The sequence below is a fragment of the Watersipora subatra genome, chromosome 6 (assembly GCF_963576615.1).
Source record: "Watersipora subatra chromosome 6, tzWatSuba1.1, whole genome shotgun sequence".
NCBI classification, from domain to species: Eukaryota; Metazoa; Bryozoa; class Gymnolaemata; order Cheilostomatida; family Watersiporidae; genus Watersipora; species Watersipora subatra.
The window spans coordinates 20872227-21016405 of NC_088713.1; the positions used below are offsets into that span (position 1 = coordinate 20872227).

The 144179-nt window shown below is 33.3% G+C and overlaps 2 protein-coding genes across 2 annotated transcripts; both read left to right on the top strand.

Moving 5' to 3' along the window:
• Window positions 1-25307: 25307 nt before the first annotated feature.
• Window positions 25308-49446, top strand: LOC137398109 (E3 ubiquitin-protein ligase rnf213-alpha-like). The gene is given in 16 exon segments (XM_068084217.1): window positions 25308-25377; window positions 26227-26384; window positions 26700-26801; window positions 27883-28050; window positions 28722-28895; window positions 31379-31551; window positions 33834-34065; window positions 35797-35967; window positions 38288-38460; window positions 38682-38803; window positions 38806-38827; window positions 39956-40195; window positions 44539-44677; window positions 48145-48338; window positions 48490-48666; window positions 49413-49446. Coding segments are annotated over 16 exon segments (2349 nt in total).
• A 1617-nt stretch (window positions 49447-51063) lies between these two features.
• On the top strand, window positions 51064-75467 carry LOC137398110 (E3 ubiquitin-protein ligase rnf213-alpha-like). The gene is made up of 10 exons (XM_068084219.1): window positions 51064-51254; window positions 54354-54486; window positions 55983-56177; window positions 56774-56916; window positions 60168-60361; window positions 67118-67389; window positions 69298-69493; window positions 70501-70642; window positions 74693-74909; window positions 75309-75467. The coding sequence occupies exons 1-10, from the start codon at window positions 51064-51066 to the stop codon at window positions 75465-75467; spliced, it is 1842 nt and encodes a 613-aa protein (XP_067940320.1).
• The last annotated feature ends 68712 nt before the right edge of the window (window positions 75468-144179 follow it).

Genomic DNA, 144179 nt, shown 5'->3' on the forward strand with positions numbered 1-144179 from the left:
CTCGCCTCAAGATCTTAGCTGTTCCAAATAGCGCACATTTCTGCAACTCACCGGAGTTTATTGCTGTCGGTATCTGGGCAAGCCACATTTTATGTGCCAGTGTTATTGCGCCCAGCGCTCCAATGTCTACTGGAATTACAGTTGTTCTTACATTCCAGCATTTTTCAATATCTTCTCCAAGAGGGAGATATTTCTCTACCTTTTCTTTTTCTTTGCTGGCTATATTGTAGTCATTGGGTACTGCTATATCTATTATAGTAGCCCTCTTGTTCTCCTTGTCTACCACCATTATATCTGGTTGGTTTGCTAGGACATGCTTGTCAGTCCGGGTGTACCAGTCCCAGAGGATCTTAGCGCGATAATTTTCATTGACCTTACCAGGAGCTTCCCACCAGTGTTGTGGTTTATTAACGCCATACTCATCACATAGACTTCTATACACAACACCTGCAACATGATTATGCGGCTCAGTGTATGCGTTTCCTGCTAGCTGCTTGCATCCACTGATGATGTGTTGGATGGTCTCAGGTGCATTTTTGCACAGCCGGCATGGCATCTAGGATCGGCTCTAGTGTGATAGATTTTTCTATGGAGTTGCATTGTTGGGAGCACTTGCTCCTGGGCTGCCATGAGTAGCAGCTCTGTATTGGCCGTTAGGTTTCCTTTGTTCAGCCACATATATGTCTGGTGAATATATATATATATATATAATATATATATATATATAAAGACTCAAAGTGAGAGATAAATTTACCTCCATTCTCCTATGTTTCTCTGCAGCATCACGCGGCTGACGCCTGTCAGCTCTAACCATACGCTGTCTGCACCAAACTTTAATCACCGGATGCTCAAAAAACTCTAAGTCGCTTTTGCAGGAGCAGGAAGCACTGTTACAATTCTGTTGTTCATCAATAAAACGTGTCGATGCAGTAATTCAGTAAATTAACGATGTCAATTAATTTAGTAAATATTGATGTCGATACGCGATATAGTAATTGAGTAAAATCCCTAATTTTGAGATCACAGACAATGTGTTTACTAGCGATAATCTTTATAATGGTCTATGTAAACATTTTGTGCTGATGATTAGCTAAAAAAGAGATCTCATATTTATCACTAGTGGACTCTTTTCACATGTATGAATATATACGCCACGAATGAAGCACCTGCTCGAATCTGAGCGTTTTAAAAGATGACTTCCTTCAAACGCTTATATCTCTGGACAGGGTTTGTCTAAAAAGACAAAATAATTATCAAATTGTCACTGATGTTTTAGCCTTTTATTGGCCTTAATTTTATTTGATCGAATATTTTGATGCAATCACATCTTTAATGTATTTTATATTGTTGTTTGTGATATTTCCTTAGCTTAATTGTAACCGGAAAATTCAGTAAATCAAGGCTGAAACAATTATAAGTGGTAATAAAATGTGTAACATAAAGCCTCTTCATGCTTCTCTGATCTGACATCAGCCTTGTCATTTCTCTTTTTTCTTTATGAGTCAAAGTCCTCTCTCCTGATGTTGTTAATTTCTTCCCAGTTTCTGTGTCATTGGCATCTAGTGAATTATTCAAGGGTTCCTGGTACTAGTTTCAAATTCTTTTCATTTTTGCTTCATGTTTCTCCTGATGTCCTCTCTGATCTTCACTCTTCTCTCTTCCTTCTCACACAAGCCTCAGCAATAATGTTTGTCTTTGATTTAGCTGGCCTTGTTTGCTCTTTCCGTAATACTTTGTGTTGTTCTGTCAAAGCTACATTGGTGGAAAGCTGACCATAGCCAGTCATATTTGTCTATATCCAATTTTCTGGATAGTACTTCAACTTCAGAAATTTGCAAACTGCCATAGCAAGAAACTTTTGTAAGTTCTGTCCATGTTAGTGTTCAGTGAATGACATGAAAACAAACAATCTTCATGACAGGAATATCACGTTCTGCATTTTGTAAGTTAGTCCAGAACTACTCTCAGTCTCCCATCATGCTCTTTCTCTAATTGCTCTAGGTGCCAAAATTCTATTCATCATGCATGGTACCCCATCCATCACCTCTGGAATTATTGTTGCTGTAACAGGCCCTTGAGCTCTGTCTTTTTCGACATCAGGTATCAGTCTACATCAATCTTTGCAGCTGAACAGAGGATTGCATCTGGCTACTTAAAAAATGTCCATCTCGTAGTTGTGCCCTCTACTCAGAAGCCGTCCTCAAAGTTGGCGCAAACAAAGTTGACCGACTTCTTTACGATACCTCTGCATTTGCCAGAATTACTTGCAGTTAACGTTATATAGTATATAGTTGCAGATATAATTATCACAATACAAATATGCACAAATAAGGAGCAAGGTGCTAATTTCTCTTCTCTGTTTTCACTCTCTATATATGCTCTTTTGGCTAATTAGGCTTTGCTATTTGATTGGGTGGCAAGTCGATTTTGTGCTGATTCCTATCGTACTCTTGCTCGTCCTCTGGCTGAGTCGCCTATTCAAGCTTGCCCAGCTGTAATCTGGCTGGCTCCCACTACACTTGGAATCCAAAATACAAGGCTCAGTCTTAGATTTATTATCTTGACTGGCTGTTACTGAACAAATATTGCTTCTATTATAATATTTACTGGTGGAATGTTTGGCGTTGCATGGGTGTTAAAAATCAGCTTATAAACAGTGACAGATAACGTAGTTGCCTGTCACTTGTCATTAGTCTGACTCATTGCCAATGGGTAATTTGAATAAGCTATTTAGTAGACTTTCTAATAAGAAGTGTGAGAGCAAGCTTTAATGACTTGTGTAACGCAGCGCTGTATGCGTATTTTCACCCACATAGCAACATATATCCCCCAATGATTCCATTGGGCAACATAACTCTATGCGGTATTAACTGCAGGTGTAGCAAGTTACTTTTTTGTATTCAATGTATTTAATTAGCTGTATGATTATTGTATAGTACAGCCAAAATTTTAGTTTATTAACAAAAAAACAAAACATAAAAACGAATTAACGTTTGTTTGTTTTTTGTTACTTGTTTGTTTGTCATTAACAAACAAACGAATAACAAAAAAAGTTTATTTTTTTAAGCATTGCCACAGTGCAGTAATTTTATTGAAAAAAGTGGTATGACACAGAAAATACTATTTTAGAGCAAACGTTGCAATTGGTACTGACGGTTTATGAAGCAGATAGTCAGTTTGAGAGTCCTACAAGGAACGAAGTGTTGATATGCAACAAAAAAACTAGACAAGATGAAGTAAGCCTATTTTTAATACACTTCTTGCTGCGCACAGCTTTTTTGATTGAAACTTTTTTGCAGTATGATATTTATTCACATGATAATTTTAGAACAAAAGTCAATTGCTAGTTTAAATAGACTTTTTTTAAAGACACATTTTATCCCATTTTTAAAACTTGACTTTTACAACCTAGCATAAGTTTGTCGATATTGCAGGTTGGATTGTTTCTCAACCGTGCTCTCCATGATCATTACTCATTCTACTGCCTTGTGAACTGTCATCTTCTCAAATATGATGTCTGTCGCATCATCGAGAATCGTCTCAGCAACCTTGCTGATCACGAGGTAGACAGCTACGGTCTGGCATTCATCTTTGCTGCAGAAGCAAAAGATGCTCGAATCAAAACCTATCTTGACAAACAACTTGTGCGTCACTGGCAGCTGGCAGACGAGGTGAAACTTGAAGATTATGTAAAACACCTTCTCCATGCTCCAGAAAGCATTGTGAAGACAGCGTGTTGTGTTGATCCACAAAGGTGAATTTCTTTACTTTATCTTGTCCAAAACTGTATAACAATACATGAAAACATGCTACATTCTGTGCCTTTAAATTCTACCTGATCAGATGCTTTGCTACATCATCTCTATTTTGACATTTCATCTTCACTTCAACTGTTTTAAGAGTCTCCTGAAGTGGTTACTAAACTGCACTATTTTCTTTACTCTTGTAATTGGTGAATTTGATTGCTAATAAAACTGTTGAGGCCAATTATAGACTTTTTAAGATCTGAGTTTGTTAAAATTTATTTGCAGAAATGCCTCAGATTTCTGACTCGCTAAATTTTGTAATAGCCTTTCCTGACACAGATATAAATTTTTAGAATTCATATGCTTCTTTGAGTGGACTGACCAAACCATTTACTATGGTACTGAAATGCGCAATTTTTGTATGTTGAGAATCTTTCAATAAATTAGCAATACAGAAGATGCTCCTATAACATAAATTCTACATAATCTGGAAAGTTTCAGGAAAGTTTTTGCTTTGTGCTACCTAAAAATTCCATATAGTATAAAGTGCCAAGTCGGTGCAAGTTCTTAAATTCGATTTGAATAATGATTACCTTATAGTTACCTTTAAAATGTTGCTTGCTCTCTAACCACATTTGTGAAAAAAATGACGTACTAGAGTGTTATCTTTATTATACACCAGTTCCATGACATTCTAGTTTGCCATGATGATCAGCAGGTGTTGCAGCGTCTGAATTTCACGAGTTGGCTTATTGTCGCAAGCTATCTTTTATCTTAATCTTGACCCCTAAAGACAGTTACACCATGGACACCACTTTTATTATATTAAAAATATATAGGCAGATATTTATTGTTATTAGATTATTAGATTATTAGATTATTTATTTTGTAAAACGGTCTACTTTATTAAAGTTGATTTCCTCACACGTTATATATTTTTTCACATTTTTAGCATTAGACATGATTTTTTTAGGGAAACTGCTGATGCGCTTTTAGATTTTAGGTTCTGTAGATTTTCCTGTTTATATTTAGTCAAAAAACTTTTGTTTTTAATTCAAATTTATTACTATTACAGGTTTTTATAAATTTGCATTTCTTGCTGGAGAGTCAAATTAATTGCAAAGGAGACCTATTCTGTTACTATAATGGCTTTTAATAATTTACCACTATCTACATTTTTATACTTGAAAGATCAAGCTGTGTGTCATAACACTAGGGAAACATGATTTACTTGTAATTGTACTTTTACTCAAAGCTTTATGGCTTGTGAGATTGTTAGAACATATAGATAGCGGATATGTTATCAAAGTATACTCAAGTTCATGCAAAAAATAACATTTTAGTTCAAGTTACAGTTAAAATCTATTTGAAGATGTGACAAAAGCAACAATCATGCAACTACCAAAATACATAAACTATCTGTCTGCAATAGAAATTAGGCTGACAATATGCTGTTGTCTGGCAAAAGTAATTCAAAATTTGTATGTGATTGTGTCTCTGTGCTTTTTTACTTTATTATATAACAATTGCCATGATGTTGAATTATTTCTTTAAGTCAGCCCAGAAAATGTTTTTTTCTATTTAAAGATCCTCAGCGCGACTAATTCGCTCTTCAAGAGCTGGTGTTGGGAAGTCTCTGCAACATAGAAACCTAAGAGGACGGTTGAGGTCGAGGAGTGATCTGCCTGGCAAAGACTTGACCATTTGCGTACACAAGTTTGTGAACACAGATGATATCGTAGATCGTCTGGTTAAAGAGCTCCCTGTTTTGTACACTTCTGAAGCTCCTTACCATACCATACACCTGGACATTGCGCATGAGGTAAGTTCTGCTTCTAAGCATGTTCTACGATATTTCAGAAAGCTAGAGAAATTTGTTACTTGTCTTTTGCTGACAGTAAAAGAAATTTTGCGAAAAGATGGTTTTTACGATTAATTTGTTAAACTTGTACTAAAGACTAATCCTTTTAGTTATCCTGCTCTAATCAATAATACAATTTTTTCTAAAAGGTCATGAGAAAAACTAAAAACAGTTGCTAATAAAAGAACATTTATGGCAGTTATTTGAAGTTGCCTACTCCCGACAAATATTTGAAATTGCCTATTCACAACATATATTTTGAGTTTAGTTTTTCAAAAGTTTCGAGTATTCACTTTGTTGGCTAAAATTTGGTTTGCATAATTAGACAAGCGAATGATCATAAACTGTTAGATTGCTGCCTACAACATTACAAATAATTTTTAAATATAAATTTATACATTTGATAGCAACTAAGCTAAGTTTGCAGGCCTCAAACTTGGAATAATTTGCACGCAAAACTTGATGCTTTACACTGACAAAACATTATTTTTGTAAGTTTCAACTGCATTTTAACTGCAAAAGAAATAACTAAGTACAGTCAAACATGGATAACTCGAACTTCAAGGGACCGAGCAAAAGTGTTCGAATTATCAGAGCGTTCAAGTTATCAGAGCACTGTCACATGTCCATATATTTACTTATTTATTAGTAGATACATGTACATATACAAACTATAATATAAATCAAAAGCACAAATGGCTTGTTTCAAATTAAATGCTTCTAATGTAAAGTTTAAAACGTTTTCATGAAAAAGTATAGAGATTTTTCTATCACTTGAGATTGGTTTGTTGTTTGAGGTGATGTTATTGCCAGGACGTTTTTCAGATTGACATTGGCAAAACTTGATCGTTGTTGAAATGCTCAAAAGAAAAGACATTTTTTTCTTTTGGGGTTTTACCCACGATCAATTTTGCCGTTTTTTCTTGAAGTTTATGCAGATTACCTTACCTTACCTGGGATTCGTTAAGAGCAACACTCCGAGGCAGTTCAATTAGAAGTTTTACGAGGTTTTACGGTACATTCTATATCACTCATGCTTTTTTAATAGATACTTATTGAATGTACACACGTATTCTGTGTTTAGGTCAAACGATGAATAGTTTTTTGTAGCTCAGACAACGTATACGTTTATTTACAACATTTTTAAGACGTTTTAAACATTCAACATTCCGACGTTGATTCAACACGGAATCAACGTCGGAAAACTATTCATCACGGGCTAGCCGGGTCACGCACTCAAGGATTTTTGCCACGCAAATACAAAACAACATGCGATTTTTGTTTTGTATGTGCGTGGCGAAAATCCTTGCGCGCGTCACCCGGCTAGCCCGTGCTATTCATCGTATCGCAGTATAAATCAAATTTCACCAAACTTTTAGAAAAGTCGTTGAAAAAAATATTTTGCCGATGGTGGTAATAACGACCCTTATGAATTACGAAAAGATGAAGTTTACCTCTATGGCTTTGAATAGAGTGATTTTCTAAAGCGATAACAACCGTTTCGGTAGCCGTTGGGCAAAAAAACAGTTCGACTTAACAGTGTTGAGTTCGAGTTATCTATAGCAGTTTATCATTACGTGGGAACGGACCAAAGGAAATGTTCGAATTAACCATGTGTTCGAGCTATCCGTGGACGAGTTATCCATGTTTGACTGTATTTTAAACTGCATGTCACTTTCAATTTTTTACTGAACTATTAAATAGCCCTAACAATTTTTGTCTAAAAGTCAAGGAAGAAAATTGCTAGCAATTTACAATTTGCCCTTTTTAAAAACCGGTAAACAATCTTTTTTGCAATGGATGTCAACATCAATGTCAGAGTAGCATCCGATGTAGACGCTTGACACACTTCACTAAATTTTTAGAGATTGAAGTCAGAACATACAGTAAGTTGAACTTACAAAACAAAAAATAAATCAAAAACACTTCAGCACAATAGCGGTAAAGATTGTGCACAACTTTTTGTAAATAATATCTAAAGTTTTTATGTTTACAGATCTAATTCGCTCCATAAAATAAGTAAGTTCAACATGCGATCAATTTTTAGTTTTTAACTTTTATCCTTGTAGAACATATTTACTAGCATTTTTATGTAGATTACATAGGTTGCAAATAATTTACCTTCACCATGGCTATTTGAATGCCATGGTGCTCTATTTTTTAACCCTTTTCGTATAGCGACGTTTTAATCAAAGGTGGTGCTTAAATAAAGGGTTCACTGCATTTTTTAACTAGCTCGTCAATATTTTGCAAAGAGAAATTTAACCCATTTATGGGCGAAGCAATGCTAATGTTGCCTATATTTTATACTCTTCTACGGGTGGATCGAGTCGATGCCATCGGCTCCAGTAATTTTGCTAAATTGTTTTTATATATGTCAAATTATCAGACCGAGTTAAACAAGGAACGACTTTGATTATAAAATATTGGTGTTGTACTGTTATTAATAGTTTCGATGGTGTTGCTTGATTGTTTACAAGAAAAAAACAAAAACAGACACCACGATTTTAGTTTTTAAGGACTTTTCTCTCACTTCAAAGCTAGAATATGCCATAACAATGGCTGCTATTATGTTGTACAGTGTTCCTGTAGAGTATTCTCATTGTTCACCAAAACGCCTTAGTTTTTAGGTAATATAAACGACATTATGAACAAATCGGAATACAATGTGTATGATTTTGACCTTGGCTACTTCAAGTCAGGGTTAAGCTCTGATGATTATGACCATTGTTTTTTTAGGTACACTGTCATTAAAATCATGGTAACTACTACAGCAATGACAGATTGTTATTGATATAACTGAATCATTATGAGTACTGTTTATTAGGCACGTTTTTACAGATCGCTTTTTATTATGCATTGGTGAAGATCCAATGATGTTAAAATGACAGGCAAATAAAGGTGGCGGTCAATTAAATGGGTAGGGTTGTATTTTTCAACCCGTCTTTTATAGTGGCGTTTTATTAGAGGTGGCGTTCAAATAAAGGTGGCATTCACATAGAGGTTTTACAGTATAACCAGTTAATTTCTCAAGCATATATGTTACTGATATGGAAAAATGATAAAAGCGTGTGAAATCCTAAAACTGCTTAGCATATTTACGTTAGCCTGGTTCATATAATCTTTTCTAAAGATTATATGAACATTATTAATACATGCATTTCCTTTTTTCCTGGATTATATTTGGACTGGCAGAAGGTATGTAGTTTTTAGAGTATTGTTTGACTTATTTACTTTTTATAGGTTGAACACGGAGTAGATGAACTGCTCTTCAACCTGGTCATCTTGAGAAGCATTGTAAACAGTGAAGGTGTTGTTTGGCAAGTCAAAAAGGAGCAGTACTACATTATTGAGTGTATGCCTTTTACAGCTGAGGTAGATTTTTCTTATTTTTTATAGAAGATAGTTCAGTCTATGCGGTTACAGACATACTAAGAAATACATCAGCTTTTGTAGTCACAGTAGTCTTGCGTGCTCTTCAACCTTATTTCGTCTTTTCATAAACTCGAGTGTTTTTGTAGCCAAGTGATAATATGGCAAAGATCATTTTTACCACATAATTCCAATGTTAGCATGATAGTTGAACATCAAAAAGGTGTCAGTATAATTGTCTTGACATAGTGAACAGAGCAAGTGCTTTACCAAAGTTGCCACTGACTTCTATTCTATTTTGCAAAGCTTTGATAACATTTTAATTGAACTGTAACTGAACTATACACAATAAAACGGTCGAAACTGTTAGCTTGCTAAAATGGTTCAACTCAATGCTGCAGTTCTATTTTGAATAGCCTGCATGATTTAGAAAAGATATTTCTTAAGATCTTGCACTTTTGTAAATTTTTGTAGCATAAAAACAATGCATGTAGTTTTATTTAATCTCTCAGCTATTAAATAAAATAAAATAAATTTCATTTTTTTCAACAGTTGTTAGCTGATGTAACTGAAGTCTAATTGCGGATTATAGGCAGTCAGTGCAGCTTCATTAAGCCATTTGTGCTAATATTATTGTGCCCTTGCATTTCACTGGAACAGGAGTGTTTAATGAAATTATGCTTAAACATTGAAAAACGCTTTTCTCAAGTTTTAGGGTATCATTTTTGTTTTAGATTGGCTCCACTGATGGTAAACAAAAGCCCAAATCTGCACACAAAGTGGTAGACTTTTTGCCGACTATACACTGTATCACACCTCAGGAAGCCTATAATTTCTACAACAGCCAAGTTCAAGGTAGATACATTGCATTATGTGTATAGGTATAAATGTATGTGTTTGTATGTATGCGCATGTCTATACTAATAGAACAAAGCATAGATTTTCATGCATACAAAACTGAATGCAGTAATCAAGACAAACAATTAAAACTCACCATGCAAAAACCCGCGTATTGAAATGCAAAAGCATATGATCGCAAAATAGCCAATGACTGCCCACTTAACAGGAATTGGCAAGACAAACATAATCCACAGAGCCATGGAAAATGAAAAAACTGCATAAATGCCAGAAATGTGCATAGGTTTTTGCTCTACAGACCTGAAACCCAGCTACACTAACAACAAGGCATCATTTAATGTCAGAAGCAAACAAAATCCAACAGAACTAAGCAATCACATGTGGAAAGTAAAAGCCAAACTGTTGAGCATAGTATAAACTGGAAAATAGCAGATGCTCAGCCATACAGCAACAAAACAAATTACTGAAATCTCTGCATACTTGTAGAAATTATGTAATCCACAACTAAGCACATTAAAAAAAATGAGAGTTATCATTTTCTTGCGGGCACCCAAGAAGGCATCTTCTTGGGTACACATAAATTCCAGTGCATTATCGAATCCATTTCAGTGATTTATATCAACAGAAATATTAAATCATTTACTACTTGTCACACAAAGAGCCTTGCTGTGCGAAACAGATCTGTAGTGACTAAGAATTATTTTCTCTTACACATATTATTATTATTTTAATCCTTGGAAGTTTTATTTTTAGTTTAGAATCCTCTTTAGTTAGCATTTAGTGATACTAACTCTGTATATGTATTTTTTGTCAACAGCAGGTGACTCACATTAAAACAGCGACTATAAATTTTAGCAGCAGACTTTATTGGCTTTGATCAAGCTGTTCTCAGCAACAAGCATTGGCAACTTGTTCTCAACCACCTCGACTGCAAGGCCAAAGGAGTGCGGAATTATAAATTTTCAAACAACGCTACTGTTAGTGACCCAAAATATGCCATAAAGCTGCTGGTTGAGTGAGTATAAGCTATATTCCACTAGTAGGCTTGCAGTCCTGTTGGCCATGGGAGATCATCATTTGCAATGATCATATGCACAATTATTCCAGAGCATGGCAAGGTGACTGTTTGGTTGAGTGGTAGTACACTAGTACACTGATAAGCATGCCTGAACCTGATTATCCAGGTTTGATTTCCATGGGGCACAATATTTTTCTGCTAACATTCTTAGAGTAACTACGAATGGACACAACTGTTATTATAGTAAACATTGAAACCGATACGTTGCAATGTTGAAGATCACATCATAAATTTTTGTTATTTCATTTCATGAATTTTTTCATCCGACAACAGTATTTAAATAAACAAAAAATTTGCTACCAGTCATGATAGTTATTTTTCACTCTTGTGCACTTGAATAGAGTGCACAATGCCTTCAAACTGTTTTATACTAAACTGAGGAAACTTTGAATAATTCATCACTGTTATATTTTTCTCTGAGAAAATGTTCCTTAGTCTCACTAGGTCAACTGAAAATTACAAAGTCAATGAATGTGATGCTTTGCATGTTGGTCAAGCGTGCTGTAAAAATAATATTTTATGCTGGATTAAACTGTAAACTAGCACGCTGTCTTACTCTTTCCCTTCAATCCTGTGCAGTTAGGTTAATATAGGAGGATTATTAATATATATTAATCTTAATATCAATTATAATAATTAATATTATCAATAAGATCGTTCATAATAATATATGTTGCACTAAATATTTTGTTTAAAGTAATTGTTAACAAAAATTATTTACTAGTTTTAACTCTTTTGCCACCAAATTAATTTCTTGACTAGGACATAATTACGTTATCGGTGAAACCTAACATTTGCCAAAGGCGCATGTAAATCATTATAACTTTGGAACCTTATTTTTGAGTGATCTATAAAAAATATTTTTATACCAAAGTAATCAGCATAAAGTTTTACATCAGCTGATGCCATGGAAAATACCACCAATGCGTCGCAAAATGGGCGAACAGTTTTTTAGCCAGTATCGAAAAGGTCATGAGGTCAAAAAGGTCATGAGGTCAAAAAGGTCATGTCAAAAAGGCCATGAGCATGTCAAAGTCGATTTATCAATTTTATTTTAGTGTACAGCATTATTATTATCGTAAATAAAAATTAAGATAATCAATCATAGTAGTATTATTGTTCGACAAGAATCAAAGTCCATGCATTTAAAATTAGTTTAACTTTGTAATGCGTTTGACATGATTTATCAAAAATAAAAAATAAAAGATAAAAGCAAGTTCTTGGAAAACAAAATTAGCTCAGGATGAATTTCAAACATGTTGTATTGGCTCAACACATGCAAATAATTGTTTCCTTTCGTGGAAGTACAGATATGATAAGGTAATAATTAACTACTCACTAATCTGAAATGATTTTTTGCTTCGGAAACGTTTGAAGCCTGCTAAAGCCACATGATGTGGCACTTTGGTCATACAGAAAAGTTTTGCTGAGTTGCACTACAAAGCTCATGGTAGCGAGAGAGTTAACAAGTTTTTATTTGAATAATCCTCTAAATGGGTATCTTACACCTGCTTTTACAGCCATTATCCTTGAACAATTTAAATATATTTTGCAGGAACTGTGGACTAACCGATCCAACCTGGTTGGAATTATGTCATTATGTCCACTTTCTGAGCAGCCAGCTCACCCAAGTTCTGAAGTCAGCATTTTGTGGTCCAGTTTATCAAGAGGACCTGCCAGGATTCAAGACATTTGTTATTAACTTCATGCTCAAAATGGCTCAGGTAAGTTAAGTTTACTCAAGTTTTCAGTGAACGCTCAATTGCTTTGGCAAATTGCCCACTCTTTAATTGGTTCTTTTACTCTTATAATAAACACATAAATGAACTGTTAGCTAAAAGTGATTCTAATACATTTTGTAAGGTGATATTTGTTTTGAAACAATCTTGTTTCAGGAAAGAATAAATGGGGGTATTGGGTAATTTGGTGAACTTCTGTGGGCAGCGAGGAATGCAATTAATAGTGTTGGTAGCATTATTAGCAGGCTAGAATGACTGATCCATAGAATATGAACAAGATAGATGATACAAATTGTAAAACATATTTCAGAAAAGTGGATGATTACCAAATTACAATTCCTTTTTCAATGTTTTTTGTTAAATAATTTAATTGTTAGATTTAGTAGAATTCAACTGAATACTACATCAAATAATAATGAAAGTAGAACTATAAATGTACTTACAGATATATGATCAACTGTCATAATACAGTTTGTTTACATAATGAATACTTCTAGTAAATATATAATAGTAAAAATAATATAATTTGTACCAAAAGAAATATATATGACAGTTTGTAAGTATTTCACCTAATATAGATATGAGGATTGGTTGATGTAAGTAGAGAATGTTGTACAAAAGTGCTGATAATTTAAGAGAAACTGGTGCTTGTGAATAATTTTGGTTAATGGATAGCTTAACCTCTTTGCAGGATTTTGCAACAAGATCACTAAAAATTGCTGAGGAATCACCTGGACGAGCTATTCATCAAGTGAGCATAATATAAATTACCTTCCTTGGGTTTTACATTAATTCTTGATAAGACCTTTAGAAAGGATTTTTCAATAAGTGCCTGTTGAAAATGGACAAAAAGACTGGTTACAGTAGCACCTACAACCAATAATAATAATAACCAATAAACAATAATCCTTTCCGAGAACATTTACACTATAGAGATTTTACTTTATACAAGCTGTAAGATATATGTAATTTGAGTAGTCTATTCCATAATCCATCTCAAACTCACCTATTTGGTCCTTGCCACAGAGTAAAGCTAAACCTAACTTTTTAATTTTATGACTTTACAGTAACTGTGGTATTATTGGTTTGTGTCGACAAATTATTTATTTTTCTTATGGTTTTCAATCATTGTAGGGCCCATGATAGACATTTCTAGATATGCAGAGATATTTCTAAATATTTCTAGATATATATATATAGATTTATATGTATATATACACATATATGTATATACATATATGTATATACATATATGTATACACATATATACATATATGTGTATATGATATATAAATACATGTCTATATGAAAATATATAGATATATCTACATAAATCTTAAAGTATGTCATTCGCCTGTCCAGCTATATGTCTGTCCAGCTTCAAAGTCACATTTACGTTAATTATGGACTTTGCTACCGCAAGTTGATGGGCCACTTAATAACATTTCCGTAATTAATGTTGCTGGCTTGTTGCACGTCCACCGATGTTATCAAACAGGAAATCTTTTAATGAAAGTTAAATTATTGCTCTTACAGGTTGCTGCTGGAGAAACGAAGCAGTTGTTTGAAAATCTTACCATGAAGAAGACCTGGGAGCAGTCTAACTATCCGTATCTGTTCTTCAATGAAGATGGAGAGTCCTTTACCGCTCTAGGATTTGATGCTCGAAGAGGTTTGCAAAATGAATTGCTGCATGTAGAATTACAAATTCTTTTATTTTAATCAGGTGTTATTTTGTCAGTATTGCTTTTCTTAACTTTGTATTTAGGCTAAAATATACAAATTAAAAAATAATTTCTTCATTTTGAGCAGTGCTTTGGCATGCGTTGCTGCAAATAATTACAAATGAGCAAACATACCCCGGAGCAATTTAATTAATGGCACTAATGTCAAGACCTGCATTTCATTTAATATTGTTGTAGAATTTTTAGACAAAATGTCTTACAAATTCATAATCAATCTCGACCATTTTACTTAGCAAAAAGAGTGCTCATGAGCCTGTTTTGTACTATATTTTGTATTGTGCTTTTGCGCTATTTTATATTCATACATAAGTGGGCTTCAAACTCAGTTAACCCTTTGAACCTTAACCAGGCCTTTTTGTCAATGAGTGGCAGTAACCCTGGGCAATCTGTCCAACAATCCAAAGTTTTTAAACAGTTTTTAAATATATATAAACGTACTCTCAATACATTGATATTTGGTAAAACGCTAATAAAAAAAGTCAGGCAACCCACAGCAAATGTCATCAAACAGAAAAAAACAGTGCTTCACCATTATTCGGGCTAAAACTATAAAAGTTTGTACAATTTTAAAAACCTTGTAAAAACATTTACTGTAGAATCGTATCCATTTTGCACTTGTTTATCATCATTTCATGACACAAAATATACGGGAAAATTAGAGTTAGTGCCATAGAATTCTTTATTTGCAATCATTTATGACTTGCCAACAAACGAATCGTATCAACTTTTTTGCGATATTGTTCTAATAAAATGTTATTAAAATGAAGGAAGTGGGTAAAGATATTTAAAAACTGTTACAAATAGAAGTGAAAATTCCGGTCTAACATCCTGTGCACGAATTAATTTGATTGGTTTGCACTGTTACTTAGAAACAGCTTTTGTAAACAAAGCCATGTGAATGCCGCAAACGAGCTGTTAGGTATTCTGACACACTCTACGTAATGCTAAATAACCGGCCGTTAGAAATGCAAGGGTATAAAATATAAATAACATAGTGATGAGACTATAAATACTCTTACTGCATTTCATGAAATGTTCTGAACATGACACAATTTTTAGCAAAGTTTCTATTTCGATGTGCTGTCTGTGAATTAGTTAAGTTTCTTTTTTGGTATTCATATCATGTATATATATATATATATATATATCTATATATATATATATATATATCTATATATACAACATAAATAAAAGAATAGTGGCCACATACTGCTTATTAGGACCTGGGAATGTAGCAAACGATTTTTGAAGTCGTCTGGCCTATTCAGCAGCAATTAAGATTTTACATGAAGACTCCTCATTTTCAGCCGTTTTTCATTGTATTGAAATTTCCATTTTAAATTCATCTTTCTGATACAGGTGTGCATTAATTGAAGTATTCACTAAATACAATGTAGATTATCTGTATAAATTCTCCTAAATGCAATATAATTTTTCAGAGAATTACAAAGAATTTAAAAAATCTTTATTCAAGCATTAGAAACAAAATAATTTTTTTCACTTTTAGCGTATTTGCTCAATGTGGATTTTCTAATAGACAAGTTCCCAAAGTGCAATTATTTAAGAATGTTTTGTATTAAAGCATAGTGTGAAAGTTTTTCTGAATTAATATGGTTACAAAATTTTTGATTTGTTTGTTGCCGTATTTTAAAGATTCGCACACAATATACATGTACTTTCTAGAAAAATACTTAAATAAGAATTTGTCATAATTCTTCACATTATCCAATGCATTAGGATCTAATTTTGCCTTAAAGGAAAGACAAAATTGACTGCTCAGTGGAAATATTTTGAAGTAGAGAGAAATCAAAATGTTTTTTAATAATTTCGTAACACCAAATAACATACTGGCAATTAAAAATCAATTGAGAAAAATTGCAAATGTCTTTTTTTTCAGGTAAAAGTACTGTTTTCCAAAATACAATCACTTAATAATGCCACCTGCTCTTTTGTATTAATAACATTGACTTAGATATGTCAAAGACATATATGTACTCTCTTTAGTGAGAAATATCGTTGCATAGATTGAAGTTAAAAGCAAGAAAATTAAAACCTAACAACTAAATTTTGGCAATACTGTCTTCAACCAACCTGATTTTTTATGCAACTTTTTCAAGTTCAGCAATCTCAAAACTTGAAAGCTTTGAGGTTGCAAGTATCTTCTGAGCTCACTTGTTTTTAGCATGTTAGTTGCGCCTTCAAAATCGACTTATAATTTATGTTGTTTTTTAGCTTCTGGAAGCTCTGGATTTGCTCTTTTTGACAAAAATGGAAACAAATTTTTTGATGGTTACAACACCATGTCAGTACAGCTCTACGATGCACTCAAACTTAACAGAGTGCCAATATCGGAAGACTTTGATCTGTTGTCAAGGTATTAAAAGTATTAGTTTATGCATTGGTATTATGCTAGTTAGACTAGCGTTCAGTACACATGTGTAAATCTTTATTTTTGTATGTTCCTTTAGTGGGTTTTCCACCCAAGTTGGATCAGCTTACTACTATTTGAAGGAGTTTTGTTTCAGCATGAGATTTTATTCATGACATGTATTTTAAAATCTCGCAACACCCAGCACTAGAGAATGCGACTGTGATTTTGTGATAAGAAATAAACAATTTCTTAGAAATCGTCAAAATATTTGCCAAAGTCATATGGGGAAAAACCGAAACTTGTTGTTTTTAGTTAGGTTTTATTTATTGTTTTTAGCATGCAGGTTTTATTCACATTGATGCATTTGACGCTACAGCTAGTTTATATCAGTTTTACACAATCAAAACTTTCAGCAGATCTGATAATATAGTAAAATGTTTTAATATATAAAAGTTGTGAGAACTTAATTTTCTATTATCTTTTAGATCAAAACAGTTGGAAAAACTTCGGAGCATCATGGCTAAAAATCTAGTTCTTCAAAAACAACCAGACAAATCCGATGCTTCTGCAACGCCTGTCCAGGTCCAAATGTTTAGTGACACGGATGACCCGGACCCTAACTACGTGCTGACAATGGACAATGCCAAGAAAATTCTAGCTATCCATCAAAGACTCAGGTAGAATATTTTCTTGTTTGAGCATCATTTATATGCAGGCTGATGTTGCAAGCATTCTTACCTGGTTATTCATGTTTATAGAGTGAACATTCCTGTGATAATCATGGGAGAGACTGGCTGTGGCAAGACAAAGCTCATAGACTTCATGTCCAAGCTGCAAGTGCCCACTGAACTAAAGGATAAAATACAGACAATGGAGATACTCAAGGTTAGGTTGGCTATTTCTTAAGTTCCATAAACCTTTGGACTTTCAATTTTACTCCATTTATTAAGTGACCAACTCACTTTTGATTGCTTTCAAAAGTTGTCCTTCAAAATGTCTGGTCTTTTGAAACATGCTTGCATGCTTTTGGAATTCTTTTTACTTTTAGAGGCCTTGGCAGTTTTTCAAAATTGATAGTGGCTTTAGTATTTTTAAAAAATTTTTGAGGAAATATCTGAAAAACAAATTACTAAATTTAGTAAAGAAGAAGTTACAATTTAATAACAACTTATCAAAGAAAGCTAAAATCTTTTAAGAAAGATGAGGCAACACTTTAAATAGGCCCATTCAGCAAAACCTGTCAATTGCCATAAATTTTCCTAAAATTGTAGAAAATATTTTAAATGTACTAACTTATCCAGTGGCAACAGTTGCTTGAAAAATGCACTTGAAAATTTGAATTTCCAAACACTTTCCAATAGTAATAGAGCAGTATAAGATAGATAAATGATTACTTGTCAACACAATTTTCCTACTTTCAATGTATAACTTATTTTGAACAACCTGAATATGCTTCAGATTGTTTTCAAATGCTGTTGACTCATTTACTCTACTAGTTAGCTTAAAATATAAGCTTTATGGAGTTTTAAGAGTTCTTACTAAATTTGGTAAATTTAATAACTCAGATAAGTTTCAAGGATTTTTAAACAGTTCTTTTTATAAACTAATCCCAAGATAATGAAAATTATTCAAAATTAGTAATAAATAAGCCCCAACCCCAAAATTTGCACACATAGAATAAACGATGATTATGATCTTACGATCATCTCAGCAATTTTGTCTAAGTACATGTAGTTCAGCAAGTGCAATTGTGGGTTTAATGCTAGATGTGCAGTGAGCCTTTTTTATTGCAGGGTGAGTTTTTAAAGTAAAAGTAATTCCTCCATTAAAGTATATGAAGGAATGATTCATATGAAATGATTTGAAGCATACATATGATATGGTTCAAATGTTTATTATAAATTTATTGATTATCAATAACCAAAGTGTTTAGATACTTGAAAGTGAAGAAATCAATTATTCTATTATTGAAAAGCTAAACGCCATATTGTTATCACTAGAAATTCCACTGTCATACAGCCCACGACCAAAATGATATTGGAAAAAAGAAAGGGTACTGATGGTTGAGAAATGCAATATTAGCAGTCAAATAGGATAACTGCAATGGTAGCTGTAATGTGCTGGGTGTTATTATATACAACAAATAGCAATAATGAAAGGAAAAGATTATATGTTTATATCTCTTCTCCAGCAAAAAAAAGAAATGCAATGTTGGCCAATATTAGAAGTAAAATGCACTGATATTATTAGAATAACCAATATTATTTATATAGTAACTAGCTGCATTACCCGCCTACAGTAACAGATTCACGTGCAGCATAAGGTTTATTGAGAGTTGGCTTTCATACTGTAAAACAACTCCAAATATGCAGTTACATCTCCCTCTCTCCATCTCTCCCTCTTTCCCCTCTCTCCCCTCTCTCTCTCTCCCTCCCCTCTCTCTCTCTCCCTCCCTCTTCCCCCTCTCCCTCTCTCTCCCCCTCTCTCTCCCTCTTTCTCTCTCCCTCTCTCTCCCCCTCTCTCTCCCTCTTTCTCTCTCTCTTTCTCCCCCCCTCCTCCTCGCTCCCCCTCTCTCTCACCCTCTCTCCCCCCTCTCCTCCTCGCTCTCCCTCTTTCTCTCTCTCCCTTAGTTCAACACAACACATGCGGATAGACAACATTTTTGGTTTTTCTGTTGGGCGTATGAAGAAACAGTTTTCGGCGCGTGCCTACTTTTGAGCAGGCGACGTATATCTGGTCATGGCTGATGCAGGGTGACAGTAAGTCGATAGCAGCTGCTCTCTTTCTTTTCACAATAGCGTATCGCAACCCTCGGAGTACTCGTGAAAGTTCTGTAATAGTAAGTTACAGTAGGCCTACTCGTAGCTGGAAAAAGATTAGTAACTCGGCTGCTGAAGGAAATGAACATGACTCACTATCACGAACAGCGGCAAATCCAATGTTATTAAGTAGTGGAGATGTGGCAATTCATAGACAATACAACATCGTATAAGAAACACTTACCTTTTTGATGTGGAAATTTAGTAGGTGAGAAATGCGTTTTTCCAGTGGCTCCAAGAAACAAACGTTTACGTGACCTTCCCGGTACACGTTGGCAGTAAATATTAATTGCATGTAAATAACTACTCGTCAATTTATTTTATTTAATGAACAGTACATTTGTATAGCTGTATAGACACCTTTGTATAGGCCGCAGAACTCAGGAAAGGTGCTTTTTAACACGGCAGAAAATTTGCCGTTTAAAGAGTGTGCTAACCGGGGATTTCGGTTAATGCGCACGAGCGGTGAAAGAAAAACAACAGAATCGCCACACCTTTATATAAGCCGCTTGGCTCAAATCGTCAGAGAAAAGTAGCGGTTAATAGTCCATATTACGAAATTACGATATTACGAAATTACGATAATTAGTACTCATATTAATTCGGTTGGTTTCGTTCGACCGAATGGAAAAAGAAAGACCGCTCTATAATTTATTTATCGTTACTACACATATTAATTCAGTTCGCTTCGTACGACCGAAATTCGTATGACGATAAAAGGAAAGACTGCTCTATAAAGCCTGGTTCCCATATACGTCACAAAGCACCGGCGGTAATATCGCGCAGCAAAACACTTGCGGTGCTCAGCGCAGTTTAATGTTCACATAAAAGCCACATCGTTAATAATATCGTAAACAGAATTGCGTAATCAAATAAACTGTTCGCTCGCCATGCCGTTCCTATAATGGTGACCTTTACCCGTACAATGCATTTCGGGAAGGTTTTGCCTGCGGTCGTTTGCGAAATTTGAACAGCGCTAAACTATTGTGGTGCCGCCGGCAACTACCGGCGGTCCTCGGCGATCCTCGGCGCATACGTTCCCATTTCATCGCTAATAGCCTGCGGTGTGTCGCCGGGGCTTTGCGACGTATATGGGAACCGGGCTTAAGGCGGACACTTAAGGCGAATTATTGTAATAATCTCATAAGAAACGTTAAAAATATCATCGTCATTTGCTTTACTTATACTGTGTTGGACATCAGTTAGAATGGAAAAGTATTCAAATGTGTCGGCAAATAAAAATGAAAAAATTGAAATCGGCAAAAATGAAACGATTTCTGTACTCCTATGTTAATTGCCAAAACCTTCGGCAGTTCGACAATGCTATAGACTGGTAAATAGTGCACGTTATTTTTTCGTGAACTGTGCAAGACTTCATCGTTCTATTATCTGTCCCTCGGCGTTTCAATTTTCGGTCCTAACTTTTATTAAACCAAGCTTTTCAAGTGTTTTGTGGCGATTTTCGTTGAAATTAATCTGTCTATTTGTGTATAATCCGATCAGATCGGTAAGTTTTAAGATATTATCGAAGGTTTACAAAGACTTGGTAACATATTTAAATAGGTTTAAATGTGTTTTGTAACGTTATTATACTTTAACGACTTTACATAACGATGCTTAAATTTGTTGATGAAACTTATTGACGAGGGTTCGTCTCATTGTTGATGAATAATTTTTGTAAGTTGTGTGCACATGCATTTATCGTAAAAACTCCCCCACTTCGCTCCGCTCGTTTGGTCGTGGGATTAAATAAAGCTTTTTGATACTTATGCTTTTTCTAGCTATAAAGCTAACAAATTGCTATATAAATAAAATCATATTCTGTACTCATCAGTCCAATCTCAAGTTACCAATAAACTACTACGGCTATTTAAACACTGGAAGAACTCAGTATTTCAAACTTTTGAAATAACCACATTATTACCTTCAAGTTATTGAGAAACATAACAGAAGTTTATTGGCAACAAGGACTAAAACTTACAAATAAAACAAGAGTACTTATTTACAATATATCATCCAATAATGGCAGAAGCAAGTGGCAAACTGATTAAGCTGATCCAGTCGCAGCAAGAAGAAGCTCAACAAGCTAGACAAGAACAACAAAAAGCTAAACAAGAACAAGAGCAAGCTAAACAAAAACAAGAGCAAGCTAGACAAGAACAAGAGCAAGCTAGACAAGAACAAGAGTAAGCTAGACAAGAACAAGAGCAAGCTAGACAAGAACAAGAGCAAGCTAGACAAGAACAAGAGCTAGCTAGACTAAAACAGCTGGACGAAAATTGAAAATTAATAGAACTAATTTTGTAAGAAGCTAAGGGAAAGAAAACATCGACAGCATCTGTATCGAAATTTCATGAATTTGATCCAACAACGGAGTTACTAACAGACTACATGAACAGATTCAAAACCTTCATAGAAACTAATTCAATTTCACCTGAGAAGGCCACATGAGTTTTCTACCCAATCATCACCCAGCATTATTTAAAAAACTAAGCAACATGGCAGCACAGCTAGGTACACCTAAAGCTATCAATGATTTAAGCATGGATGAAATAGTTAATTTTTTGAAAAAACAATTTGACCAAGCACAATTTATTGTAAGAGAATGCTACCAATATTGGAGTGACATGCAGCACAAACCAGAAGAGACAATTCCTAAACTTGCAGCAAGAATACGCCAAGATGCTACAACTTGCGCTTTCTCAGACCTCATAGATCCATTAGATGAAGCGCTGAGAACAAGATTCATTTGTTCTGTCAACAATGAGGCAGTACTAAAATAATCTTTAAAGTCAAAGATGGGGAATCAACTTTCAATAAAGCCATTTAAATAGCTCAGGAAACAGAAAAAGCAGCCGGAGTTGCCAAGAAAACTGTTCATGGAAAGCAGCCAAGACTGAACAGAGTTTTCACCAAGAAGAACAGCTGTGCACCATCAACACAACAGCACAACAGACAGGAATCAACTAGGCCATTACAGAAGAATCCATGCTACAGATATGATAAAGTGGACACCTGCCAGATAACTGTCGGTTCAAATCTTCAACTTGCAATTGTTGTTACAAAATTGGACATATTGAGCCTGAATGCATTAAAAAAAAGACAACTTCACAACTAGTAAAAATAATTGAAACTCTACACATGACAAAGCTTGCCGTTAATTTCGTACCCAAATTACATGAGGAAATAAAACTACAAGGACTAACTTTTAATATGGAACTTGACACAGGAGCCTGTAACAACTTCATAACTCAATATATTTGGAAGCAGCTAGGAAAACCTTCCTATCAACCTTTACAAGTGGACTAAAAATCAGCTTCGGGACACATGATAAAGACCATGGGACAATGTAACATTGAAACCAAACTACCTCTAGAGGAACAAAAAACTCTACAGTTTGTAGTAAGCACTGTCCAATACCTCAATCTACTAGGAAGAACACCTATCAAGCAATTAATAATCTATTGATGATAAAATAAGAGAGAACACAATTTCTAAAATCACCCCAGTTCAGCCAGACACATCTTTACAGAAAGATTGCAAACGACTAAGTGACAGAATTTCCTGACCTTTTCAAGAACGAACTTTGATGTCTCAAAGACTACCAACTAAATATAAACTTCAAAGCTACAGCTACACTAAAGTTTTGCAGAACACGACTGGTACCATTTGCAATATTTTATTACTCAAATAGAGCTTATGATGCAGTAATAGCTAAAGTAATTTTGAAACCAACACAATTTAATGATTATGGCACACCGGTGGTGCCAGTCAGAAAGCAGAAGCTACCAGGACATAACTGCACAGGCACAGAGTATGTGGAAAGTACTCCAAGACAGTGAGCCAACAATTGGAGACCCACATATAAATCATTCCTCTCCCAGAGAACATAATTCCAAGACTAGGATGGGGATCTGGCCACACCAAAATAGACTTAGCAGATGCATATAACCAAATAAGAGAGGCAGAGAGCCAAATAAAGCTAGCTTTATCTACACATACAGGATTTCTGCTACAGAACAGACTTCATTTTGACATTAGTTCAGCCTCAGGTCATTTTCAAGAGATTATGGAACAACTCTCACAAGATCTATCAGGAGTTGCAGTTTATCTGGATGACATTTTGGTCAGTGGATCTTATGCTAACAGCCATTTACATAATCTAAGGAAACTACTACAGAAGCTATCTAACAATGGACTGAGATGCAAGTTGGAAAAATGTTGTTTTGCACATTTACCGTTGAATATCTGGAACACAAGCTCACTCCTAATGGAATAAAGAAAGGAAGGAAAGCAGACGCAGTCATGCAGATGCTACCACCTAGAAATGAGACAGAGCACAACCAATTTCTACCTAACTAATCAACAATAATAGAGCCACTACACAGATTGACTCGCAAAGATGACAAATGAAGTTGGGGCTCACAGCAGCAGACAAGTTTTAACAAGATTAAAGAGATGCTTTCAACAGACCAAGTGTTAACCCATTTTGATTCAGCATTAGACATAGGAATCTCCTGTAATGCTTCAGAGACTGGAATAGGAGCTGTACTATTTATTCGAAATTATTCTGTCTTGAAGGTAAGAACTCTGCACGTAGCACATTGTAATGTTACATTTTTTGCAGACCATACTCACAAAGTGCACTAAAGTTATTGTAGGTAACTATAGTTACTAAGGTTAACGTATTGTTTTGTTACTATTTTTTAATGATGACGATTTTTACTATGATTACATTAGATAATTACTATATGGGTTTCTATACCACTTTATGTACATCTATTAACAGCCTACCATGTTTTTGAATGCCAACACTGTTTCGGCTATCGACACCTCATGAGTGCAGTACAGAGCAGGCAAGAGAGACAAATCCCATAAATATCTATATATCCAATTTGATCCTGAGAAGAATATTGGTAGCAAGACATGTCGGTTTTAATGATGAAACCTGTTTATACAAGGGCGTCTCTACATGTTTGCCTGTTGCCACTGTCTATGCAGGCTTGGAACAAAAATTAGTTTTGTAAGCCAATTCAGTTTCCTTGTATATCTCGTGTTTGGTTCATGTCAAAAAGAGTTTAGTTTTGCACTCTTATATAGAAGCAAATGCCACCCTTTATTGGTGTGTAAGGTTTCTACTTGCCTCATCTGATTGTGACTTGATAGCGAATGAACTCTGTAAATTTGAACTTGGTCTTTTTTACTGAAGTAACATTTCAATGCAACACTGGCTCTAAAATACATATATGCATGTAATGACACATGCATGCACACATATATGCAAGAAAACGGGAGGCATATACCTACACTCATGCTCATAGATTAAACTTATATACTGTTTTTATAATTGCATATCTAACCTTTAGAAAATGAAATCGACCTATTAACAGTTACCAGATCCCAACAAATTTATTTAATGCTGTAGAAATGCAATAGAAAGTATATAGAAAATACCAGTACACAGTAGTATGGTAATGTGTAGCCTTGAATCACAGGCTATGATATATACACATAAATCAGTAAAAACATGCAAACACAGTAAATTAACATTAAATACAAAGCATGGCCACCTGACACAATAGCGGAGCTTGAGCAAAAACTTCATTTTTGGTTTTCTCCTAATCTATCATTGGTCTACCTTTTGGTATTGCTTTTGATTATCATACATTTGTTGACAACCTTCATGGTTTATAAAATATTTACAGACACAGCGAAAATATGATAAAGAAGCTGAAAACTGCAGGTTTAGGTTACAATGTCAGTGAAGGTGATACCACAGACAAGTTTGGTAAGCAACTTGTAACTTTGTTATTATTTCACCTATGGGTTTTGTTAAGCATTTCCTCATTTTAAGATTTCTAATAATTATTGTAATAATAGCAGCTTCATGGTTTTAAAAGCTATCTCGTTGTGCTTTCTGAAAGCTTTCTGCTTTTTGTTTCAATAGCCTTTTCATAATACATTCTCTTTGTTCACAACTGTCAAGATGGACACAGCTAATAAAGTTTCTGTCAATAAACTGAACGTTCAAAGTATCTAAACAACAATAATGACCTTATTTTGTCTTCTTTTTAGTACTTTTATTGCATCAGATATAAGTCCTTGAATTATTTATATTCTAATGTTTTTAGTTGAAAAATAATACTCATCAATAAGTTTTAGTTTTCAACTTTTATCAATGATCGATTTTTGCAAATTTGTGTAATGCCAAAACAGTTTAATAAGCACTATCTTGTTTTTACATGAGTAGAATGTTGAGACTAACTTGGTTCGGGATGCTCTTTTTAATCTAGTATGAAGTAATTCAACGCAGCGTTGTTGATGCTAAACAATCATGTGAAAACTAAAGCTTTATTAGTAGCCAAGCTAGCAAAATTATCAAGGCTTTAAGTAACAATAAATAGTGCAGCTTATTTTTGCATTAACAATATCACTCAAGGTTATTTAAGTCATTCAATAACCTTGAGTGATGCCCAAACAACTTTTATCAGTAAATTATATAATATCTTATCAGAATTATTCTAATGCACTTCTTTGATGGCTTACTAAGGTGAGGTGGTTGAGCAATATTATGGTTTTAAATCCATAGACTCATTCAGAGAATTATTTTTATTGAATTACGTTATTGCTGTTTTAGGCAAGATCCCTATGCGCCACCTTGTGTACAGAGTACATGCACTTCCACAGAGTCTCCTTCCTCTTGTCTGGGACTTTGGTACCCTGCAGTCTGAAGGCTCAGCATCTCTGGTTGACAGTGTAGAAGGAGCCTACATCAAGCAGATGATCATACAATTTGTATATATTGTTTTATCTTAAGTATTATTATTTTACTACAATGCAATATAAAAGATAAAGTTACCTCATAAGCTACTCTATATTTTAAGGAAAGACTTTAGCAAAGCGCCAGAGATAATGTTGTTAATACATTCCTTTGAAAAGCATTTTTGTAATGCTAATGAAGTATTTTTAATGATAGGTTCTTGGCTGACATGGTAATTGCAGTGTGTAATGCTTAGATATGCAGCATGTATTTTCATTTGCAGCCAATACATAGCCGAATATGCTGTTTTAAATTCAAATAGTCAACTTATATTTCATCTATAAATTCAGGACGACAGCAAAGGTGATGAAGATATTCATTTTTCTCGAGAACAGACTCCAAAGCTAGCAGAACTTTTGGCCATATCTCAAAGGTTTATGAGAAAACAAAAGGTGAGATATATTGCTGTTTGAGGCAAATAACCATGCAGATAAGCAGAATTGCCTATTTTATAGCTTTATATATATATATATATATATATAGACGTCCAACATATACTACATATACTCATGTATTAGACGGATTTCTGGGATATGATTTCAAGGTAAAACTTTGGAGGTAGACTTATAAAAAAATAATGTTTATTGACATATTGCTGCTGAGTCAAATATGAATATAAAAAGAAAACTGTTATTACAAAGACAATATACACACCCCAGTGTGAAATCTAAGCAAATGCTCATATGATTGTTCTTCATCACATAAATGTTAAAGCTACTTCCCAAACATACTGTTATGAAATATCAGTAAAATGTGGTATATATTACTAGTAAACAAGTTTACAACAGAGTGCTCAATCATAACATGATAGGCATCATTGTTCTGCTTTACTGTTATATGCCTGCTTTGAGCATAACAAGTAGCATATTTGCGTAGCCATTAAGCAAAATTTTCTTACTGTAAATTTTGAATGGAGTTTATTTCATGTACATTTAAATAGACCTTGATAATAACTTTGCTTGTCACTCACTCGATTGTTTTTTTTGTTTGTTTACCAGTCATGGGATGGCAAACCTGTGATTGAGATTAGCTTGACTCATATTGTAGTGTGCAGTCATCACACAACTGATACCATAATCATGTTGACCCAGACATCATATAAATCATGTCAAGGAATTCTATTTGCTGAGAATAAATAACTTTGAAATTTCAAAGTGCAGTTTTTCATTTCGGAATAGCAAATTTTGATCCATATTCAACATTATTATTTCTGAATATTCTAGAATATTTTCCTTGCGTAATGCCTAAGATTATGCACCTGTTTGGCTTAAAATACCTATCGACTTACGCATGAGATCAACATATACATGAGTATATATGATGACTCTATTGAATGAGCTATAGCAAACCAAATTAACAGTTTGTCTTTTTAAATAGGCTCAAGTGCTATTTTTTTTACTTCACCAAATGTTGAATTAAACTGTAAACATGATCTACTTCTTAATTGTGTGCTATAAGTTGAGTTTTTTTTAGGATGAATGCAGCTTTGTGAGTCTAAGAGATGTTCAAAGGCTACTCGATGTTGCCAGCTGGTTCTACACTAAGCGGAAAGATTTTTTTCCGGTTATGGACAAGTATGTGCAAGCTGACCAATTCCTGGCTTTAGAGGAAAAAAAGAAAGAGGAGGACTTGTACAACAAGGTGAAAACAACAATGATAGAACTTGCATGAATTATTACTGATTAAAATTAGGCCAACTATTTCTGTACATTACTTTGATAAGTAAAGTTCAGCGATCATTACGTGTAGTTTGCATGTAAATAATTAGGGGTTAGCTAGGTGCGAAATCACACACTAAAGCTACCTTTACTAATGCTAGTGCATCCTAAATTTACTGGCATGCTAACACTTTGTCAGCAATCCATCTACACTCACCTTGAAGCTCAGCAAGTTGAATGTAATTACAGCTGTGAACAGCAGTTTTGTAAAATAAATAGTAATTAATTCTTCGGAGTAAGTTTTGTCCAATTTTAAAACTTGCGATTAGTTAATTGCTAGAACCTTATTCACTTCTTTTGCGCTTACAGCTTTCAGCCTAGCAATTCAGTGAGGAATATTCTTTTCTTATTATTTTGTACTTTCAGTCCAGTGATTCAGTGAGGAGTATTTATTTGTACTTTCAGCCCAGTGATTCAGTGAGGAGTATTCTTTTGTAGTTTCAGCCGAGTGGTTCAGTGAGAAGTATTATTTTGTACTTTCAGCCGAGTGGTTCAGTGAGGAGTATTCTTTTGTAGTTTCAGCCCAGTGATTCAGTGAGGAGTATTCTTTTGTAGTTTCAGCCCAGTGATTCAGTGAGGAGTATTCTTTTGTAGTTTCAGCCGAGTGGTTCAGTGAGAAGTATTATTTTGTACTTTCAGCCGAGAGATTCAGTGAGGAGTATTCCTTTGTACTTTCAGCCCACTGATTCAGTGAGGAGTATTCTTTTGTACTTTCAGCCGAGTGATTCAGTGAGGAGTATTCTTTTGTACTTTCAGTCCAGTGGTTCGGTGAGACGTATTATATTGTACTTTCAGCCGAGTGATTCAGTGAAGACTATTATTTTGTACTTTCAGTCCAGTGATTCAGTGAGGGGTATTTATTTGTACTCTCAGCCGAGTGATTCAGTGAGAAGTATTATTTTGTACTTTCAGCAGAGTGGTTCAGTGAGAAGTATTCTTTTGTACTTTCAGCCGAGTGGTTCAGTGAGAAGTATTATTTTGTACTTTCAGCCCAGTGATTCAGTGAGGAGTATTTTTTTGTACTTTCAGCCCAGTGATTTAGTGAGAAGTATTATTTTGTACTTTCAGCCGAGTGGTTCAGTGAGGAGTATTTTTTTGTACTTTCAGCCCACTGATTCAGTGAGGAGTATTCTTTTGTACTTTCAGCCGAGTGATTCAGTGAGGAGTATTTCTTTGTACTTTCAGCCCAGTGATTTAGTGAGAAGTATTCTTTTGTACTTTCAGCCGAGTGGTTCAGTGAGAAGTATTATTTTGTACTTTCAGCCGAGTGGTTCAGTGAGGAGTATTCTTTTGTACTTTCAGCCCACTGATTCACTTAGGAGAATTATTTTGTACTTTCAGCCAAGTGATTCAGTGAGGAGTATTTTTTTGTACTTTCAGCCCATTGATTTAGTGAGAAGTATTCTTTTGTACTTTCAGCCGAGTGGTTCAGTGAGAAGTATTATTTTGTACTTTCAGCCGAGTGGTTCAGTGAGGAGTATTCGTTTGTACTTTCAGCCCACTGAATCAGTGGGGAGTATTTTTTTGTACTTTCAGCCGAGTGATTTAGTGAGGAGTATTCTTTTGTACTTTCAGTCCAGTGGTTCAGTGAGAAGTATTATATTGTACTTTCAGCCGAGTGATTCAGTGAAGACTATTATTTTTGTACTTTCAGTCCAGTGATTCAGTGAGGGGTATTTATTTGTACTCTCAGCCGAGTGATTCAGTGAGGAGAATTATTTTGTACTTTTAGCCCGGTGATTCAGTGAGGAGTATTCTTTTGTACTTTCAGCCGAGTGATTCAGCGAGGAGTATTATTTTGTACTTTCAGCCCACTGATTTAGTGAGAAGTATTATTTTGTTCTTTCAGCCGAGTGGTTCAGTGATGAGTATTCTTTTGTACTTTCAGTCCAGTGGTTCAGTGAGGAGTATTCTTTTGTACTTTCAGGTCGTCGATTCAGTGAGGAATATCATTTTGTAATTTCAGTCCAGGGATTCAGAGAGGAGTATTCTTTTGTACTTTCAGTCCAGTGACTCAGTGAGGAGTATTCTTTTGGTACTTTCAGTCCAGTGGTTCAGTGAGGAGTATTATTTTGTACTTTTAGCATAGTGATTCAGTGAGGAGTATTATTTTGTACTTTCAGTCCAGTGATTCAGTGAGGAGAATATTTTTGTACTTTAAGCCAAGTCCTTCAGTGAGGAGAACTCTTTTGTACTTTCAGCACAGTGATTTAGTGAGAAGTATTCTTTTGTACTTTCAGCCGAGTGGTTCAGTGAGAAGTATTATTTTGTACTTTCAGCCGAGTGGTTCAGTGAGGAGTATTATTTTGGTACTTTCAGCCCACTGATACAGTGAAGAGAATTCTTTTGTACTTTCAGCCCAGTAATTCAGTGAGGAGAATTCTTTTGTACTTTCAGTCCAGCGATTCAGTGAGGAGTATTCTTTTGTACTTTCAGTCCAGTGATTCAGTGAAGAGTATTTATTTGTACTTTCAGCCGAGTCATTCAGAGGAGAACTCTTTTGTACTTTCAGCCCAGTGATTCAGTGAGGAGTATTATTCTGTACTTTCAGCCCAGTGATCCAGTGAGGAGTATTCTTTTGTACTTTCAGCCCATTGATTCAGTGTGGAGTATTCTTTTGTACTTTCAGTCCAGCGATTCAGCGTGGAGTATTCTTTTGTACTTTCAGTCCAGTGATTCAGTGTGGAGTATTCTTTTGTACTTTCAGTCCAGTGATTCAGTGAAGAGTATTTATTTGTACTTTCAGCCGAGTCATTCAGAGGAGAACTCTTTTGTACTTTCAGCCCAGTGATTCAGTGAGGAGTATTATTCTGTACTTTCAGTCCAGTGATCCAGGGATGAGTATTCTTTTGTTTTTTCAGCCCATTGATTCAGTGTGGAGTATTCTTTTGTACTTTCAGTCCAGTGATTCAGTGTGGAGTATTCTTTTGTACTTTCAGCCCAGTGATTCAGTGAGGAGTATTCTTTTGTCCTTTCAGTCCAGTGATTCAGTGAGAAGTATTATTTTGTACTTTCAGACTAGTAATTTATTGAGGAGTATTCTTTTGTACTTTCAGCCCATTGATTCAGTGAGGAGTATTCTTTTGTACTTTCAGTCCAGTGATTCAGTGAGGAGTATTATTTTGTACTTTCAGTCCAGTAATTCAGTGAGGAGTATTCTTTTGTACTTTTAGCCCAGTAATTCAGTGAGGAGTATTCTTTTGTACTTTCAGACTAGTAATTCATTGAGAAGTATTCTTTTGCACTTTCAGCCCAGTGATTCAGTGAGGAGTATTCTTTTGGCGGTTGGTGTTTGCTACCTTGCACGCCTAGAAATTTTGACCAGACAAGCTTATGCAAAATCTGTCAGTTCAAGTATCTGCCATCTGATGGGAGGAAACAGTGGCATGGATGGCGCTGACTGCTTGCTTCAGCAAGTTAATATGTAAGAATGCCATTGTCGAAGCGCTAGAGTTTTATATGATATTCGATACTTGTGCAGTTATCTTCAGAAAATGAGTAAAACTAAACCCAGAAAGGTTTTGTCAGTAATTAACTATGTTTCGAATAATTTATAATTGTTTACAGAATTCTCTCGCATTTGAACGCTTAGCTCTATACACATGTATATATATATATATATATATATATATATATATATATATATATATATATATATATATATATATATATTCAAATACAAACAACATTACTGTCAGCAACAACCTATGTAAGAATATTTATCTTCAATTATATCTAGCCAGTATTAGGAGTCTGTTAATCTTTATATATAAATCTCATAATTTGTCTGTCCGGCCATAACGAATTAAATCTAGTACTGAAAAAGGCGCTTCCTACTGGATTTGAGCTCACAAAGATTGCAACCGCAAGTTTGTTATTTATAAGTCTAAGCTGTTCTTACCATTACCTTCGCTCTTATTATATACCATACATGTCTTTTGCAGTTGCACACGCTAAAGTATTAATTAATACAGTGCGCCCTTGCGTTACAATGTACCTGTTAAGATTTTTTTTACCTCAATACATGGAACACAATGGTTGTTTGTCCTCGCCGCATGAGGGCGAATCAAATTTTACTTTTTTTTCGCCATGCGATAGCAACAGAAGTTTCTCTCGAAGTTAAAATTAGGCAGCCAGTGTACTGATTACGACGAAATAAGAAAAAGCCAATATGTTGTTTGACAAAATTCGTTATGCGACGCATGAACGAGATATACAGTGCTCACTATCTTAGTTCAGCGTCATTCGTCATAAATTATAGTGAAAAAAAATTCAAAAACAAATAAATGATATGATTTTAGCCTATGCCAATGTTGAAGTTTAGTTTAGTAAAATACATACTAAAACTTAGCTTTAAGTATATGTTTAGCTATCTCTGTTTAGCGTTATTAGTTATAAGTTGTCCTGAAAACAAATTCAGAAACAGATAAGGGATAAAGTTTTGGCCTATGACAAAATTGAAGTTTAGTAAAATACATACCAAAACTTAGCTCTAAGTTTGTGCTTTGTAAGCTAAATTCATTCAAGGTAATTTATGTATGTTTATGTCATACATCTGTCTCGAAGGTGAGAACTCGTTACGGTATGTACTGCAAGTAGCAAATTGTAATGTTACAATTTATGGCAGATCATAACCACTAAATACACTTAAGTTAGTGTAAGTAACTATAGTTATTAAAGGTAACGTATTGTTTTGTTACTAATTTTTAATATACAATAACCAATAATATGTATTTAAAATTTTGGTGATTTTCACCAAGGGTTGTTCACATTAGATAAATACTATGGGTTTCTGTACCACTTTGTATGATATTTTCGCCTTACTATGCCTACACCGAAACAAAATAAAATCGTATACTTGTTTTTCATTAATTTTTAAATTATTTACAATTAAAAGCCAAATGTTTTTTATTGTAATTGTAGCAAAACAGGCTATTATATAGCCATTACTAGCTAATTATTTTACATTTACATTTAAACACCTTTACAGTTTTTTTTATTTTCTTTTTTGATTTATTTCAACATAGCAGTTAAAGTTACAGTTACAGATGTTTGAAAAAGTTTGAAAACCTTTGCACTTAGTTGATTTTTTCTCTTAATTCACTTAAACTGCGCAAAAAACTTTTCTCACGGTGTGAAGTTTAAAAGTTAGAGCGGTAAATGCTGTATATGTTATATAAAAGTAATTTTTTGTGAAAAAACTTTATTACCCAGGCATTCACCTAGTATGTTAATATTGTTGATTTCAACGAGATAACTTTGTTTGTGTTCGCGATGGGTGTGTGTGTCTTCCAAATTGGTATGTTACGGGAATGTCAAATCAACCCCGTAGATTTTTTGACAGCTGGTGGATAGAACGCTGACCTATTGGTGAAATCTATTAACATCAAGCATTTCAAAAATATTAAATATATCCATCCTTATTTTTAACAATACGATGAATACTACTATGTGCTCTAGATTCACTTGATAGAAAATTTAATAAGTTTATAATAAATAATCTCAATTGTCTCATTAGAAAGAATAACCTATGTTAGCTGCCATTTTGAGTTTTTATAAATCTGGATTTATAGCAGATTTTGCTGATTTTTAAACAACAAATTTTGCTGTTTAGGTTGATTTTAATTGGTGTTAAATCAGACTCAAGTATATATGAAATTAGCAAAAATTTCTAAAGCATTTAGCCTAATTGATATCTGTTGACAGGTGCCAGGACCTGTTTGCCAATGAAGTTGTTGACCCAGAGCAACACAAGAACATAGCCAAGAACAAAGCACTCAAAGAGAATGTCTTCATGATGATAGTCTGCATAGAGACAAGGATTCCTCTCTTTGTCATTGGAAAGCCTGGCAGTTCAAAGTCACTCTCTAAATCAATGGTTGTTGATGCCATGAAAGGAGATGGTTCAAAAAAGACATTTTTCAGAGCTCTAAAGAATGCAAGTTAAATTAGTCCAGTTTTTAAATTTTATGTTTCAATAAGATGCGTGTGCAAGGTTGCCAAAAATAATTTGGCATGAGAAGTGTCATATACCAATTTTACTATTATTTTACTATCATTGACAAGGGAAGTTTACATCTATATATATATATATATATATATATATATATATATATATATATATTTATATATATATATATATATAAATCTCAAAGTTTGTCTGTGTGTGTACTTCAGTATTTTAATAGCTATAGCTATTAAAATTAGCAGTATGCGAGCGTTTAATTCCAAGATTTTAATAGCTATAGCTATTAAAATCTTGGAATTGAACGCTCGCATACTGCTTGATTTCAACTCACAAAGATCACAACTGCAAGTTTCAAACCTTGCCTTTCGCCATTAAGCTACATTGTTCTTACGGTTCTATAGCTCTAATCACACGCCGTATACCCTCTTCTCAATTTTCACGCTAAATGACGTATTTAATGAAACTCTATTAATTCTAGGAAACGCGATGCTGTTTTGTGTTTTTGTGACATCTAACTATGGCTTTTTGTATGGTTCAACTACTAAGTCAGTAAAGGCTTATACTTTTCATGCGGACAATTGTCTAATCTCGAGCAATAAGGGTCTTTTCATTCTCTCTCTATTCAGTCAAACAAAGAGATCCCGATATCTCATTTTTACTGTTGTACCCGTATCAAGAGATGCCAGTATCGTCGTATTCAAAGTTTTGATGGATAGCTTCTGGTGGAACAGTAACCTTTTTTATATACACACACTTCTATGCAAAAACTTTTAATTATTAATTCAATATATTCAAGATTTTTATTTTGTTTTTTTCAGTTCGTATTAATTATACCATTACCAAAACAGACATTAGCAAAACAAACTTAATTTTGCAATTACTTGCTAATTCTTTCACATTTTAACATTTTATAGTTGTTTTATTTTGTTTCTTAATTTTTTTGATCTGCACAAAACATTTTTCTTGTGATATGAAGTTTGAAAGTTACAGTTATTTGACAAAGTTATGAAAACCTTAACAGATGTTTTTTATTTTCTCTCCAATTATTTTAACTGCACAAAAAACTTTACTCAGGATATGCAGTTTGAAAGTTAGAATGGCAAATATTGTTATTTATATATGTTACATGTAAATACAATGAAATTTTCTGTGCAAAGATTTATTACCCGGGCAGCGCCGGGCATTCAGCCAGTATTTTTTACAAAAGCTAGTTTAAACAGTTTCAGCATTTTGTTTCTTTGATTTGATATTTTCTGCAAATATTGAAATAGATGAAACATTAAGTGAAACGTGCCAAATCAGTAGCTAGTGCAAAGCCAGTTGTCTGAGATGCTGACAACTTAGAATAGGAACAGGATTTCTACAGCTACTTAGCAGTACATGTATACTAATCATTGTTTGTAGTTATATATTGATAATACAGTTTAGAGGTAAATAAGGAAAGTTATATTGAGTGTAGATTATCCCATTTTTATCACCTGGTTTTTTGTTTTCAAAACTTGCATTGCTTGAAATTTATTAAAAATATCATCAATATTATTAACAGTTTTTATGGGTAATATTGGTAACATATAATGAAAAATGCCTAATTAGTAAGTGATATATAGACTATAATTGTTTAAAATTACTTGTAAAATTCATGAAATAATTATCAGTTTACTACAGGAATGTACGTGTACTTTATTACCACTGTCGTTGCAGACTTACGTTGTGTCCTTCCAATGCAGTCGCCATGCCACTCCGTCAGGAATCGTCAACGTATTCAAAGAGTGTGCGTCCTTTCAGGATAGTCAAGATTTGGATAAGTTTGTATCGGTCGTCGTTCTTGATGAAGTTGGGTTGGCTGAGGACTCAGAGAACATGCCCTTAAAGGTAGCATATTATAGCTCCAACAGAAGACATGCCCTTACAGGTAGCATATTATGGCTTATACAAAGAAAATGCCCTTAAAGGTATACTATTATGGATCATACAGAAAACATACCCTGAAAGGTAGCATATTATGGATCATACAGAGAACATGCCCTTAAAGGTAGCATATTGTGGCTCATACAGAGAACATGCCCTTAAAAGTAGTATATTATGGCTTATACAGAGAACATGCCCTTAAAGGTAGCATATTATGGCTTATACAGAGAACATGCCCTTAAAGATAGCATATTGTGGCTCATACAGTGAACATGCCCTTAAAGGTAGCATATTGTGGCTCATACAGAGAACATGCCCTTAAAGGTAGCATATTATGGCTTATACAGAGAATATGCCCTTAAAGGTAGCATTTTTTGGCTCATACAGAGAACATGCCCTTAAAGGTAGCATATTGTGGCTTATACAGAGAACATGCCCTTAAAGATAGCATATTGTGGCTCATACAGTGAACATGCCCTTAAAGGTAGCATATTGTGGCTCATACAGACAACATGCCCTTAAAGGTAGCATATTATGGCTTATACAGAGAGCATGCCCTTGAAGGTAGCATATTGTGGCTCATACAGAGAACATGCCCTTAAAAGTAGCATATTATGGCTTATACAGAGAGCATGCCCTTGAAGGTAGCATATTGTGGCTCATACAGAGAACATACCCTTAAAGGTAGCATATTGTGGCTCATACAGAGAACATGCCCTTAAAAGTAGCATATTATGGCTTATACAGAGAGCATGCCCTTAAAGGTAGGATATTGTGGCTCATGCAGAGAACATTTCCTTAAAGGTAGCATATTATGGCTCATACAGAGAACATGCCCTTAAAGGTAGCATATTATGGCTCATACAGAGAACATGCTCTTAAAGATAGCATATTATGGCTCATACAGAGAACATGCCCTTAAAGGTAGCATATTACAGCTCATACATAGAACATGCCCTTAAAGATAGCATATTGTGGCTCATACAGAGAACATGCCCTTAAAGGTAGCATATTATGGCTTATACAGAGAACATGCCCTTAAAGATAGCATATTGCGGCTCATACAGAGAACATGCCCTCAAAGGTAGCATATTATGGCTCATACAAAGAACATGCCCTTAAAGATAGCATATTATGGCTCATACAGAGAACATGCCCTTAAAGGTAGAATATTACAGCTCATACAGAGAACATGCCCTTAAAGGTAGCATATTATGGCTCATACACAGAACATTCCCTTAAAGGTAGCATATTATGGCTCATACAGAGAACATTCCCTTACAGGTAGCATATTATGGCTCATACAGAGAACATTCCCTTAAAGGTAGCATATTGTGGTTCATACAGAGAACATGTCCTTAAAGGTAGCATATTGTGGCTCATACAGAGAACATACCCTTAAAGGTAGCATATTATGGCTCATACAGTTTTATTTTTATCAAATTATGTGGAAGCTCCAAATTGGAGTTCATATTTTTCCCAAGTTACACTTAAATTGCTGCTTGCTTACCTTAATTTGCTTGGCCTTAAACCCGCAAGCTCTTAAAAGTGGCTGGTCAAGATTTTCCATTATTTACTCATACCTACATGTAGATGAGGCATGGCATCTCTTCTAACTATTTATCAACTTTTGACAAATAGTTGGAAGAAATGTGTTTAGCAGTAGGAATCCTGTTTAAAACCTCTGAATGCTAAGTTGTCGTCAACTTGCAGGTAACTTCAACTCATTGCCACCAACAAGTCAACTATCTACTTCAGCCGAAGTAGAAAAATCTATTTGTCTCAGCTGCATTATTTTAAGAAAGAAAAACCTGCGGAAAATTTAAAACAATCCGTCAACTCAGCATTTAAATTTGCAAAACCTTTTTTCAAAATTATTTAAATACAAGAGTTTTCATGAACGTCTTTGGTTAAATTACTAATCTACAGTCATTCTAATGCTGATTTTGCTATTAAAGGTTGTTCATTTTCCCCTTTACATGTAACATAGTTTTTGCTTTTGCTTAGTTGATAATTTTTTAGATATTGGTGAACCAGCTTATTCTGTCCAAGAAAAATCTTTACAGGTTTTGTAAGTTATTGAGTATTTTTTGATATACTGAATAACAATGAATTGTTTTGGCATTCTAAACCCTCTCATGCTTTCATTAGACACAAGCTTTGTCTCAAGAACCAAACAGTCTGTATAGCATATTTTAAAGTGAAGCCTTTTTATTTATGCTATTCCTTTTTTGATTTTTCGGTTTCTAAACGGTTCGGTTCATATCTTTCAACCATGTTCTAGGCTTTGCACCCTTTGCTAGAGAATGGATGTGTTGGAAATGAAGAGCCTGCCCCACACAAAAGGTGTGCTTTCATAGGCATATCTAACTGGGCTCTTGATCCTGCTAAAATGAACCGTGGAATTTTCATACAGATTGGTTCACCCGATGATAATGAATTGGAGATCATTGCAAGGTATCAGCAGATATGAGCTATATCACTTGTATATAGCTCATATCAGTTTGTATATATTGCTGAAAGTATACCTAATTTTATATTTAAAAGCCAAGACATGTATACTAACTTACTAAGCACATGATATGATAAAGTTATATTTGTTATTGTAGAAATGCAGTTGTTATTAAATGGTATTAGAGTTACTAAAAACGAAGCGTCAGTGTTTAAATTATTTTTAGGGAGATCTGCCGATCATCTAAAGCGTTGTACAGTAATGTGGATCAGTTCATTGGTAACCTTGCCAAAACGTATCAAGAGATCTGCAAAGCTAAAAAACCGGAAGGAAGAGATATGACTGAGTTTTTGGTCTGAGAGACTTTTACAGGTATCATCTATGTATATAAATCTCAAAGTTTTTTGCTGTCTATAACTGTTTAAATTTTGGAATAATAAGCTTGCTTCGTGCTGGAATTGAAGTCAAGAAGATTTCAACTGCAAGTCTCTAACGGCGCATAGAATCACCAAGCTGTGCAGTTCTTACAATTCTGTTGTTATCATATACCGTATACCTTTTTCTTGATTGCACACGCTAAATTACGTATCAATTGACACATTGCACCTACGGGTTACAATGCCCATTTTATATAATTTTTTTGCCAAACTATGAAACAAGATGCTTTTTCCTACTCACCGTGCTAAGGCTAATTTGTATTCCACCATACGATGTCAACAAAAATTTCAGGCATATTTACCTAGTCAAATATAGAAATGAATTGAACCGCTCAAGTTTAGTAAAACTAAAAATGGTGATAACTATTTGTAAGCAGCCTAAACAACCCTTTTTTGTGAGCTGTTCAGTAAAATTTAAAATTAAAGTTATCTTTTTTAAACATTTTCGTAAGGTTGCTGATAGAAAACTTGGGACAACATCATTATTTAATTTTTAGAAACTGCTCCAGATGATGAAAAATTAAAATTTTAGGTTTTGATGAATGCGATTGAACTCCTTTAGGAAACTTTCGCATTTTGTATTACTGGAAGACGGGTGAAAACATTTTTGAAGTAGAAATGTTTTTCTTTAATTTAATAGATCAATGAAAGATTGTTTTGTTCAATAAAGTATTAGATTGTTTCAAGAAAGAATATGAAAAACTGCATTTCTCAAAGTGGTTTTCTTAAAGACTAGCTATTTTTTTATTTGACAAGTATCATAAGATTTGTCAAGTCAAATTAAGAAACATCATATGTGGAGTGGAATAGTAAGTCAGCATTTTTCGTTTCAAATATCACTATATAACTAATAACTAATATATATATAACTAAAAGTGTTTTCAACAAAATTAGTGATCAAACGTTTTCTTTTTAAAAGTTTATTGCCAGGTAATAAACTTAGTGGTTTTTAATTGTCTCAAAATCTCAAAAAATTTAGGTAAAACATTGTATAAGTTTCAGTAGGCATAAACAATGAAGGAAACCGAATGATTTAAATAGCCTTAAATTATTTTTATTTCAGTCTAATGAAAATGGTGGTCGGCTTTGCACGGCAAACAGGCAAACTAAACAAGAATCAACTAGAACACAGTGTCAAGAGGAACTTTGGAGGCTTTGACCCAGAGGACAGGCAATTTCAACCTATGGATATATTCATAAAACACTGCCCTACTTTTGAGCAACTTGACGACGGTTATGATGGCATGCCAGCAACTGACTCTATTGGGCTTATTAAAGCTGGTCTGGCTGGCACCGGCAGCACGTACGTTAAAAACCACAATAAGCAACACGTGCATCGACATTCCTTCAAAAAATATCTTTAAAAACTAAACTAACATGAAATTTTAAAGTAATTACCAGTTGGCTTTGTCTAGGAGGACAAAGCTGAGATATAAATGGGTTTCTGAGAAAAGTCGACTATAATTTGCCACTAGCAAAATGCTTAAGATCCAAAGTTGCAGTTCAGACACTCACAACTGGTTTATTCTGTTTGATAAACTTAGAATAAGTTGATTTTATTAGTACCTCAGTAAAAGTTTAAAACTTTATACAGTTTAATATAGGTAGAAATGTTTATAATTACTTCAGTAAGAGTTTATAACTCTATTTAGTTTAACATAGGTAGAGGTGTCTATAAGTACCTCAGTAACAGTTTATAACTCTATATAGTTTAATATAGGTTAGAGTGATTATAAAGGCCTCAGTAACAGTCTATAACTGTACATAGTTTAATATACTTAGAAGTGTTTATAAGTACTTCAGTAACAGTTTATAAATCTATATAATTTAAAATACTTAGAAGTGTTTATAAGTACCTCAGTAACAGTTTATAAATCTATATAATTTAACAAAGGTAGAAGTGTTTATAAGCATATCAGTAAAAGTATATCTTTATATAGTTTAATATAGGCAGAAATGTTTATAAGTACCTCAGTAAGAGTTTAAAACTCTATATAGTTTAATATAGGTAGAAGTGTTTATCAGTACCTCAGTAACAGTTTATAACTCTATATACAGTCAAACATGGATTACTCGAACTTTACGGGACCGAGCAAAATATTCGAATTATCAGAGCGTTCAAGTTATCAGAGCACTGTCACAAGTCCGTGTATTTACTTATTTATTAGTAGATACGTTTCAGATATTTTATGCATTCAGTTCCAATATTATTATATTAGTTAGACTATTCACTAGTTTTTTAGTTAGATTATAGTTTCTTTGCATTCCTTTTTATTTTTTTATTGAACACTGCTTTTTAGTTAGTTTACTTGCAGTGGTACCTTGTGGAAAACATATTGTAAAATATGACTATTGATTACCACAATAAAGATTGCTCATATATATACATGTGCATATACAAACTATAATATAAATCAGAAGCGCAAATGGCTTGTTTCAAATTAAATGCTTCTAATGTAAATATAGAGATATAGAGATTTTTCTATCACTTGACATTGGTTTGTTGTTTGAGGTGATGTTACTGCCAGGAAGTTTTTTAGATTGACATTGGCAAAACTTAATCGTTGTTAAAATGCTCAAAAGAAAAGACATCTTTTTCTTCTGAGCGTTTTACCCACGACCAATTTTGCCGATTTTTCTTGAAGTTTATGCAAAGATCACCTCACTTTACTTTGCTTCTGGAGGGCGATCGCTAAGCGGATGTTTGGTATAAATCAAATTTCACTAACCAATTAAAAAAGTCGTTGACAAAAATATTTTGTCGATAGTGGTAATAACGACGCTTATGAATTACGAAAAGTTGAGGTTTACCTCTATGGCTTGGAATAAAATGATTTTCTAAAGCGATAACAACCGTTTTATTAGCCGTTGCAAAAAAAAAAGTTTGAGTTAACAGTGTTGAGTGCGAGTTGTCTATAGCAATTTGTCATTACGTGGGAACGGACCAAATAAACCGTTCGAGTTAACCATGTGTTCGAGCTTTCCGTGGGCGAGTTATCCAGGTTTGACTATAGTTTAATATAGGTAGGAATGTTTATAAGTACATACTTCAGTAACAGTGTATATCTTTATTGAGTTTAATATAGAAGTGTTTATAAGTACCTCAGTAACAGTTTATAACTCTATATATAGTTTAACATACGTAGAAGTGTTTATAATTACCTTAGCTGGAGTTTCTAACTCAATATAGTTTAGTATAGGTAAAAGTGTCTATAAGTACCTCAGTAACAGTTAATAACTCTATATAGTTTAATATAGGTAGAAGTGCTTATAAGCATCTCGGTAACAGTTTATAACTCTATATAGTTTAACATATGCAGAAGTGTTTATAAGTACCTTAATTAGAGTTTCTAACTCAATATAGTATAAAATATAGGTAAAAGTGTCTATAAGTACCTCAGTAACAGTTAATAACTCTGTATAGTTTAATATAGATAGAAGTGTTTATAAGTACCTCAGTATCAGTTTATAAATCTATATAGTTTAACATATGTAGAAGTGTTTATAAGTACCTTAATTAGAGTTTCTAACTCAATATAGTTTAATATAGGTAAAAGGTTTTATAAGTACCTCAGTAATAGTTTAAAATTTTATATAGTTTAATACAAGTAGAAGTGTTTATAAGTAACTCAGTAACAGTTTATAACTCTATATAGTTTAATGTAGGTAGAGGTGTTTATAAGTACCTCGGTAACAGTGTATATCTCTATTGAGTTTAGTATAGGTAGAAATGTTTATAAGTAAAAGTTTATACCTCTATATACAGTCAAACATGGATAACTCGAACTATACGGGACCGAGCGAAAGTGTTCGAATTATCAGAGCGTTCAAGTTATCAGTGCACTGTCACAAGTCCGTGTATTTACTTATTTATTAGTAAATACGTTTCAGATATTTTATGCATTCAGTTCCAATATTATTATATTAGTTAGAATATTCACTAGTTTTTTAGTTAGATTATAGTTTCTTTGCATTCCTTTTTATTTTTTTATTGAACACTGCATTTTAGTTAGTTTACTTGCCGTGGTACCTTGTGGAAAACACATTGTAAAATATGACTATTGATTGCCACAATAAAGATTGCTCATATATGTACATGTACATATACAAACTATAATATAAATCAAAAGCACAAATGGCTTGTTTCAAATTAAATGCTTCTAATGTAAATATAGAGATATAAAGGTTTTCCTATCACTTGCCATTGGTTTGTTGTTTGAGGTGACGTTACTGCCAGGAAGTTTTTTAGATTGACATTGGCAAAACTTGATCGTTGTTAAAATGCTCAAAAGAAAAGACATCTTGTTCTTTTGAGCGTTTTATCCACGATCAATTTTGCCGATTTTTCTTGAAGTTTATGCAAAGATTACCTCACTTTACCTTGCTTCCGAAGGGTGATCGCTAAGCGGATGTTTGGTATAAATCAAATTTCGCCAACCCTTTAGAATAGTCGTCGAGAAAAATATTTTGCTGATGGTGGTAATATCGACGCTTATGAATTACGAAAAGTTGAGTTTTACCTCTATGGCTTGAAAAAAAGTGATTTTCTAAATCGATTACAACCGTTTCGGTAGCCGTTTGGAAAAAAACAGTTCGAGTTAACAGTGTTGAGTTCGAGTTGTCTATAGCAATTTATCTTTCCGTGGGAACGGACCAAAGAGACCGTTCGAGTTAACCATGTGTTCGAGCTATCCGTTGGCAAGTTATCCATGTTTGACTGTAGTTTAATATAGGTAGAAGTGGTTATAGGTGACTAAGTAACAGTTTATAACTCTACATATTTTAATATAGGTAGAAATTTTTATAAGTACCTCAGTAACAGTTTATTACTCAATAGTTTAATATAGGTGGGAGTGTTTATATGTACCTCAGTAACAGTTTATAGCTCTCTATAGTTTAATATAGGTAAAATTGTTTATAAGTACTTCAGTAACAGTTTATTGTTCTATATAGTTTAACAAATGTAAAAGTGTTTATAAGCACCTCAGTAAATGTTTATAACTCTATATAGTTTAATTTAGGTAGAAGTGTTCATAGGTACCTCAGTAGCAGTTTATAACTCTATATAGTTTATTCTAAGTATAAGTGTTTATAAGTACTTCAGTAACAGTTTGTAACTCTATATAGTTTAATGTAGGTAGAAGTGTTTATAAGTACCTTAGTAATAGTTAATAACTCTATATAGTTTAATATAGGTAGAAGTGTTTATAAGTACCTCGGTAACAGTGTATATCTCTATTGAGTTAATATATGTAGAAGTGTTTATAAGTACCTCAGTAACAGTTTATATCTCTATATAGTTTAATATAGGTAGAAGTATTTATAAGTTCTTCAGCAACAATTTATAACTCTATATAGTTTAATATAAGTAGAATTGTTTATAATTACCTCAGTAACAGTTTATAACTCGATATTGTTTAATGTAGGTAAAAGTGTTTATAAGTACATCAGTAAAAGTTTATACATCTATATAGCCTAGTATTGGCAGATGTGTTAAATTGACTGCTGTTCAATATGCCTACTCTTAGTTTGGTTAAACTTCATCACTACTAACTAGGCTGTTGTGTAAATGGCTACTGTAGTATATCTATTTCTTGTAAATATGTTTATCATAATTGCATGTACATACACATATTATGCGTTTAGGGCAGACAGTCGCTACATGCTGATACTAACAGAAAGCCTGAGTGTCCTCAATGTGATCCTCGATGAGTTTTGTGCACAAAACCTGGAGCCTAAGGTTGTGTTTGGTAGCAGATTCAGTGATGACATCTCATATACTCAGGTATACTTTTATTAGCCTTTTCAGGTACCGTTTTTATGCCTTGGTACATGATAAATTAGGCCCTTTTTTGACAAGGCGGCAAACCTACAATAAACCTAAACTTGTGCATGGTACTCGATCATGGTTTTGAGTTCCTTTAGGGTCTGAGTTGAAGGGATTTTTCTTTTGACACTTTTGCTTTTTGTAGGAGTAATGTAGCTTTAAAGGTTCTAAACCTGCCTTAAGATAAAACACACAAACATAAGTTTTTAAAAATCTGGTCAGGATTCATTTTTACTTTTAAAACGATCTTTTTTATAACAACACGCTATTATTTGTTATTGTATGAAACTTTCCATCTAATCACTAACAGTATAACATATATATTTTATTATTTAATAATTTCTTTTGTATTGTTATATGAGAAAATGTCTATGTGGAAAGGTTAATAATATTCAAAATGTTCAAGTCCTAAAGCAATGTTGGCTTGAAAAATATGGCGGTAAATGGCTAATGATTAATATACTTGAACAAATCATTTCGGTCGATCCAAAATTTGCCATATTAATTGGTGATGGAGTATTTCAGATAGAGAGTTAGATTTTTCATGCTATAAAAGCAATTATACATATGTACTATTATCTGGAACAAGTAATTTAATGGTTACAAACTAAAGATAAACATTAAGATAACCTCATGGTATAATATGCAAATGACTCTAAAATGCATGATAAAAAACATTTTAGGTTCGCTAGAATATATCCTAAAAGGAAGATTGTTAGAGCTACTGATATCTTGCACATCTTATTTTATTTTGTTATGGCTGTTTTGCTATTGTCGTTGGCTAAAAGAATAAGCATTTTGTTTCTGAAAATAATCAGTATCTGAAAGTTTATTTGTATTAAAATAAACTGGCAGTGATAAAATACGCCAAATAGATAAATAAAACACATGCAAACATAAAATTAATAGGTTGCATATGCATGTGTTCTGAATTTGTGTGTGGTTATAGTCGTGAAGAGCAAGAGGTTCTATGACCTAGAACTAAGATTTTTAATAAGGCAATGCATTTTGTTAAATATAACTAATCGTACAAGTAATGCTTTGGATTTTTCTGCATCCATGATTTCAGATGCAAGTTCAATGGGTAAAGCTCCACTCTATAAGTACAAATAAAAAATTAACAGGATTTAAATGTGCTTCAATATTTTATTCTTCATCTGTCTGAAGTCATGGTTAGCTTAAAAGATTGCTTTGTACGGGATTCAAACTCATTAAGTTCATAAGTTGGAATCATGAATTCTTTATCACACATTTTTATTATTTGGGCTTTATTTGTACAAAATTATTTTATTTTGTATTTATTTTGCCAAAGTATTAGCAAATTATAAGAATGAAAATATGAAAAGTAGATCTTAAGTATGCTAGCAACAGGTTTTTACTATTCAGTTATCAAGTAGGTGACATGAAAACTGTCAAATTTTAGCTAATTGTAAATAAAATTAGGACTTACATTACATCAATAATTAGAAGTAAAAACCAAAGTAGCCCTGTATTTGGGCTGAGAATATAAAAAACTCATGATACCAGCCATTTATTTTGTTTACTTACAAATTATTTTTCAAAGTTTTGAGTGATCAGTTTTTTTACACTGCAAGGTCTTCAAAGCTGTTTCTGTTTCATACACGATACTATCATATAAAAATACAAATTTCTTCAAGTAGATTTTCAGTTGCAAATAACTTAAAACAACTGATAAAATTGATACAAACTGAGAAAACACAATAAAAATCATGAATGTTCTAAATAGCTGATAACAATGAGTAAATAAAAGTGTATGTATAAAAAAGGTTACTGTTGCAGCAAAAGCTATCCATCAAAATTTTGAATACAACAACATTAGTATCTGTCGATACTGAGAAACGAGATATGAAACTAAATAAACCAGTGAAGCACCTGAGTGTATTTTGTCTGACCGAACGTACGGAGAATGTACATATTTAGCATATGCAAAAAGTACATATTTAGTTTATAGCCTGCACATGATAACAATAGATGAGATAGTTTGGAATAATAAAAAACTGCTTAGCTTAGCGGTTAGATGCGGCGGTTTAAAGACTACCAATTTTGGAAGTCACAAAGTTCAATTATAGTGGATCTTTTATTGATTGATTTTGATCGCTATAACTGGACATAGAAATTTATATATAAAAATTGGTAATCTAAAAAGGTAAAAATTGATTCTTCTTATATTCTATAATAAAATAAATTAAATTTAAATATATGATAAGTTTTGTTTGATGAAATATTTGGTACAGGCCATTGCTTTAACAACTTTAATCACACTGGGAAACATTACACAGAGTTAAAAGTGTTTGCAAGTTAATTTTTCTATTTATAGTGGAGAGAACAATGTAAAACTATATTTTTGAGTGTGTATAAAGATCACATGATGTCATCACTAAACTTCAACCTGGTACAGCCGGTTCACCTTTATTGTCTAATTTCAAAGTTTCAAGGATCTTTTCAAAGCGGATTTAAATCAAACGTAAATGTGAAAACCTTGATTTCCTGAATTATTTTCAGATTTAGCTAGCAATAAGCTATATAAAATTATGCTTGAACTTAATTTTCTAAGTTAGATATTTAAAGACATTCTTCAAATCAATTTTATAGCTAAATATCTAGTCAAATTATAAATATATACATATATGTATATTTATATCTATATACAAATATATATAAACATATATATTTATAACTATCTAGAATATAACTTTTGGAGTTTTTTGATCTATTTCAAAATGACCAACAACTTTGTAGATAAAAAATTTTAAATATGTAATTTTTCAGGTCGAATTCAAACAAAAAAAGTAGCTAGAATAATGTAGCGTGATAATGATTTATACCTTTCTTAAATTGGTTTTATACAACGTTTCATGGTGATAGTCAGGGATTTTTAAGAAGGTAATAACGTATAATCAGTAATAACCCATAATCGATGAAAAAAAATTTAATTCTACAATTATTGTAACAATTATTTGTTCGGCATATCTATTACTCATCTATTACATAATATGTCCTGCCTAAAACTTAGTTATTTAAAAATTTAGTTCTCAGTTTTTAAAACACAAATTCACTAATGTTAACAAGTCAGTCACTAATGTTAACAAATATATCCTACTCATAAGCATGTGGAAGATAAATTACTAACCTCTTAAGACTTGAGACGCTTTGCACTTCAAATACATGTATAAATATTTTTTGTTGCAGAAATTCTGTTTAGCTCTATAGCTTTCACAATTGCAAACCGGTTTTGCTGTTATTAGTATTAGGATATACTCTGTTACTTCGGCATGCAACTTCTGCGCAATTTTCTGCAACATAAAATATAAGGACTGAGTTTATTAGTGCTACGTTAGCCAGTCATTAGAAGAAGCCCAAGTTATCTTATCTGGCTTTCTATTTGCAACATAAATGTATGTCAGGTGTGCCACAACGTCTACCGAATAAAAATGTGCATGGACATGGGAAGGCCAGTAATCCTACTCAACCTTGATGATCTCTATGAAAGCCTTTATGAGACACTCAATCAATATTTTTCTACGTGGGGAAATAAGAAGTTTGTGGACCTTGGTCTCGGAACCCACAGAGTGAAAGCTTATGTTCATGACTCATTCAGGTGATTTTAACAAATATAAATTGAACGTCAGATATTTGAAGGATCATTCCTCGCTTTGTTTTATTTAGGGCTCTAACCCACTTTTCATAGATATACTGAAATCAACCTACTGCTAAATTTGAATATGTGTATATTAAAAGTTCTGTTTTAGACTTGTGCTGATAGCAGAGAAGAGCAAAGTACACTCACAGTTTCCTACCCCTCTAATAAACCGACTAGAGAAGCACTACATGTCAGCTACATCCTTCCTTGACGAGGGCCAGAAAGGAGTCAGAGACAGGCTAGAGAAGTGGATGCAAAAATTCTGTAAACCTAAAAAGACTTTAAGGTTAGCATTTACTTTTTAATCTCTCATCAATATATATACTAGAAATTCCACTGTCATACAGCCCACTACCAAAGTGATAATAGAGAAAGAAAGGGTACTGCTGATTGAGGAATGCAATATTTGCAGTCAAATGGCACTGCAGGGCAATAGGAGAACTGCAATGGTAGCTGTAATAGTAGATGTAATGTACTGGGTGTTATTATGTACAACAAACAGCAACAATGAAAGGAAAACTTTATGTTTATATCTCTCCCATGCAATAGGAGAAATGCAATATTAGAAGTAAAAGGGAAAGCTGCTGTAATATACACAAGCTGGGGGGCTGTATGTCATTGGTCATAGCAACCAATATCAAGAAGTTGTGATATTTATCTAGATTTCTGTATTTATATGTAAAAGATTTTGCTGAATTTAAAAATCTAAACATATTTTAGCTGGTATTTAGATTTTCACATATGGCACACCGTTGGTCACTATATACTTTGATCTTGTAAATTCAAATGATTATTCTTGTAACTAAATCTTATAATAATCTTATAAAATCAAATAATTATTCTTACAATTAAATACTGTAATAATCTAATAGAATTATTAGAAAAATATCATTGTCATTTCCTTTACTTTACCCGCTTTGGACATCAGTTGTAATACCATTATCTACTCATTATAAGTGTCCAAAATGTCAGTTACTTTGAAATCGGCAAAAAAGAAACTATTACTTTTCTGTACTTTCACCTTAATTACAGAAACCTCCGGCAAACAGACAATGCCATAGACTGATGAAATGTGCACGATTTTCTCGTGAAATGTGCACGATTTAAAATTTATACTATCTGTCGCACGGCTTTATTGGCGTTTTGCTTGCGGGTCTTAATTTTGATTTAAAAAGCTTGTCAGGTTTTAATGGCGATTTTAGGCCAAATTAATCTGTCTAGTTATGTATTATCTGACAATACATACAATATCCGACAATAACCGACAATATCTGACAATCTACGATATCCTAAAACTTACCCATCTGATCAGATGGGTAAGTTTTAGGATATTGTCTCAGCTTTTCAAAGACTTGGTAACATATTTAAATAGGTTTATATGTGTTTTCCATCATTATTATACTTAAACGACTCTACACAAAGATTGTTTAATTCTTTGATGAGATTTCGGTACAAGGACTTGGTTACGGCGGATAATTTTTTGGGAGTTGTGTGCGCATATGCATTTATCATAAAGCTCCCAAACAATCGCTTCGCTCGTGTTTAGTCGTGAGATGAACTAACAATTTTTTACTAAATATTCTTGCGGCGCTATAACATTGTGTCACGCCCAGCGCTCAAAATGCTGACAACCTGACAACACCCTGATGAACACAAAATGGGAAAAAACAATGTAAATATCGCAAAAAGGTTTTAGTACTAATTTGTCTAGTTTTAATATATGCAACTCTTAAAGTTCATAGTTATTTTCTAATTTTAATTTCTTTAAAATGACATGTACAAATGAGTATATATATATATATATATATATATATATATATATATATATATATATATATATATATATATATATATATATATATATATATATACTCATTTGTACATGTCATTTTAAAGAAATTAAAATTAGAAAATAACTATGAACTTTAAGAGTTGCATATATTAAAACTAGACAAATTAGTACTAAAACCTTTTTGCGATATTTACATATATATATATATATATATATATGTAATATATATATATATATTACATATATATACATTATATATATTATATTATTATATTATATATATATATATACATTATATAATATATATAATATATATATATAATATATATATAATATATATATATAGTATATATATATATATTTACAATATATATATATACATATTCATGCTACAGACAGTACTGTTTCGGCTATTGAAGCCTCATCAATGCAGCTCAGAGCTTTGGCAAGGGACACAAATCCCATTACCAATATATATATATATATATATATATATATATATATATATATATATATATATATATATATATATATATATATATATATATATATATATATATATATATATATATATATATATACATCTACATACATTTATATCTTTATATACGCGTGTGGTTATAAAATGTTTGATTTATGTATGCATCTACATACGTGCGGCTGTCTATATTTATTTGTGTGTGCATAACTAACATAAAGAATAGGTAGGACTTGGCATTTGCCTGCTGTGAGATTTGATGATACGACCTTACCTCTCATCACACTGCCCTCTAAATGAATAGTACGGTAGGAGAATATTTGACCACATATATTGGCAAGAGGAACAACTAATCTTCACTCTAAAGCTCATTCAATATATTTTCTTTTCATATTAAAAGCCAAGCATGCCCGATGACTTGTGAAAGCTGTGATACTCATCTGAGCTCACCGTATCATCTTGTGCCTTGCCACCATTACATCGGAAAATGTTGCGGTGATCGTATGACCTGGCAACAACCTAAAACTTGCCCGAAGAAAGACTGTGGCAAAACTTTAGATGAAGACTTTCAGTGGCAGGTTGATGAGACTGCGCTAAAACACAGGCAAGAGCAAATAATGGTAGAAACTCCTCATTATTTTTGTTGTAGATCTATTCTCTTTCAGTATTGATACTGCACTTTACTTTCTCTCTGCATGCTACTCTGTTACAAGTATAACTACAAGTATAAACATATCTGACAAGCTCGTTCAATTGCAGTGGTGTAAGCTTATCATCAATATTGTTTTTATGTGGTACATTCTCATTGTTAGGTTCCAAAGAAATGATACCTTTGCAAAGTAGAACATCATATAATCACACTTATTCCATAGGAAGGAGGAAGAATAGGTGTGATTAATTGTAACATGTTTTATGCTTAAAATTAGTTAGTACTGATGCATACAGTTGAAGCTACATGAAAACATAAACTATGGTATGATTATAAGCATTGCTATTTTTGTAACAGATTAGAAAAGCAATACTAACATAATTGCTGTTGCCTTGGGATATCTGTGCCATTAGTCAATGTACAATGTATTTGAATCATTTACTAGCAGCTATGTTGACGAAGTTAAATATCCAACACATTTTATGCAAAATGAGAATATAAAAACATTAGTGAATATGTCCTTCAAGCCTCGCTTCATAGACTAGCAATGTATACTGGTACAGTTTATATGTCAGAAGATGAGAGGTTAGCGGCTACATGAATTTATTCTATTTTACATCATTGATGGTTCTCATTTTACTTTTAGTTTAGTCAGACCTTCCTTTATGATCAACAACTACAGATTAACTTTGAACATTTAAAATTATTTTCCTGGTTTTGAATTTATTTCAACATCTTTGATCTTTCAAAAAAATTTAAGATAATGCCACTTGTTATTAAACAAAATTTAAACCAAAATAATAATAGATTTCAATGTTTTGTATTTATGATAATATTTTAATCAGCATATTTTCCATTTGTATTTTTAAATTATTGGTGTAAAAATGATTAGATTTCAACTCATTTGTTTATACTTTAGCAAAACAAGATATTTTACAAAAACTTTGCCAAACCTAATTTGGGCAAAAAATTTATAATTTTTGCTATTAGTATGATAGCTGTACTATAACTTGTAAAGAATCTGCTTACCTCACCAATGTCAAAGATTTTCGTGTTGTAGAAATGATGTAAATTTTAGATAAGACTAGCTGTATTATCCATTTTCGTTTATTTAAATGACTATGTAATTTTAATAGCTGCATACATTAAATTAATGAAAATTTGTAAAATGTCAAAGATCACTAAATGATTCTCCTTCTTTGCTCGTGTGATTTTTAAAATGGGATACAAATTTAAAAAAGAAAATGTTGTGATGTTCAATGACTAATAGAAACTATCTTATTGACAAGTGTCAATAATTCCGTGAATAAAATATAGCGAATTCTCTGTGTAGTACCAATCTGTTTATATTGATGTGCAGAACAGATATTAGTACAGAAAAGTGAAATAAATATTCTTGTCAGAATATGATAACATATAAAAAGTAACAATAATGAACACCATATAACCTTCAAAGCGGTTTTAGTAAATGTTTTTAATTTTATGACACCTAAAATAGACACAAATTTAGAAAAATAAATTTTGGTGTTTAATAACCAATAGGTAACCAATAACTAATAACCAATATTGCTAAATCACTATTTAGCAATAATGATAATAAGAAAATGAAGACTTATGCATACACACGGGGCAAGATCAGTTTCATAGTCAAATGGAAAGGTTTCTTTTTACGTATCTTTTGCGATTTTCTGCTCTGCGATACTTTTATTCAATTATCGTACTTTTCGGACTATAAATCGCACCCCTATATAAGCTGCATCTGCTTTATTTTCCAAAAAACAATAATAAAACAAAACATAGGCCGCCCCTTTGTATAGGTCATAAAGCTCATGACGGTACTTTTTAACGCGACAGGAACTTTGCTGTTTAAAACGAACAGTGTCTAACGGCACTGTTTCGTATTAACCAACACTTTTTAACCTAGTGCCTAACGGAACAGTGCCGTTAAGCATTGTTTCGTATTTTCTTTCACTGCTAGAGTCGCACTAACCGGATATTCTGGTTAATGCGCCCTAGCGGTCAAAGAAAAAGCCACAGAATAGCCGCACCCTTATATAAGCTGCATGGTTCAAATCATCAGAAAAACATAGCGGCTAATAGTCCGAAAAGTATGGTAGGTACTGTCATTTGTGATAAAAACCTTTTATATTATATGCTACGTCGTGTGATGTTTGTGACATACTAAGGCTTCTCGTATACTTAGTTAGATGGGTAACCATGCTAGTAAATTAAAACTGTATTTCTCTGATTGCACTCCATTGTTAAGCAGTGCTAGTTACGATGTTAGTTACTCTGTGAAACAATATTACACGTATGTGAAACTGTTGCATGTATCTACAAACTACCAGTGATGTAGCAACAAGTAGAAGCTTTTGTCACAGAAAATGGCAGCATTTATTGAATAAGGAACCAGCAGAGCAGAAATGTAACACATATTGAACAAAAACATTTTTCATTCAACTATAAAACTGATTATAGAAATTTTCATGGGAGAGTAGTTAAGAGTATATCGCAATGTAAATTTTTGTTGAGATTAGATAAAAGGACAGAGTTTTCATTTTTACGTAGTAATTAGCGGAATGCCCGGCGTTGCACAAGTATTAAAAATCAGCTTGTAAACAATGAGTGGTAATGTAGTTGCCAGCCACGCGCCATTAGCCTGGCACATTGCCATTGGCTAATTTGGGTAAGCTACTAATAAGAGCTAATTACTTTCTCTCATAGGAGATCAAGCATAACATTACGATGTGCCATAATAGACAGCGGTAGCTTATTTTCACCCACCTAGTGACATATATCGCCAAATGAAACCATCAATCTCGCATAGCTAAATTAGTAAGGCTAACAAACGAGAGGTTCTGATATGAAATCTTCTGTGATATGGATTTTTTATTCCGATATTTAATAGCTATAACTGGACAAAGAGAACTACACACAGAATATGAGATTTATATATACAGTTTAGAAATACATAGAGTCATCGCAATACTAAAAATAATAATTATTTGTGATAATTGTGTTTTCCAGCTAAACATAAGCAATTTTTTATTGCAGACAATACTTTGAAAATTCCAATGTCACATCATCATTCATTGGCTACAGTTCAGAGATGGGCTCACTCATTGTGAAACAGACATCAGAAGAAGTTGCTCCATTAGGTCGGTCTTATGGCAAGCTTTTTGAGGAGGTAAAAACCTAACAAAACATGTTCTCTGGTGAATATTTAGTAAAATATTCAATTTGTGCTTTGGTTTCAGTTGGCCCATTCAAAAAAACTTGGCTTGAGTAGTGTTTTCCAGAAGTTATACATGTGTTTTGTTACATAGAAAACTTTCAAGTTTATTACTGCCGTATGTAGGACTAACAGTTTACTTCATATTAATAAACAAACCTAGTCCAGTTTGATCTAGGTGGTTAATAGAAATTCTGAACCTTTGACACCTATTTTGACGATTAGACTTTACTTAAAAATACTTTTTCAAAGCAGTTGCATCTTTGTTTTTTGTTTACCAAATTTATCCACTAGATCTCCTTGAATTTATATCCCATCAGATTATGATTGGAAAAATTTATCTTTACTGCAATTCATTTTACTATTGTTAGTATTTTCTGAAAATTAAATTAATTACAATGTCTGCAATAAAATTGCATTTCTGCTCAAGCAGTTTTTACATCTTGTATTAGTAAATCTGAATGTATTATAGGAATTGAGCAAAGGTAAGGAGAATTATTTAATGCATTTTTCAAATTTTTGTTTAGCGCTAAAATCTGTTATTCAGCTGTTGATGTACTATTTGGCTTTATAAACATAAATAACACTTTTACCTATCTTAGAAACATGTTAAAATGATATAAATCATTTTAGTATAATAAAATCTTCAACTTAACAGTTTTTGTTTCAATAGCAAAATTTCCGACATTGCGCGGGTATTAAAACAGCTTATAAACAGTGGCAGGTAATGCAGTGACGTGATACTTGCCATTAGCCTGGCACATTGCCAATGACTAATTTGAGCGAGCTAGTATCCATATTGCTAAGCTTATTAATAAGATCCGAGAGTGCAAGCTTTAGTGATATTACGCCGAAGTGTAATGCAGTCAGTCGTTATGCGTATTTTAACTTACATAACCACTCATATCGCCCAAGTAATCCAATGCATCTCACATAGTTCAATTGGTTAGCTTATTGCCTGGTGAAATGAAGGTTGCAGGATCAATTTTTCTGCGATATGGATTTCTCATTCCAAGATTTAATAACTATAGCTGGACAGACTGAATCACAGACCGAATCACATACCGACACTGAGATTTATATATATATATAGACTGAGACGTAGGCAGCAGACTGAAGGTTAAATAATATCTGAATTATAGTAATCTAATCTTAGCATGAAGTCATAGCACCTGTATCTGCTCTACAGATAATTGAATTTAGGAAATGGAAAAACTGATGATACCGTTTTGTGCTCATTCGGAACGTTTTTACAGTAACAAAAACACAGCTTTTGTGTGCAGTGTTTTTAGAAAACTTACGGCCAACTAAAAGTGTCAATAATTGAATGTAGAGCGATTTCAATATTTTTTGAGCGAATTTTGCTGAAAGTCCTAAAGAAACTTATGCACTTAGAAACATAATGGAGATGATATGCCATGTATTAACCTAATGTACTTGATCAATATCAGATATATGAACGGTCAAAGAAGAGTTTAGTGGAGTGTTGCGCAGCGGAAAGCATACTTCGACTAGACAGAACCATCTTATCGGAAGAGTCGGAAAAGATTCAAAAGTGGTATATGGAAGAGCAGCAACATGAAAACTTCCTTCAATATGTGGATCATCAGATGTCTCTCTCAGATGATCAGAGTCTGCTCATTCAGGTCAGACCAGGCAATCTTAGTGTTTTATTGGTTTCCCAGATTAGGTAAATTGTAAAAACTTGTTTGCTGTTGTTATATCCTTGATTACTATTCATACAACAGATCTGTTTATGTTTGCTTGACACATTAATTTTACAGTTAGCTGATATACCTTTACAACGATAAATGTTTAGAACTTTTGGGTAAACTTTAACTACATTTTTTGCAGTCATAACAACAAACTTAACTTTTTCCTGCAGAGTTTTGCCACAGGAGCTTTTTAATATGTCCAACCATCAAAAGATTAAATTTTGAAAAATCTAAAAAAATTTACCTGTGCATGTATGTCAGTTCTTTTTGCATGTAAAGCATTCTATTGTTTTGAAGATTTCTTGTGACTTACTCAAAGTATTCTTTGTAATGAAATCTTAATTTATTATTCAACTTTTTCGTTTTTTTATGGTTAGACCTGCTTGTTGATTAGAAACAGGCATTATGCCTAAAAACTAAGTGCCGTCACACGTAAGTTTGTTTTATTGGTTTGCCTAAGGTTTGGTTTAAGGTTTGCTTGATATCAGCCTTTAAACACTTGCAACCAGTTCATAATTTTTCATTAGGCGACGACTTTTGCTGAGCTCATGAATAAGGGAGATATCGCTTCTCTTCAAAAAGAACTAAATGATGAAGGAAAAAGTTGTGATGTCCAAACCCTCTTTCTGAGAGACTATCAAAAAGAGAGCCTTTTCACAAATGCTATCAGGTTGGTTCTTTTTGTATATTTTAAACAGGACTCTGTCTTTGAATAAAAATTACAATAAACATGCATTGCTTAGGGTTTGCTACAAGTTTTTCACCCTGTTGTGTTAAATTTTAGTAAATGTGTTTTTGAGAATATTTTACAAATTATAGTTAAGCAGCAGAGGCAGTTGAACATTTTCAAGTATTGCCATAAGGTTCTCAAATAAAACAATAGAAATACAGTGGAATCTCGCTCTTCGAACGGGTCGGTTCTCGACCAATTTGGTTTTCGACCAAAAAAATTGAGATTTGTTTGTTTCGGATCTCGAATCTAAATTCGGTTCTTGACCAAACCAAAGCACGCACATTAGAATTAAACGTTCGAAACAGCTCCGGAAACAACATGGAAACATTTGTTAACAAAGGAAGAGGCAAGTTACCGCCCAAGAACAGCTCCGTTCACAGAGGAAGAAGTAAGTTGTGCTTCATAAATTCCTTACAAAAAGGAAGGAATTGTCTTGGATGACGTCCCTCTACCGAAGATATTTGCTAAAGAGACAAATCCTCTTTTAGAGTTACCCTAAATGGTTTTGGAGGAGGATTCTCCTTCAAAAATGTGAAGTAAAAGTGCTGTTGCTGTTTATATTTTCTTTTTTACACAATTTTTGTTGTAACAGATCTGTTGTATTTTGGCTGTTTTATTATCAATTTTGGTATTGTATCTTAACCTAGAATGTTTTCGATGTTTGAAGAGCAAAACCTACAATATTTTTACTTTTTTTTCATCATTATCTAGATCTAATTTATCTAGGTCTAGTATCTAGGACTTTTTTCTAGTATATTCGTGATATAATTAGAAAATCTTTTATTAAAAGTGAACACTATCTATATCTACCCGTTTTTAATTTTAGTTTGTAGTATACAATCCAGTTTATGGTCTAAAATGTTGAAAATACTTTACCGAAGTTGTTTATTCGGCTTAGAACAGATTAAGATTTACATATATTAATTCTAATAGGAATAATTGTTTCAGATCCCGAACAACTCGATTTTCAAACAATCTTTTGGAACGGATTATGCTCAAGAACCGAGGTTTCACTGTATAGTGAAAACCTTTGGTACAAATTTCTGCTTTATTTTTACTAAAAGTCTTACGAAAAGCACAATAAAAATTTACAATTTTCTTAAACTGTGCTTTTCATCTGCTGTATACAACATATACCAACTATTATCTGTGAACCTGGTGCTAAAATGAGACTAAATTTTGTAATTTTGTCTATGGCTAACAGCTCTTTTAGTTCAATCAGCTTTTTCTATAATCCAGTAACTATAAGATGGCTTTAAACTATAACATGAACTTTAAAAAGAAGTCCTGAACAAAGATCTTTGTTGATAAAAACCTTTACTAACAGGAATTGTAATATTTCTAGAAGTAACAATAAAACCCGTCCTAAAGGTTACTGAGCATCTATCGGTTTTCTTTAAGTAAAATTTGTAAATTTGTTGTTATAATACAACTGATCATCCCATTGCACGCTTTAAATTATTTTCTATTTTCAGAAATTCGTTGCCCATAATCTTAAAAGTATTTTTGAGGAGAACTATATTACTTTTAATATGTGAGTCTATTTATTGTTTTTAATAGATTTAAGAATTGACCTACAATATTCTTTTACATAAAAGACAAACATCAAGAATTTTAATGCAGTGAGTCTTATTCATTAAATGGAACTACTTTTTGTAGGCAAGAGTGTCAGTGTAGATACACCTAAAATAGTACAGAACATTTTATATCGGTCAAAATATCATTCTCAAAGGACCGTGCATTAAGTATTTGTTCTAACGAATACTGTGTAGTGACCTAGGATTTTACTTTTTATCATACCATATGTTCACACATATAAGCTTACCTCGCATATAAACTGACCTTAAGAAATCTGCCTTGGATTCAGAAAGTTTCTAAAAATTTGCATGTAAACTGACCCAATAAATCGTAACACGCCGTACATACCTATGAAACAAGAAGGTTGCAGAAGTGAAGTGGAATTAGTACAAAATGTTTTTGATTAGTAGTTAGTAAGCAGATGCATAATCAGCCTGTCGTGTCTCTATTTAATTGAAGAGAAACAATCATCTGTTTGGGTCTAACATATGGAAAACTTGTTTGCATCTCACTCTAACCTTAGTTTCACTTAGGTTAGAGTGAGATGCGGAGCAATAGCAGTAGTGAGAGTCAGTATTTATTTTTATTGGTAGTACTAGCGCCGTAAGCCATGGTAAATAGTGGTAATTCATCTGAGTCAGAACATGCACACTCATGTTGCAGCATGAACTCATGCTGCAACACGTTTGTAGCTTTTTCATGGCATCAGATGATATAATATTTTATGCTAATTGATTTGGTCAATTATCGAAGTAACTTTTATGCGGAATTCCAACATTTGGTCTGACCGAATATTTTATTATCTCGTTATAGAGTTCATTTACAAGCAAAATATTTAATGGTAATGGTAGCCATTATTTAAGAAGCAGTGTAAGACATTCGTTTCCTTTTATAGGTAAAATCAGACATTTCTTTGATAAAACCTTTTTAACTGTACTAGCGATACTATTAACGCAATTGCATGCGACATGCGTAAAATGTATGTGATCATGTTTATGACCAACTAACCACAGACCGTATTGCTGTTTTATCATACTTTTACCAAACAAGAGGACTTTGCTTTGGTGTCCACACTCTTATCATAAAAACAGTAGCTAGACAGGCAAAAGGCGAAATGCTTTCCGAATGGTTTCATTGCATTTCTTTTTTGATGAATTTTCACACACAGTTTTTTTTACAAGCCACCTATTGCACAACCCATAAAACAAGCTGTAAGTAAAAGGCTACCAGCTGTATTTTTAGCATGATTTAAGTTTTAGTTGTTGAACCTAAGTTGGCATAATGTTATTTCATTTGCTTTTGATCAGAGTTAGGCGCAAATAAGCCGGACCCCTTGGCTTGGTAATTTTGTGTGTTCTCGAATCAGCATATATACATTGGTATGCAGTACTTCATTTTATTGTTGGAAGTTCTGTTCAGCATATAAATGTATATCTCTTGTCTGATCGATTTGATAAGCCAAGTATTTTCATTATTATGAGCATTCTAAGTTTTCAAGTAACTAAGCGTATTGCAAGTAGAAGAAAAATAATTCCATTATGATAAGTTCCAAATTATTTTGTGTGTAGAACATAGGTAGTCTTTCAAAGCTAATGTTTTCCATATTACAGGAAGTTCTACAGCAAGCAGTTGACTACCGTCTCAAGACTGTTGATCATACAATGTGAAGCCGCTCATGAGAATATTGAGCTGTTAGACTCAGTCAGGTACATCATTCAGAGAGAGATATCGAGCCAATGCCAGAAATGTCACACTGTTCTATTGTTGAGTCTTTCTAGAGGTCATCCTTTCAGTGGATATCAAGGTAAACTAAACTTTATTGAATGGAATACAGTAAAGTACGGTATACTATATATACATATAGTTAAATGATTTTAGACTAAAACTTTTTCGCGGCAGCTACAACATTGTTTCGCTCTAGTCCGGCTGTGACTGATGGTTTTGGCGAGATGATGTGGTGTACAGATGGCGCCTATTAAATTTTAAGCTCTTTATGCACACATTTAGGCATATTATATAAGATTTTTGTGATAGACGTATGTTGCAGCGGTTTGTTCTGTTGTTGTAAGTTTGACATGCGCTTTTATTTTTTCAAGTTATGCTAATTTTTGTGGTTGTCTTTCAAGTTCCATGTGTGTTTACTAAGTTATGACTGATTTTGTTTACTTTTCTAATTAAATAAAAATTTGTAGGTATTATTTAGATCTGAATTTGAATTCTGATAATAAATCCCATCATCCAATAAGTGATTAAGTTTTCAATCGGTTTTATTTCTTATTTCAGACTAGTAGATTATGATTTTTGTGATGCACTTGTTTAGTGGGCATCTGTCCAAAAATTGTCTAATTTTAATATCTTACACTTGCAGAGTTTAGAGTTCTTTTCCTAAACTTAATTTCTTGGAAAAAACACATATGTCTATATATAATTTTAATATCTATAATTTAATGTACCCAACTTCTAGAATTTAGAACTTTTTAAGCCTAATTTTTTAAAAACTATATATATACATACAATACAGTAGCGTATATATACATATATATATATATATATATATGTTTTAGTTATGTGAAACAGTTGCGGTTAACTTTCAGCTACTGGCACTTTCATTACTTCATCTGGCAATCTTCAGGCTGCTACTGAATATTGACATAAGAAGTCATGAAACTGGCAGTAGCTAAATATAATGTTACTTGTCCAGATACCGACAGCAATCAACTCCAATGAGTTGCAGAAAAGTGTGCTATTGAGAACAGCTAAGATCTTGAGGCGAGTGCTCAAACTCCCAGGTCTCTGTTCAGAGACCCAAGTTAGAGCAAATTTTATCACCCATATGGGTCAACCGGTGTGAGGAAACAATTTATATACAGTATATAGATATGTATAGGTATAGATACATTGTATATAAAGTCTTATAAAGTCTTAGGAATGACATATACTTTATATTTGAGCTCCGAACCTACAATTCTGCAGATAAGTGTTCTAAACTACGAGGCTATGCAACTAAATTGATTTATTAACACAAACCATACTTATTACACTTGCCAATTTTTAAAGCCCATTGATTAACATACTCGTGCTTCAATCTGCATGTTTAAAGAGCCACACTCTTTTTTTCTCACCAGTTACAATAACAGCTCTTATTTAAAAGCTTAAATATAAACTTAACTTACTCAAATTCATTGGGTAAAAAAATAATTACTCAAATCAAAAAGGATTTTTTTATACCAAACCTTTTTGTTACTTGTGCAATGCCGAGTGTTCATCTAGTATATATATATATATATATATATATATATATATATATATATATATATACATATATATATATATATATATATATATATATATATATATATATATATATATATATATATATATACGATAAAGTATAGGCTAAAAGTCAGCATAAAGTGCTCGATACTAAAGTAGAGCTTACTATGAATTTGGTAAGAAATTGATTAAAATTTGATTAAGCAAAATATTACTAAAAGTTTCATATTACACAAAAGGCGTGTAACACTGATGCAGAATTTTGTGTATAGTCCTCACTAAGCATTTTATCTGATGAGTGTTACACACCTTTTGTGTAATATGAAACTTTTGGCAATCTTTTGCTTAGTCAAATTTTAATAAATTTCTTACCAAATATATATATATATATATATATATATATATATATATATATATATATATATATATATATATATATATATATATATATATATATATATATATATGTATATATATATATATATTTGAAAAATTATTGCGAAAAAAGTAAGCTTTTAGTATTTGTGTTACAAATTTGTTTCGTGCGAAGCACTCATCAGACGCGATTGTACTAAAATGAAAGGCTTTACCGAATGTGCCAAAATATCATAAATGGGCTCGCTGTGGTAATCATGTAATTCAGTGCTAAGTGTAACCGAGAGGATAACTCCTAGCATGTCTGCAATTAGAAGTCAAGTCATTTCTTTTATTTAATGTGCCTAAGTGTGGTTTGCATATTATGAAGTATTTTTCAAGTAAACATAATATGCATCATTTTGTTTTGTTTGTATATGGTTGTGCTTGAGCTAATATTTCCCATGTTATGTTGTATGTTGAGTTGCTTTCTTTCAACTTCCAAATGTGCTTGCTCAATTCTGTGTCGTGTTGTTTGTTTTTGTGGTTAATCGAGGCTTTATGATTACTGTATCTAGTTTTAAATTCGGTTGAGCAAAGTCCTATGTAGGTCGCTACGTGGTTGTTTGTATTTTTGCTTACTGTTGCTTGATATATCACATTTTTGGCTCTGCATTTTCCTTCCAAAGGGCAGTTTTTCTTTTGTCTGCAGTTGCAACTTTTTTCGTTGTCTTCTCTTTGTAGTGTACTGGTTTTATTAAGGGTTTTGTTGCTCCCATCAAAGATTGTTTTCATGTTTGGCATTACTGAGTAGCTCAGTTTTAAGGTTTGTCTATTAAATATTGCTTGGAGTGGGTGTTTCTTTGGGAAGCATGTTGTAACTATGCTGAAAAATTTTGGTGCGATATTGGTTGCAACATTGGCACTGAATGGTGGGTTGTACCATAAGATTTTTTTTTGTCTGTTACGTTTTTTAGGCTTTTTTATGTTGGTTTCATATTGTAGTTTGCTGTTGTATCCACTCTTGTGGAGTGCTTCTTGGTATGGTTGCACTGTGCTGTTAAATTGTTGTTCATCTGATGAAAGTGCATTTAGTCATTTGTTTATGTTGTCTGGTAAGTTTTTCAATATGGAAGGTGGATGGTTGCTTTGTTTGTGCACATATAGTATTGTGTTGCCTGGTTTTTGGAAAGGCTTGAAGCTGCCATCTTGTAGATTTAAAGTTACGTCAAGAAAGTTCACTGATCGTTTGTTCGCCTCAATAGTAATTTTCAAGTTGTGCTTATTAAATATGTTGCATATTAGTTTCTTTGTTCTCTCGATAGCTTGTGGTGTACCCTTGCAAACCGCAAATCCGTCGTCTCTGTATAGTCCAATGCTGCAAGTCAATTCTTTGGGTATTTGAGTCAGTAAGTAAGTCCCTACTAATTCACAAGTCTCCGCTCCGTCGTAGCTACCCATAGTCATGTCAATCAATTTATTAGAGTTCTTTTTTGACCAGGCCGTGTCGTTGTGAAATACAAGCAATCTTTTTGCATGTAGTATGATTGCCTTTTCGTCTTCTGTGATATTTGTTATGTTGCTTGCAAAATCTAATGCTTTTTTTAATAGTGCCTTTGTTATTGAAGAGTAAAATTCACAAACATCAAAAGTAATAAATGCTTGCTGTTGCTTTTCCTTTAATTCTCTAAACCAATTCAGTACGTCACCCGTACTTTGCCATAATTTTACATTAGTTTCTCTCGTCACTTTTTTGTTGATACCTGTGAGCAGAGTTTTGCTTATTTTTCCTATTTCAGATTTTGTTGGATTGATTAGTCTACACGTGGGGTGGTTTGGGAAGTTATCTTTGTGGTCTTTTAACGTTATGAATGGCTGTTTCTCTGCTATTGTCTCAATTCTTTTCTCAAGTCCTAATTCGTGCGCTATTTTTTTGTCTTCTGATGTAATTTGGTTTACTGCTGTCTTGTCAGTTTTTTTGTAAGTTTTAGTCACATTATTTTGCAACATTTTGCTGTATTCATCATTTTCAAGTCTGTAAAAATTGGTTGTTTTGTCAGCTTTGACAAGTATTTTATCGTTTGCTTGTAATGTCTTAGTGTCTTGAAGTAGTCTTCGTTGAAGTTCATTGCAGTATGGCTTGAATTTGATGTTTTGTATCATTTCTGTTATCTTACTTTCAAAATCTGACATTTCTTTTATAAAATGTGGCAGTTGTTTTGTTTTGAATCCATAGGTTTCTTTTTGTTCTGATTGCTGATTTGGGTTTAAGTAAAAATGTGCTTTCCATCTCATTCGGTGAGTTAACTTCTCGGTCATTTCTATTAATCTTTGTAGGTAATTTGATTTTTTTGGTATTGGTATATTTTTCATAGAGTAACCAAAATTTACCTTTTCCATTTTTAGCTTTTGGAAGAGTGCTCAACACCTGGTGTTGAGCACTCTTCAAAAATATACCAATGCAATGAAATACCAATGAAATAGGAAAAATAAGCAAAACTCTGCTCACAAGTATCAACAAAAAAGTGACAAGAGAAACTAATGTAAAATTATGGCGAAGTACGGGTGACGTATTGAATTGGTTTAGAGAAATAAAGGAAAAGCAACAGCAAGCATTTATTACTTTTGACGTTTGTGAATTTTACTCTTCAATAACAAAGGCACTATTAAAAAAAGCATTAGATTTTGCAAGCAACATAACAAATATCACAAAAGACAAAAAGGCAATCATACTACATGCAAAAAGATTGCTTGTATTTCACAACGACACGGCCTGGTCAAAAAAGAACACTAATAAATTGATTGACATGACTATGGGTAGCTACGACGGAGCGGAGACTTGTGAATTAGTAAGGACTTACTTATTGACTCAAATACCCAAAGAATTGACTTGCAGCATTGGACTATACAGAGACGACGGACTTGCGGTTTGCAAGGGTACACCACAAGCTATAGAGAGAACAAAGAAACTAATATGCAACATATTTAATAAGAACAACTTAAAAATTACGATTGAGGCGAACAAACGATCAGTGAACTTTCTTGACGTAACTTTAAATCTACAAGATGGCAGCTTCAAGCCTTTCCAAAAACCAGGCAACACAATACTATATGTGCACAAACAAAGCAATCATCCATCTTCCATATTGAAAAACTTACCAGACAACATAAACAAACGACTAAACGCACTTTCATCAGATGAACAACAATTTAACAGCACAGTGCAACCATACCAAGAAGCACTCCACAAGAGTGGATACAACAGCAAACTACAATATGAAACCAACATGAAAAAACCTAAAAAACATAACAGACAAAAAAAATCACATGGTACAACCCACCATTCAGCGCCAATGTTGCAACCAATATCAGACAAAGATTCTTCAGCATAGTTACAACATGCTTCCCAAAGAAACACCCACTCCAAGCAATATTTAATAGACAAACCTTAAAACTGAGCTACTCAGTAATGCCAAACATGAAAACAATCATTGATGGGAGCAACAAAACCCTTAATAAAACCAGTACACTACAAAGAGAAGACAACGAAAAAAGTTGCAACTGCAGACAAAAGAACAACTGCCCTTTGGAAGGAAAATGCAGAGGCAAAAATTTAATATATCAAGCAACAGTAAGCAACAATACAAACAACCACGTAGCGACCTACATAGGACTTTGCTCAACCGAATTTAAAACTAGATACAGTAACCATAAAGCCTCGATTAACCACAAAAACAAACAACACCACATAGAATTGAGCAAGCACATTTGGAAGTTGAAAGAAAGCAACTCAACATACAACATAACATGGTAAATATTAGCTCAAGCACAACCATATACAAACAAAGCAAAACGATGCAAATTATGTTTACTTCATAATTTGCATCTGAAAAATACTGAAAAATACTTCATAATATGCAAACCACACTTAGGCACATTAAATAAAAGAAATGAATTGACATCTAATTGCAGACATGCTAGGAGTTATCTTCTCGGCCACACTTAGCAATGAATTACATGATTACCACAGCGAGCCCATTTCTGATATTTTGGCACATTCGGTAAAGCTTTTCATTTTAGTACAATCGCGTCTGATGAGTGCTTCGCACGAAACAAATTTGTAACGCAAATACTAAAAGTTTACTTGTTTCGCAATAATTTTTCAAATATTTCATACTCCACTAATTATCTTTTAGGTTTTTAGTGTAGAGTTATCTTTTTATATGCTTTTGCACTTGCTTTTAGTTTATATATATATATATTTATATATATATATATATATATATATATATCTATATATAGAGCATATATATGTATATATATATATATATATATATTTATATATAGAGCATATATATATCTATATATATATATATATATATATATATATATATATATATATATATATATATATATATATATATATATATATATATATATATATATATATATATTCAAATGTATCCTACTTGAAACTAAAATCAGAGTGCTCAACATAGGATGGAGCAGTATAAAATGGAAAGTCAAATAGTTTACTTATCTTTCAGCTACTGTCAGTTTCCTGCTGGCGCATACTGTCAGAATGCGCCAGCAGGAAACTGACAGTAGCTGAAAGATAAGTAAACTATTTGACTTTCCATTTTATATATATATAGCATACATATATATTTTTTTTTTTAGAGCGTAGAGTGCTGTTAGCAGTAGGCCTGACCACTTATCTATTATATATACATATATATGCATATTTACATACATGATTATATATACAACTATATAAACTTTTATAATAGGCCCTACTTGTTTATGTATACACCTATGTTTTGTCATATACTTTTCTACATATTTTTTCTGCAGGTGCGAGCTGTTTCTGTTGTGGTTTTCACGCTTTTGTCGAATTATGATTTCGAACCGTTGTGTTTTTCCCATCTTACAGGTGGAAAATGGAAATGTGTGCACATTGATGATCCAAAGCCTCCAGCCTTCAAGCTTCTTTCTGTCAGCTATTGCATGCAGATTCAGCCAAAAGATCTGATTGGACGTGTTCTGAGTACCACAGATGAACAACCTTCAAGGTTATTAGAAGGTGATCAAAATGAAGCCAAAGATCCAGTATCCACAGTCTCATCAGGAAGTGACAGAGATAACACTGATGATAGAATATCTAGGAGTTCATCAGAAAGCTTTCCTCCACAAGCTGGGTCTGAGGTTAGATGTTTGCTTCAACAGTCAAAAAATGTATTTGCATATTTTTCAAGCTTTACTTTTAATGTATCGTTTTGTTAATTTCAAGAATTCATCATTTAGTTTGATTTTGATGTTACTTGTGAAACAGAAACCAAGTAACCAGTTTATCTGAAATCATATATAATGTTAATTCTGTCTGCAAATAGTTCATCATTTAAAGTAGTTTTTAATACTTTAAAAGCCTCAGTGTGTTGTGAATATAGCAGATAGTTTTCAAAAGTATTCACAGTATGTACTTTGAGTTTTGTGATGCTTTTAAATATATTTTGTAGCATATAATAATAGCAAACCATGGTTTAAGTCAGGCTTAAGTCAGACCAGGATGTTTTATTATTCCATTTTATGCTCATAAAAACTTGAGTTTCTCTGTATTTATCTTTTTTTTTTTTTTTTTGCACAGTTACTTGCTAGTTTTTAATTCAAAATGCATTTGACTTTTTACTCTCTCAATCATAGACAAAAATATTGTGGTTTCACTTTTGATATCTACTGTAGTAAATATAAAAATCACCAAGTTTATTCCTGCAAATAAGTACATGTAGCTATCTTCTTTACAAACCTTCACATTTTCTAAAAGAAGGAAGTGCAGTTTATATTGACAAAAACATGTGAAATCTTTCAAGACATTTTTTTTAAACTTAACTATATAATTGCTGTGAATAATATAGTTATAAAGGCTCAAAGTGTTTCAAAATGTAGTTTTAAAACTCTTTGTGGTCAATATTTATTATCTAATGATAAATAGTGGGTTATTACAACATAAACAAATTGGCCATAAATAAGTTTTATATCGATACAAGCTTAGCATTACATGGCCATGTCGATACGGCATTAACATCGACACGAATCGACATGTCGATTCGATATATCGCGCAGCTATACTATAATAGATTGCTTTGGTGTGCATTAAATTTTCTACGCATCTGAAGTTAGATAAAAGGTGGCATGAGATACAAATACATGTATACATGTGTGTATACGTATCTTATGCCGCCTTTATGTATGTTAGTATATACCATTATTTAGTTATGCAAACTTAGTTACCATTAGCTGTCAGTTCTGTTTTCGGTGAGTCAGAAACATATTTAAGAACTCCACAAGGGCAGGGTGAATATCGCACAACCTTATGCACTCAAGGGTCCAACTATATGAATTGAGTCATAGATCTTTTTTGTAGTCAATGCAAGCCATAGAAAGATGCACGGGCATTTTTTGTTTTAAAAACTTACTCTGACCATTTATCTGTTGTAAGAAATAATTTATGTTTTGTTAAAATAGTAAATTGCACAAAAAATAGGGTAAAAGTTGGCTTTTATCAGTAAATTCTGTTCTGTATCCCTTTAGGTAATGCACGAGCCTCACGAGCTCTCTTGCTAGTGGTCTCAGCCCTTACTCTCTAGCTAGTAGTCTTCAGCATACTTGCTAACAATCAAGTTGACTCATTAACAAGCAAGTTGACTCATTAGCAATTCATCAGCTGTTGGTGCTGATAGCCATGCCTTTACAGCTGAGCCATTGTGCACAGCACTGATGAACGTTTAGCAAGCTGTAGTGATTACTATGCAGATGATCTGGCTGCCCGATCACAGATCTACCAGTTATATACCTAATGTAATGACTCATGCAATAAAAGTAGCAAATATCCTATGACTAGATGCACATTCCATGTCGTGCAAGCATGAAAGTCGGAGTTAGGTACTCTCTGAGAATAGCCAGAAACAACAGCTTTACAAGAGAGAAAATTGTCCAAGATCTTAAGAACATTCATCTTGTTGCAGAGGCTATACTTGACAAACTAATTCTACTGCAGTCTACAATCAGTTGCTTTTGTGGTCACTTATTTAATATCGATGAGCTCACCATTTGTAGGAAACATATTTGCCAGTTGAACAAGAGGTCTTTGACACAGAGCCAGTACAGAGTAAAGCAATTGATGAACTAGCCATGACTGTTGGAGATTTGGCTAAATTTCTCGAACACTGTCTATTTGGAGCACTTTCCATCATAAACTTCTCTCCTTCGGATGGTCGGGTTGCTGGATTGAAATTTTTATTAACGAACAAAGGTATTGCGGTAGTTCAAAATACATGTAGCTGCTGTAATGAAACTTGTATAAGCTGAAGTTACCTGTCGCCATCTTCAGCCCTAATTGCTAGTTAGCAGTTTTACCATTTGATTAAAATTACACTAGATGATACTTCAAACGTTCGATCTGTTGCGTTAAGCAGTCCAAGGGCAAAGTAAATATAAATGTATTGAAGTTGTGCACAAATCAAAATGAACTACATTTCTAAGAAACTTAGACATTACTATGAGTACACATAATGACTGAAGGTTTTGGGCAGCTTTTGATAAATTGTCACTATACCACGTAAGTTAATTTGTATTGTATCATAGCATAGCTATAAGTTTGATAAAACCCTGTTTTATCATAATAAAAATTAAATAGCAAAAAAATATTGAAAAAAATTCAAGCCATTCATGAAAAAACGTCGTACCATATGTTTTCGATATGTAATTGGCATTTTGAACTGCTTTAAAGGATTTGTTTAAATTAATTAGAAATGCTACAAAACAGCTTTATTGTAATAATTTTTTTTGGCAGCAAACTTTGATGTTGAGCAAAATCTTATCAACAGTGTTTAATTGACTATCAAAAATGTCACTTCTCTGTTCACTTTAGTAGTTGATAAAACTGCTAAGCCGTTTGAATCAACACAATTGTCATATTTTAATTCTGTACATAACAACATTCGAGTTACTTTTTGACTTTGTGAACATATTTTAGTCTCAAGCTTGTAATAATAGTTTTGTAGCATGTAAGAAGTTTTACCCCAGATTAAAATTATACCAGATGATACTTCAAACTTTTGTTCTGCTATTTTAAGCAGTCATTTTAAGGACAAATTAAATATAAGTGTTATATAAAGTTGCGCACAAAATTGACAAATTATGGACACTCCATGTAGATGATAATGTATCAAAGAAGAACCCTTAATAATGAACTCATCAGTTGTAATATTATTTGCTATTGGTCAGCCGTTAATCTAGTGTTGAGTTGTTTTTATTCAGACACTCAAAGGACATTTTTAACTCATCTCTACACCCTGCTAAAAGAACAAGATGATGCAAATGTGAGTGTGGATAAGAAGGGTGATTGGGTGAAATTTGATGCTGCCAAAGCGAGTAACATGAAGAAATCAGAAACTATTCGGTAAGAATTGTGTTTGATGCACCATTCTGTTGTAGAAATGTCGGTTTTTGTAGATAGCAAATGAAACTGACAATTTCACTGTTCTCATGCTAAAATGTGAGAGCACAGATATTTATAAAAAGTCATTAAACCTTCCTTTGTTTGCATTTAAAAATTACGTTGCACTGTTGCTTCAGATTGTTCAACAGATTGTTGGAAATTAAAACTAACATTTAACATTTTTTCGCTATTAAAATGTCTCACTGCTATGAACATCATCTCAATTTAGCTTTAAAAGTTACACAAAATAAAAAACATAGTATTTTACAAAATATGAAAAAAGTAAGTTATTAAACGTTTCTGTATGAAGTGGCTGCAGGTGGTCAGTGCTATTTTGAAGCAATAGTTTTATGTGCTTTTTGTAAAGTAGCTCAGGGATAGCACTGCTTGCTGTTGCAGTTGGCAAATCCAATTATTCTGAGCGCTAAGTAAAATTTATACTGAATTTTAGCAACTATGGAAAACACTACAATGTATGTAAAATAATTTAATTACCATGAAAGGTGTTTATGTACTAGTAGTAGAAAATGGGACAGTTAACTTCATCTCAATACATAAATATTGAAATATATTCTCAGGTCTGTGCGTGTTTTGATACTATTTACATGTACTATAGAATAGGATATAGAATAACTTTTTAGATTTCATATCTATCTATCATATGCTACTTGCTGTACTTAATAAAATATTTTGACAAACATTTCATATGGAACCTTCTCAATCGTCAATATTGTCTTGGTCAAACTAAAATGTTAGCATCTGGCAAAATATAAACTTATAAGGATTGCTGATGTTTAGCTTTTGCAGTTACAATTAAAAATGCGGAAGAATTTGCATGGTCTGTTGTTTTCTATGCTTAAAACTTGATATTTTTAGCAGCGAAATAAATATAATAAATGTTTTCTTACAAATTTATAATCATAGGTTAAACTACAAACTTTTGGAGCTTTCTTCATAATTAATTAATTAACCTTTTAGTTAATAAATAGTATTTTACATTTTAGGAGAATAAAAAGAACTGGTGTTTCTAATAGCCTCAAATTTGGCGATTCTACATTCAAGACGGCTTGAAACATTGTTTCTCCAGAGCATGGTTCGGCGCAGCCCATGTTCAGGAGAAACATGTTGAAGCATATGTACATATAGAAAAAAACAATAGGGTATACAAAAACAGATAATATCACTCTAAGTAATATCACCTTAGAATATTTCGAGATTTTTCTCATTGGTGAATCATTTTGTTAATTATTTATGCTATTCATGAAAACAACAAGTTTCTATTAAATTGAAATTTGATGATTCTACATACAAGACAGCTTGAAATATTGTTTCTCCTGAATATGGTTCGATTGACCCAGGTTCAGGGAAACATGTTTTACATGTGCATACCTTATTTTATGTATAAAATAAGGTTGTTTTATACATAAAATAAGGTTATTTTTTAGTTATAAACTAGAAATTCCCTGTCATACAGCCCACGACCAAAGTGATAATGGAAAAGAAAGGGTACTGCCAGTTGAGAAATGCAAAATTATCAGTCAAATGGCACTGCAGTGCAATAGGAGAACTGCAATGGTAGCTGCAATGGTAGCTGCAATGGTAGCTGTAATGTACTGGGTGTTATTATATACAACAGACAGCAATAATGAAAGGAAAATATTATATGTTTATATCTCTCCCTGCAATAGGAGAAATGCAATATTAGAAGTAAAATGGCAAGCTGCTGTGTAATATACATAGGCTGGGTGGGCTGTATATCATTGGTCATGGCAACCAATATCAAGAAGTCGTGATATTTATCTAGATTTCTGTATTTATATCTAAAAAATAATGCTGAATCTAAAAATCTAAACAGATTTTAGCTGGTTGTCATAGAAATAGATGTATATCTATAAGAAAATGCAAGCCTATTAATAAATTTTGCAGATATTAAAAACGGTTTGGCAGTACCGTGATATTGGGCACAGTCGCAGTATCATCAAAAGATTTTTTAGAAAAATAATAACAGTAACATATTGCACACCATGGGTCACTATATACCTTGATCTTGTAAATTTGACTGAATGTTCTTAAAATTAAATCTTACAATAATCCTATAAAACCGAATAACTATTCTTATAACTAAATATTGTAATAATCTTATAAGAATCGTTAGAAAAATATCATCATCATTTCTTTTACTTTCACTGATTTGGACATCAGTTGGAATACGAAAGTACTCATTGTACTCATTGATTGGCTAGACCTATATATATAGATACTAGCTATATAGTAGCTGAATGCTTGGCGTAATAATAATTGCACTACCATTCTCTGTGACATTGCGCCGTAATGGAGAGTGGAAGCGTGTTTGCATCAACAAAGCGACATATATCGCCTAAGGAATTCATCAAGCTCATGAGCCTTAATTAGTAAGGGATTGGACTGGTGAATGGGAGGGTCCAAGATCAGATCTTCTGCAATACGGATTCTTCATTGTATGATTTTAAATACACACATGCACAAACTTTAAGAAATAGATACAGTCAAACATGGATAACTCGAACTTCATGGGACCGAGCAAAAGTGTTCGAATTATCAGAGCGTTCAAGTTATCAGAGCACTGTCACAAGTCCATTTATTTACTTATTTATTAGTAGATACATGTACATATGCAAACTATAATATAAATCAAAAGCACAAATGGCTTGTTTCAAATTAAATGCTTCTAATGTAAAGTTTAAAACGTCTTTATCAAAAAGTATAAAGATTTTTCTATCACTTGAGATTGGTTTGTTGTTTGAGGTGATGTTATTGCCAGGACGTTTTTTTAGATTGACATTGGCAAAACTTGATCGTTGTTGAAATGCTCAAAAGAAAAGACATCTTTTTCTTTTGAGCGTTTTACCCACGATCAATGTTGCCGACTTTTCTTGAAGTTTATGCAACTTCAAGAAAAAGTTACCAAAGAAAAATCCCTTACTTTACCTGGGATTCGTTAAGAGCAACACTCCGAGGCAGTTCAATTAAAGGTTTTACGAGGTTTAATGGTACATTGTATATCACTCACGCTTTTTGAATGGATACTTATTGAATGTACACACGTATTCTGTGTTTAGGTCAAACGATGAATAGTTTTTTAGCTAAGACAACGTATACGTTTAATAAAAAACAATTTTAAGACATTTTAAACATTCAACATTCCGACGTTGATTCAACACGGAATCAACGTCGGAAAACTATTCGTCACGGGCTAGCTGGGTCACGCACTCAAGGATTTTCGCCACGCACATACAAAACAACATGCTGTTTTTGTTTTGTATGTGCGTGGCGAAAATCCTTGCGCGCGTGACCCAGCAAGCCCGTGCTATTAATCGTACAGCAGTATAAATAAAATTTGACCAAACCTTTAGAAAAGTCGTTGACAAAATTATTTTGCCGATGGTGGTAATAACAACGCTTATGAATTACGAAAATATGAGGTTTACCTCTATGGCTTTGAATAAAGTGATTTTCTAAAGTGATAACAACCGTTTCGGTAGCCGTTGGGCAAAAAAACAGTTCGAATTAACAGTGTTGAGTTCGAGTTATCTATAGCAATTTATCATTACGTGGGAACGGACCAAAGAAACTGTTCGAATTAACCATGTTTTCGAGCTATCCGTGGCCGAGTTATCCATGTTTGACTGTATATAGGTTCTCAAAATGTCTGCTTTTTTTCCAACAAATCTTCAAACTTCAAATAATTGTTTTCTGTCATAGCAAAAGTTCAAAATAACTGTCATCTGCCGTAAAGAAATCTCAAAATAACTTTCATCTGTAACAAAAATATTTTAAAAGTAGTGCTAGCTTAAAAGTTGAAAAATTTAAAATATTGGTTATTTTGATAATTTTTATTTAATTTGGAGCTCTGATTCAATTTTAAAATATTATAACTCGTTACAATTTAATGTGATTGTATCACAATTCTCTTTAGCATTCTGGTCTATTCAAATATGTGAACAAATTGTGTGATTATATTTGTGGTTTCAGACATGCAATCGAGGATTCGTTGGAGCGAGCATTTAGACCAGCTCTTGCAGCTATCATCACCTTTATAGATCCCCAGCACAACATCCAGCTGTTAAACAGCTCTAAAGAAAATGTTCAAATGGTTCAACTGTGGCTGAGCTTCTTCTCAAAAGCTGATGATTTGGGGCTCAACTTTGAAAGCTTAACCAAGGTTGCAGATGGCCAGACTCCCAGTTCGGTGTGTAATATTATTACTATACTATACTACTGAGCTTGGTTTCGGCACCATGCAATGTCTAGCTAAACTTGTTTAAACAGCAAAGTATTTGTTGGTTTAGTTTACATTTTCTGCAACTAAACTATGTAAAAATGTTCTGTTGCAATCTTCAATAATGGCTCAATTTGCTCCGTTTTGTAAGATAAAAAGTGAATTGATTGTTAGTTAACCTAAATATGACGCAAGGTAAATTTCAACAAAGTTGATAAGTTTTTCTAATTTGCCATTTGTGGCTACACTTAAAACACAGCATTATTATTTATTAGTGTATTATTATAGTGTCATTTACATATTTCTATAAATATAGAACAAGGAGTGATGTTTATATAAGTTGTTAATATAAAATTTACATTTTGCTAGAGACTGCCGAAGTCCTACAAAGTGCATGAGGCAGGCTCTGGAACTTTTCAAGTTTTCCAAGCACGATTTCCCTTCTCTTGGTTAGTAAGAGACACAATAGAACGGGTGATCACAGCATCGACTCACCCATCATTTGTGAAAGGTATAGAAAACACCTAGGCTATCTTAGAATTATTACTGTATTTAAGAAGAGCTTCCTGTTGATAAAAGTTCAGAAGAAGAAGTTAGAAGAAGTTACAGATCTTCTGATGATCAATTAAACGATAGTAAAACTTTAATTAGACAGAAACTATTATTGTCTGTGTGAAAGCGTTAACAAAAGTTTAAATCTAGCGGTTAAAGTAGATGGATATGTTGACTCCTTTTGAAACAGAGTTTTGTTGCTGAAAATTGGTGTTTAAAACTGTCTTGAAACAGTGTTTAGTGCAACCATTTAAGTAAATACATATGGTGAATTTACATGTACATGTAGTTTAAAAATTGTCAATATTATTGACAATTTATATTGTCAATAATTAAAAGCAATTGTCAATAAAAGTTATTGTCAATATTTTAAAAAAACACTAAACCTACTGGATAGGAAGACTCAAATTGACTCTCCTTGTGTTATAGTTACTCCTATTCAATTCTGTTCACTTTCTTGCAGAAGAACATGTTTGGATCTGCAACATGAAAAGTGCAACTAATATTTCATAAAAGTGCAACCAATTCATAAAAGTTGCTCAATAGTGCAGCAGTTTTCGAAGTAAATTTATAAAGCATTATGGTCCTTACTGCTTAGGTAGACGAAATTATTAAGTCTTTATACCAGAAATGTGTTTTAGGTCTAGTTTATAATTTCTCTACTGTACATCTATATTGACAGTTACACTAATCACACTTAAAATATATCGTTACTAAGGAGACAACTGGTTCCAAGAAACAACTGTTGGTAAAGTAATCAGTCAGTTGGATGTGAAAACAATGGAAAGGTTGACAACTGACTACGTGCATGACTTTGTCTACATGGCACATCCCTGCTCTAGCAAAACTGAACACCAGGTAAGTCAGATCATTGCATTGCTTAATTATTTGTTAGCCCTTTATTGCTATTTTCAATATCTTCTTAAATCCTTCATTTTTCAAAGGCTGGTTAAATTCCACTCGATTCCATAAATTACACTTAGCACAAAATATCTTTGTGAAGTTTTTGCTTTTATTTCGTAAAAAAAATCTATATACCGGGAATGTAAAATTTCAGTGCAAGTCATTGCAAAGTCACAAATTCAAAATTAATAAAAAAGTTTGAAGAGAACACTAGGTATGTATAGGGGTATCTTTGTCATACCCTCGCAGTCTAGCCATGAGAGATTGTCAAGAGTGTTGATAAAATGAAGGAAATAAGTAGGTGCACAATTATTCAGAAATACCTAAAGGCAGTTGATTGGTGCAGGTATTAGAATGTCTGTCTATCAATCTGAATGTCATGAATTAGAGTCTCAACTTGTGACGTGTCGAAATCAATCTTTTATCTTAACCTTTAACCGTGGGTTTGGACAAACGGATGGACAGACAGACACCGCTTTTGCAATAGTAAATATATTTTTTTATTTTACCTACTGTTAGAAACACACAATTTTTTCTTTTTAGCCTAAACCTTGCAGACTAAAAGATGAAAAAACTAAGTTAAATTGTCATTCAATGTGTGCATATCTCTATAATGTAAAATTACTATAACCATGAACGATACAAAGAGAACCATACAGACCATAAAAGAGAACAGTTAAAACCAAAAATACCATGGTTGCTGTAAGCCATTCAATTGAAGATAAAATTTTAGTTTTTTTATTCGAAGGTTCAAATGGGTGAGTTTTGGACAATTTGGAACAGGTTAGGCATGTATTTTACTGTTTGTGTAACCTGAAATCCAACTGAGGTAAACATTCTGAGAACAAATTATTTACGTTGTAGGACATCTACCTTATTGCAATAATCGATATATGTTTTGAAATTTCATTTTTTCAAAACTTGGTTTATAAAGCTAACTGCTTGCTTTTCCGAATTTAGCCTTATTCTAAACATTCCTACATGCATTTTACTGATTCCTAAGTTTTTCTGTTTGCATGTTTTTTTGTCTAAACTGTCTTATTCTTTTACATTTCGCATTGCAATATTTTTTATTAATATTGCAAAAAAATACGCATTGAGTAATTTTTCTTAAGTTCTAGAAGTTCCCCAAGAAACAATGTTAAATAGCAGTAATTTACATAAATTTTTAATCACATGTTTTGCTTCTTTGCTTTTAAGGTCACATCATTTATTTATTTGCAACTATTTTAAAATTAACAAGATGACCTTTTAATCGACTTTAAAAATATATTTAGTGTGCTGAAAGAAATTAGCAAGCTGTTAGTTGTTTGCAATTGCATAATGTATTACTGTAATTTTTTCATACATTTTGTCTTATGACAGTTCTATTTAATTAAGTTTGAATTAAGTTCATTCAAAACTTTTTGAAGTAATTTCTATTTTTCTTTACATTAGGGGGCAATATCAGGTTTTTGGTTTATATTGTAACATATATGTTAACCAACTCACTGCCGTACTCGCATTTATGCAAATTTCCCAGCAATTGAGATGTAGCTTAATTTTATTATTTGTTGACAGCATAACCAATGATCTTCAGCACTTTTTATGGTGTTGCCACTATTGTCCGTAGATTTCTTTATAAAATATGCGAAGCAATTTTTAATTTTTGTTCGGGAATTCCCAACTTACAAACGAACATTTTCTTCTTTCCGACATTCAAACTATTTAGTCTTATTATGGCCTTTGTAAGTACCTTTGGAGTTAGAAAACAGAGAATTACTGATGTTAATGACAATGTGCCGATTTATATTTTAGTAATTACACAGATAATTAAATTAGCAGCACTGACTTTGATAGTGGTGAAAGTAATAGCTTTGTAAGAGTAAGAAACATTGTGGAGGATCGCTTTAGTTTTGTAGCACTCGTAGCTTCATATAGCTTTATTAATGTTCAAAGTATAGATACATTGAAGTTCTTGCATGCCAGTAGTTGTTAACATGTTGGCAAAATAAAATATTTAACTAAAGTTTTCTAGATAGAGTTGCTGACAGTAGCCCGGTAGCTAAAATTGTACATGGATGGCAGTGAAAGGGTTAACTGGCCTATGTATCATTTACGTAAAGTACTGATTGGCATGTGACATGAAAGCTTATAGATGCACTTGATGATGAACTAGGTGATGAGATTTATTGAAACAAGTTCACAATTCATGGAAGCCTTTTGATATGCTTCAGCTACTGTACTGCCTCATTAAACAACTCAGTTATGTTAGGAGCTGGCAGTTCCTATCTTCAGTTTGTTTTTTAGACATCGGTCACAAGTGGCATTCAATACACAATTAAAACATACCCACACAGCTGAATTACATCTCCAATGTTATTACACCAACAATGTTTGCACCCTTTTCTTTTATCTCGAGTTTATTAGTTTTGCACGAGTTACTAGTTTAGCATTGGTTTTACAGAGTGAGTGAGTTTTATTCAAATAAGCCATGTGCTCACTTTGTTTTGATTTGTTTTATGTCTAAAATATGGCCTGCAAATTAAAAAAATACATTTTTTGATTAGTGGACTGCTTGTAATAGCTTTAATAAGTCAAAAAAGAAAGGTTTCTCAGAATTCATTGACTGATCGAGATTTTGGCAAACACTGTTTGGGAATCGAAACCAAATATTTGAATTTAAACCAGACATGCTGCCAACTGCACCACGCTTTCAGCTTTACAAAGTAAAAAACTATTGTACATATACTGCAAAACCTGCAATTGAACACCACCTTCATTTGAACGTCACTTCTATTTAAGCGACACTATGGAGGATGTGTTGAAAAATAAAACGTTATCCTTCAATTGAATCCTACTTCTATTTGACCACGACTATTTGACATCCATAAACCTTCGCAAATCAAGAGTAATAGCAAACAGCAATATTTGCTATTTGCTCTTCATAATAGCAAGCGGTCAGTAGAAAAGTGTCCACAAAAATGTGCTAATAATGACTCGATTACATGAATAAAAATTAAGTCGCTCAATGTTTTCCTTTGTATTGAAGTCTTTACTCATAATACTTTTTGATTATCATCAGCAGTTATTTATGATTGATCTAAATTCAAACAAACGATCTTTATTTTAACAAAAGCCGTGACTGTCCATCCAGGATCACCGAGCATTGGAATGGTAATCTGAATACTCGAATTCAAGCACACTATCAACTGTACCACTCGATTGCCTTCACAAAGTGAATAACTATTGTATATATAGCTATTTCACGTGATGGTCTCTCATGACGCATGGTACTTTGTAGATTGTCAACAGAGCGCTACTAGCCAAGCTGACCAAGGAGAGGAGTGACAACTTCGGTTTCATCCAGGTGCATGCTGCTTACAATGAGCTTTCCTACCAGCTTCAAAACTTATCAGCGGTTCTCAAGCTCGACTTGGAGTCTTGTAAGATAAAACTTGGTGACAGAGCTAAAACTTTAGCTCAGGATATTGAAGAACAAACCACCAAAGCATTAGAGAAGTACCAATCAGGTACTGACAAGCAGAAACAATGTTCATTCATGGACATTGCTGTTTCTAGCCAACAAGGAAAAAAAATTAAGGAAGAAGTGGTTAATGAAAAAAGAGCGGTGGCCCAAGAGAACCCAGAATATGAACTTGATGCTGATCGTGCTCTATCAATTGTGACGGTACAGTTAGATTAATTGTATTTACCTTTACCTTGCTGATCTTTTCATAGTCTGTAAGTCCACTCCAAAAGGATCAAATAAATAATGTCAGTCGGTAATTTAACTATTGTCAGTGTCCTATAATAGTTGCTGCTAGTCAATGGTTTGCCGGTTTTGTATAGAACTAAATAAATAATTTTTGTTTCTAACTTTTCTAGCATGAAAACGAGTGAAATACTTTGGGTTTAGAGTTTTTTTTAAGTTTTCTCATTTTTATGATCATTGTTTCAACCAACTTATAGCTTATTTCATATATTAATTGTTATCATTTCAACTAACAAATCATAACTTAATACATGGTAAAGCTGTTTGTTAGTACCTTTAGTATGTTATCTAAAGATAATGTGTTAGATAAAGGTAATGTGTTAGCCGGCAATCTAGAGTTTTATCTATTAAATTGACACATCTATCACAATCATCAAGGAGTATATGTCACAGCAAATGTGCTTGATTCTGTAATTTCCCGTAATACTCATGTATTCAGCTCTGTTAATCTTTAACATTTTATTATTTTCTAGTTTGAACTGGCCAGAGTTAATTCAAATTAGTCAGACTACTTACAATGATGAGTTACCCTATATAGAGAAACAAAAATGTATGAATTAAACATAAATTCAAATTATCCTAGTCAGAATTATTCAGACTCGAATGCATTGTCTCTGTCTTTTATTTTCCACCAATCATTGATAAAAGTTAGACAATCAAATTTGGGTAGCGTGTGATTGTTTACTGAACAAAACAACCAAGTTCAATTGTATAACACCTATTTTAATATGCATTTATATATTTTTAATTTTGTGCAGTTATGTTGCAGTGATGTAATTGCAACAATTTATAGTATTTCAATAACCAATGATGGGGAACAAAAACCTTTTGATAATAGTTTCTACTAGAAAATTGCACCTATTTCATAAAGTAAAATTAATATTTTGTTCGTCATAAAATAAAGTTTAAAACTTAAGCGTAACAGGCTAATCTTATCCTTTCTACAGTAAATAGAATGTTGTTGGCATTAGCCTTTGAGCTTTAAAGTTCACAGATGATATAAACTGCCATTCCAGTAATAGTACTATGACATAATAAAACCAATTTTCTTCTATTTTTATTCTATGATTTAAATTAATATGCTCTATGATAACAAAAACTTGATTATTGTTATCATAGAGTTTTTTGTTAGCCTCACAAAGTGGTAGAAGTAGCATCATTACCATTAGGCTGGAAATGCTTAATTCTACTGTCTATTTGATAATTTGCAGATGCCAAACCTCGACATCATTGGAACTAGGCTGTTGATTAATGTGTTTCAAAACACACCCCTGGCAGAAATACAGAAATATGCAGAAGAATGGGTAGACTTAGTGGATCAATGTAAGCTCCTGATGGAAAAGGTCATTGACCCGTCGGCTCGTCAATTGACTGATGATCAATCAAACAGTTTCAGGTAACTTTGTATGATTATCTGTTTTTGAAGAAGGTAGTGATTTATCGCCACTATATGAACTTGCAAATATGCACATTACTAAACAGGTTCAGATATGGTATTTGGCACTTTACTTTGGCTAAGTAAAAAATATAAAGTAATAATTGTATTATTTTGTTTTTTTTTGTCGTGTATTAAACAAACACCCCAACAATCTGATGAAATTTACTCACAGAGCATTGTGTTTCCGTCAATATTTTCAGGGAGCTCTGGTCAAGATTAGAATTGAAGAAGTTGTACGTCGAGCATGTTATAATGCCAGGAAAGAAACAAGACGGGTCACGTTCATCACAGAAAATTCTCATGTTTCTCCCGGTAGGTTAACAATAAATTTTATTTAGCTTAGAAAATTGTATGAACAAGGGGATGTTGTACACATAAAGTCTCATGGCTGTATTTCAACATATTTCCCTTTGAACTGAAATCTGCATTTATTTATACTACAGTGCACCCTTAGGTTACGATTACCCTTATATACGATTTTTTTCACTTTACAAAGTTGAGCATATGAGATTTTCACATCAGTATACAAATTTTATTTCATCGTATGAATTCAAGGAAAATTTTGTCTGAGTTCAAATTTGGCAGTCAGTGCTATTACGTACGTCGAAATAACAAAGACGCATAAACTCAGTTCGCCGAAAACGTTTTCACAACATTTAGAAGAGACACAATGACCGACTTCTCTCAGGTCAGCATTCCATGTGGGGAAATTTTGTAAAAAGTTCATAAGCAAAAGCAAATATTCATTTTTAGCGTTTTACTCTTTTTTATGATAAATTTTCTTTCCGCATACTACAAGTGTCTATATTTAACTCGTTATCTATGGAATCTGAGACTGTTACAAGACAAAGGAAAAATAATTTCCATGACAAAAAAGTTGAAAGTCATAAACAATTAGAAAGAAGGCGCCCGTATTGCTAATATTGCCAAGGAATATAGTCGCAACCGATAAGCAATTGCAATTATTATTGAAAACAAGAAATGCATTTAAGCATGCACAAGGACGAGCTTACGACTGACAACTTGAAGGAGTTTGAGGTCATGCACGAGATCAGCATTTAAGAAGAGCAGCCATTCAGAAAAACCTATGTCGGCAGAAAAATTTTAAATCTTCAATTAACTGATGCGGACTGGTACATAAAAACAATACTGTGCAACGCATTTATAATGAGTATCAATATTTATCTTCTTTGTGTGACATGTTTTTCATGTTTTATTAATTTCATGTATTGTTTTATTTCATTTTTATTTTGTGTTTTAGTTTCTTGTGTAATCATGTTTTTGCAGGTGAGCCTGTTTTCTACTAGGTAAATATGAATCATCCTATGTATGTAACTCATATATAGCTAGCTACTCAAGATATTTGACGCATCCACATTACTTCCTAGAACTCGGTAAAGCTCTACCTTCTAGGGTATAAATACTTTGAAACTTCTGTATGTATGGTAAATTGATTTTTGTGCACATTTCATACATGACAAACTACTGTACAACCTGCTCTAGATCCTTTTACAAGCGTTAGCTAGCTAACAATTTTCTGCATTGTACCAGCATTTACAATGCATCAGCAAGCATCATTTTCAATAAGTTATCAAGTTGGCTATCTCATACATTGCACCAAGTTAGCTTGTTTTCTTATAGCACTTTGCTCCAACAGAAAAGCTGTGTCTTTCTGACCAATTTTGTTTTTCAGGACCAGAAATTAGTGAATGTTTTAAAAACTAGTTGAAAATTGGACAGGATTAGACAACTTCTTTTAACCTGCTAAAAAAAATTCATTTCACTACTTATTAAATTTATTTTCAAGTGTACGGTAACATAATTAGCATTGAGACGATTTGTTTCCTCTCTGCTCTACTCACTGCATGTGCCAGCTCGAGTCACGCTACTCCAAAGGTATGTACATCCTGTATGGTAAATAAAATTTCATTTTTCCTTTTGATGGCCATTAAATGGTAAAATGTGCAAGAGGCTGCCTTCAATGACTTCATCGCTCGATCTTGTTGAAATAGGTTGAAAAAGATTTAAACCAGACACGCTAAATGTTATAGTGAAAGTGAAGACAAACCGATGTGTTAAAAATGCACACTAAAATTTTATTTTAAGTTCGAGTTTAGTAGGCTCAACTTATTTGAAGTAAATTTAAAGTTTATATTATAGGCCAACATACATTTTGAAGGTGAGAACTCCTTACCGTACGTACTTCATTTGGTACACACATCATAATGTTGCATTTTATTGCAGATCATAACCATTAAAATACACTAAATGCAATACAGGTATTGTAGGTAACTATAGTTACTACATTTAACATACTATTCTGTTAGTAATTTTCACTATGTACACACTTTCATAAAACTTTGACAATATTTACCTTGGGATGTTTGCATTGTATAATTACGATGGTCTCTTTATCCCTGCATACAAATTTTTAACTACTTATATGATGCCAACCCTGGAACGGATCAACATCGTATCCTGAGGGTGCACTGTACTTCAATAGCATGAAGTCTTAAGCCACCCTTAAGAAACTATGCCTAAATTGTCTTTCGCCAGATAATTTTCTTTAAATATTTTTCATGTTGTAGAAGTCTGAGACGGAAGCAACTTACTACAAAAGACAAGGGTTTGACCAGATTGTCCAATCTCTGCAAAAGATCGTTGGAGATAGCATTCGTAGTCTCCTCAAGTATGGCTATACATAGTCTATTTTTTATATGTTCTATCATTTTTCATAGTCCACTCTGGCATAGATAACTCTTGTATCTGTTATTTATAAGGATTTTAAAGATAGTAATACCTGGTAGGTGTAATAACAATGAAGATGCAGTTCAGTTGTGTGCACATGCGTACTTCATTACCGTATGAAGCTCCACCGAGCAAACTGCAGCTATGAACTGGCTGCTTAATACTAAACTGATATGTTTATATAGTAAATCATATAAAGAAATTTTCATAAAGAGTGATCTTGTTTCTATAAGTTCATCTGTCAGGTTCCATGTAACGAGCTAACTAGTTCATTGATGAAAATGCTATGTTGAAACGTGTCACTATTCAATCAGGTGCTCTGTAGTACAGATTGCTGATGGATATAACTATGTGATTGTCACATGTAGATATAAAGGTATTTAGGTTACATGGATTGGGAACAAACAGGAAACGACAAATATGGAGCGAATCAAATTTTAAATTTAGAAGATAAGTTTCCTATAATTATTTAGATGGAAAAAGATCATTAAAATATTTTACTTATGTTTTTTGTGAACAAATATCTTTATTGTCTTCATAGCTATCAACTTTGTTTTAGTGGTTGCCCAAGAAAGTGTCCTGCTTGCAATGAAGCGATAGGGTTTCCTTCCAAGTTACCAGAATGTGGCCACTGTATCTGTTCATCTTGTGTACAGCAATTGAAATTGTGCCCATCATCCTCATGTGATAAGAGAGTTCCTCAAAACTATGTGTATGATGTAGAAAAGGACGAGACAATTGAGTAAGGACTCTAAGTCTAACACTTTTGCTTAGTGAGATTCTAAGCTGTTTGTATTGAAAGCGAATAGTTGTATATGGTATATTTCTAACCTATAGTACCCAAAACCTTTTGCAGTACTGAGAAGAAACAGAATTTTGAAGACTTTCGAAATGGCATCAACAACTTCTTTGGGCACTTTGTGTCAAACCTGGTTTTTCTGTCCAGAAGGAACCTTGATGCTGAAATCATTCAGTGGTTGATGAATCGTATCACTTTCCGTGGTTGCAAAAGTGTATTTTCACTTTTTCAATCTGACGAAGCTGTGGCACCAACTCCTGTACTTCGCTCTTTTCTGGTCAAACTGTTTCTGCAGTACCAAGATTGCCACGCAATAGAAAGTTACTTGAATGAGTTGATTGAAAGTTGGACTGATGATACGGGTTCATCTGATCTGATCTCTAAGATGGTGTTAATTATCAACTGCCACAAGGTAAAGTAGAACATCTGCATGCAATTCGTCATCTTCTCTCTTAGATCCTAAAATAGATGAAATCATAAAACTGTCTTAACTAGAATAAGGCAAACTAACTCGGTGTGAAGTCAGCCATCTTCTTTGGCTTTGTACAAAGCTTTACAACTAAACAGAAATTGTTCATTTCAAGTATCGCCTCAATAATTCCCAGACTTCAGATAATCTGTTATGTCAAATGTGGAAAGCAGTCACTGTATTGTTTGTAATAAGGCACTAATACACTCATCAACGAGGCAAAGACCGTATATATGTGCAGTTATGGTAGAGTAATCTCATGGCAATAATATTAGTGTACTTCTTTCAATTCAGTGTAAAGGTATTTACAGTGATTATATATCACCTGTGTCACCTGATTAGTGGTAGTGTGGTTTGTTTGCTAATTTACTAGCTGTGTACAATAGATAAAAAGTAAAATGCTAAAATATACGTAAAGTTTTGGCCAGATGTACATTTCTACTAATATTTTTATTAATTAAAAATGTGATTGCGTCAAATTTTAGTTAATTTTCAAAGAATTTACTTTTTTGTCTATCAGTTGAGATGTTGTTTGTTGTGTTTTGCAATCTCATTGTCAAGATATTTGAAGATTTAAATCGACAAAAAATGATCACAGTAAAAACACTCTGGAAAAAAGACATGTCCAGACTTGCCCAAAATGATGTAATGAAAATTACAACCTCTCTCTATCTCTGGTATTCAAGTTGGCTAATGTTATTGGCGCAGTATTCTTTGTATTGGCGCAGTCCTGTCGCTACCTACACAGGAAACTACTATGTACTTACTAAGTAAAATTAACCAGCTGCCTGTTTGAAAGGACTATGTTCGAATATATGGCAAAAACCAACTGCATCCCTAAAAAGTCATGTATAGTCAACGTTATCAAGCCATTATTAGTATCAATTTATAGAAAAATTTCACTGGTCCCTCTTGATTGGTTAATTCAAAATGGTGAACGTAAAGCGTCAACTTCTTTGAAATAAATCAACCCACGGATTCTGGCAAAGGGTTAACAAAGCTATTTTTGCACCTGGTTGGCAGTTTGTGGAGTCACCTGTTTTACTTAGTAGCGTTGAGCTTAAATCTCTTTTGCACTTCATTTATTTGGTCCATTGGAATTAAGGCGAGCTATGCATAAGTACCTGTCAATACAGCTCTAGTTACACTTTGTAAATCTATCTATCAGACAAGATTTCAGCACAGGTGGCAACGGGGCTATGATCTATTATGTCTTCAATATTCTGAAATCATGTTTTGCATCATCGTCAACAATATTATTTTAATATATAATTATTACAAGCAAAAAGATTTCATATCCGCATAAAGCTTATATTGAAAACATTCATATAAGTCGTGGCCACTTACATACATGTAGTTTCAGCTCATATAATAGGACAATTCAATCTACTGCAGCAAACTCAAACAAAACATATCATGGTTGATGCAGCACACATTCATGTCTCTCTTTCCCGTTTATGGCAGTTTCTACGCTCACAAAAATGCTTCGGTTGTGGGAACACATAAGCATCTTCTAATCAAGAAAACAAATGCAGTAAGTTTGTCATTCAAAGATATGTCGTTCTAACGGGTATCTACTAGAAGCTTTCAAATTGGAAGTTAGACAGATTGCGACTGTAATTTTAAAAATGAATAAATGTTTTAAAAAGCATAAGCACACCAAGCCAACAATTTGAAGCTTTGTTTCTGTGAGTTAAATAGGAGCATTGATCAATCAATTTTCCTCACTTTCTACAAGTGAGAAGTGAACATAAAGTCTAATCATAAATCTAATTTACGCGCGCTAAAACTGCCAAAGAAAATTTGATGTAAATATTTCAGCTAAGTGAAATGGTAAAAATGTGTGAAATGCTGATTGGTGATAGCAAAAAGTTAAAATTTTATTAATTAGGGAATGTATTCATGAGTACTAAAATTATGACCTTTAGTATATTTAACAATTGTTCATCAATCTAAGCCATTGCATTGCTAGATGCTATAGACTAAAAAGAAGCCGTTGAGAACTCACTGCGCGTCCGTTTCTCGCGCGCACAGGAAACTACATTATAGTTTCAAACAAGGAAATATAATCTGAATACAAACACAAAAGTAGATCTATAGGAGACTCATAGTAAAAGATAAATTTACCTCCGTTCCGCTATCCTCCTCTGCAGCATAACACCTGTCAGCTCTAACTATAAGCTGTCTGTCCCAAACTTTAACCACCTGATGCTCAGAAAAATCAGAGTCACCTTCTCAGGAACTGGAAGCATCGTTATAATTCTGTTGTTTGTCAATATAATGTGTCAATCGAGTTACTCTTTACTTTAACAATGTTAATTAACTAAGTGAATATCTATGTCGATGCGTTCTAATAATAGACTAAACCCCTAATTTCAAGATCACAGACAACACGTTTTACGAGTGATAACATTTATTATTACGTATATAAAAACTTTGTGCTGATGATTGGCTAAAGAAGAGATCTTATATTTTTTGCTGGTGATTTTCTTACACATGTATCTCGTTACATCATGAATAAAGCACTCGTTCAAATCTGAGCATTTTAAAAGGTGGCCTCATTCAAATGCTTATCTCTGGACGGGGTTAGTCTACCAAGACAAAAAACGATATCAACTTGTGCCTGAGGCTTTAACCTTTTATTGGCCTCAATTTCATTTGATCGAATTTTTTGACGCAATCACATCTTTAATATATAAAATCACATTTTAAACAAAAGTCATAACAAGACAGGAATAAGAAACTCCGTAAGAGGGTTCTATCAACTTAAGGTGCGTTTACACAAGGACGATTTGTCAGATTTGCTTCAACTCAACTAAAGCCAGTTTACGTAAAACGCAAATCGCTTTTGAAAACTGCTTTGTCTCAGTCGCCGACACAAGATCGGTGAAATGCTGCATGCTGTTTTTCCATTTTTAATGCTCATCATGGATTGAGTACAACAATCAATTGACCAATCATATACAGTACGCATTCCTACAACAAAAACAATCCATTTCAGGAATATTTACATTATAGGGATTTCACATTATAGGCACAGTAAAATACATGTAATTTGTCTAATCCATTTTAACATCTTTTCAAACTCACTCCTCTGACCATAAAAAAGGAAAAACTTGATTTAACTCTTTCAGTTTGTGGGCTGTACTGTAACTTTAGCATTCTTGGTTTGCATCAACGACTTGTTTCCTTTTTCTGTTCGCTCTCATTAGTTATATTGACCATGATTTGAGCAATTTTTACAATAAGTTCATAAAAAGCAAGCATCTTCGACATTCATTTACAATGATTTGTTTATTTTTTTTAAAATAAGCAATGTCTATTCTGCAAAGTAAAACTATAACAAATATTTTATACGTCTGCAACCAATCAAAGCAACAAAATGTTTTACAAAAAAGCGGTAAAACGTGTTTGTCATCTATCTGCATCCAGGGCTCAGGGTTAAGATAAAAACACTTAACAATACTCCAACACATGGCATTCGGATTGGTCGACCAACACTGTAACACCTGCACCATTCATTTGCCTTTGTATTTATGAACAATACGCAGCTACCCTATTCTCTGTTTTGTTGACATATCCGGTGATCGATCACACGATTGTTGTGAATGTTGTATATATATATTAAGTATAATGCTTCACGCTTGTCAGTTTTTCTTTTGTAAATGCTGCGAAATATATTAATGGTTAAATCGAATTTGAAAACACGCCAACTTGGTATTTTAATTTGTATGAAATTTTCACTTAATAGGAAGCAACAACTTCGGATAATTTTTTTACATCATCTGGAACTTACATTATAAGAGGTATACATTATAGAAGCATTTACTGTATTGCAATAGCACAAAAATACAAGCAAAAAAACGGCGATATATCCTTTTCTTCCAAAGGATCAGTTTAGATTGGCATTAAAATAGATACACACTGAGCAACTAACTACTGAATTACAGGAAATATTTTTGATCTGTAATCACACACATCCAGATCATTTGTTCCGTTTAGTTATCGCAAAAACCTATGTTATATGATCTAACTTGTTTTTGTAATTACTAAATAATATAAGAATTACAATGAAAACTGCAATGTATCTGCCTTTGTAAAACGTATTTCAAGTTATAAACAGACTAAAAGCCATTCTGACTCTCTCCGGGCTGGAGCAACACTAATAAATCGTATTGGTTTGATTGCACCTCAGTTGCAGATGATTGATAATAGCTCGTTAGTGAAATATAGAAACTTTCGCTTTGTTGAACTGCCATTATTTTGTAAGCATAAGTATTTTATGGATCTTCATTATTTACCATATATATGTACATTGAAGATTATTTGATGGGATTTAACACTCGAAGGATTTATGAGTACAGTACACCCTCGCGTAACGATGACCTTGTTATATAATTTTTTTGCCAAGTGAAGTGGAACATGCTGATTTCTCGCCATCTCCATACAAATTATTTTTTGCCATTTGAATAACAAATACGCTACTTGCCAAAATCACTCTAACAACGAATGAATGAGATACGATGCTAAATTTTGCTCTGTTCGGGGTTATTCATTATTATTTATTATGAAAACAAAGACAGAAACCGATGATAAAATTTTAGCTATGAAACAGTTGAAGTTCAGCAAAATATTTAAAAATACATACTAAACTTTAGATTAAAGTATGTGTTTAGTAAGCTAAATTCATTTCAGTCAAATTCGACATTGTTGTTATACATCTGACACAAAGATGAGAACTCCCTATGTTACGTGCTGCGTGTAGTACATAGTGATGTTACATTTATTGCAGATTATCACTACTAAATACACTAAAGTTACTGTAACTATAGTTACTAAAGATAACAAATAATTTTGTTGCTAATTATAATATGTAAAGTATGTATATAGAGCCTTAATAACTTTTACCAGAAGTTCTTTGCATTAGGTGTTTACTTATTGGTTTCTATAACCCTTTTTATGAAGTTTTTGCCTTACGATGCCAACATAAAAAATAACTAAAATCGAATAGCTAGGGTTGACTGTAATGCATTTAACTTGTAACACTTGTTCCATAAATGTAGTTTTTTACTGAACAGCAACAGCTAACAGCAAACAATAGTCTCTTTGTTAATGCTTGCTAATTCATCAATTCAGTTTTTACTAGTGAAGCAAAGCAGCCAAAAAACTCGGTAGCAAAAACTTAACATACGCTTATGCGTCACATACTTATGCGTCATTGATTAAAAGTCTAAATAGCAACTGCAATGACTTCAGAAATATTTGTAAAATGATTTTAAAGTACAATTGAGAGTAATAATTGACAATTACTAAATTAAAATCCAAAGCTTCCGTATGTAATGTATACAGACCTGAGATGTCATGTCAACTGTCAACATGTCAACTGAGATTGCTGACATTGTTTTAGTACCCATAAATAAATGTACTTACAGGATATATAGGATATAATAGAGACTGTGTTAATATCACTAAGTAGTTATAGGATATAATAGAGACTATGTTAATATCACTAAGTAGTTATAATATATAATAGAAACTATGATAGTATTACTAAGTAGTTATAGGATATATTAGAGACTATGTTAATATCACTAAGTAGTTATAGGATATAATAGACACTATGTTAATATCACTAAGTAGTTATATGATATAATAGAGACTGTGTTAATATCACTAAGTAGTTATATGATATAATAGACACTATGTTAATATCACTAAGTAGTTATAGGATATAATAGAGACTGTGTTAATATCACTAAGTAGTTATATAATATAATAGAGACTGTGTTAATATCACTAAGTAGTTATAAGATATAATAGAGACTGTGTTAATATCACTAAGTAGTTATAAGATATAATAGAGACTGTGTTAATATCACTAAGTAGTTATAATATATAATAGAGACTATGTTAATATTGTAGTATATGCTTAACATTAAGCTATACCTTAAATTGTTGAAGTATTGTATCAGCTTCTCGAGCACGTCCAGCAAGCTCACCGTCCTAGACAAGAAGGCCTTTCCGATATCTCTGTCAGCTGTCGACTAGCTTCGCCAGCACTTCGTGATCTTCCGTTAGGGTCAATGCCGTTCTCACGATACCCTACACCTCCCCTTCAAGCTTCCTTCCGGGGTGCCCTCACACCCTCTCTACAAACATAAATACCAACAACCAGCAGTAACTTTGTTTTTATCCTTTATTTTATTTATTTTATATATACATATGTACAACTCTATTTAGATGAACCTCCTCCTTAATCTTTCCATATTAATTGTGTTCACCCTCCTTATTTCTCTGGCCCAATCTCTAGTTATATCTCTCGTTGGGTGAACACCATCCCTCAATAGTTGTGGTCTGAATCTATACGTGTGGTTCCTTCTAGTGAAAATCCTTCTATGCATATAGGGGGTTGCCATATTTCTAGCCATATTAAAATCAATGATCAGTCTGTTCTCGACGACGACCATTCCTCTCACCATCCTAGTATACCGTTCATTGTCATTTCTTACACTCCTCTCTCTACTCCTAGCCCTTATAGCTAGCTGATTGTTATAAATGGCAAAGTCCATGGGATAGATTGTACAAATAACTATAGTAATGTCATTTCTGAACATCTGTATCCTATAAGGTTCATATATCTCATCCAAACTATAATTATTGGGTCTATCTAAACTACACTGTCTTACATTACCCAAATAATTAATCCTACTAAACCTTACAGGCCCTACATGAACATAGATAATAGAACCGCGGAACCTTCCATAGTCCGATGTTATATATTGTAACGCCTCGCTCCACGTCAGACCAGGTATTGATATAGTTTCAAATGAGGAGTCCTCCAACTCTCTCACAATAGAGTTTCCCAGAACAAAAGTTTTCATGACTGTAACAAATTATAACAGTTAAATAACAACGCATTTACAATAATAAGGAAATCAGATAATTATAAATCAAACATCTTTGGAGGTTTCGATTGCCTTCCTGATTTTGTGACGTATACTGGTTTGGGGTCACTCTGCTGTTTACTAGATCTTCTTCCTCGAGGCGAAAACTGTGTCTGTTCTTGTGGTTCCTCCCTTTCTTGCAGAGCTTGATGTCTCAGAAGAATTGGGCTCTGATGTCTTGATATGCATCTATTTACCGGACTGTTTCCTGCCGACAACTCCCTCTCCAGCCTATTGTCGCTAGTATGTGTTTCCTGAGTAATCTCTCTATCATCTCCCTGTCCCCTTTCTGTATGGTCTTCATGTGATGTCCTTGACTCTTCGGAAAATCCTGATGCTGTTTGCTCTCTTTCTCTTAGCAGTTCTGGAGAAGCCTGCACTTCTTCCGACTCTGTATTCGCTTCACCTCTTCCTACTACGTGAGCCCGATTCCTCCTAAAAAGTGTATCACTGGAACTTCTAGCTACTACTTCCCTACCTCTAGTAGCAACTACTCGAGCGGGAACACTCTGACCTCCTGGATTATTTACGACCACTGGCTGATTTATAGTTAAATCCGATCTTGGTTTTGTCGCATGTCGTTTGTTATACCACAAGTCTCTTTTAGCTCGAATTTGGGACTCTTTATTCTTCAGCTTTTTTAAGTCAATTCTGCCCTCGGGCATAATGCCCATCGAATTCATTGATCTATTGAACAATAATTGGGCTGGTGAATAACCATTTGACAGTGGTGTGTCTCTATACATACACAACGCTGCTTGTAAGTTGGTATTCTTGTTCATCAGGCCTTTTACTGTTCTTACTGCCCTTTCGGCTTCACCATTACTTCGGGGATAACGTGGCGCACTGGTAATGTGTTCAATGTCCCATTTTCTGAAAAAACTTTTTATTTCTTCCGAAACAAACTGTGGGCCATTGTCACTGATCATAGTGTTCGGAATTCCTATGGTACAAAATAATTCGTCCAGAGTCCTTATGATTACCGATGAGCTGGACGAGTGTTTCAACTCGTGCACCGTAACAAATCTGCTAAAGTAATCTATCACCAACAAATATTCTTTTTCATTCTTTTCAAATATATCCATTGCCAATCTCCACCAGGGTCTCTCTGGTATCGGAGTAGTTAGCAATGGTTTCCTTGGTTTCAACCGAAACTGTTCACATTTGTCACAGTTCTTGACCATTGTTCTAATTTCTGCTGTCATACCCGGCCACCAGACTATCTCTGTTGCTCTTCGGATGCTTTTTGTTTCTCCTTGATGTCCCTTATGTATGTCTTCTAATACTCTCTGCCTTTCCAGCAATGGAATAAATACGCGATTGTTGTACAGAATGATCCCATCGACGTATGTCAGAAAATCTCTAAATGCATAACACGGTTTAGCTTCCTCCGGTAATCTCTTCAAGTCCGGCCATCCATCTGCAATGTATTTACTTAACAACACTCCTAAGTCATCTTCTAGTAGTGTTGCTTTGATTCTGTTTAATCTGTTCGTGGCAATTGGCATAGCTGCTATTATTTCCAATACCATCTTCGAGTCCTTCAACTCGTCTACGTCATTTTCTATCTCTTCCACTGGTGCCCTTGACAAAGCATCAGCCAGGACCAACTTTTTGCCAGGTGTATAAATGATCGAGTACCTATATGCCATCATTCATAGTCGGAAACATTGCATTCTAACTGGTAGCTTGGCCAGCTCTTTGTTACCTAGTACCGCTAGCAGTGGCTTGTGATCAGTCTCTATTGTAAAGTCTCTTCCTGCCACGTAATATTTGAACTTGTCGCATGCCCAGGCTATAGCCAGGGCTTCTTTTTCTATTTGTGCATAGTGTTTTTCTGCTGATGTGAGGGCCCTCGAAGCATAAGCTACAGGTCTCCACTCTTCATTGACCTTTTGTAGTACAGCTGCGCCTAATCCATAGGACGACGAGTCCGCACTGATCATCGTGTCGGCAGACAGAGCATATGAAACCAATACTGGGGTATTTGTTAAAATTTCTTTGACATTTTTGAATTGTTCATCATGTAGTTCTCCCCATGCCCAATCACAGTCTTTGCCTAACAACTGGCGTAAATGATGAGTCCTATCCGCCAATAGCGGAGTAAATTTTCCCAAGTAATTGACCATTCCAAAAAACCGTTTCAATTCTGTTCTGTTGGATGGCTTCGGAAAGTTTGTTACTGCTTTGGTTTTCTCCGGATCAGCTCTGATTCCATTTTCGTCAATTATGTGGCCTATAAATTTAGTTTTATTAACTTCAAACTCACATTTATCTGAATTAAGGGTAATACCTGCTTTTTGCAACCTATCGAGAACTTTCCTCAGTCTCGTATCATGTTCTTCTTTAGAGGTGCAGTGAATCAAAATGTCATCCATTTGACAAATAACCCCTTCAAGACCGAGTAACACTTTCTGCATTTCTCATTGGAATATTTCTGGGGCAGAACTTATTCCAAACAGCAATCTTTTACAAAAAAATCTACCAAACGGTGTAATGAATGTTGTCATCTTCTGTGACTCGGGGTGTAATTCTAACTGCCAATAACCACAATTGGCATCTAATTTACTGAACACTTTGGAGTTTCCTAACTCCGCCAGTGTTTCTTCTGAAGTCGGAAGTGGGTGGTATTCTCTTCTAACTGCTCTGTTCAGGTTAGTGAAATCTATACAGACACGAAGCTTTCCATTTTTCTTTGGCACTGAGATGCAAGAGGCACACCATTCTGTTGGCTCTTCAATTTTCTCAATTACTTTGAGTCGCTCCATCCTTTGCAGTTCTTCTTCCAGTGGTTTTCTTCGCGCTGCTGCAACCCTCCGAGGGACACTCTGGACAAACGGATCAATTTTTTCATTTATTGATATTTTCACTTTAGTGTCTAGTGATCCTAACCCTACAAACATTTTAGAATACTTCTTTTTCCAATCACTTCCTTTAGCTTCTTCTACAGTTCCTACAAACTGTATCAACCCTAACTTTGCTATTGCTGGCTTTCCCAACAATGGTGAAACTAGATTATCTACAAAGTACACTGTTTCCTCAATTTGTCTACCTCCTTTAGACAACTTTACAACTGCCTGACCAGTCACAACCAACTCGTGGTTTCCTGCTCCTCTCAATTTTTTATTCGAACATTTTGTATTTCTAACATATTTTCTGAGTTCCGATGGAATGGCTGTTACTGCTGCTCCCGTATCTATTTTGAATTTAATTGTTCGAGTATTTACTTTAATATCTACTAACCAAGCTTTTGACGTTTCGGCGAGTGATTCGGACACTCCATTTAGTCATTCGGAGTTGCCCAAAAACAGACCTTTTAGTTCATCACACTCAACTTCCTCAGCTCTATTTCTGTAGCCTACTTTACAGACCTTAGCCCGTGCCCAATGTCCACGACCTTTGCACATGTGACAAATAGAGTTTCGGGCCGGACATCTATCTTTTGGATGGGCTGGTTTGTTGCAAAAGTCACACTTAGGTCTTTCTTTGCTATTAATTGGTCCATGTCTTTTCTGACTACTAAATCTATCTTGCCGATAATCATCAACTGACCTTGCTTGATATCCTGTCCTATATTGTCTAACTATATCCAAGCTTTGGGACTGTTTGACTGTATCTAAATTTTCCGTACCCATCTCCTGACTTGTCATTATTGATACCTGAGCATGGTGACTTACATACTGTTTCGCTTTGGTTATGCATTTATTCAGGTCTAGGTCCTCTACATCTATTAGATATTCTCTAAGTTTATCGTCAGGAACTCCTACAACTATCCTATCCCTCACCATTTCATCACGAATTGTTCCATAGTCACAGTTGTCTGCCTGTGATTGTATTTGTGTAATAAATTGATGGATAGATTGAGTTCCTTGCTTGATACTGTTAAACCGGACTCGTTCAAAAATAACATTTTTTACCGGTTCAAAATGTCGATCAAACATGGCTATTACATTGTCTAATATCTTGGTTCTTCCTTCTTCTGTGGCATGAAATGTGAATTGATTGTATATCGGCACACTATCAGATCCCATCAAGAGTAGCAAATTGGCAATCTGTTGATCAGCGTCCATATCTGAATACTTCTTAGCAATTTTCAGTATATCAAATTGAGCTTTAAAGACTTTCCAATTGAGTGCTAAATTTTCTCCTTTAAAATTTAATCTTTGCACAAAATGATCTTCTCTACTTTCAGCCATTTCAATTTCTTGTACAACTCCAATCGATATGATTTATAATTACCAGAGTTCCTACAAACTCTTTATAATCGAATTCCTACAAATTCGCTATTAAAACCTCAACGGAAACAATGGCAGCTCAATACAATGTGCTAATGTTAACGACAGAAGTTCCTACAAACTTTCTGATGACTTGAATCTTAAATATACCACGAATTCCTACAAATTCGCTAACTAGGCTTCTAGTAGTTAACTTCTGACACCATGTAGTATATGCTTAACATTAAGCTATACCTTAAATAGTTGAAGTATTGTATCAGCTTCTCAAGCACGTCCAGCAAGCTCACCGTCCTAGACAAGAAGGCCTTTCCGATATCTCTGTCAGCTGTCGACTAGCTTCGCCAGCACTTCGTGATCTTCCGTTAGAGTCAATGCCGTTCTCACGATACCCTACAAATATCACTAAGTAGTTATAATATATAATGGAGACTATGATAGTGTCACTAAGTATTTATAGGATATAATAAAGATTTTACTATCACTAAGTAGTTATATGATATAATAGAGACTATGATAGTATCACTAAGTAATTATATGATATAATAGAGACTGTGTTAATACCACTAAGTAGTTATAAGATATAATAGAGACTGTGTTAATATTACTAAGAAGTTATAGGATATAATAGAGACTGTGTTAATATCACTAAGTAGTTATATGATATAAAAGAGACTGGGTTAATATCACTAAGTAGTTATAAGATATAATAGAAACTATGATAGTATCACTAAGTAGTTATAGGATATAATAAATATTTTACTATCACTAACTAGTTATGGGCTATAATAGAGACTATGTTAACATCACTAAATAGTTGTATGATACAATAGAGACTATGCTAATATCACTAAATAGTGATATGATATAATAGAGACTGAGTTAATATCACCAAGTAGTTATAGGATATAATAGAGACTATGTTAATATCACTAAGTAGTTATAGGATATAATAAAGACTGTTACTATCACTAAGTAGTTATATGATATAATAGAGACTGGGTTAATATCACTAAGTAGTTGTAAAATATAATAGAGACTATGATAGTATCACTAAGTTGTTATATGATGTAATAAAGACTATGTTAATATCATTAAGTAGTTATATGATATAATAGAGACTGTTACTATCACTAAGTAGTTATAAGATATAATAGAGACTGTGTTAATATCACTAAGTAGTTATAAGATATAATAGAGACTGTGTTAATATTACTAAGTAGTTATAAGATATAATAGAGACTGTGTTAATATCACTAAGTAGTTATAATATATAATAGAGACTATGTTAATATCACTAAGTAGTTATATGATATAATAGAGACTGTTTTAATATCACTAAGTAGTTATAAGATATAATAGAGACTGTGTTAATATCACTAAGTAGTTATAAGATATAATAGAGACTGTGTTAATATCACTAAGTAGTTATAATATATAATAGAGACTATGTTAATATCACTAAGTAGTTATAATATATAATGGAGACTATGATAGTTTCACTAAGTAGTTATATGATATAATAGAGACTGTGTTAATATCACTAAGTAGTTATAATATATAATGGAGACTATGATAGTGTCACTAAGTAATTATACGATATTATAAATATTTTACTATCACTAACTAGTTATGGGCTATAATAGAGACTATGTTAATATCACTAAATAGTTATAGGATATAATAGAGACTATGTTAATATCACTAAGTAGTTATAAGATATAATAGAGACTGTGTTAATATCACTAAGTAGTTATATGATATAATAGAGACTGTGTTAACATCACTAAGTAGTTATAAGATATAATAGAGACTGTGTTAATATCACTAAGTAGTTATAATATATAATGGAGACTATGATAGTGTCACTAAGTAATTATACGATATTATAAATATTTTACTATCACTAACTAGTTATGGGCTATAATAGAGACTATGTTAATATCACTAAATAGTTATAGGATATAATAGAGACTATGTTAATATCACTAAGTAGTTATAAGATATAATAGAGACTGTGTTAATATCACTAAGTAGTTATATGATATAATAGAGACTGTGTTAACATCACTAAGTAGTTATAAGATATAATAGAGACTGTGTTAATATCACTAAGTAGTTATAATATATAATAGAGACTATGTTAATATCACTAAGTAGTTATAATATATAATGGAGACTATGATAGTGTCACTAAGTAGTTATATGATATAATAGAGACTGTGTTAATATCACTAAGTAGTTATAATATATAATGGAGACTATGATAGTGTCACTAAGTAATTATAGGATATAATAGAAACTGTGTAAATATCACTAAGTAGTGATATGATATAATAGAGACTATGTTAATATCACTAAGTAGTTATAAAATATAATAGAGACTATGATAGTATCACTAAGTAGTTATAGGATATAATAGAAACTGTGTAAATATCACTAAGTAGTGATATGATATATAATAGAGACTATGTTAATATCACTAAGTAGTTATAAAATATAATAGAGACTATGATAGTATCACTAAGTAGTTATATGATATAATAGAGACTATGTTAATATCACTAAGTAGTTATATGATATAATAGAGAGTGTGTTAATATCACTAAGTAGTTATATGATATAATAGAGACTGTGTTAATATCACTAAGTAGTTATAATATATAATAGAGACTATGATAGTATTACTAAGTAGTTATAGGATATAATAAATATTTTACTATCACTACTGTTTTACTATCACTAACTAGTTATGGGATATAATAGAGACTATGTTAATATCACTAAATAGTGATATGATATAATAGAGACTATGATAGTATCACTAAGTAGTTATAGGATATAATAAAGACTGTTACTATCACTAAGTAGTTATATGATATAATAGAGACTGGGTTAATATCACTAAGTAGGTATATGATCTAATAGAGACTATGTTAATATCACTAGGTAGGTATAAGACATAATATAGACTGTGTTAATATCACTAAGTAGTTATAAGATAAAATATAGACTGTATTAATATTACTAAGTAGTTATAAGATATAATATAGACTGTGTTAATATCAATAAGTAGTTATAGGATATAATAGAGAGTGTGTTAATATCACTAAGTAGTTATATGATATAATAGAGACTGTGTTAATATCACTAAGTAGTTATAATATATAATAGAGACTATGATAGTATTACTAAGTAGTTATAGGATATAATAAATATTTTACTATCACTACTGTTTTACTATCACTAACTAGTTATGGGATATAATAGAGACTATGTTAATATCACTAAATAGTGATATGATATAATAGAGACTATGATAGTATCACTAAGTAGTTATAGGATATAATAAAGACTGTTACTATCACTAAGTAGTTATATGATATAATAGAGACTGGGTTAATATCACTAAGTAGGTATATGATCTAATAGAGACTATGTTAATATCACTAGGTAGGTATAAGACATAATATAGACTGTGTTAATATCACTAAGTAGTTATAAGATAAAATATAGACTGTATTAATATTACTAAGTAGTTATAAGATATAATATAGACTGTGTTAATATCAATAAGTAGTTATAGGATATAATAGAGAGTGTGTTAATATCACTAAGTAGTTATATGATATAATAGAGACTGTGTTAATATCACTAAGTAGTTATAATATATAATAGAGACTATGATAGTATTACTAAGTAGTTATAGGATATAATAAATATTTTACTATCACTACTGTTTTACTATCACTAACTAGTTATGGGATATAATAGAGACTATGTTAATATCACTAAATAGTGATATGATATAATAGAGACTATGATAGTATCACTAAGTAGTTATAGGATATAATAAAGACTGTTACTATCACTAAGTAGTTATATGATATAATAGAGACTGGGTTAATATCACTAAGTAGGTATATGATCTAATAGAGACTATGTTAATATCACTAGGTAGGTATAAGACATAATATAGACTGTGTTAATATCACTAAGTAGTTCTAAGATAAAATATAGACTGTATTAATATTACTAAGTAGTTATAAGATATAATATAGACTGTGTTAATATCAATAAGTAGTTATATGATATAATAGAGACTATGTTAATATCACTAGGTAGGTATAAGACATAATATAGACTGTGTTAATATCACTAAGTAGTTATAAGATAAAATATAGACTGTATTAATATTACTAAGTAGTTATAAAATATAATATAGACTGTGTTCATATCACTAAGTATTTATATGATATAATAGAGACTATGTTAATATCACTAAGTAGTTATATACTACAATAGAGGCTATGTTAATATAACCAAGAAGTTATAAGATATAATCTGAATTATCACTATCTTTGCGTTGATATAGTATGTTATGGAAATTGCACTAACAGTTTGGGCTATTATTAATATAAGATCTACTCATGTTAAGAGTTTGTAAGATTCGATAGAAACTGTCTTAATGCTTATAAGTACTTATAGGATCTCTATGGCAGTGGTATTCAGCAATGCTCCGTTCAACAACTCCGACAACTCTTCTCTGACTTTGTGAAAGATTATTCTGAGCTCTGCCCAGACCCAACTAAAGCATCACTTCTGGCTCTCACCACAGTTGGAGACATACAGTGCGCTCTAATGAGAACTGTTGATGAGATTCTATATAGCCGGCAGTATAAAACTGAAATGTTGGACATACTGAAAGAATTTTTTTCCGCTGATGAACTTAGAGACAACCCCCAACTTCGGTTAGGGCAGAGTTATACTTTGCTATGTTTTATCGTGATAGACTTAAGTTTGCCATTCTGTAAGAGCGCAGTTCCTTACTACTTTAAAACATTTTAGCCATGTCTGGTCTATCTATCAATTAGCTGCTGTACATCACATTGTCTGCTGAGTTACATCACACAATTCAACGGATGTCCATGTCATACACACTATTTTACAAGTGTAATATAACACAGTTGATTCAAGGCTTTATTTCTCAGTTAATTTGGTTTTGTAGGTATTTTGTCATTCGTCAAATATATACTCTTAATGGAAGCGGCTATATAAGGAGCCTTTGTAACACCACCAGCAAGTTTTTGGTTCCACAGGATGTGCAGGAGGCTTTGTCTTTTTTTGCTGTTCCTGATGCGTTTTGCCTGTATGGAGGAGACCGATATCAGCAAGCTGTCCAGCTCATTGATGACATCATTACCGCTGATGACAATGGACTTGACGCAGCTGTTGACACATTTTTTCAGGTAATGAAAAGTAACACCAAATCACAAAAAATTAGCCATGTCTTTTCTTGTTCTCAAATTCAATAATATAGAATAAACATTACTTGTTATTTCACAAGTACTACTAATTATAGCTTCATTTGCTTGGAAAGTAAAGAATTACTTGGCTGATAGAGCTTCTTAACTTTTACATTTAAGTTGTGAAGTATAATTTCATCAAAACTTTTTACTTGTACTCATATATTTATTTACTAACTGAATGCTCAGCATTGCACGAGTAATAAACTGATTACCCAGTGAATTTGAGTAGCCATGAGCAAGTAACTTGAGCTAGTTTAAATCTTTACTATAATAAGAGTCGTGAAGCCATCTTGACATTACATTATCTTGACATTACATCTTACTGTGCAACTTCAAGCTGGCCAATAGTAATTTTGCAAGTGATGCATAAGTATGTGCAAAAGTGTTTCATAGTAAGGCCAAGATAATGAAGTGTAGTATATGTAGTTAAGCATGCCTGTGTTGCAAAACTGGAGGTTCCGAGTTTAAATCCAGTGCGAACCAAATTTTTTTGTTCTTAGATTTTAATGACTATAATTGGGCACACCACAGACAGTTGACAGACAAACAAACACTGAGATTCATATATATCATACATTTATTTTATTAATTTGTTATGTAATACTGATATTTTCATTTTGTGAAAATTCTCAATACATATCGAAGACCTAGTTTAAAGGTAATAACAGTAATAACGTGATGCTCTCACATAATTTTGAATAAATAGCAAGTAAATTATATACCTATGAATATTTTGTTAGAGGTACAACGGAGATGATACTACAATCCTGCAAACAATCTTTACACGAGTAACCCGTTCACATGCTGATGAAGTGCCAGTTTCCAGCAAAGTCTCAGAGAAATTGCTAAAAGCTCTCTTTTGTCAGACCAAAAGTAGCCAGGTAACACAACGGTAGGATCCTGAATTGTCCCAAGAACAGGCCAAACTTCAACAAAAAAGTTGCTAGGCAAAATGCATATAACTTGGCTAAAAATAGTTTGTAGCTCTGGATGTTTTGTGTAAGGGTGTGCAATATATGACAACTTTTTATGTAAAAGGATTTAGAAAGGAAGATTTTAGCTTCATAAGGCCTTAATTACTGTTTCTCTTTAGCTCTTCTATTCTCTTAACTTACTGCTCTCTTTTGTAGCGTAACTTGAATTGAGGCAATTAACAAAGGCAAGCCTTTAGTGGTATTTTATTAATCAAAGGCAATTATGATGGTAGGAAACTAAGAGTTAATGAGAATATATCAATTATAACAAACTCTTGATAGTGTTTCCAAATTCGCACAATTTTCCTAAATCTCAACAAAAGTTCCACAGTTAATTATACAAGTAAAAGAATATCAAGTGTAAAACATGCTTTGATGCAGTGATTGAGTCATTTGAAAAGCGGTCAGGTTGTATATATAGTTTATATGTTTGCTTTTAGAAGTTTCTAGAGATACTTTTGGACCGAAATCTTTTACCGTCTGAGATGGCTGTCAGTCAAGCAAAAGGGATTCACCTGTCTATGCTTGTCATTCACCTGTTCACAAGCCTCACATCCTGCTCTCAAGTTCATGATTTGTACCCACTGTATGAGATTATTGATCAACCAGAAAATGCTCAGGTTAGGCCACTTTTAGTTTCAGCTCATTTATTGAGTTGATATGCCATGGAACAATGGCTCAACATTTATATATAGCAGAATTGAGTGCTCAAGTGTGAGTTCAACTATCATTTTTGACAGAGTACTAAGTATGCTTTCAAATGTAAACATAAAACTATAGTACAGTAGATACTCATACAATGAATATAATCCATTTTGAATACATTTACATTAAGATGCCTAATCTAGGATTTGGGTGCCGTTCTAGGATTTTCCTAAACTCACACCTTTCGTTCTTCAAAAGAAAAAAACTAAACTTAACCTTTTTATTTTATTTAATGACAGTACCTGTGATTATTGACTAATACCTGTTAAATTATGAGTTTATATTGACAACCTTTCCCATTTTTTTTCTTTTCAATTATTAAATTATTATTTGATTTTAGTACTTGAGCTTATGATAATTTTATGTTAGCTGAAGGGGAGCGTCTGCCTTCAATGACAATATAAATCAATTTTTTAGCCAATAATATGTATTCTGCAAAGAAAATAAATAAAAACATGATATAGGTATAAAATAAAGTAAAACAAAAATAAATATTTACTATAGTAAGAGCTGTGTTTGTCTGTCAGTCTGTTTGTCAGAAACCAGGGTTAAAGGTTAAAGGTTAGGATAAAATATTGGTTTTAACGGTAATCCAATTTGTGGCATTCAGCTTGGTAGACCAACACTTTAACACATCTGCACCAATTTATCATCTTTGAGTAATGCTGAATTATTATACTGAATTATTATTTACATAAATTTGTCATGTCAAGTTCTTATGTTAAGTGGAATCAAAGTAAAAAGGTTGAGTATTTGTAGTGTTTACTGTACTGTAAACATCTGCTCTACAGTGTTACCTTTATAACAATTTGCAGCAAATAAATTTGTATTTCACATACTCAGCATACTATTATGTACTAGTTTGAACAAAAGTTTTAAATGATCTTATGAAAATTATATTTCTAACAGCAAAGGATTTTAGAGTAAAACACACCAACTGTAGCTGTTTGTTGCTCTCCAGAGTGTTTTTTAGTTTTGAGTTTAGTTTATTTGCTTCTTATTTGTAAATACTGTGAAGGACTGGACAAACACTAGCCATATTCTTAGACAACGATATTCCTTGTGATGGCTTTAGGTGTGCTTTCTTTATCTAGTTATGTAATACTCTTGTGTGTACTTCTTCAGTCCCTGTTATGTAATACTGTGTTTTTGGGCCTGCTTCACAGGCCTGCCCGCATACTCTTATATATTATTATCTAGGCCTGCCTCACAGGCCTGCCACGATACAATTGATGTTACATAATTATTATATAAGTGGGCGGGGTAAAAACGGTATATAAGGAGAAGGCACAGGCCAACTCATTGGGATTTTTCTTGTGAATTCGATGCTGTTAACACGTTGTTGCATATGCGCTTATATACATTAAATAGACTACATTTATTCTTACGAACTGACTACGATTGATGCCTGCCTGGTTGGCTTAATAAGGATCCTTCTGCCAGAACTGATCTGGCTTCAAGTACGAACTGCTTTGGGAGACACCTAAGGAAGGCTAGGGGTTGGCTGCATTACGACCGGACCTGATCAGAAATGCAATAGCATTAGAGATCAGGCCCTCCAGTAAGCTAGCCGGGACCTAGATTAGCCAAGATAGGGTCTCAGAGAGCAGGCCGTGTTAGCATTCCAAGTGAGCCTGAACTGAGGGTAACCAGCTGCGGCCTGACCAGACCACTAGGTGTGTCAGGCAGGCTGACGAGTGGAAGGCCCAGTGTTCAAACTGCACCGCCTTGTTAAGAAAGTAAAGCTGGCTCAGCTACCGGGGCCAAACCTTTACAATACTTCACAACATTTCAGAACATATAAAGAGTATTCAACTGTTTGAGGTTTGTTAGTCATAAAAATGCTGTTAATCATAGTATGTCTAACAGCAATTGCTGGAGTCAGCATAGAGCTAGTATATCAGCTGACACTGGTGATGAGTTGGCTGATACAGAGATGTTTGTTGATGCAGCGCATACACAACATTCTGTTAAGATAATGTTGTAAAGTTATTAATCTTTTATTATAGAAGCATTTATTTCCTACTATGGAGGATAATGAAGTAGCAAACCGGCTGAAGGAACACTACTCAATCGATCGCCGCTCTATGGACCAATTACAAGCTTACAGTAAGATATTTTATTTGAGTTTTTCTTTTTCTAATTTTGATAAGTGCGTTCTCGGATAACTTATTTTACATTGGTGGATTGGCATGTGCTTATGTTGCAGGATGTAATTGTGGAGAGATATATACAATTGGAGATGTAAGTTACTTTAACGCTTATGTATTATATTTGCCGAGACCAATTTCTCCCAGAGTAAATATGACTGATTCAGTGATGTTTAGGTTTTTTAAATTTACTTGTCATTTATAATCTCTTTCAGTGTGGTAATCCAGTGGTGGTAGATATGAAATGTCCAGGATGCAAGTCTTCAATTGGTGGAGCTAGCTTCCATAAACTTGTCTCCACGAGCAAGAAGCTCACAGAGTAAGTAACTCTTCTGCTTGCAATGGTCATACTACATGCTAAGGTAATGTTGTATGACAATTTATAACACTCTTCTGTGAGAGATATTTGCATGAATTTGTTTAAAACATTGGCTTTTCAGTTTTGTGGTGATTTGCTTAAAAGTTTTATGTCCATAAGCATTAGTTAGTAAATACTGTGACTTTTTTAGGGTTGGGATTAGTAAATCTATGTATTTAATTGCTCCGTGTCAGTAAATAACGTTTCATCAAAATTTTTAGAATTTATTTAAAACTTGCCTTTGAAGAGAGATTTTAGTGTTGATCTCTCTACCAAAGTACTCCCCATAATTACTGTCCGTAAGTCATTTTAGTCATCCTTAATTTCATTTCATTACTTGTTGGTGAAGACAATTTACATAAACTAGTTTTTTTCTATGCAGCGAAGACCTGAAGACAAAACCTGGTCATATCATTGGAGATGCTAAGACCAGGAGTGACAGATCTTTCCCTCAAAGAAAGTTGACAGCTTTGGCTTGTGCTGTCCTCCGCTGCCTAACGCATGTCACAATGTGTGCATCTATGCTTGTCAACGAACAGCAGGTAAACATGTCTAAAGTTGTAATAACTACCACAATGAATTTACTTTGAAAACTCAACAAACTGTCTAGTTTTGACTCATCAATATTTTTTAAAAGTTAAAAGTTTTCAACTAAAATAACTTTTGCAATGTTAAAATTTAATCTTCTCATTTCACAAAAAGCGTACATCATTTCTCACTTGGTAGAATGCATCAACTTGACCATAAACCATAGTTTGACCAGGAAATAAACTGATGTTCAACTTATTTAAAACTCAAGGATTTTGAAAAATAATACTTACAGTTGTGGATTTCTAAAAGTCTATTTGACTGTGTTTCTGCAATAAATACAAACATTCAAAAAGTTTGTGAGAAATCCTGTTTGATTAAACCTTCACAATCATCAATGAAAATTGTTGTACTTTCTGCCAGGTGCTACCCCTTTGAAAATTACAATATTAATTATAACTTAAGACTGTTAATATAACCATGTATATTTTTTGCTATTGTATATCTAGCTAATATTTGTATAGCTTTATTATAATGCTAAGTGATAACTATTGAGTTTGGAGCCTTTGACACCATCTCGCTTCACTAGATTTGTGCAAAGACATTTGCAGTGAGGCTATTATTTGATGTCACAAAAATTTGAATTCGTGATGAATTCGAATCTTTGATACTTGGCTAAGCTCTCCCCAGTGCAGGTAAAAAGTTCATCGCATTTCATAACTCTACCACGCGGATGTATTCTAACTATTATTGCCAATGATATGTTGCTCATATGTTGATGATGAGATAATTATCTTTTTATTTTATTACCTTTTTCATTAAATAACTGAACCTACCGGTTGTGCAGATTTCTACCGCAATAGGTGCTGACATTTTTTCTAGGCTTAACTCTTCTAGGATAAAAAAGGTTTTTGCTAAAAGCGGTTGTCGTTCATGCAACCTTGGACGCAATAATTGCATAGCAAGTAGTGAATTTGATTGCTAATTTCTAAAATAGAGAGCAGCAATAGAAAACAAAAAAAACATTCTGATTGGTCAGTGTAGCTGAGTTAATGCAACAAGTGTCTGAAGCATGAATTGAAAAGGAACCCAAAAGTGAGTCTGCTTTTACAAGTTTTGTTTTGAAGCGTACATCGCTAGTTTTGAAAAGATCGTTAAAGTGCAACTCCGAATCGTTGAGACGGTAGGATGCAAACTCGTTAGCAGAGATCAACTCAAATCCATTCAAAGCATAGAAGCCCCGCAAATATTCTACTACACATATTTATTGCTATTGTATATCCAGCTTATGTTTATATAGCCTTATTATAATCCTACATGACAACTATAGAATTTTGAGCTCTTAATTGTCTTTATCTATTAAATGCAAAGATTGTTGCATAGTTCTGTTTCCGCAGATAGAATTTTAAAAACCTTCGCAAATTGCATGCTTGTGTTATCATAAAATTTTACAACAACATTTTAATAAATTAAAATAAAGTCATAATATCAAGTTACAACAATTTTTTCCATTTGCATATAATCTTTCAATTTTTATAAAAGGCTGCTAAATAAAAGCAATAATTGGTTCTATGATTCATAGTTATTTGTGAGAGTGTACAGCATTTTAAATTCAACAATACTGACCAAGTTTAAAAACCTCTGCCACTAAAATCAAAATCCTTCTTTGGATATAACATTATGTAGCACCTGGTAAGTTACATAGCACTTTCACCCACAGCAAGCTCATATCTTTGGCTCTCACTCAAGCTAGTTTTATTTAGGTTTTCTAGGTACATGTTTTGTGGCTCACAGTCTGTCTTGATATATGATAACTCCTCATGAACTAAAATTTTGCCTCATTTTTTCATTATCATTATCCTGAAAACATTTAACTTACTCATTAATTATTCTACAACTGTATTCACATGTACAACTGTATTTACATGTACAACTGTATTTACATGTACAACTGTATTTACATGTACAACTGTATTTACATGTACAACTGTATTTACATGTACAACTGTATTTACATGTACAACTGTATTTACATGTACAACTGTATTTACATGTACAACTGTATTTACATGTACAACTGTATTTACATGTACAACTGTATTTACATGTACAACTGTATTTACATGTACAACTGTATTTACCTGTACAACTGTATTTGCATGTACAGCTGTATTTACATGTACAACTGTATTTACATGTACAATGTATTTACACGTACAATGTATTTACACGTACAATGTATTTACATGTACAACTGTATTTACATGTACAACTGTATTTACATGTACAACTGTATTTACATGTACAACTGTATTTACATGTACAACTGTATTTACCTGTACAACTGTATTTGCATGTACAACTGTATTTACATGTACAACTGTATTTACATGTACAATGTATTTACACGTACAATGTATTTACATGTACAATGTATTTACATGTACAACTGTATTTACATGTACAACTGTATTTACCTGTACAACTGTATTTGCATGTACAACTGTATTTACATGTACAACTGTATTTACATGTACAACTGTATTTACATGTACAACTGTATTTACATGCACAACTGTATTTACATGTACAACTGTATTTACCTGTACAACTGTATTTGCATGTACAACTGTATTTACATGTACAACTGTATTTACATGTACAATGTATTTACACGTACAATGTATTTACATGTACAATGTATTACAATAAACAATGATTGAAAACATTTATTATTTTAAGACCAGTAAATACAGATCAGTCAACCTGTAACAAAATTGTCAATTATTTCAGCTAAGCTCACTCAATACTAATTGGAATTGGTAATAAAGAGTTCTGTCACAATTTAAACACTTATTAACTTTAATCATTTATCACCAGGTGTGAAATAAGCAAATAAATTTACATTAATTATTTTGTAATCAACTTGATATTACATTTGAGGCTCTGACTAAGATGCTAATACAATATCACCATTAGATAATATATAAATTCTCTTAATTCAACAATTTGAATAGGTTTTTATTTGGATTGATGCTTATTATCTCACGTGTAACTCATTAGTAGATAAACTACATGTATGTAACTTATTAGTAACGGCAACTGTTCGTCTGAGGTAGAAAGCAAGAGAAAAGCAAAAATTGAGAGTTTCACTCTCTTGACTAACACTAATCCCCTTATATAAGCAAAATTAAGAAATAACATCTATAACACTTTACCCAAAGGCAATCCACTTTAAGAATAACTCAATCAATTAAATCAAGCAAACCAAGAAATAACATCCATCATACATCACCCGTTTAGAAAAACAAATTTGATGTTGGGTGCTGCCATTACACATAAATAATTGAGTTGTGATGTTTTCCAATAGGTAATTCCACTTGTAAACCTTCCGCTCGGCAATCTGAAAGATTTAGCCTCATTTCTTGATGCTCACATACAACTAGACCTGCAACAAATATCGGATTGCTGTGGAGAAAATATCGATAACTGCCTTTACCTGCTCCATGATGTCATCAATCGAATGAAGGAAGGTATTGATTAGTAGAGTAGAACTACTTTCTTTTTTTATAACTTATCATGTTGCTGAACAATTAGTACTGTAATGTATGTGCAGGTACCAATTGTTTATAATTTGTAGACTGTTCACTTTGATTTAAAATAGCTTAGTGCAATCTCTTCTGTGTAACAGTTTCAAATAACACAGACAAACTTAAAGCAATGATATACAGCCCCAAAGGATAGCCGACGGCGCTCATATGGGCGTGGTTTAATGATGAAGCTCTGGTAGGATTAACCCGAACACGGCACCCGAACAAACCAATATGCTGAATAAAGCACCTTGTAAATTTACGAATATTATGAACTATAGTGGTTATTTTACTTATCTGTTGAATTCATTTTGTTGTCAAATAAATATAGTATCCCAATATTGTCACCGTTATGATCAGTCAGTTGCCATTCACAAGCATTCGTGATATTAATAGTCACAATCGTAAAATAGCTCAAATTCGGTTTTGCATTTAGATTTTGAGTATGAAAACTACACTGCACAGCTTTGCCTGCTGTCCCATCTTATTGGCAAGGTAAAACAATGTGAAACCAATGAAAGACCTTGTCATTTTATAGTAGGGGTGGCAAAATATTAATCAAAAACTAGAAAAAAAATGCCGTTGTTCGGGTAATTATATTTAACTTTAGGCATATACTACGCCCTTTACTAATTTTAAAATTATTAAAAGTAGGTAATTTGAAATGTTTTATTTTGATTAGATCCATTATTTTGGTTAGGTATTACCCCTACATTGCAGAAATTCAATGTTTGATATTGTGACCCGCGGAGTCTACTGGCTGAATAAGCTAATGAAACGATAACAGCGATTCGTGTTTTCTAAAACCTAACAAGGCAACGTGACCGCCCCGCGAGAGTTGTGTTTGCTTTAAAACCCAGGCTAGCACAATCCTAATAGAGCTCCATCATTAAACCACGCCCATATGATAGCCGTCGACTATCCTTTTGGGCTGTATATCATTGCTTAAAGGTCGACAAGCATGAAACCAAAATTTTCAAAAAAAGAAATTGAGATTACAAAGTCTGCTGATCTACATTATCAGTGAAGAAAATTGTTTTTAAAAACTTTAATAATTGTCGGTAGCATACACACTACTTTCTAAGCATCTATGCGCAGTCTTTTAAAATTGTAAATATATATATGTATAATAGTTGAACTACCTGGCGTTGCTGGTGTAACAAAAAAGTATTTCAATAAATTTTTTATTTGTAATTAACATATAACGACATTTGTTATTTTAGTTTTTAAAATACCTATCAAAAAAGTGTTTAGTGTAATTGAAATAGATCAAGAAATAAAATAAAAGCAACTGTAAAGCTTTTTAAACTTGTCAAACAACTGTAGCTTTAGCTACAGCTGGTTTCAAACTGCATATCATGAGAAAAATGTGTTGTGCAAATAAAATAAGCTAAGAAATAAAACTACTACAAAAGAGTTCAAATGTAAATGTGAAATAATTAGCAAGTAATAGCTAAATTAAGTAAATTATGCTACGATTACAATAAAAGCTGATTAAATAATTATACAGTTAATACAAACTGAAAAAAATTCTGAATCTGTTAAATTAATAATGGTAACCCATTGCATAGAAGCGTGTGTGTGTGTATATAAGAAAGATTACTGTTTCAACAGAAAATCTCCAACAGAACTTTGAATACGACGAGATTGGCACCTCTCAACACTGGTATGAATGTAAAAATGAGATATATCAGACTGTCGCTGTCTGGTACTTTGTCTGATTGAGCAGAGAGAGAATGTAGAGGCTATTCCTACTCAAGATAATAAAATTGTCCGCGTGAAAAGTGATGACCTTCTCCGCAATTTAGCAATTGAACCATACAAAAAACTGGAAATAGACATTCACGAAAAAAACACGAAAAAAGCATGGAGTTTTATTCAGATCATATAGTTATAACAACTACGCCATTTTGGGTGTGAAAACAGCTATATATGTATACATTATGTAACATGAGCCATGTATCACATGAGCTTTCATGGTCTTGTGGTTAGAGCAATGGATTGCAAAACTGTGATTGCATTTTTCATGAGTTCAAATCAAGCATAATGTGAAATTGTAATTTCAAAGTTTTAATAGCTATAGCTGGATGAACCTACATACATGACCATATTTGAGAAATACATGTATATGTTTGTGTGTATACATGCTGCTTGTATTGTTTTGAGTCAGTCTGCGCTTATACCATTCCCTATTTCTTCATTGCATAGAAAACGCTGTGTGGGGCAAAGAAGGAAGCTGCATTCTTACTACTCCCGACTCTAGAGATGAGTGGGAGCAACGGTTTCAGAAAGTATACATCAGCCCTACTTTTAGCGATGCAGTAAGTGAAATTCTAGGCAGTAAGAAGTGTTATAAGTGGTCACACCTAATTCTAGTAAATTTATCAGAAAGTATAAATATTTTTCTATTATTCGTTATTTTTCTGGTTCAAATAGTCAAAAAATATGATCTACTTACCGATGAAGTTTGCTAAAATTATGGCTGCAATGTTTTCTCATGAGTGTTTCAACTGTAATTAAGTTTTTTTTATTTTAACTGTAAAACATCCTGGCACTCAGATCACCTAAAACAAATACAAAAATTCAAATGTTAAAAAAACTATAAGTTTTCTGATTGTAACTAATAGAGTTTGATGTGGTCACATCTTTAAGTTATCAAGGAATTTAACGGGATTCACTTGGTTTGGTAAAACTCAACTTACTAGTGGTCAAATTACTGGCCTCGTATAACATTAAAGAGTAATTGAGAGCATTTTTAATTTACATCTTTTTATACCAATATAATCATGATACCTTGTTGTTCCGCAACTACTTTATTGATAGGAGAACAACCATTCTGTTGTGGAGGCAAAAATCTCATTGTACAAGCTCAAATCTGTAACATGAAAATGCCTTTGGTTAAAAAAACAGACATGAATCACAATTAATGCAAGACAAATGCATTTCTTTTGGCTACCATTTTAACTTTTTAAAGTTTGAATAATTATTCAAAAGACTTCATGTCATCATGGCCATATACAATATTTTATAACTTAAGAAGTAATTGGTACATCTTGAATTTAAAAACTGCTGAAAAACTACAACTATCTTTTTTGTACAAGGCATTATTATGTTGCACTACAGAGTCCATGTTTAGACATGTCAAAACAAAATGTGATCTTACTTTGATGAAAAGCAGAAATGGAAAATTTATAGTAAAACACAGCGTGTTTTTGTGGTTAAAGCTAAGTCTATGTTCTAGAACTAAATTTTCTGTACAAGACAGAAAAACTGTTTGTAGACGTTTGTAGGTACTACAGAGAAACTTTTAAAACTGAAGGCGCCTGTAAAAGCCAGTAGTTGGGTAACTAGACGATCAAATTCATTAATTAAAAACTTTGCTAAAATGTTTTGATCAGTTGAAGCAGGATTAGAAATTTCATACAACAAAACTATCGTTGATTGTGTCACTTGTTTTGTCGCAACATTAAAAACTGAATTAGATATTTTGCTTCGGTAATTCAGCCTTATATTTTTTGTTATCGATTTTGGCAAAATGTAGAACCACCCAATTTGGTGATACATGATTTTAAATAGGTTGTATATGATAGAGAACTTTGTGGAGAATGCAGCTAAAATTATTTAGCTACTCTTGGCGGTTGCCATACAACAAGCAAAAATGTACTGTGCAATGGTAAAAAGCCGCATGGAGTGACTTGCCTACTTTCAATAGTTAAAATTAAAACACCCTAAATATGAAGAATTAGGCTAAATTATTGACTAATTATTCACTAATCAGAAACGCTTTGTACAAAACTTACGAAAGCCACATCATTTGGCTCTCGGCTAAACGCAAATGCTTAGCAGAGCCATGCTACGTGACTCGTAGTAGCAAAAGAGCTAACCTTTAACTATTATATATATATTACATATTATAGATACTATTATATATAGATTACATATTGTTGATAAGAATGAAAAATGTTCACAATGTCTAAACTGGTGACTCTAACAAGAAATCAAATCAGTAGTTCATGCCTGCTCCCATGTGTCTAAACTTACATGTCACCTGAGGTAGCAGCTGAATCAAATAGTTTATAAATATGACTATTTTATGAGCTGGTGGCAATGAAGCCTTGTTAATGTCTCTCCTCTTTAAAATTAGCAAACACTGATCGTTGCGATTTGGACTTTGTAAAAGAAAGTAGCCAATAGCTTACAATGAATAACACTATTGTAATGGAATTAATTAGACTACTTTCAATAGTACGACGTTAGCAACAGAAACAAAGATATTTGGGGCTCTAGTCATTTACTATACAACAAGGAGTTTTTGCCAGTCGCTGGACCACTCATTCATTAAACCTAGCAGCTTATCTTTAATCTTCAGTAGCTTTTGGTATCTACCGTACAATTTTGGTAAATATAGCCTTAACTTTAAACTAATGGCGAATATTTCTTCAATATCTCTTTTTTATAGAGGATGAGATCGCACAAAATAAAACTGGAAGCCAAATCACCGCGCCATCTTTTAGATGTTTTATCTACCACAAAGGTTCCCGTTAATGACAAACATATTTTGGCGTCTCCAGGATTATGGGAATACAGGCGACCACTAACTGCAGCTTCTGTACTCAATCACATGGGCAACTCTGGCAAGGTATCACAATGTATTTAAGATTCACCAAACTTTAACTTAGCTGGTTTATGGTTATAGTTTGAGTCAAAAAATATTCATTGTAATAGATATTTACTTTTAATTAGTAACAAGGTTTCTACTAAAATCAGGAAAATATTTTTCTTAGAATTGCTATAATTATTGTACAACCATTACGAACCTCCAGTATATGTTGTTCTGGCCAAACATATAAACAGATAAGGTTTTAAATAAACTGACTAAACTGACTCTGTCGTTATTCATATGAAAATTAGGGCAGCCAGTTTAATAGAGTTGCATAATACACCTAGTAGATTCACACAAGAAGTTATGCTCAGCAATAAGCCTCTAGAATCGTGCTGCAATGTTTTGTCTCTAACACTGCTGTACCAAGTCAGTGCATCCCATAAAAGTTCTCTATCTCTACCAAGTCTAATTAATTCTTTCACTACTATTTTGTAGAGTATGCTAGAATTGCTATCCTAACCAAGTTAGTTCACACGGATTTTCGAAAAATTGATATACTACTAGTATTTATGAAATATCTCGAAAATCATTGCAGAAATTGTTTTACTGTAAAAACCATCTTATTCAAAAAACTCCAAAATAAATATAAAATTTCTCAGTAAATTTTACTCTTACAAAATCTCTGATGCTTCACTTGCAACAAAAGAGCATGAGGAACTTTTTATTGCTTTGATGATATCGATCTGGTTTATTCCATTTTTTCAAAAATAATTAGAAACGGATTTGCTTAGCAAAAACATTTTTGATTGGTTGCACGCGATTGGCAACAAAGTTATTATGTATTGATTGTTTTGATATTTGATTGGTCTAGCTAATGTGTAGGCTTCATAATGAATAGAAAAGTGAAACCCTATCGATAAGTCAAAGTCTGCTTATGGTAGCGAAAGAGTTAATCATCCTCACAGATCTTGGAAAATCTTTTCGTTTGAAACCTTCAAAATTAGAGCTCTATGTTTCATAGCATTTGGCTATCTCTATTACCATATATTACTTCAATAAAGGCTTTTTACATGTGTGAAAGTAATTAGTTTCTTTAAGTAACAATTATGTCATGCATACATCTTCTTTATGTAAATGGATTAACCACGGTATTTTCATTGCTTGCAGGAGTTACCCTTACTCACTGCATTGGTCAGCAACTGTGATGCTTTAGTCGCAGTAAAATTTCTGCCAGACGTCCTTCACCTGATCAAGTTGATTGGTAGCAAGTTTCACAGTCGCTTCACCCGAACTCAGGCTACAGAAATAAACATCAACTCATTCCTAGTCAAACATGAGCAAACATTAAATGTGTCTCAAAAGAGGCTAGAGGAGATGGTTAAAAGCTTTGTGAAAGCCTGGAATACGGTCATCACCTCTCCATTGTGTATGTTGTGTTAAATGTTGTTTTTCTAGCTGCCCTGCACTCTATTACATATTAATAATGAAGTTAAACTTTCACGTAACCTAAAATGTATTTCAAATAGTTTAACATGGCTGATTGAAAAGTTTTTACAAAAATATTTGTAGCCTTGACAATGTTTTTGCTATTAATGGGAATAAGTTGTCATCTATTAGCAAAGGCAAAGCTATTTATAAATACATGTATTAATGGTTTCGCCGTATATCTTGCGCATGAGCCAATTTTACAGCGCAAAAAAACCTTTTACCAAACTAAGGGTCCAGCTTATACTATGATTAGAAGCATACAAAATATGAAAGGGCGTTTGCTGACCCAACCGAAGCAGCTCTTGCTCAATAATAGCACGCTTAGGCTACAATAACAGTTATAGTCATAGACACATGATCGCGTGCATTTTACTTGTGCCACATGAAATTGCATTAACTGTACCGCTATCTAAAAATATTCTACCAAAGAAATGTTGAATTCATCTATAAAAGAAAACAAATGTTTTATGCTGGTTCTATAATAACGATTACAACTATCTCTAACTTTTTCACTGTAAAATAAAATTATTTACCCCGACGAATAAATTTTCATTAAACAAAAATATTTGTGAAATCGAAGCATATGTTGTCATAAACATTGCCCAAATTAATTACCATTAATTTTTACATCATCTGGTACCATAAAAAAGCAAAAAAATGCTACAGAATGAGTTCAAACACGGATTTTTATCCTTTTCATACTATCTTAAAGTGATAGTTACCACTATTACTATAGCTTAGTAGCTTACAGCATTCTTATTACTATCAAAAATAAATGCTTGCTGTCACTGCTGCTATTGACCAGTAGGTAATTGCCACATGTTCATTTGTTTACCATTTGTTAAACCTGCGTAGCTGTAATTACTCTGATCATCAAGAAGAAGAAATAGCCATGAAAAGTGTTTGTACAAAGCAAAACTGAGTGAAGCATGAGATGCAAATATGTTTTCCATTGGTTCAACACTAACACAGGATTGTTTCCTTTTGATTAGCCAGTGGTTTGACAAGCTAATTATACAACTCACCAATCAGAAACATTTTGTACTAAGTTTACAAAAGTTGCTTCATTTCTCCTTCTTTTCGCTTTGATAGATACATGTACATACAGTGCGTTACGTTTCATAGGGCCGGCTTATTTGCAAACTCATATAAATTCCTTGATTTCAATGTTGTTTTTTCAGGGTTGGTTTGTATGCGATGTAGGCTTATAGGCAAAATTTAAAGTAGAACCTTTATGTTTTAAGCAATGTTTTGTGGACCAGTTTATAACTCAATTGAATAAAATTCAGTTTTCGTTAATGCTGTTTTTTTAGCAAATTTCGCTAAGCAATAATTTCAATTGATTTAAGGAATCTTAGAATTGTTTGGTTTAAAGATGTGATAGGAAGTTAGCAAATGTCCAATACATCATTCAGCCATGTTTTTAGGGAAAGGGGAGGCTGACATCCTCAATAATGACCCACTTCTTTCCACTTTCCTCATCGACAGACATGACAAAGATAAGTCTCATCCTCTCAGACTTGTGAGGTTTCTGATTACAACTCACAATGCTGTTATCTCAGCTGCCAACACTGACCGGTTAGTATTTAGAAGGTATGTTTCTGTAAGCTCATTTGAAAAAAAAATTTGCAAACTAACTGGCAAGATAGATTTTATCATAATTACCGCTATCATTGATTCATTTTAAGCGGAGCTGTTTTTTTTTTCAAATTACCTCTTCTGTTAGTTTTCAGACTGGCTCATAGATTGACTTTCAAGCTCGCCCGCATTTTTTCTGTTATTCATAAAGTAGTTTTAGTTAGGCTAAAGTCCTTTCCAGCAGCATGGATATCGAACTATGCACTAGTTAGGTCCTGTCTCTATAATCCTGATCACTCCTAACCTAGCACCTTGTTTATGAATACATTTTATTCTTCTCCGTTCCATATTCAAATTACGTTCACCTTGATTCCTTCAAGAGTTAACAATAAAAATTGTTTTTGTTGTGACTTTATTATATGAGCCCATGAATAAAAGTGTAAACTTGTTCAAGGAAGATGTATGAGGCATGCAATGAGATATGACAAATATATGTTGCTAAACTTGCTCTACTCTAAATTTACCCTGCTAAAGTTTGTGATCAACATCTTAAACCTAGTTACAATCATTTACAATGAAATTTGTAATATAAAATATAGCAAACATTACTGAAATGGTACTTCAGGTAATTAGCCCTGTTATAGAAGCATTTCAAATTTATTTATAATACCTCAAACATTGCATCATTTTTGAAATGCACGAATTTAATGTTTGGTGCAAAATCAAAGCGTACTTTAAATGGCCACCAGTTCATGCCCTTGAAAGCCATTTTACAGACAAGGAAAACGATAAAAATATACAATGAGAGTGTACAAAGTATATTAGTTCTTTGAACACATTGAATACCATACTTTGAATGCTGATACATATTCTGTGTGCCATATTACAAATGTGTGAGTTGTAATACCAAATACGCCACTGGAAATATTTGGTATTACACCAACATCAGAGGTGTCATACCAACTAATATCAACATCTCAACATCCAGAACACTGTTTCCAAAAGTATTAATTGACACAAATTAATATAGCATTGTCAGCATGCTCTAGGGTTATTGTTTAGGCATACTGAAAAGTGACTTTATTTGATCCTTTTAGAAACCCAGTTTCTCCAAGTGACATCACTGCATCCTTGCTGGTGAGCCTTAGATACAGAGATGAAATATTTAGTCTCATCTCAGCTCACAGTGAGTTCTCCTCGGATGCTACCAATGACCTTCATTATGACTGGGAGGGAGCACAACATGAGGCTAGAGTGAAATTTGTCGGGTCTCGAAGTACAATTCTATTTTCTGACAAAGACCTTTCTTTCTACATGTTTCAAGAAGACTTCAGTCTTCAAAATCAAATCGAAGCTCTTATCTCAAAACAGGTAACTGACATGGAGTGAAGTACAGATATTTTTTAGATAACTTGGAAATGGTAAAATCTTTAGCATTGGTAAAATAAAATTGGACATTGTTGCTCGGTTTCAACCATCTGATACATTTCTGAGTTAACTTTTTGTATTTTTTGGTAACAGCATTCACATAAAGTTAATTTACATTGTAGGAAAAGTTGGATGGTCAGACTCGTGATATCACAGCAAATGCAGCTTCAAATCAAAATATTCAGGCTCTGACCAACAACTTGAATGCTCTTGGAATTGTTGTCAACTATCTCTCAGCTATGCCCAGATATGACAGAGAGAGGTCTCTTTCAGATTTCATGCAGAACACAGTTGATGGCGCGCCAAAATACTTGAGGCCATGTATTCAAGTTAAGCACACAGTGGATGTCTGGCTTGTTGTCAAGTACTGTCAAACTGATGCACTCATGCGTAACAATCAGGTTAGCTGGCAATGAGGAGAGTTCTAGCAAATATGATATGAAGCCTAGCGTATCTTCTCAAAACTATTTCTTCAATGTGTTGTCTGTTTGAAACTCTTTCTCATGTTGTGCATATGCAAAAATAACTTAAAGTATTTTTCCCGTTTTATTAAAGACAGTTTTTGACATTACCGCAGCAGTGATGGTTCAGGCATTATGTTTGGCTAGATGATATCGTGATGTTGTGGCCCATTGCATTGTGATATGTCTAAATTCATTCATCGGTTATCACATTTATTCCTAGTCAATTTGTTTTAATTTAACCCTTTGAAGCCCATTTTGTCAATGCATGTCAGTAACCCTGGGAAATTAGTCTAACGATCCAAAGTTTTTAAACTTTTATGAAATATATCTACACGTGCTTATAATACAATGATATTTTGTAGAACACAAGTAAAAGGGTCAGGCAACCCACAGCAAATGTCATCAAACAGAACCAAACAGTATTTAACAATTTTTGTGCTAGAACTATAAAAGCTCGTACGATTTTATCAAACTTGTAAAAACATTTACCGTGGCATCATATCTATTTTGCACTTCTTTATCATCATTTCATGACTCAAAATATACTACAAAATTATAATTAGTATCATAAAATTCTTTATTTGCATCACAATCATTTATGACCTACCAGCTTAAAGTCATATCTATTTTTTCGCGATATCGCTCTAATAAAATGTGTGACTAAAACGAAGGTGGGTAAAGATATTTGAAAACTATTACAAATGGATGTAGAAATTCTGATCTAACATCCTGCACAAAATTTAAGTTGATTGGTTTCTGCTGTTACTTAGAAACCACATTTGTAAACAAAGCCATGTGAATGCCGCAATAGCGGCCTTTAGGGATTCTGACACACCTTACGCAATGCTGGAAAAGCGGCCGTTTAGGCTCAAAGGTTAAAACAAGATAGAAATGTGGAACAAAAATTTATGTCTATAATAATAATAATAGCTTGAAACCTTTTGTCAGTGTCAATTTATTTTATGCACCTTTAAATTTAAAGCTAAGAATAATCTAGTCTTTTTGATGAGTTTTATGCACTAATGAATGTGTAGCATTGCAACATTACAAATAATGTTGTTCTTCCTAGGATAACTTTTAAATAACTTTTTTGTTTATTTTAAATTTCCGTTTCAATTGGTTTTACATTTCCAAACCCTTTGCCAGCCATTATTTATTAATGACTTGTATATGCTCTATGTAAGATTGCTCATCCCTTTACAACCGCAGAGTTAGTCACAGTCTTAACAGTTCTACGGGAATTCTCGTTTTAACAAATCAATGAAGTTTCATGTTTTTGATGTGAATTACTATTTGCTACTTTAGCTCTTTAAATTTCATGACATGGTGTCTTAAATATTTTATTTCAAAGCTGAATGTTCAAGTAAAATCTCAAACAATGCTTTATTCTCATCAAGACATCTATATAAATCTCAAAGTTTGTTTGTGGTTTGATTTGTCTAGCTATAACCAATAAAATAATGGAATAAAAACTGTGTACCCCAGAAGATTCGATCTCAGACCATTCCGTTGACCATTCCATTCCTCTACCAATTGAACCACACCCGTTTAAAGATGTAGTTGCGTCAAAATTTAAGTTGATCTTAAAAGAAAGCATTTTTTTTTCTCTATCAGTTGATATGTTGTTTGTTGTGTTACGCAATCGCATTGCCAAGATATTTGAAGATTAAAACCGAAAAAATCTGATCGCCGTAAAAACGCTCAGGCCACAAAAACGTGCCCAGCCTCGCCAAAAATGATGTCACGCGTTTGGCAACCTGTCTCTATCTCTCGTATTTACATCGGCTATTTGCGATAAAAGTCTAGTCTAACGCGGCTCTATTGGCATATATCTTATTTTGTATTTGCTCATGTTGGCTAGAATAAAATTTTAAATTCTGCTACAGATGCATTATTATGAATGTTTCAAAGGCCTCAAATAACGAAAATTGGAAATTTGTTCTACTCACTTTCTCCAAATGTTGTGTAAACATTTGGGTACCGACTACCAATTCTACCGGTCTACGGTAATTCTGTCAAGTCACTTTATGTAGAACGCGGACTTTGTATCAGCAGTTCTGCAGCTACCCATACAAACGATATACAGCCTCCCATAAGCCCCGCCCACATTATGTCGCCTATTACATATTGCCTACGTACTAGTTTCTTACTAGTAGCAATGATATACAGCTGTATACATTGCTGTATATCATTGCTGCAAACTGGATTTGAACTCACATTCTCCAGTTCTGCGGACACCCATATACCATATCCGATTCACTACAATATTCTGCAAATCATGTTTTGCATTATCTTCAACAATATTATTTTATTATATAATTTTTACAAGCAAAAATATTTTCATCTCGGCATAAAGCTTTTATTAAAAATATTCATCAAGTCGTGGCCACTCACATAGTATTAGCTGATACAATAAGACAAATTCATCTACTGCAACAAACTCAAACAAAACATCATCCAGCACGCATTCAAGTCTCGCTTTCTCCTTTATGGCAGTTTCCACACTGACAAAACTTCTTCGGCTGGTGGGACGACATAAACATTCTGTAATCAGTAAAACAAGTAAATGTAAACAAAGTAGATGCAATAAATCTGTCATTCATAGATATGTCATTCTAAAGCGTATCTATTGACAGCTTCCAAATTGGGAGTTGAATAGATTGCGAGTGTAATTTTAAAAACGAATAAACATTTAATAAAGGCACAAGTACGCCAAGCCAACGATTCGAAGCTTTGGTTCTGGAAATTAAAGATTTGCAATGATCAATCGATTTTACCCACTTCCTACGAGTGAAAATAATTTGTAATCATGACTCTAATTTACCAAAGAAAATTCGAAAAAAATATTATAGCTAGGTAAAACGGCAGATAAGCTATGAAACGATGATTGGAGATAGCAAAGAATTATCATTTTATTAATTAGTATATGTATTTATGACTATAAAAAATATTACATTTACTAAAGTATAGAAGACGCTAAGTTAATTTACCTCTATTCTGTCTTCTTCTGCAGCAAAACGCTGCTGACGCCTGTCAGCTTTGGCCATAGGCTGTCTACTCTAATATTTTACTTAAAGTTGCTCAGAAAACTCTGAGTAGCGGTCGCTCGAACTTGAAGCCATTTTAAAACTATGTATAACTTAGTAATTGTTGAAACGCATTGAATCAGTAACGACGAGAATGAATTCTCTATGATGAGAATCTTCGAGATCACAGACAACGCGTTTTAGGAGTGATAACATTTATTACGGCCTATATAAAAATTTCGCACGCATGATTGGCTAACGAATCGACCTCATATTTATCGCTCGTGGTTTCGTTTCAGATACCAAGCTTGTGACGTCACGAAATAGGCACCCGCTGGAACAAGAGCTTTTTAAAAGAGGGCCTCATTCAAACGCATATATCTCTGGACAGGGTTGGTCTACAAAGACAAAAATGGCATCAAATTGTAGCTGATGTTTTAGCCTTTTATGGGTCCTAATTTCATTTTTGACGCAACTACATCTTTAATGGATTTATTAGGCAATATACGTTGCATTGTGGGTGCAAATAGGCTACCGCTCTTGGTTACGGTGTAACATCACTGAGAGTGGTAGCATAGTTTTATGTGTGCTCAATCATCAGAGCAAGCAGTTAGCACTTATTAGTAAGCTCACAAAAATTAACTATTGGTGATGCGCCAGGGTAATGGCAAATGACAGGCAACTACATTATGTCTCATTGTTTATAAGATGATTAGTAAAAACCTGTGCAACGACGGGCATTCCGCCAGCTGTTAATTATTTGTAAACAATTATATCCCTCTATGATCTTATTTTGAGTAAACTAAAATGTACATCTCGCACTTTCGAAAACTTGCATAATAAGGTTCTAGAGTGGTTTCAAAGCAATTTCTAGCTTCGTAAAGTTAACATTGATTGCTTGTCGCAAAGATTTATTTTAGCAAAACCCTTGGTTTATCTTTCAGCGTATATGATTAGAATGTTTTATAATTGTTTTCATGCGTATTCAATATAGGTTTGTAATAGTCTTTAATTTGATATTTTGATGCTTTTACTAGATTAGGCTGATGTCAAGACACATTTATAGCCTAAAGCTTTAGCGGGTACTGTAAATAACAACAGTAATAATGTTATTTTGTTTTGAGCAATAATGCAAAAGATTATAGATTAGCTAAAATGGACAAACGCGCAAATAAAAAAAACTGAGTGTTTTGCTGTATGAAAATGTAGGAGATCTTTCTTGACACATCCAGCTTGTTTTCTTATCTCTTAGTAGAATATAAACAAAAAATTGACAACAAGAATGAAGGTTTACTTATTTATGGTAAAGTTTAAATCAAATTACAACACCATGTCATATTTTTCGGAATAAGAGTATACTTAGTTATAGCAAGACAGGAATTTAGAAAATAATTGATTGAAGGCCTTTGCATGTAGACAAAGAACAATGAGTGTAAAGGATCAAAACACACTGGGTAATTTTATTGCGTGCATCATGAGGAGGGTGAAGATATCGCTGGCGTGCGCCTAAATATATTTGAGCGATTCACCAGCAAACGATATAGTGGACACGCTCACAAACTGCCAACAAAATTCTGTATCATTAGTTTCTTCAGAGTTGTTAATAAATTTAGGTAATGTGGCACCGTCTAGGCAACGACGTAAACAACTTCCGCCTTGTTATTAGGCCTATCTCACTTTCACGAATTGTACATTACAAGAAGACATAAGAAAAAACGTTTCTTGTATTTTTAATAGTAATATTTTACTATTTTCATTAATTGTTTACTTTATAAAAAGTTTTTTTATATTTAATATTTACCATTCTCAAGATGATCAACCTGTGCAATGATTGACTCAAATGTTGGTTTTCAACTATGATTTTTTGTCACTTTTGTGGGTAATGTCATACACGACAGAAATGCTTTTATTAAATTTATGAGCAATCCAGTGTTCGTTCAGATAATGCTTCAAATTGTAACAAAATAGCAAAATGTTGCTGCTGTACTTAGGTAAAAGTCAACATGAAATAGTTATCTGCCATCAAACTGCATTCCGAAAAAAAACCAACCAATCTAAATGCATCTCGCTAGCGATAAAGTTGTGATGAGAATGTCTAGTATTATCACTCTGCATGAGCTCGCTGATCTAGTTCTAGCGCCATGCAGCACAATATCGCGCTAAATATTGCCCAATTTGTTTTCACTTTTACAAACAAAACTGGTATATTCCTTATGCATTAAGTTGTCTTAAATTTCTGGGTAGCTAAAAGCCATTTTTTCATTTTGACATACTGGTACCTCATAAATAATATAAGTAAACTTTAGTTTTTTATTATATGCTTAATAACAATTTCTACATTGTTAAATAACTTGTTATGGGAGCATTTTGAAGATAAATAAAAGTTGCCAAAAAAATTTTCATGCAATTTTTGTGTATTTCGGCAATGCATTGGTATGTCAAAAACCCTAATGACCGAAATACCAGCATTCACAAGGTTCTGTTTACAAACACAGTTTCTAAGCTGTTTCTCTTGCTCAAGGCTATAGACCAGAAATTTTAATCATTTCCAAATATCTTTATCTACTTTCTTCATTATACTAACAACTTTTATGGGCTCGTTATTGTGAAAAGATTGATAAAACCTGTTTTTTGGTAGGTCATGGTTGATTGTGATGCAAATGAAGAACTATATGATATCAACTAAATTTTTTCAGATTATTTTGAGTCATGCAATGATGATGAAAGGCTGCTCAGTAAATATGATGCCACTGTAAAAACTTACAGTTTTTAAAATCATGCAGATTTTTATGGTTTTAGCCCGAATAACTGTGAAACACTACTTTTTTCGTTTTGTGACATTTGCTGTGTGTTGCCAAATTTTTTTTACTAGTGTCTTATCAGAAATTATTGTACAATGAGCACATTTAGACATATTCAATAAAAGTTTAAATAATTTGTCATAGGACGAAAGGTCCTATGACAAATTGCCCAGGTTTACTGGCACCTATTGACAAGGACGGCCAGAGTTCAAAGAGTTAATGTCAATTGCAGCAATATTTTTATCACTAGCTATTGGCAGCTCTCAGGTTCTCAAGGAAGTAGCTTATTATTAAACGCAGCTGTTACCAAACAATTTCACCATAGTAATTAGCTGGTGTATTAGTGATTGTTTTGTACAGGAACCATTTGATGATATACATGTTGATTACACTGATAATCTCTCATCAGAAGTAGAGAATGTTGTTATGGAAAAGTGTTCATACAAGGGCCTAAGAACAAAAGCTCTCCTACAACAACTTTTTGCATTCATCATTCTTTGCTTGAACAAAGAAGCTGTGGGTCAAAATCCCATCAGTGCAGGAGGAGGGTAAGAACTGTCGTTATTTTGAAGTTCAATTTAAGTCAATCAACACAATAATAGTTATATTACTCGCCGTCTACTTCTAAGAACAATTTGTTATTTGGGATTCAGTCTCAAGAGAAGCGTGATTACTTGTTATTTTGTTATTTGGTTAACTAACTTTGTTTTTTTGATTTCAAAGTTTGTAAAAATTTATTATTTCACTCAAAACTGAGAGCGAATCAGTTTATTTATTTTTCATTTTTATTCGCTTGGCATTATTTATTCCGTTTTTTCAGACTGTATGGTGCTCTGATCACATTTCTCTACAAATATGATGAAGATGGTGTCTATGAATCAATGGAAATGCTACCTGATCTGCCATCTTGTGTAACTGTTAGCTATGCCGAAAAGTTCTGGAGATCCGTATGGAGGAGATTTACCTGTCTTGTAGAAACTCAGTAAATTTTGATGCTAGTTAGATGACTGCGATCAAACATTGACCAATTAAGTACATTTATTTACTTGCTTTCTAATACACTCAAAATCTGTAATCTTTAACAATTTAAAAAGAATGGACATGAACAGGTAATTTGCTTGAATACTAAACTGCTGATTTCATTCCTCTCACTGCTTTAACGCTTTCGTTTCATTATAATTACTTTAGTTTTGGGTGATTTATTATGGGTTTAGTAAATTCTTTTTATATTTGTCATAGTTTACCTAAATGCTTTTGTGTGAAACATATTTCATATTTTAATAAACTTGTTGGGGGTGAGTAATGACTGGTATAAGATTTGTGCATGAAGTTTTATACAAAACCAGTCAATTAATGGCTATCATCAATTACCCAATATTGACAATAGTTCAATCACAAAACTGATACTATTCATTTACTATCATAGTTTGTTACTCACAGGCCATCAAAATTAGAAACCTTAGGAAAGCTGATCTAAATTTATCGTAACATTTGATTGAGTAGGATCCTATCAATTTCATTTTGCAGGCTATCTGAGGATACAAATGTCTTTCATCAATATTCTTCATTGAAATTCGCTCATAGTTCCTTAATTCAAGAATGTTGCCATTGTTTTTCATCAGCCCATTAGTACAGTTTTAAAGCGTTAGGGACTTGTTCTGCTAAGTTCGCACCTTAAATTTACCGCTGTCACCAAGGTTTATCTTACAAGGCGCCAAGTCGACCTTGAGAACCGCTGATAAGTTTTGAAGCTAGGAGGAAAGCTCGTTGTAAGTATTGCGTGCCTGGATGATACTGAAGTTGTCACTCTTTTCAGCAAACTTGGCTAACAGTTCCCTAGTGAAAATCTACTAACCTTGATCAGTTGATAAATTCTGAGTCATCTTTTTGTATTCAACTTACTAACGCTATTTCAACAGATCCATTAAAGTTTTTTCTAGCGAGTAGACAATGATGTGGTGCTCACCATGATGATGTTTAAAATTAATTCCTGCCTTAGGCCTATTTTAGTTCCTGTTGTTTATGAAAGTTGGTACATACATTGGTTGCAAAGAAAAAAGTCTCTGCATTCCTTTTCACTTATTGATATACTGTGCGTACTATACATAATTTGCTTGCTTTCTCCTTCACCATACATGTAACTACTACGACTGCCCGACCTTAGATGTCAAAGTAGCCTGAGCCCTACAAATTCCATCATACCCAATGCCGTTTCTTTTTTGTGCTACACCAGAACTATTAATGGGCTTGCACGGTTACTCACCTTAATCGTGCTGCTTGTTACCCAACTCCGGTCATCTTCATAGGCTCTGCATTCAGCTTGTTCTTCCCTGCAACACTGCCAAAAACACTTTCTTAGTGCCGACACTATTGCCAGTGTGTGCTTTCCTGTCTATCCATGTGACCACAGTCACTACCAACACTAATGACTAGCCCAGAGCCTATTTGCTTTATCAATAATGACTCCTCAACCTCAGCTATTTTTTAGTACCACAATATCTAGCTAAACAAGTTCGGAAAACTTGAAAAAAAAATATTGGTCAGAATTTATTTAATCTTGTTTTACAGTATATTTGTTGAGGTAATTATATCTAAATAAAATAATAGTCCAATGCTCATTATAATTAATATGTATTAAAGTTTGTGTCAAATGTTGGAACATATTTTAATATGTCTTCCTTTTAGTTGTGGAACGAATCAAAGCACAATGTTCATATTCTTACCAAATTTTAACATTGCCATACGGTAGACTTAACATATAATATAAATGTTGGAACATGGATATTTTATGTGGAGTCAGACTGCCATTTTATTCAGGTAAAATTACCTCAACAAAGAAGCCGTAGAGCAAGATTTCATTATCTCAATACAAAATCAGGTGGCAATTTTTTCAAGGTTTTCCTATGTTGAAACAATCATATGGTGCAACAAACATTTTTAAGAATATAATAGTGGTTTGTTTAAATCATTTCACAGCTAAAAACAAAACATACTGCAAGTAAATACAAACAGCATTAAAACTAATGCATAACAAAAACATGTAAAAAACTATGTTTAAAACTATATTAATGAAGTTGTGGTGATCCCATCATTGGGCCAAGAAGCGGGAAAACAGCTGATGCTGATCCGACCAGTGCCAGGACTGCGTCAAGCCTTAGTTCAACCCAGAGACAACACGGCCCTCCGCAATACTTCGGGCCGGTCGAGAGTCGGCTTACAATTGAGGGTCAGAGACAAGCCCAACTTCAAACTATATAAGACGTCGGAGAAGTGACCAAGAGCCGATCACCTGCAAGTCTCATTCTCTGCAATTAATTATATGTTGATGGCATATTTGAGTATCTTTATATATGTTTGCTGCAAAACATATGCTCTTATTGACTTTTCCTCAAATGATTTGCTTCTAGGAGAACAAGCGAATGTCAGTGCCTTTACTTGTAATATTTACTGTAATGAGGGGCATATCCATCCATCCAAGGTCAGGCTTTGGGTGTTAAGAAAAAGATTGTTTTCAACAGGGTGTGAACTCACAACTGTCACTTTGATAGACCAACACTCTACCACCCGCACCTATTAACGCCTTGCCACACTTATCCAGACTATCATTTTTATGATATTTATTAACCTAAATCTATATATACATATATATGCATACACACACATATATATATATATATATATATATATATATATATATATATATATATATATATATATATATATATATATATATATAACTCTCAATGTTTTTCGCCTTTTCAATTATGGGGATGAAGTTTTAAAAACAAGAGTGCTATTTGTACTAGATTTGAACTAAAAGGCTTGGAGCCACACGTTTGTATATATGCACACCTAACCACAAGGCTAAGACGACTTTTTGCATGGTTATCTATTTTATCTATGGTGTGTTTATTGCTAAATGAGTATGCATTTTTATTACTAATTAATATTATCATTTGCGTTTGTTTTGACTTTAAAGAATTTCAAAATATTTCCAAATTCATCACTTGGTGTTTAATTTTTAATTTTCCAGTTGGACATTTCAACTTTAAACGCCGTATTACCAGCTCGTTTCTGGTTCTTTTTCATAGTCGCTGAGAACTATTAAGTTTAAAACTTTGATTGTATTACCTCGAGTAGGAATTATATCTACATTCTCTTTCCATTTAGTCAGATCAATGATATACAGCGCCACATACAGGGAGGCTGTATATCATTGGTCAGATAAAGCACCCTATAAAACAGGCTGATATCTCATTTTTTGGTTTGTACCAGTATCGATTGGTACCAGTTTTGTTGTATTCAAAGGTTGGGGGGAGAGCTCCATTTAAAACATTAACCTTTTTATACACACACTTTTATGCAATCAGCGTTATTATTAATTGAACATGTTCATGATTTTGTGTTGTTTTCTCAGTTCGCAATAATTGTATCAGTGTCAAATCATTTTTCATCGCAATCATTGTAGCAAAGCAGACTATCTAGCCATCACTTACTAAATATTTCATATTTAAACGCGTTTACAGTTGTTTTATTTTTTCGTTAATTTATTTGAACTGCACAGAACACTTTTCTTATTCTATGAAGTTTAAAAGTTAGAAGGGTAAATGTTGCACATGTCAAATCAAAATTAATTTTCTGTCCAGACTTTTTAACGCCCAGGCAACGCCAGGCATTCCATCAGTTAATCTATTGTAAAAACCAGGTTCTTCAACGCATCAGCTCAAAGCCTCGGTTAAAGGTTGAGAAAATGATTGCATCGTATGGGATTCGAACTAGCCCGAAGTTGCAAATTTACCGCTTTCAGCCTAACAGCTCATATGCCATCACTTGCTCCAGTTTTTCACATAGTAATATTATTACTAATTGTGCACAAAGTTATTCACTTTGTTTTGTGACACCTGACGATCTCTCACGGCACACCAAACTGCCAGGAAACTAGAAATTAATAAAAAAAATCAGGGTTTTTATTTTTACTTTACTTTAAAGAAGTTTGAAACGAAGTGTGTGTTCAGCAATGCAATATGGGTAATAACAATGCAATATGGGTAATAACAATGCAATATGGGTAATAACAATGCAATATGGGTAATAACACTGTATTGTGTAAGTCAATTGAACTTAAACTAGTTATAGTTCAAGACATCTTAAAATGCAGCTCTTGAGTCTAATTACTTTAGAGCTGTTGCTTTGGATCTGATAAGCCATAACAATCTGATGATAAAAATCCATTAGAAAGTTATCTTACCTTAATTTGTATTTTTTCATTTTTTCTTTCTACTGGCGAATTGGCCTGTAATTATGAACCTGGGAAGCATTTTGAATGCTCAGACAGAAAAATTACTCTAATTTAACATGATGTGTTAATAAATTGTATATTGAGGTTGCGCTGTATTGTTGTAGATATAGCCCCAACATTTGCTTCAAAGTGCTAGGATATTTACCTTGCGCATAAATCCGCATAATTCTTATCCAACTAATATGCTGTGACAGTAAATAAATAATTTGCAGTGACAGTGGACAACTAGTACCTAGTGGCTGCTGATGGCTAACACGCAGTGACAGTGAATGACTAACACGCAGTGACAGTGAATGACTAACATGCAGTGACAGTGGATGAATAATTTGCAGTGACATCAGATAGCTAAAACACACTAAAAGAGAATTACTAATATGCAGTGAAAAGGAATGAATAAATAATGAATAATAATGCAGTTACATTGAATGGCTAACACGCTGTGACAGTGAATGACTAATATGCAGTTACATTGAATGAATAATACATGGTGACTGTGGATCACTAATAGGTTGTGACAGTAGACAACTAATATGCAGTGACAGTAGATGACTAGTTCGCAGTAACAGTGGATGACTATGTTCATGACAGTAACAGAATATAGCTAAACACATTAAAAGAGAAGTTACTAATATGCAGTCACAGGGAATGACTAATATGAACTGAAAGTGGACGACTTACACACAGTGACAGTGAATGAAAATTACATTGTCACAGTGCATCACTAAAAAGTTGTGACAGGAGAAAACTAGTATGCGGTGACTGTAAACGACTAATTTGCAGTGACAGTGGATGACTAATACGCAGTGGCAGAAGATAGCTAAAACGCAGAGACACTGGACAACTAATATGCAGGGACAGCTTCATTTGCAGTGACATGGAATGGCTAATATGCAGTAACAGTGGATGACTAAATTCAGTGACAGTATATAGCTAAAGTGCAATGACAGGGAATGATTAAAATGCAGTGTCAGAGATTTAAAAAAAAAATTAAACATGTATACAAATGATACAAATGCCTTTGATGCAGTTATAATGTGGAGTTTTTACCAGGTGGTTTATTGTATGAATGTACATGTATCAACAGACATAAGGTAAGGCAGCTAGGCTGCTTAATCCGTACCGATGAGTCATAAGATTAACACCTGAACCACCCATAATATTGCTGCAAGGTAATGCATACTTAATGTAAAACACATATAACAGAAGCAGTTCAAAAAAAAGTTTCTTGATCTTTTTTTAATTCCTTTTTTGATTGAATGAGAAGATGATTTATAATTTGTGTCTTGGGAGAAAAAATTGCTCAAAACCTGTTCTCAGATCTTCATTCAAAATATGCTCAAGGCTTTGACTTAATTCCCAAACAGAAAGCTATACAGCTTTGTTAATAATTAATAGCAACTACATAGCTTTCCAACTGAAGCTGGAGTTTGAGTTGGATAGAAGAGGCTAAATCCGAGTTCAGCTATACAACTCTGAGCGAGATGGGTTTGTTGGGCTGAGTTGTCTTTCATGGTAGTAACGTAGAAATGCAGCTAATTGTAAAAAGATTGTACAGAGACGGAGCCCACTGTTATTAACTAAAAATTCCCCTGTCACGCAGCCCACGACCAAAATGATAATGAAAAAAGAAAGGGTACTGCCCGTTGAGATATGCAATATTAGCAGTCAAATGGCACTGCAGTGCAATAGGATAACTGCAATGGTAGCTGTAACATACTGGGTATTATTATGTACAACAAACAGCAATAATGAAAAAGAAAAGATTATATGTTTATATCTCTCCCCTGCGATAGGAGAAATGCAAGATTATGAAGCAAAATGGCAAGCTGCTGTGTAATATACACGGCAGGGGGCTGTATATCATTGGTCATAGCAACCAATATCAAGAAGTGATATTTATCTAGATTCCTGTATTTTTATCTAAAAAATTACGCTGAATTTAAAAATTAAAACACATTTTAGCTACATGTAGTTGGCATAAAAACATATGTATATCTATAAGAAAATGTAGGCCTATTTCCTAAATTTGCAGATATTAAAAACGGTTTGGCAGTACCGCGATCTTATAAAATCAAACAATATTCTTACAATTAAATATTTTAATAATCTTATAAGAATCGTTAGAAAAATATCATCATCATTTCCTTTACTTTCACTGTTTTGGACATCAGTTGGAATACCAAAGTACTCATTATACTTGTTTAAAATTTCCGGTAGTCCGGTAGAATCGGCAAAAAGAAATGATTACTTTTCAGTACTACTACGTTAATTACAGAAACCTTCGGCAATTGGACAATGCCATAGACTGGTGAAATGTGCACGTTTTTTTCGTGAAATGCGCATGACTTAATGGTTCTACTTTCTGTCGCACGGCCTGATCGATAATTCGTTGGCCGGTCCTAATTTTGATTAAAAAAGGCTTGTCAAGTTTTAATAGTGATTTTAGGCCAAAGTAATCTGTCTATTTATGTATAATCCGATCAGATAGGGTAGTTTTAGGATATTGTGTCAACTTTTCAAAGACTTGGTAACATATTTAAATAGGTTTATATGTGTTTTGTATCATTACTATACTTGAACGACTCAACACAAAAATGGTTAAATTTTTTGATGGGATTTCAGTACAAAGGTTTGGTAACGGCTGTTGACGGATACTTTTTCAGGAGTTGTGCGCGCATATGCATTTATCATAAAGCTCTCAAAGAATCACTTTGCTGGTATTTGTTCATGGGAAAATATTTCCATGGCTGGAGAAAAATGCTGTATAACTTAGTCCTATAATTTTGTGTTATATGTACCTGATGAAAGTTGTTTGCTCTGACTTGTTGATTTATCTCGACTGCATACATGAAATTGCATCAGCTGTTATGTAGCCATCCATTTTCTACTGCTCTAGGAAAAGTATAGTTTGATTATAATTGATCATTATGTAATAGATCCACTGCAACCCATTGCTGCTCTACAATGAACAAAACTGCTTGGAGTATAAAATGCTTTATGCTATACTTGCAAATTCTGTATATATGTGCAATATATAATAAAATACGGTCAATGTGCATGCAACAAGTAACTACATACTATGAGGCTTTCCTTTACTCTGTCAACATTTGCTTAGTAGCTAATGTTGCTAAGTTTGTTTAGTAATATATCGTTTGCGCGGCAGGCTTCGCCTTTTTCCCGGAAGGCCAACAAGGTGGCAGGTAAGTCTATTTAGTGCCGGCTCGGTAGCACGAAGGTCCCTTCAGTGACGACTGGTAGCAGGCCAGTTCTTTTAAGACCAACGTGAGAGCAGGTTTGTCTCTCACCTGCCGGCTCGGTGGATTACCCAGCTGTCTCTACTAGCCAGTGGTCAGCCAGGTCAAGTACTTCCAGGTTAAAAGCAGGCTTAGTCTCCTGTGTTCTCAATCTGGCACTGCTTGTCTGAGACCCTAGCAGCTCAAAAAGGCCGAGCCGTTTCTTTGCTTTCAGTATGGCCGGTCTTTCTAACAGCTTTCCTTGGCCTGGGTTCAACTGTCATCTGCCATTACAACTAGTGTTTTTAGCAATACATGATAAGATAGTCATTGAACGTTACAACAAAAGTTTGCAAGCAGTAGTTCAATTTGCCACCAACAGAGTTCTTGTCATGGATATTTTATTCTTTCTGGAAGCATGTAGTAGAGCAAGTAACATGTAGTAAAATGAAGAGATTTCCATTTTTATGTTTAAGGAAACCGTTTATTTCTCTCGACTGATATCGAAGAACTTCAGTTCACCGACATCAGTCGAGGTCAAATGCTAAAATTACTAATTAAAATGTAGTTTCACATTGCTGATGCAATGTGAAACTACAATTTATTTACCACTCACAGTCAATTAATGGCTCACATTTATGTTGCAAGCACCAGTGACGGAATCCCAGGGCTATCGGCTGTGAAATGGGAACCTGTGATCAACGCAAGAGTTCAGCACTGTTTCACTTTTGCAAGGAGTCACATGCTAAACCTTGCCGAAATGCACCATACAGATGAAGGTCAGCAGTTTTGAAACAGCGTGGCGAGTGGCCATTTTCATGCGATCAGCAGTGACGCCGCTTTATGTAAACGCAAGCTGTTGAGCCTAGCGCCACAATTGTTTTGCTGTGCCAGACTACCGCCGCCGGGTCTCCCAGCCAATCTAGAAACTGCGCTTAAAGATGCCATCACTAATTCTTCAGGACTAATTATATGGACAAACTAACGAAAACTCTTCGTAATGATAAATAATCATAGTTTCGTCTAAATGAGGAACAATGCTGAAGAACCACATCTGTTTTTACCACGCAGTTGATTGTGGCAGAGTATGGAGCTTTTTCTTATCCCAAAATATATGTTTATGTTCATCATAAATGTTTGCAAAGTAACACTATATTATTGTTCTAATTTTTTTTCTGTTGGTGGTCAACATGTATTCCTTTCAATATACTTACATGTATGTAAGCTTTAATGATAACTTCGTGTCAGCAAATGGATCTTTCTTAGTATTTTTTCTTACCTCAACTAGATTTTGTACTTAAGATTTTTAAGATACTTTATAAAAATTTAGTTCAGATAAAATTGATTTCAAAGTTTGACTATTTGGTATGGGATAAGTAGATCCTTAGTTTTCTGAAAAATAAACTCAGTAGTTTTACCATAAAGGACTATCAATAAGACAATGATCCTTCCCTGATATCTAGTCAGCTATCACACTTGTTATCCTGAAGTTTCAATTATAAATGGTGAATTTATTTAACTGTACATTTAATGTATATAATAAAATTAGCAGAATTACATAATTATTTAAGATGGCATTCTGTTGTGCTAGAGAAAAACTGAGCTGCCTTGCGGAATATGAAGTTTACTCGCAACGGATTGTTAGAGAGGATTTAGAGAATGAAAGCCAGTAGTTCAAGTTTTTGAAATGCAAAAGTAATACATGTAAGTATAATGAAGCCAACATTTTAAACTTATCTGATTGTATTTATATGCTCACAGCATGAACTTTAGCAATTATTAGCAACAAATAATATGATAAAAACATGCTATCAATTACTTTTTGGATCCGAACATTTTGTGCCTAATTATATTGCATGTAAGATATTTGTTTATAATGAAAGACAATTTTTTATTTTAACACTTTATTCAATGGCCTCATTGTACAGACATTCATAATTCATGACTTTAAATTTTCAACAACGAGATATTCAAGTTTTTAAAATTCTTTGATGTCTACTTTAAATCAGAGAAGAGACCTTTGAAGAGAATGAAGAGACCTTTGTATGACACCTTTAAAGGATGTAAGGAAAAGCTTATATACAGACAATCTAAAGACCGACCTCTGGTCAAATGTTGGATCATAAAAATTAGATACTAGTATACCTCTCGCTCAACTACAGCCTTTGTGTGTATTTTGTTGCTTATAAAAAGATCGTGCTGCATAAATGTTTGGATAAGTTTAGAACTCTAAGTAAGCCCGCCCTGTAAGTCATCATAGCCTGGGAGTCACATACTATAATGATGTTCTATTAAATAGTATCAGCTTTGTAATCAAACTATTGTCAATATTGAGTAATTAATGATAGTCATTGGTTTACTGGTTCTGTATATAACGTCATATACAAGTTTTATACCAGTCATCATACACCCACACTAAATTTATTGAAATATAAAATATGTTACTCACAAAAGCATTAATGGAAAATACAACACATGTTAGATAAGAAACTACCCAAATCAAAATAAATCACTCAAAACTAAAATAATTATAAAGAGAGTAAAACGTTAAAGCAGTGGAAGGAAAGCAAGCAGCAGTTTAGTACTTGAACTAATGACCTGTTCATGTCAATTATTTTTAAATCCAAAGAGAGTATAGATTTTGATTGTATTAGGAAGCTAGTCATAAAAATTAGTTGTGTTGTCAATGTTAAATTGCAATCATCTAATTGGTATCAAAGTTTACTGAGTTTCTACAGCACCGGTAAATCTCCTCCATATGAATCTCCAGAACTTTTCAGCATAGCTCACAGTTACACAAGCTGGCAGATCAGGTAACATTTCCATTGATTCATCAACACCATCTTCATCGTATTTGTAGAGGAATCTGAACAGGGCATCATAGAGTCTAAAATAATGGAACAAATTAAGAAAACTGCCAAGAGAAGAACAATTAAAATCAACTGATTTGACTTTCATTCAGTTTTGAGTAAAAACTACTTTTTATAATCTTTGCATTCAGTAAACACAAAGTTAGTTTACCAAATAAGTCAACAAGTAGGACCACAAATAATCACGCCTCTTGTGAGACTGAATCATCAGTAACAGATGGTAAGTGTACTTAGAAGTAGATGGCGAGTAATATAACTATTATTATATTAAATGTCTAAAATTTCACTTCAAACTAATAAGATTTCTTACCCTCCTTCTGGATCAATGTAATCTTTAATCACAGCTTCTTTGTTCAGGCAAAGAATAATAAATGCAAAAATTTGTTGTAGGAGAGCTTTTGTTCTTGGGCTTTTGTATGTACACTTTTTCATAACAACATCATCTACTTCTGGTGAGAGATTATCAGTGTAGGCAACATGTATATCATCAAATGGTTCCTGTATAACACAATCACTAAAACACCAACTAATTACGATATGTGTTTAGTAACAGCTGTGTTTAGTTTGAAGTCACTTCTCCTGCTAATTTTAATTGATGTTAAACTTAAAAGCAGCTAACTGCTAATGACAAAAATATTGCTGCCATTGGCAAAGAATGACTCACAATGTTGTATAACAACAAATTTTTGTAAATGCTGATACTCTTTAAAATGGTCCTGTGATAAGTTATTTAATGATCTAAAAATTGTTATTATGCACAAAATTGCATTTTACTTATATCATTTATAATGTGACATTACAATATAATGCTAACCTACAAGTGGGTTTTAACTACCCTGAAATTCAAAGCAACTTACTGCATGACAAAAATATTTCATTCACTGTTCTCTGTCTCCTTGCAAAGTGATTCAATATTATTTTTCAAATTCAAATCATGCTACAAATATGAAAAAACTTTTCTTGTAAAAAAAACAACATGATGTAGTAATTTGAATAAAACTTTAAAGCACATTAATTATATATATATTTTTATTGTATATTTTAATACATCAGAGTCTTGGGTTTTGAATGAGCCTATATTCAATACACAAAGAATAATAGAAGTATAAAAAACAGGGTGTCAAAAGTATGTCCTACAATAAAAAAACACTTGGTAGCGATTCCCACAATGTGATATCATAATTATTATTTAGCCTTAGGTCGTCGATTCTTTTTGCTGCCATTGAGGCTGCGCCTTTCTGTGATAATCGGAGCTGTTAAACCCAGTGAGCGCTAATAATAAACTCGGATTCTAAATAATCAACAATGCCCGGGGATCGTGCAAATGCCCGACCAATACAAACACATGTTCTGGGTTAATTAATAATGCTTCATCAATATACTGTTGTTGATAAAGGTAATGAAATCTCATCGATTAAATTGTGACCGGCAGTGGTGTCGCCGAGGACTATGTCAATTGCATCTTTTAGAGATCACGCTATGCTTGAAATTAATTAGTCTCAGTCATGCCCCTTAACATCACAATAAGAAGAGAGGGCTAGTGCATAATATCATCGAGAAAACATAGTATGGTGCTCGAAATCTGAGTTATTTATCATAGAAAGAAAATGTACATGGAGAGCTAATGACACTGATTCCTTTGTCATCTTCATTGGTTCTTTGGAATTGTCCTACCTTTGCCTGCCGCAAGCGTTCTTATTGTAGTTGATAAGTATAGGCGGTAAGTAATAAAATAGGCTGTAAGAGCACACAACACCAAATAAGAAAGTTGTGATGTCACAATTTTCGAGCCTATACCATTGAAGATTTCTGCGATAGAGCTCTGGGGAAATCTATAAACACCAACTGTCTGTTTTACCATGTCAAACAATGGCTCATTTAAAAGCCAAGATATGGAAGAACGTGAATAAGTTGAAACAGCACTTTTGTAATTGATGTGTTTTAACAAAAAGAAGTCGCGCTTCAATATTATAGCCTAACTTTTGTTCATAGTTTACTTAGAGATACAAAAACAAACTGGATTTGTCAAGAAAGATCTCCCTAAATTATCGTACAGCAAAACATTTATTTTTCCTTGAATTTGTGCTTCTTAGGTGATTTACAGTATACCTCCTTGCAGTCTTAATCTAAATATTTTTTACACAATAATACTGCTGTTGTCTGAAGTACCTGCTAAGGCTTTGGTCTGAAAACTTGTTTTACCATCAGCCTAATCTAAAAGTGCGTATAAAAGACATCCAATTAAATAAAAACTCAGAACAAACCTATATTGATGAACAAAAAACAGTTTTAAAATACAGTCATACTTCGACTTACGAGCTTAATGCATTCCGAGACTGAGCTCGTATGTTAATTTACTCGCATGTTGGTGCAATTTATTTATATATAGAATTATTAAAGATATATTGATTGGTTTCCATACTCTAAAAATGCAAATATAACACTCAAAATAAGATATTGTAACAGAAAGAACATGTTGGTTATTGTCCTAATTTACCAAATGCTTTCAAAAAGCAACAATCAAAAAATAATGCAAGAAAATGTGATTAATTAAAATGTAAAATTAAATACATACAATAGCAGCTAACGCTAGCATTTGCCAGAAAGGGAGATATAAGTTATCCTTCATTACAACAGTTGACTTTGACAAATTTGGATTTTATCAATGTCTTAAAAGACAAACGTAGAAGCAAACCTAAAAGCAAACTTTCATTTTTAACTTAACGTATTTGAAATTTCTTCGGCATTCGTAGTTTGAAGTTTATCGCTAGTTAGCTAATTTTTCCTTTGTTTCGCTTTCACGACTAGCCAGCCATTTTAAGATAATCCTATCTAAAGACGTTTGCCTTTGTCGCCCTTTCAACATGTTGCAATTAGGACAAACACAGGTGTCGTCACAAAAGGTTAATGCACGACCACTAGCCAACTTGTCCGAATGTCTATTTTTATAGTTTTGCTCGATAGCACCGGCCTTTTCATATAGCATTGTTTTAGTTACGCTGTCACTAACCAATTGTTTATCCAATGCCTGAGCAGTCTCTCCATCAACGGTCGAGAAGATTGCTGCGCCGTTTAGAAACCATGGCCAGTCCTTTTGCGAACTAAATGCCCTGAATATAATCCTTCGGTTTGATAATTGTGGATGTATTTCTGTCATATTGCCGAGCTAGCTCAATCACGCATACACATTTAGCATATTTTTCAATAATTTTCTGTTTAATATCAACTGTTATCATTCGATTTTTCTTTGCATTATCTTTTATTTTACTGGCAAACTTTTGGTCAACGCAGAGTACTTTTAATTCAAATGGTTCTGCACTGAAAATCGCGCACAAAAAACACGGTACAAAAGTATAATCTGAGCAGCTGAAAAATACAGAGTGATGCTGTTCTCATAAAACACCTCCGGCATACTTGGCAACTGACTCACGTGCTCGTATCTCAAACCTGGCTTGTATGTTAGTGCTAAAACTTGCTTAAAAGCTGGCTCGTATCTCAAGTTTCTCGTACGTAGGAGCACTCGTAAGTTGAAGTATTACTGTAGTCTAGTAATATTTTGTTAAATACAAACCGCGGATTTTGTCAACGTGTTTCATTGCTACAAGTAATCCATATAATCATAAGCTAGCACTTGCTTTAGAACGATTCTAGAACTTTATGTGTGTTTTAAAAATTGCAATATGTACATTTTATTTCATCAACAAGATTACTGAGCTAGATAACCTTTTTACTAATCTTTAACAATGGATGAAAATGAAGAATTTTTTCAAATTTAACTTTCACATTTGAAATAAAAAATTCAGGATACTATGTCATGAATTTTAAGTAGCTAAGTTAACACAATGTTTTAGCAGCTATAATATTTTCACTTCAAAATCATGATACAGAATACAAATAAACAAAAATACATTTAAAAATTATTTTAGGCAGAACAAAATTATATTTAAGTTTTCAGATTTTGCAAAGCTAACTTTTGTTGATTTTAAAAGTGTTCCTATTTAAAAGTGAATAAAATTTATCAAAAATACTTGATTGTTTTTAGCTTTAAATTTAAAGCTGTGTAAAATAAGTTGACACATGTAAACGATCCGCTGTTACTCTTGACTGCTCCACAAGAAACCAAACGACACAGAGTATAAAAGGCAATATATTTATATATTTGCACGAATATATATACCGTCAAAGTGTGTGTAACAAGTAATTACATATAATGATATTTTTTCATGATCTGCCAACCTTTGCTGGCTGGGCTCCTCATACATCATTGTTACTGGAAGGCTTTGCATCTTATCCTGAAGAGTGGACTAGATAGAAAGTCGATCTATTTAATATTGGTTCAGTGACAGGTCGGTCTATTCAGTGCTGAATTGGTCGCACGCCGGTCCATTCAGTGCCGACTTGGTAGCAATTTAGTTGTCAGCGCAGCAAAAGTTTGGTCTCTCATTGGCTGGCTCGGTTGTCAGTCTGGCTGTCTTTACTGGCCAGTTGCTGTCAAGCGACACTTCCAACAAGTCTGGCTCTAAGCAAGCCGGGTCTCACCTGGCCTCGGCCTGGTGAGGCCTGTTTGAGCCCCTAGCAACCTAAAAGCCCCAAGCCCTCTTCTAGGTCTTAGTACGGCTGGCTGGTCGTAATCATAGCAATTACTCTTTCAATTAGAGGATGGTAAAGAGATAAGTTTGTAGAATTATTATAATTTGCACTTAACAGAAGTGTTTAATGTCAGGTAACCATGTGTCATAACCTGCCAGTATCAACTGTTTACAAGGCCAAGGTTTTTATTCATGCATTACCTGGCCTATGCTTCATATGGTTACTTTTTTACAGGTTTTTTGATATGAAGGAGCAGATGATGAGTTCCTTACAAGGTGTTTCTAGTAAAATGAAGCTTTGATTTGGCACTGTGTTCTGGAACCCAACTGTCAGTCATTCAATCGAAATATATATACCGTAAGTAAACATGTGGAAACCTGTATAGTGTATACTTTATAATTGTATACAATATACACGTATACAGTATAAAAGTGTACTGTTGGCTAATACACAACGGTATACAAGTATACGGTGTACATTTTTACTGTTGTGCACTCCTAATCACTGTGAAAACAACTCTAATTTTTCTATGCCTTTAAGGGTTACGTGGACAAATTTACAAGTACTTTCCTTTTACGTCATCATTTACCCCTATCTTGTCACAAACTATAGTAATTGCTCTACTATTTTGAATATACACAATTAAAAACCTAAAGGGATACACCCCATGCATGTACTCCATAAGCGTACTCTATACATACGCTTCATGCGAATAATATCTACGTGTATACAGTCCAAATGGGCCCTTGCTGGGAAGAAGATTTGTTCAAAGGATCAATTACCTTGATGTACATGCTGCTTATATATATATATATATATATATATATATATACAGTCATGCCTTGACATAATAGCTTAATATGTTCCAAGACTGAGCTGTATGTCACTTCTCTCTATCTTAAACCAATAATTTCATTTCGATATAAAATAACTATTAACAAAGTAATCGTTTTCAACTCTACAAAAAAACTCCATAAAGAGGCTATTACAATGTAAAAAATTACAGCCTAATTATTGCATTCTGAAAGAAATGAGCAAAGTGCACCTTGCTTGTGGTAAAGTTGCGATTGAGCAAGTGTAGCTTTATCGGTCAAGATCAACTCGCCCAGCAGAATCTAGAGCAGATTAGCATCATTCAGCACGATATCACATTATCTATTGTCTGTTGTTGGCTCCTTTGGCTAACTTTATCTTGGATTAGTGTTATCTGCCTATCACTATGTACTCACATTTTGGCCCTGAAATAATGATACACCTAGTCCCCCTCTTTCCCTCTTTACATTCCTCCCTGTCACCCTCTCTCTAGTTTTTCTGGAGTAGTTCATTACAAAAATTAGAAATCAGATGTTCTTACTACTTAGTTCTTATTATTTATATATTATATATATAATACGGGTGTTATTATATATTATATATATAATACTACCCGTATTATATATATAATAATATATACAATACAATATATATAATACCCGTATTATATATATATATATATAATACGGGTAGTATTATATATATTATATGTAATACTGCCTGTATTATATATATTACAGGTAGTATTATATATTAGGTATATTACTAGCCGTATTATGTATAATATATGTATGTATGCATATATATATATATATATATATATATATATATATATATATATATATATATATATACAGTGAAACATGGATAACTCGCCCTCGGATATAGCAAACACATGGTTAACTCGACTGGATTTGCTTGGTCCGTTCCCACGCAATGATAAATGGCTCTATATAACTCGAACTCAACACTGTTAATTCGAACTGTTTTTGCCCAACGGCTACCGAAACGGTTGCTATCGCTTTAGAAAATCACTTTATTCCAAGCCATAGAGGTAAACCTCAACTTTTCGTAATTCATAAGCGTTGTTACTACCTCCATCGGCAAAATATTTTTGTCAACGACTGTTCTAAAGGTTTGGTGAAATTTGATTTATACTGTTATACAATGAATAGCACGGGCTAGCCGGGTCACGGGTGCAAGGATTTTCGCCATGCACATACAAAACAAAAACAGCATGTTGTTTTTGTTTTGTATTTGTGTGGCGAAAGTCCTTGAGTGCGTGACCCGCCTAGCCCGTGATGAATAGTTTTCCGACGTGGATTCCGTGTTGAATCAACGTCGGAATGTTGAATGTTTAAAACGTTTTAAAAATTGTGGTAATTAGACGTATACGTTGTCTTAGCTAAATAAAACTATTCATCGTTTGACCTAAACACAGAATACGTGTGTACATTCAATATGTATCCATTCAAAAAACGTTAGTGATATACAATGTACCGTAAAACCTCGTAAAACTTTTAATTGAACTGCCTCGGAGTGTTGCTCTTAACGAATGCCAGGTAAAGTAAGTTAATCTTTGCATGAACTTCAA

What these genes read in the sequence shown, in the direction of transcription:
- LOC137398110 (XM_068084219.1), top strand. Translation starts at nt 51,064, where the DNA reads ATGACTTGTGAAAGCTGTGATACTCATCTGAGCTCACCGTATCATCTT. An exon ending in GAGACTGCGCTAAAACACAG is followed by an intron (nt 51,255 to 54,353) that starts GCAAGAGCAAAT and finishes TTTTTATTGCAG; the next exon opens with ACAATACTTTGAAAATTCCA. An exon ending in CTTTTCACAAATGCTATCAG is followed by an intron (nt 56,917 to 60,167) that starts GTTGGTTCTTTT and finishes TCCATATTACAG; the next exon opens with GAAGTTCTACAGCAAGCAGT.